Genomic DNA, 136,902 nt, shown 5'->3' with positions numbered 1-136,902 from the left:
GAAGGGGGGAGGTGACCTAGGCCACTTGCCAGGGGCTATGGTCTGGGGTTTCTCCTTGGTGTACGGCAGAGGATCGAGGAAGGGAGGTTATGAGAATGCTCCAACTTCCCTCATCCTCATTCTCCTCAGCCAGCCTGTGATGTGTGGCCTGCACCTCTGTCACCTCCTGGAGCACCCCAGTTTTTCTGTTCTCAACTGACAAAGGTTGAGGCTAGTTGTGCAGATTAATACCACAACCTGATAGGCCACTGACCAGAACAATTTGGGCTCAAATCTTCACGGGAAAGTGGAAAAATGCCTAGAAGGCCTAAATTCTGCAGCCTCTCATGCCCATTAGGATGCTCCTGTGGGCATGTCCCTGTGACAGGTTCCTGGCAATGCGTAACTCCCTGGGACGAACTGCTCTTTATTGAGCACTTCCTATGTGTTAGGAGTTCTGGGCTAAGTGGTCTACATGTCTTCCTCATTTATTTAATCCTTTTTTTTTTTTTTTTTAAGATTTTATTTGAGAGAGAGTACAAGAGCACGAGTGAGGGGGAGAAGAAGAGGGTGAGGGAAAAGCAGACACCTCGCTGAGCAGGGAGCCTGATGTGTGGCTCCATCCCAGGACTCTGAGATCATGATGAGCTGAAGGCTGATGCTTAACCAACTGAGCCACCACCCAGGCACCCCTCATTTATTTAATCCTTATAACAACCCTGAGAGACAGTGGATCACTTAGGATTCAATTCAACTATGAATAACAGAGATCCAAAATAGGATCTTAACCAAGGTGTAAGTGCATTTCTCAAGATAATATGTGCAGGTGGGTTGGAAGTAGGCAGCCTTATGTCAGGACTGGTATGGCAGGCCTATCCTACAAAGTCAACAGACCCCCAGGCTCTTCCTAGCCTACTGCTCCACCACCATTAAAGCACCATCCTATGATCCCAAACAAAGAAGATTTAACCACACATGCTGATTTTTAACATTTTAGTTAAATGGGAATGCTATGTACACTTTTATATTAAGAAATTTGAAGTTGTAGATGAAAGGGATGATTTCCTAGAAAAACAAAAAAACTATCAAAATTTAGTCAGGAAGACATGGAAGTTCTCCATGGGAGAAATTATTTAAAAATATATTTTTATGTCCTATTCTTTTTTTTTTTTAAAGATTTTATTTATTTATTCATGAGAGACACACACAGAGAGAGAAAGAGAGAGAGAGGCAGTGACACAGGCAGAGGGAGAAGCAGGCTCCATGCAGGGAGCCCGATGTGGGACTCAACCCCTGGTCTCCAGGATCACACCCTGGCAGAAGGCAGCGCTAAACCGCTGAGCCACCCAAGCTGCCCTTATGTTCTATTCTTAATGAAAAAAACAAAAAACAGAACCTCATAGGCAGCAATGCTAGTGTGTACATTGGTTGTAATGGAAGTCTGAAATAACAGTGGCTTAAACATGGTATCTATTTCTCACATCACTGCCTGCATATAAACCTGGAGCTAGTTTGGTGGCTTCACAATCATCAGGAATCCAGTACTTTCTCTCTTACTGCTTTGATACCTCTTTGTTACTCATCTGCATGTTCCCTGCCACAATGTCCAAATTCCTGCTAGCAGCTAGGGAAAAAAGAATAGGAAGCAGGACCCATCCTTTTCTATGTAAGATACATACATCATGTCTGGTCACATGTCATTGCCTTCAATTCAATTACATGGCCATACTTAGCTGCAGAGAAGCCTGGGAAAATATGCTTATTCTGAATCGCCATGTGCCTATTGAAAAATTCTTATTGTAGAAGGAGAAAACTGATATTGGGGGAACAGCTGATAGTCTTTCTGTTGCAAATGGGAATAGATGCTCCTTAATACAGGCAATAGATATATATCAGAGAAAAACAATGGGCAACTGTAGACCATTAAAAGTATTTTCAGGGCAGCCTGGGTGGCTCAGTGGTTTAGCGCCACTTTCAGCCCAGCACCTGATCCTGGGGACCCGGGATCGAGTCCCACGTCAGGCTCCCTGCATGGAGCCTGCTTCTCCCTCTGCCTGCGTCTCTGTCTCTCTCCCTCTGTGTCTCTCATGAAAAAATAAATAAAATCTTAAAAAAAAATAAATAAAAGTATTTTCATTAACCAAGACAGTGATGCCTTATGTTCTCAATTTTTAACATTGTTTAGAGAGTTCTGGACTAAGAAAAATAATGAGTATAAATCCTAAAAATGAGTATAAGTTTCCCAGAAAGGAAATTTTGACTTTTTCATTATTTACAGATTATAGTTCCTAGTTAGAAAAATAAACTAAAATGCTTTCAGAAAGAAAAGAAAGTGGGTGCCTGGGTGGCTCAGTCAGTTGAACATCTGCTTTCTTTCTGCTCAGGTCATGATCCCAAGGTCCTGGGATGGAGTCCCACGTTGGGCTCCCTGCTCAGCGGGGAGTCTGCTTTTCCCTCCTCCCTACTCGTGCTCTCTCTCTGTCTCTGTCTCTCAAATATATAAATAAAAATCATTTTTTAAAAAGTGTTATTGGGTGGTCAATGTAATTGTATACAAGTAATTTGCCCTATACCAGCAGTACCCAGTAAAATATATGGTAAGTGTACCAGCTATTAATTTGTTTCGCAGCCCCCAATATATTTTTTTGTCTGGTTTTGTGATATTAGAGCTTGTAGACCTCCTTAGCTCGCCAACTTGATGTTAGCCTTTGCCAATAGAGGGCGATGGAAGAACACTAAGTCTACACCTAGAAGAAGGGACTTTTTTCAGGTTCCTTTTCGCTTGTGCAGTTTTCCACCGGCCGGTAGAGGGAGGGGAGGGAGCCCAGAAACATTCACTCCAGCAGTCTTCACAGAACAGTTTTGACACAAGCCCTCCAGCAAATTGTTCAAGCAAATGTTGGAAGGTGGGTGTTGTATAAATGATCTACAAATACAGAAAAAAGGAAACAATATAAATGTCCAAGAGTAAGGAACTTTAAATAAAATATGGTACTTCCATGCTATGGGAACTATGTGGTCTGCAAAACAGATACCTTTTATTTATACACGGTGCTATGGAAAGCAATCCTTGATAGACTTTTGAATCATCAACAAAACACTTATATAGAAATATTGCAGACTTACATTAGAAATATCCATAGATGTAGGAGTGTAAGAACAGATTAAAACAATGTTCACTTCTTTTTTTTTTTTTCAAATGAGTAATTTTTTGTTTGTTTGTTTGTTTTTAATTCATGAGAGACACACACAGAGAGAGGGAGAGACACACGCAGAGGGAGAAGCAGGCTCCATGCAGGGAGCCCGATGTGGGACTTGATCCCAGGACTCCAGGATCAGGCCCCAAGCCAAAGGCAGACGCTCAACCGCTGAGCCACCCAGGGATCCCCAACAATGATTACTTTTTAAAAATTTTTTTTATTTATTTATGATAGAGAGAGAGGCAGAGACAGAAGCAGGCTCCATGCACCGGGAGCCCAAGGTGGGATTCAATCCCGGGTCTCCAGGATCGCGCCCTGGAGGCAAGGCGCCAAACCGCTGCGCCACCCAGGGATCCCCAATGCTCACTTCTGAATGGCCTTATTAGAAATATTTTTTACCTCCTGTTTTCTTTGCCTTCAGTTAGTCGATACTGTGCCGGGCACAAATCCAGGTGCTAGGAGTAGGGCAGTGAAAACACTGACCTCACGGAGCTTATAGTCCAGTACTAGGGGACAAATCTTACACAAGGATGTCAGGTAATGATGGAGAAATAAGGCACAAGCATGACGGGGGTGCTGTTTACATAGGGTTAGCGAAAACCAATTGGAGGGAGCGACGTTTGAGCAGATCGAGGGTGTTAGCCTTGTGGGTATAGACAGCTTCATCATTTTCCACAGTTTACTCGTTTTTTTTTTTTCTCCACTAGGCATGCAATGCTTGCATAATCAAAACAAATCACGAGAGCTCTTGGTTTCAGGAATGGATCCGGAGTCTCAGATCCGCAAGTAGAGAGGCAGAGTGTGGGTGCAAGTACAAATGCCTGGGAAGGAGAACCCAGAGCTGCCCAGCCGCAGGGACCCCGCAGTCCCGCAGACGAGGCTGCCGGTGGGAGAGCGGGGTGCGCCCCGGGGTCAGGGTATCCGCGGGCCGTGTCTTGCCGCACGACCCCGGCCAGCGCTGCGCTCGGCGGCGTAGAAGGGAGGCTCCGCGACCCTCACTGGACTGCATTTCCCAGGAAGCTCCGAGCCCCGCTAGGAGCCGCTAGGGACTTCGGCGAGGGCGGGACCTAGGAGGCTAGAAAGGAGTCTCCCGGGCCCGAGCCGCGCCGGCCTCTGGTCTTCCTCCCTCCACCCATTCGAAGGCAGAGTCCGCTTTCAGCGGATCTCTTCCGGCGGATCGGGCAGTCTACTCGTGGCTGGGCCAGACACCGTCTCGGCCCACTCGGCCAACCTCCGCTTGGCCTTTTCGCCTGTCACCCGCCAGGAAGGCGGAGAAATCTGAAAGATCGAAGTCCAGACGCAGAAATCAGCTCGGGGTCACAGGTGTGGAAGCGCGGGGAGCCGCTGCCTCTTGATTGGCCAACTCTGGGGATTCTCCTCGTTCATTGGCTATTCCTCGGACTCAGTGGGCAGCGGCCTTCTGGGGCATGTAGTGCGAGTGCTGGCTGCGGCGCATGCGCCGTGCTGTTTCCCGGCGAGCCCCGCGCGGACTTCCGGCGCAGGGACCTGGTGGCGGAACCAGGAACGCCTGGGCTGCTGTGGGCGGTGTGTATCCCGGGGGCGGGACCGGCGACGCGGGCCGCCGAGCTCTGCTCTCGAGCGCGGGGCTCCCGGCGTCCGCAGAAGGCGCCCGGAGACAGAGGCCGGGGGAGGGGGGGGCCGCGCGCTGCTGGGAAGCGCCGCGGGTGGGGCGCCTGCGCTCGCCCAGCCCGCGCGCCGCCGCCTCTCAGCTGCGCGCAGGCGAGGCTGCTGGGGTCGGAGCGCCGGGCTCCGGACAGGTCCGCCGTCCCGCCCGCCGCGTCCTGCCGAGCGACCCTGGTGAGTCCCCGGCCCTCTCCGAGCGGAGCCTTCTCCTCGGTCACTGGAGGATGAGAACGGAGCGCGTACCTTTCGGGGGTGTTGTGAGGCGTGGAAGAATAAAGTAAAGCAGGTGCTTAGCGCGTGGGAGAGAAGGACTGCAAACCAACCCGGTGCCTCACCCAGGTACCTGTTAACCTGGAGCGCGTCCACCCCGTGGAGTCTCCCAGAGCGGCCAATGAAGAAGCATTGTTAGGCAGAAAAGCAAGATACAAAATAGTGCGTGCAGGAGGAGGACCTCATTTACGTAAAACACACAAAAACACTTGGTTTTCCCCGTTTTTGTAGATAAATTTTCAGTAAATGGACAGGGAAAAGTCCAGGAGGTCACATGTCCTACTGTTCACGGGAGGTTGCAACTGCATTTGGAAGGGGGTTTCTATTTTACGTGTTTCTGTATTGTTTAAATCCTCTCACCTTATTAAAATTATAATGCTCTATGTCACTTTTTGTTGGAAATAAAGAGCAATTAAAGGAAATTTCAAAATACATGCTTTTCAGGACTATTGTAAGGAGTAGCAACGTAGGGTATAAGTGTGTCATTCATACCTACCTGTGGATAAATGGCTTAGCTGGTGTCTGTGAGCTCTTTGCTGACACCCCAGGGCCAAGATGTGTTTTGGAATTCCGAAATTTTCTAACTTGAAGAAGCTAATACAGCACACGTGGCATATCGAGTGACCCCACCAGCAGAATCTGCAGCAGTTCTCAGTAATCAAATGTATTAATTAAACTTTTTATTGAAGTGTAGTGCACATACAGAAATACACATGGTAAGTATAGCTCGGTGAATATTTCCAAACAGAAGAAACACATAAAAGTTTTTGCTGTAAAACATATGAACATGAAATTAAATGAGATAGTGGAGATCATAAATATGCTCACATCAGTAGGCCAGGGAGTAAATATGCCTACATCAGTAGGCCAGGGAGTAAAAACCTGGGAGTTTTGGATTTCAGAGCTGAGGATAAAGGGCTGTAGCTGGTGTGGGTAAAGAGCTTGTCATAGGAGTGAGGCATTATGGGAGAGCCTAAAAAGACTTCAGGGCCAAGAAAGGACAGGAGCAGGCTGGCTGGTGTTTGTTCATGTACTGCCCCCCCTCCTGCTTTTTGCTCTTTCCCCAGGAATGCGTGTCCAGATGCCCACCCAGCTGCCACAGGGGATCCCTCTGGGAGACTGAAGGACTGGCTCCCAGGCCCGGTGAGGCCAAGCAGTCCTGAGCTTTAGGCCAGGGGAATGGCAGCCCCCCCGGAGTCTCAGGAGGAGGCCCCTGGGGAGGGAGCAGGTCTGCTGATCGTGAAGGTGGAAGATTCTTCCTGGGAACAGGACTCTGCCCATCAAGAAGACAGCAGGGATTCTGAGGCCTGCCGCCAGCGCTTTCGGCATTTCTGCTATAGGGACGTGGGTGGACCCCACGAGGCCTTCAGCCAGCTCTGGGAGCTCTGCTGCCGCTGGCTGCGGCCGGAGCTTCACACCAAGGAGCAGATCCTGGAGCTGCTGGTGCTGGAGCAGTTCCTGAGCGTGCTGCCTGGAGATGTCCAGGACTGGGTGCGGGAGCGGAGTCCGGGGAGTGGCGAGGAAGCCGTCGCCCTGGTGGAGGTCCTGCAGAAGCAGCCAGTGAAAGCTCAGTGGCAGGTGAGGAGCCCCTCCCACACCCGGTGGCACCTGGGTGGCACCTGGCTGAGGAGCGGTGGCCGTCTCCATAGAAACAAGTCCTCCAGGGATGGTGGGATGCAGGGCCACAAGGAGCATCAACAGGAGCACATCATGACAGGTGTTGCCTTTCTGAGCGACCCTGTCCAAGTGACTCTGGTTTCTTTTTGGAAAGGCCTTGGAGGGTGGCAGCAGGACCAAAGTAGGCATGCTCCAGAAAGGCACTTTTAGCGCCACACAGCTTCTGCAAATATTTTTTTTATGTTCTGCTGTAGACCAGGCCCTGGGGATACAATGATATGTGTAATAAGAGCAGCAGAGTGGGTGTGAGAAGGTAGCTGTCCACGGGAACCCTGTTCTCGGGGCACTGGATTCTTGACACTTGGGGAGGTGCTAACGAGCGGCTGGCGTGTGGAGGTCTGCCCTTGGCATGGAGGTCTGTCCCCACACGCTCTTACTAAGTGGCTCTGTGATTTTGGCCTTTGGGATCTGTTCCTGCCTCATGCTTGATCAGGGACTATCCTTGGGCACATGGCACTGCCTGGTGTCACATTCTCGGGATTTTTCTGGGACCCCATGTTCTCCTTCCCCACCCCCCTACATCCTGAGGGACGTGTCCTGTGTCTCCTTCCCAGGGATTAAGCTCTGTCTCCCCCATCTGGTCTCGGTGCTGATGAGCATGTTGTGGTTCCTGCACAGGAAGTACCCTCAGAGGAGGTGGAACCTGAGGCTACAGTCCAGGGATCCCAGGCCAAGGGGCTTCCCATGAAGGTGGGGGCACGGAGCTGGCCACCTGTACCTTGGGAGCAGCACAGCCCTGGTGGTGAGTAAGCTTGTAGGCCACAATCACTGGGCAGAGGCCTGGTTCCTTCCTGGGCATTGCCCTGTAGTAGGAAGGCCATGTGTGTTCTAAGAAGCCTAGGAATGTGTGTGTGTGTGCGCACGTGTGAGGTCTCACTCCTGGCCTGGGCTGGCCTCTGTGAGGCTCTGTTCTTTTCCCTCAGCCCTGCTTCCTGCTCTTAAAGAGGGGAGTGCCAGAGGGCCAACAGATACCTGCTTTGCCTCCAAGGTCCACGTGAGTTACAGTCCACTTGTCCCCTCCGGGCCATCGGAGCTGTTGAGTCCCACAAATGGACCTTGTCTTTTCATCAAGAAAAGTGCCTTTTCCACCCACCCTGGTCCTGCCTGAACCCATCCTGGTCTCCATCCCAGCCCCCTCTTCCTACCCATGGCTGCCTGGGGGAGTCCAGAGTGGCAGTCCTGAGCCAGGTCATTGTTTTTTTTAACCCCATTCTAGGGACCTGTGACATTTGGAGACATTCCTTTCTATTTCTCCCGGGAAGAATGGGGATCTCTGGACCCTGCCCAGAGGGAACTCTTCTGGGACATAAAGCGAGAGAACTCCCGGAATGTCACCCTGGGTAAGCAGTGGGTGCAGACAGGACCCTTGGGGGTCCCAGTGACAGAGGGTGGGCTCAGGCAGGCCGTACACCGAGTCTTCCTACCCCCTACTTAGGTGGCTCAGAAGTAGGCTTTCACTGGGTCTTTTCAAGAGCCCTGGATGATTTTTCTTTGGGTTAATGTTCGTTTGTCTTTGCCCATAAGAGTGTGTTACCATATCATGGGCGCTTGCAACGTGCCAGCACCGTGCTGAGCTCGCAAACGGGCATCTTCTTGTGATTCTCACAACCTGCTGCATAGAAGGGTTGTCCCCGTTCACAGACAAGAGATCAGAAACTCAGAGGGGTCAATGGACACTGGAGGGGCTGAGCCAGGACTCTGTCTAGACAGTGGTTGTGAGGAGAGGTGCTGACAGTGAGAACACCTGCTGTCTGTGCACTGAGGCCTGGGCCCTGCTCTTCGGAGGCCACTCCACTCTAGAGCCTCTCTGAGCACCCATTTGGAGATTGTCTTATTTAATCTGCATGACCCAGTGGGAGGGCTAGGATCCTTCCCTGTCCAAATGTGCCCTTGAGTTTAGGGGACAAGAGCTTGTGGGGTGAGAATAGCCACAGAGGCTGAACCCATGTGGGTTCTCGGTTTTGTGTAAGAAATACTGGGAGTTTGGCTACTTTATGAACTACCTGAATGTGTTCCTCTTTGGACTTTGAATAGCCAAGGTTCAGAGGGTGGGACATTGGGTGCCAGTGTGGCCCCACCATGGGTGGGGGAGGGTTAGGTGTATCATTAGTGCCTGTGGGGCAGGATCGGCCCAGCTGGACCCCTTGCCACTGCCTCTGAAGTGGTGCTCTGCTGGCATTTTATCACATCCCTGTTTTACGGATAAGGAAACTGAGGCTGGGGTGTGTGCAGCTCAGGGCTTTCGGAACCTGAGTCTTTTTTTCTGCCTCGCCCCAGCTCTGGTCCCAGAACCCAGTGGAACTGAAGAGGCCGCCCCCTCTCGGCTTGCAGGTTTGGGGCTCAAGAGCCAAGGCCAGCAGGCTGGGCTGGAGGAGACAGCGGCATCTGCAGGCCAGGCCGGCAGCAGCGGCAGTGGCGGTGGGCGCGGGGACGTGACTGTGTCCTGGAGCCCCAAGGAGCAGCCGGAGGCCTGGGAGGGTGAAGCCCGGCCGGGGGCGCCCCTGGCCCGTGCTGCGGGGGCACGGAGGGGGCGGCCGCCAACCCTCCGGCGACAGCTGCGGGACCTGGCAGCGGAGAAGCCACACAGCTGCGGCCAGTGTGGCAAGCGCTTCCGCTGGGGCTCGGACCTGGCACGCCACCAGCGCACACACACGGGCGAAAAGCCTCACAAGTGCCAGGAGTGCGGGAAGAGCTTCCGCAGCTCCTCGGACCTGGTGCGCCACCAGGGCGTGCACACGGGCCAGAAGCCCTTCTCCTGCTCACAGTGCGGCAAGAGCTTCAGCCGCAGCGCCTACCTGGCCGACCACCAGCGCATCCACACGGGCGAGAAGCCCTTCGGCTGCAGTGAGTGTGGCAAGAGCTTCTCGCTGCGCTCCTACCTGCTGGACCACCGGCGGGTACACACGGGCGAGCGGCCCTTCGGCTGCGGCGAGTGCGACAAGAGCTTCAAGCAGCGCGCCCACCTCATCGCCCACCAGAGCCTGCACGCCAAGATGGCCCAGCCTGTGGGCTGAGGGCTGGCAAGGGCCCTGCGGCCCACAGGGGTGCTAGGCTAGGCTTGGGTCACCTCAGGGCGCTGCGGCCGCTAGCTTCCATCCCGGCTGCCTGCCCGCCTGCACCCATGCCTGGCACACACTCCAGAGTGGAAAGCCCCAACCACCTCGTGGCCATTCCTCTTCTGGCTTCATGAAGCCCCAGCACATTCCTGGCCCATGGCCTCTGCGTGGGAGGAAGGCTGGGGCACCAGGTTGGGGTGAGGACTCTGGCAGGACTGGGGTCCCCTGCCCCCAGCCTTGCTTGGCTCCTCTGCTCCCTGCCTGCCCTGTGGGCTGAGTCTGTGGGCCTGGCCCTCTGCCCTGCCAAGCTGTGCCTTCTGGTGGGTGTAGAGGACGGGCCTTGACCTGCAGGTTGCTGCTGGGCCCTGGGAGGGACAGCCCATCTCTGTGAGGATCTGGGTCCTTGGTGTGGCCACCGGGGCTTTCCGTCCACATCCCCTCCCATTTCCAGGCCATGACCACTTTGCCCCGTCTGGAGACGTGGAAACTGCCTAACTCTGCTCTTAGCTGACTTTCCCCCAAGTTAGTCCCAAAGAGCAGCCCCCTACTGATCTGGTGATGGTGGTGGTAGCTCTGGGGACTGGAGTCCGACACCGAAGACCAAGGGCAGGGCTGGCAGAGGCTGGCTGCTCCCTGGGGCTCCTCTCTCCAGAGGTGTGGGGTTTGTGATACTTAACACTAGCACTCTGTCAGCGGTTAGTCGCTGGTTCCTTAAGCACTGCATTCCACGGTGCTCTCTGCGTTGCCGGCAGATTGACATCCCCAGGGACAGACCACAGGCTCTCCCGAGGAGCTCCGCCCTGCTGGTCTCAAAAGGGCAGCAGAGGACTTTGAATAAATATGGAAACTTCCTCTGGGCTGTGCTGTTGTTTATGTGGTTGCTGGGTCAGGGCCCTGGTATTCAGACCTCTCTGCCTCCTGGTTCAGTAGTCCTGGTGGCACTGGTGCTGGGTGGTCACCAGGTGGAGCCACATTCTTGGCTTCCAGGTTGGCTGGGCCCCTAAGGACAGCCGGGAGTCTCAGGACTCTCATCTGCTTATGTCAGCCAGTGCCTGCCCGGGCTGGGGCAGCCCATACCACCCCAGCAGGGCAGCGGGGAGCTGAGCAGGCCTGCGCCAGGCCACCTCCTTTCTCCTTGTTGGTGCCGTGAAGAAACAGGCTTGGGTGTGGTGTGACTGGCTGGGGGCAGTATGCTCTTGCTGTTCACGGGGATACAGAACTCTAAGCTGGTGCCTGCATTCAGATCCCTCCGTGGAAGAGGACTGCTGGGTCAGCGTGGGCCCTGCCCCATACCCCACACAGCCCTTGACCTCTGACCCCCACCCAGCCGAGGCCCCAGCCTAGAGCCTGCACAGAACTGGTGGGTGCATGGGCACAGTTTGCCTGGTAGTGGCCTCTGCGGGCCGCCTACAGGGTGGTGGGGGCAGACTGACAGAATGTTCTGTCCCTTGGTCTGTGTGCCAGCCCCGCTGGCCCCAGGGCCCTTCCTCAGCCAGCCCCCCATTTAACACTTGCTTCATTCTGAGCTCCCTTCGATGGGTCTCATTTCCGGAATGAAACACCTGGGGTCCCATTGTGGACAGGTGACTCCAGTTGGGGATTTCCACCTCGGAGGCAGCACCCTTCACCGCCCCTCGTACCTGTAAGCGCCAGGCTGCAGTGTGCACAGGTGTGGGTGCTGTGCATGAGTGGGTAGGGGATGGGAGCAGGGACTTTTGGTGCTGGTGGCCGGCTCAGAAGGGAGACACTGCTGTATAACTAGATCAGATAGGAGGTGGCCCAGGAGCTAAGAATAGGATTGGGCATAGGCTCCTGGCTCAGGTGGGGGCGTGCTGATGTCAGCCAGGAAGTAGCCCGCTGGAGCCAGAACAGGGCAGGGACAGGGGCAGTGGGGCCCAAGACCCAGGCTTCCAGGGAAGGAGCAGAGTCCAGCTCGGCTCATAAACAGAGCTGATAGGACAGGCCTCAGGGAAACGGCAAGTACTGGGACCCGGGGCATTGGTGCCGGGGTCAGGGGTTAAGCTCTGTGCTCAAAATGAAGCCCCCACCCGGCCCCCATGGCCTTCCTGGTGGCTGGGACCCTGTAGGTGGCCTCGCTGTTGGCAGATGCCTGACAGAGTCTGGAAAGAAAGGTACTAGGAGGCCCCGCGTGGCCCCGCCCACTCCTGGGTCTCAGGGGAGCCCCTCCGCAGCCCACTCTGGCCTTGCCTCCCCAGGGGAAGTACAGCTTGCAGGGTCCCAGGGTGGCCATGACGCTCAGCACCCCTGAGGTGTCAGCCTCTACCGTGGCTGTCCTGGAGGCCGTGTTCCAGACCCTGGGCTTCAAGCGCTGCCAGAGGACCGAGGCCTCTGTCCAGGTGGGTCCTCACCTGTCTCCCACCCATCCACCCTCAGCCCGCACCCACCTCGAGCCCCACCCTCGGGCTTCCCTGGACTCAGCCCTGGCCTTTGCTCTTGCCCTAGGGCTTCCTCGGGGAGCTGGCTGGGTTCCGGGAGCAGCTGGACGGCCTCAGGGGCCCTGTGGGCTGTGCCCTAGTGGCTCTGCTGGCCCCCCCGTGGGCAGCTGGGGCAGCCCCAGCAGCTGGTCCGGGAGCTGAGCCGCTAGGGCCCTGTAGGGCGCTGTAGGGCCCTGTGGGGCCGCCCCAAGGTTTTCCTGCTGCTCTCGAGTGCTCCTGGGGGTGAGTGGCCCAGGGAGACTGGGGGTGGGACGGTGCGAAGCAGGGTGGGGGCGGCGGGGGCTACCAGCTGCCTCCGGCCCACATGCTGGTCCCCCCGCAGGCGCCGCGGAGCCTTCCTCACGGGCCTGAGCCGGCTCTGCGGCCGCTGTCGGCTCTGGTCCCTGCTGCAGTTGCTGACAGAGGTGGGGGCCCAGACGGGACGTCCCTGGGCCGGGGGCCAGCCGGCCCCTTGCCCTGGCTCTGCTGTGCTCTCCTGAGCCTGTTCGGCAGATTCCCATGCCTCCCCCCACAACCCACTCAGGATCCCCCAGACCCTCCACACTGCTCCTCAGCTCCGTGCGTTGCCCACGCTGCTCCGTCTGTTTGGCCCGCCCTCCTGTTGTCCCGGCCAGCCCCACACATTCCCTTCCAGGCTGCCAGTGATGCCCGTCCTTGGGCTCCCCGAGTCAACGCTTGTGCTTCGGCCCACCCTGTTCACACTCACACAGGCAGGGACCGTCCCGTCGGACTGCAGGTGAACGGTCCAGCTCTGGTCCGGGCTGGAGGCCCAGAGGTCTCACTGGGCAGTCGGATAGCCACTGGTGAGCCGGGGTGAAGGGTGGGCCCTGGCTCCGCCCCACAGCTTTCTGCAGCCTGCTGCCCTCCGCAGGGGGAACCTGCCCTGTGAGCCTCCCCAGACAGGCCCCAGCTGCTCTAGGGAGCGCCCCTGCTCTGGGCACACTGATCCCGAGGGTGGCGAGTGGCGTGGTTAATGGCATGGCCACTGGCCACTTCAGGACGTGCATGTCCAGGGAAGCCCATGACATTGAACCTGAGAAGGACACCCCTTCATGCTCTCCCCTTCTTTTGTCTGTCTTTTCCCTGCAATCTGGACCCCAAAGAGACTGGTAGCCATGAGCTAGCCAAGCTGTTCCCTGGATCTGGTGGCCTGTTCCCTCCCCAAACTGCACCTCCATGGAGGAGCCCCCTAGGGGTTCTCTGGTCTCCCCCCAGGTCTTCTACAGGACAGCTGAAGAGTCAGAGGCCACCTACTGCCCAGTCTTTCGGAGCTCCTTGCGGGGCACACTGTGCCTAGGGGATGTGGAACCCTGGGAGCCGCAGGTGAGGGGGACAGGGTGGGGTGAACCATGTGACAGCAGTTGCAGGTGGGACAAAGGCTCAGGGAGACCTGAGATGGGGAACATGAGGCGCTGGGAGGCTCTCAGACCACTCTGAATGCTCCTTGTCTGTAGTCGGAACCCAGCCCCAGGGCTCAGTATGACCTGTCCGGGACCAGGGCTGCCCTCCTCCTGTGGGTGATCCGCAGCCGGCCCGGGGCCCAGCACAATGTGGAGGTGCTGGGGAGCCTGTGCCAGGCCCTGAATTTCAAGATCACCCTAAGGACAAACCCTACAGCCCAGGTGAGGTGAAGGCCAGAGCTCTGGTGGTGCTCTGGAGGAAGGGCACCCCCCACCGCAGGCCTGGAGCGACTCTCGGGGCCTCTTCCCCCACCATTTGGCTTCCATCCTCCCTGCTGCATGCGGCGGGGCTCACCTCCCTGCCTCTGGAAGCCTGCTCTCCCAGAAACACTGGCTGTTGCTCCACTCCTTGGGCCAGGCCCCAGCTGGACCCTCCAGCTTTTCCTGGGAAGGTCTCAGCTTCCTTCCCAGACACCTGTTAGCTGTTTGCTTTCCCCTCGTGCCTTTTCACTTTTTGGAGCATTTTCCCTGCCCTGGCCCAGCCGCCAGAGGCTAGATCCACATTTCACCCCCAATTAGGTCATGCCAGCTCTCCTCTGTCGGCCTGAGGCTGGCAAGCGGTGGGAAGTAGGGTAGGCAGGGACTGGAGAAGCCTCCTTGGAGGGCTCTCAGGCCCTGGGGAGGCAGGAGCCTTGGCCCAGGCCTCAATTTCGTCCCCACCCCAGGCTTTCCAAGAGATGGTGCAGTTCCGAGAGTGCCTGGATGCCCTCAGCGCCCCAGTGAGCTGTGCCCTAGTGGCCCTGATGGCCCACGGGGGGTCCCAGGGGCAGCTGCTGGGGGCTGATGGCCAGGAGATACAGCCAGAGGCACTGGTGCAGGAGCTGAACCACTGCAGGGCCTTGTGGGGCTGCCCCAAGATCTTCCTGCTTCAGGCCTGCCGTGGGGGTGAGTGGGGCCCGGGACCTCCCTCCTGCCTCCTCCTGCCCTAGTTGTACACACGCAGCCCTCAGCCTCCCAGGACTTGCTGTCCACCTTCTCCGGGAAGCCTCATCGTTGGCACTTTACCTGCCCCGTCTCCTAGCCTGTCCTAGAAGTCAAGTCCACCAGCTTGAGCTTTACCCGCAGCACATGCCAATCCATGCTCTGAGTGCTTCCAGCCTGGCAGGCCTGCCCTGGAGCCCTGGGGGCTGGGCTGTGCACACCTGGGAGCACCCCCAGGTATCTGCTGAGCAGTACACACCTGCGTGTCCCCCCCCTTCCAGGGCATAGGGATGCCGGCGTGGGGCCCACAGCTCTCTCCTGGTTTCGGCGCTGGCTGTGGGCATCACCGACCACCCTGTCGCACGCCGATGTCCTTGAGATCTATGCTGATGCCCAAGGTGGGGTGTGCCTTCCTCTGGAGCCTGGGCTTGGGAGGCCTGGTGGGAGGGCTGTCTGGCGTACTTTTCCAGGGCTCTGACCTGGGGTCCTGCCGCTACCTGCATCCTCTTTGCCAAGAGGTTGGGAAGGAAAACCTTCCTACACTGCGAGGGCCTTTGAAAATCGAGGGCTTCTGGCCCTACTTGAGCCTCGAAACAACCCTGGAGGAGGAGGGTGATACAGCTTTTCTAGGGTCACACAGCTGGTAGGGGGCAGAGCTGGATTTGAGTTCTGATTTGCCTCTTCTGCTCTGGGCTCATTCCTCTGACTGCCCTGTGGGCCCCTGAGTCAGACTTGGGGGCACCCCTGGGGCTGATAGAGCCCCAGGATGCTGGGTAAATGCAGTGGATCCTTCTTGCAGGCAGCGCCTCCCGGGGCCCCACTGCCGGGAGCTCTGACCAAGCAGACATCCTGATGGTCTATGCAGCTGCCGAGGGTAAGGGAACAGCTCACCAAGGAAGCCTGCTACCTAGGGCCCTGCATCCTGGCTGGACACGGGGAGGGGCATTAGGGGCAGCCAGGGCTGGTCAGGGGGGCAGGGGGGCAGCAGCCCAGTTGCAATTCAGCCATCCTCCTTCCACGTTTATCATTTATAATCATAGTAACCACGGGGAGCTCATGGGGGCGGCCCGTGCCGAGCACTGGAATTTCCATGGGGGATCTGCCTCAGGCCCTGCTCAGAGCTCGGCACAGGGGCTTCACGGCGGGCGTGCGTCCTGTGCATTCGGACTGTGTACTCCCTAAATAGCCAGGAGGAAGTCGTTCTAGATGAAAGAAGTTCCCGCTCTTTGCGCCGTCCCCTTGCCTGACCCCTGGGGTCCTGCCTGCCGGGCCCCCTCCCACCCCTCTGCCCCCTTTGCACCAAAAAAGAGTTGCTGGGGCCTTGGAAGGCAGCCGCAGGGGCCCAAGTCTGACCTCTGCCCCATCCTCTGGCCTAGGCTGCGTAGCCTATCGCACGAGAAGGGCTCGGACTTTATCCAGACTCTGTCCGAGGTCCTCAGAGCTGACCCCGGGGGGGACCTCCTGGAGCTGCTGACCGAGGTGGGCTGGGGCTAGGGGCAGGGGCCTGGGGAGAGGGGTGGGTGGGATTCCACCCTGTGCTGGGCCGGGGCTCTGATCACCTCCCACTCGCCTGTTGGTGGGCCAGACGCACATCACCCTGCGCACCCAGCGCCCCCGCACTGGCTGGGTGACAGCCACAGCAGTTCCCAGGGCACACACTCCCCGGGGAGGAGGAGCGCCCCCCTCCAGGGCCACTCAGGGCTGCAGTCAGGAGCAGTGACCCAGCAGGGGCTGTGGGCCACAGGCTCTACAGTAAGAGTGGGTGGGGTTCCCTGGTTCCTGCAGGAGGATGTGACTGGCTTGCTTGAATAATTTCATGGCCTGGCAGGGAACTGAACCCCAGAGACTGAGGACAGTGAAGTGTGGCTGGTCGGACTGGGGGGGAACCAACCGGCTGGGCGGTCTCTCCTGCCATTTGGGGGCACATCTGACAGGAAGGAGCAAGGCACGCACGGGGAGGGTCGATCACGGCAAGGCAGCACTTGAAATGTTAGGCCTTACCATCCCCGGGGCCCCAGGCTGGGTGCCAAGGGACCCGGGAGTCCTGGGCACAGGCTGGGTGCGGTCCTCGAAGGTCAACCGGCGGGTCAACCGGCGGGTGTGCGAACTGGACGTGCTGGGTTCCGACTGCCCGGAGCGCCGCAAGGCTTGCCTGGAGATCCGCAGCTCGCTGCGGCGGCCGCTCTGCCTGCGGGCCTGACTGCGCGCGCTGCTCCCCGGGGGGACGCGGGGTGGGGTGCAAAGGGCGCGGCGCTCCGTCTGGGTGCACTGGCGCTCCTGCGAGGGGCGGAGGGACGGGGGAAGTCCGCACGGGCTGGGCTGGGCTGGACGTCTCGAGAGCGGGCAGCCGGGGCCCACAGCTCCGCCTCTGCTCACGCAGCCACTCGCGCCAGCGCCGGGCCGTGGAAATGCGGGAGATGGGCCGCTCAGCGTCGCGTCTGGGGCCACAAGACAGGCCCGAGCACTGCCCACCGAGGGCTGCTGCGATGCGGGGCGGCGGGGGTGGCGGGAGCAGTGGGCAGCCCCTTACCCGGCGTGCCCAGGGCCACGCGGGGGAAGCGCTCGCAGCGGCCCGAGAGCGCAGTGGGGGCCTGCGCGGCTTCACCCGGGCTCGAACTCGCAGCGCAGGTCGGGGGGGCCCCGCCCGCGGGCTCATTTCCGCGCAGGCCTGGCTCGTGGCCCTGCCCACCAGGGCCCAAGGGGCGGAGCTCCTGGCCGGTACGAGCATGCGCATTGCAGCGCACCACGCAGGCGCCTGCAGCAGCTTTGTGAGAGAAGCTGTGAAAACGTCAGCGGTGGGGCCGCGTGGCCTAATGGATAAGGCGTCTGATTCCGGATCAGAAGATTGAGGGTTCGAGTCCCTTCGTGGTCGCTGCAGTGATCGTTTTTTCCAAGCCCTCGACTTTAAATTTTCCCTGCGTCGGGACCCTGCCCCCCGCGGAACCTCAGGAAGCTCGGGCGGTGCGCCCCGCCCCGCGGCACCGGAAAGCGGCCCCGCGTGTCCAGGCTCGGGGCTCCGGAGCTAGGCCCGGCCTGCACCCCGGAGCCCCCGCGGGCGCGTCGGGGCCAACGCTGGCCGGAGCCCGAAGGCACCCTCAGCAAGTGCAGGAGCCCCTCGGGGACCGGCTGCAGGACAGTGCAGACGACCAGAGCTGTGACAGACCAGGGGGGGATGGACTGCTGCGGGGGGCGGGGGGAGTTGTCCCATGGGCTCAGGGGACAGGTGCATTTAAAAATATAATAGTTGTGACAAAAAGGTTTTGGAAATAGTGGTGGCGGTTGGATGATTTTGTGCATGTAAGTACACTTAAAAATGGCTTAATTGGTCTATTTAGCGTTATATATGTATTTTTTAGATATATAACGTTATATATCTATTTTTATCTATTTTTTAAAAATAAAAGATATTTTAAAATATCTAAGATTACTTCGATTTCTTGCAATGTTAGTGCCCAGGATTGTGTTATCATTTTACATGGGAAAAGTGTCTTTACCTGCGGAACCGAGTTCTCGCCGAGAGACTCTGGCTAAGCCAGGTGACCTAGGTGATGTGACCGCCGAGGGGCGGCAGCCGGGGCGCACATTTCTGGAAGGTGGGCGCCGGTGACTGGGGCCCTACGGGGTCCTATTTTATCGTTTTTGTGATGCTTCAGCGTCATTAAGTCATTGAGGTAAACGTTCCGGAGATGGGAAGAGCACGCTGGGTTCTCTGCCCGAGGAGACCCCTGCGCCGGGCGCGTAGCCCCAAGACCTTAGGCCGCTGGGCTCTGTTAAAACCGCGGACACCTGGGCGCAGGTGACACCTCCTGTCTCCGGGGCAGTGTAGGGAGGAGCACAAGGACAGGGATGGCACTTTGCCAAGGCGCCGGCCTGGTACCCCTCTTCTCGCCCACATTTTGCAGAGCCAACTCCTTCTCGCTAAATTATCACCCGGAGTCTCCTACACGGAGAAGGAACGGCTCGCCCAGGATTTGAACCCCCGGTTCTCGCACCCTAAGCGAGGATCACACCCTAGTCCACGAGCTGAGCTGACTGATACCTGTGGCCCGAGTTCCCTGGGCTCCATCTGCGCGTGCGCGGTCTCTTCGGGGTCCGAGGATGCTCTAGGGGCGCCCAGTCCCGAGCGCCGGCGGGACGCGGGTGCGGAGACCCTGGGATGGAGCCGGGATGGAGCCGGGAAGCTGTGTGGAACCAGTGGGAACCACGGGGAGGTGATGGAGAGACTGCTCTAGAACCATCGCAGAGTATCCTCTGCCGGCCCCGGTGGCCTAATGGATAAGGCATTGGCCTCCTAAGCCAGGGATTGTGGGTTCGAGTCCCACCCGGGGTACAGAAGGTTAGATTTTAGACCTCCCCCAAGGAAAAAATGAAATACTTCCCCAGTGAAAGAAGCCAAGTTAAGGGTTTCTGGAGATTATCCAGACGCAGTCCTAAACTATTAAACTGTTTCGCTTTATTTTCTAATAAGGGGTGCACGTTTCCAGCTTTCAGAAAGGAATACTGGCATCATTCACATTTTAAAAATAACCATTCATTCTACTTGATGACAAAAAGGAATAATTGTTCATTTTTCCAGGTGTGTTCATTTTACCAGGGTTCCATATACTTTTAAAAGTTCTTACCTTTTATAAACAGACCCAATTATTTAAAGATTAAATTGTATGACAGCTGTTTTGCTTTAATACAATGGGCTGGGTGCTGACAATGGTTATTCTTCTTCTTATTATTATTATTATTTTAAGATTTTATTTATCCATTCATAGAGACCAGAGAGAGAGGCAGAGGGAGAAGCAGGCTCCATGCAGGGAGCCCTACACGGGTCTCCAGGATCACACCCCGGGCTGCAGGCAGCGCCAAACCGCTGCACCACCAGGGCTGCCCTGACAATGGTTATTAATACAGTATTGGAATACTTGCAAGTTGTTTTGAAACAAGATCACCACACACAGAGAAAAGGCAACTATTTGAAGGGATGGATGTGTTAACTTGATGGTGGTAAATATTTCATAAATGCCTATGTGTATCAAATCATCACATTGTACACCTTCAATATATATTTTTATTTGTCAATTATATTTCAATAAACTAGGGAAAATATAATGGGTGGAGTGGAGATATAGACAAAACAAGGGTATTTGTGAGTTGATAATGCCTTAAGCTGGGGGACACGAGGACACGTTATACTATTTCTCTGCTTTAGTGCATGTTTGAAATAGTCCAAATAAAGCTTTCTCTTTTTTTAATCCATATAATCCCTGTCTTCATCCTAGAGGTAAAAGTCTCCCAAACTACAGGACATGGTGTGGAGTAATATCAGAAGCCTCCTCTACCATGTGCACATATAAGGGAAGACCCCTGGAGTTTTGTCCTATACACAAATAAAAACAGTTTTCTTTTGCCTTTAAAAACTGGCGCTGGCCTTACTTCTCCCACTTTCCCAAATATCCAGGGCCCCGTTACTCCACTGGAATCAACAGCCTCATCTCAGTGCAGCGTCTCCCACTGTCATGGGCCACCCGAGGAGAATGGGGACCACAGAGCTCTCCAGGATGCTGGTGCTCCCCTCGCCAATGTTTCTCAATGTCTTATTGAAAGGAATGTCCTCTGGGCGCTGTCAGTGGGCAGTGGGGATGCACATCGTGTGTGATGGATCCACTCCAGCATTCCCATCGCACTAAGTCTTTGGCTTCCTTCCTCTACTTGAGGCCAGGGACGTTCTCACATCTCAGTCTCAGTAAACATAAGCTATCGCTGAGTTCAAAGCTCAGCCAACCAACCAAGAAACACAGCAGAGCCACATTCAGCGGCACACACACAATAGCGTGTGAAATACAGGATTTCTGCGAAGTGCTCCCAGGTCAATAAATTCACCAGAAGCAAAATTGTATCTCATCCTCCTTACTCCAACATGCTTAGATTCATTCCCACATATATTTCCTGGGTTTCTGCTGGTATAAGTGAGCAACACTTGCAATTCTTTGGGTGTATAAGCTATTTGCTCCTGGGTCAGCCTTTGTACTCGCTGCCTACCACATGCTGGCCTGACTGTCCTTACAGGGGCAAGGCCTAACAAGGGTGGCTGGTGTGGGCTTTTTGGAGAACTGGTATCCCCTTGCAAGACAACCGCTCCAGGTGAGATTATAAGACATTCCAAGACAGGAAGGCTACTCTCCATAGATACCAGACTGATGTTGCCAGCAAGGAAGCTCTGAATGACTCAGAGATTCGAGATTCTCATCTTTATTTGAACTCACCGGGAGAGGTCTCCGTGTCTTTGTCTCCACTGCATAATCAGTGCCATTTCTTTCATGCGAAAGAGTTCCCAAGGCTGTGAACTCAACTTCCATTTTCATTCCACAACATGCATAATTCAGTGATGTGTTTGATCTTTAGCAACATCAGCCCTGCAGCCATAAGATTATTCTATGGTGGCCATGAAATGTCCCTGGGCCTCTGACCATGACTTAGGCTGCAAGTTTAAAGGAAAAAGGAAAGTTTTTTTTTTTTTTAAAGATTTATTTATTCATGATAGACATAGAGAGAGAGAGGCAGAGAGAGAAGCAGGCTCCATGCAGGGAGCCTGACGTGGAACTTGGTCCCGGGACTCCAGGATTGCGCCCTGGGCCGAAGGCAGGCGCCAAACTGCTGAGCCACCCAGGGATCCCCCCAAAGAAGGAAAGTTTAAAGGAAAAGGTCTTGTCATTTCCTTTCAGTGAGCAAACCAGTGCTCCAGAAGAATTCCTGCCAGGCCACAGTCCCGGTAGTCGCCTTTATTGCGTCAACAGTCTAGGACAGCAGCCAGCAGCCACATGGTCACCGCTTCTTCATAACCAACCAGGTGATACAGGCTCGATCATGATGCCCCGGTGTGCCGTGAGTGATCAGCGTCCCATTTCCCGTGGGCAAGGAGCTCAGCTGGGTTCAAGCCCAAACTCATTACCAAATCAAGGTCCAGGCAGTGGACCCCTCCGTGAGAAAACCCATCCGTGGGTATTGCTGGTCAAAGGGTACAAACTTTCCGTTGTAAGATGAAAAAGTTGCGGGGATCTAATACCCGGCGAGGTGGTGATAGTAATAGGGTAGCAGATGCCTGAAAGTTTCCAAGGGAGTAGATCTGAAGTAACCATGTCAGGTGACGGATGTGTCCCACCGATTGTGGGAATCATTGCACAACGTACATCAAACCATCGCGCGGAGCCACCACCTTCAATTCGTAGGTTCTTACTTGTCAATGATAAATGTCTCAATAAACCTGTGGGAGAACAGAAACGTCCTCTGTTATTTTCACAGACTATTGAGTGAACGAGTGGCCACTGAGGCAGCAGCGGAGGCAGGAAGGGAACGCAGGCAGCTGCGCCCCGCGGGGGGGGGGGGGAGTGTGGGGGGACAGATGGAGATGATTCAAATTCAGAAGCTTGCAGAGGAGCCTGAAGGCCAATCTCGGGAAGAGAGAACCGCCCAGACGCTGTCACCACCGACGGACGGTGTCCCTGAGTTCAGGGGACGGTCAGCAGGCAGCTGGCCGGGGAGTCGCCGTGCGAGGAGTGCCTGTGGGTGTTGGGAAGGACCAACTGGGTTCAGATGGAGTGAACTGCTGCTGCTGGGCCTGGGGGGGGGGGGTGGTGCGGCGCAGAAAATAGGGAGGAGGAGCCCTTCCTCTCCTTCCAGGTTTCGGTCTGTGACCCCGGCAGCGAGGCCGGCGCGGGCAGAGCGGGTCTCACCCGGTAGCGCCTAGCAGGTGCCTGGCGGCGGGGAGATCTGAACGCGAGCGGGGTGCTGGGGCGGGGGCGGGGGACGGGAGGGATGGGGGGCGCGCTGTCCCGCCTAGCAGGTGCCTGGCCGCGGGGAGATGGGAGCGCGAGCGGGGGGGGGGGGGGGCGGGGGGCGGCGGGGCGCGCTGTCCCGCCCCCCGCCTCCAGCCACGCGCCTCCTGGCCCGTCCCGCCTGGGGCTTGCTCCTGGCCGGGTGGTCCCGCAACCGTTGGAGCCAGACCCTCAGCGTGAGAGCGTGAAGCTGAGTGACTGGCTGGCGCCTCCCGAGGCCCCCCTCCGCGCGTGCTGGGGACTCTTGAGAAGCGCTGCTGTACCGCGGGGTTCAACGCCCCGTTAGGAAATGAGCGCCCCAGAGACGCAGCGGGAAAGGTCTGCTGAGGACCGTGGGATGATGGGGCTGCTGCCAAGTATCTTTTTTTTGTTTTCTTAAGTTTTAATTTTCATTCCACTTAGTTAACATATAATGGCATACTAGTTTCAGGTGTACCATATAATGATTCAACATTTCCATATATCACCTGGTGCCCATCACAGCAAGCGCACTCCTTAATCGCCATCAACTATTTCAACACACACACACACACACACACACACACACACACATTCTCCAGGAACCACCAGTTTATTATCTATAGTTAAGAGCCTGTTTCTTGATTTGTCTCTCTCCTATCCTTTCCCTTTGCTTGTTTTCTTAAATTCCACATGAGGGAACTCACATGGTATTTGTCTTTCTTTAAGGGACTTATCTTAGCATTAGCATTAGCATTATACTCTCTAGCTCCATCCATGTTGTTGCAAATGGCAAGATCTCATTCCTTTTTTCATGGCTGAGTAATATTTTGTTACATATACACACGTGCTGCGTCTTCTCTATCCTCATCAATCGACGGAGACTTGGGCTGCTTCCATAATTTGGCGGTGGTCAGTAACACTGCTATAAGCATCCGGGTGCATGTATCCCTTTGAATTAGTGTTCTTGTATTCTTTGGGTAATACTCAGCAGTGCAATTTGCTGGATCATAAGGCAATTTCGTTTTTGACTTTTTGAGGAGCCTCGGCACTATTCTCCAGAGTGGTAGCACCAGTTTGCATCCCCACCAACAGTGCACGAGGGTTCCTTTTCCTCCTCCTCCTCGTCAACACCTGTTGTTTCTTGTGTTGCTGATTTTAGCCGTTCTGACAGGTGTGAGAGGATATCACACTATAGTGTTGATTTGCATTTCCCTGATGATGAGGGATGATGAGCATCTTTTCTCGTGTCTGTTGGCCGTCTGGAGGTCGTCTTTGGAGAAATGCCTGTTCATGCCTTCTACCTATTTTGTTAAAGATTTTATTTATTTATTCATGAGAGACACAGAGAGAGAGGCAGAGACATAGGCAGTGAGAGAAGCAGGCTCCATGCAGGGAGCCCGACGGGACTCGATCCCGGGACTCCAGGATCACACTGTGGGCTGAAGGCAGATGCTCAACCACTGAGCCACCCAGACGTCCCGCCTTCTATCTATTTTTATTTTTTTAAAAAAACTTTTAGGGCAGCCCTGGTGGTGCAGTGGTTTAGCACCGCCTGCAGCCTGGGGTGTGATCCTGGAGACCCAGGACCGGGTCCCACGTCGGGCTCCCTGCATGGAGCCTGCTTCTCCCTCTGCCTGTATCTCTGCCTCCTTCTCTCTGTGTGTGTCTCTCATGAATAAATAAAAATTTTAAAAAAAGCTTTTAAAATTTATTTATTTATTTATTTATGAAAATGAGAGAGTGAGCAAGCACAAGCAGGGGTAAGGGATAGAGAGAAGGGGAGAAGTGGACTCTCCCACTGAGCAGAGAGTGGACTTGGGGCTCCATCCCAGGACCCTGGGATCATGACCTGAGCCAAAGGCAGACACTTAACTGACTGAACCACCCAGGCATAGAGTTTTAAAAACATTTTTTAAAAAAGGGTTTTTAAAACCTTTTATTTTGGGGGGAATCCCCATATGGCTCAATGGTTTGGTGCCTGCCATCAGCCCGGGGCATGATCCTGGGGACCTGGGATCAAGTCCTATGTCAGGCTGCTTCTCCCTCTGCCTGTGTCTCTGCCTCTCTCTCTGTGTGTCTCTTATGAATAAATAAATAAAAACCTTAAAAAAAATTTTTTTTGAATTTTTAAGCCATTACCCAACGTGGGTCTCGAACTCACAACCCTGAGATCAAGAGTCACATGTTCCACTGACTGAGCCAGCCGGGTTCCCTCTGCTCATTTTTAAAGTAGATTCTTTATTTTGGGGGGTGTTGAGTTTTTTAAGTTCTTAATATATTTTGGATACTAACCCTTTATCAAACATGTCATTTGCCAACATCTTCCATTCCATGGGTTTATTGCTTTCTTCACTGTGCAGAAGTTTTTGTTTTTCGTTTTTTGTTTTGATGTAGTCTCAATAATTTATTTTTGCTTTTGTTTCCCTTGCTTCTGGAGACATCTAGAAAGATGTTGCTACGGCTGATGTCAAAGAAATTACTGCCTATGTTCTCCTCTAGGATTTTGATGGTTTCATATCTCACACTTAGGTCTGTAATCCACTTTGAATTTATTTTTGTGTATGGTGTAGGAAAGTGGTCCACAATTTCATTCTTTTGCGTGTAGCTGACCAGTTTTACCAGCACCATTTGTCAAAGAGACGGTCTGTTTTCCATTGGATATTCTTTCCTGCTTTATGAAAGATTAATTGATCATATAATTGTAGGTTTATTTGGGACACCTGGCTGGCTCAGTCAGAAGAGCATGCAACTCTTGATCTTGAACCCCACCTTGGTGGTAGAGATTACTTGAATATTTTAACTGGGTTTTCTATTCTGTTCCACTGATCTATGTGTCTGTTTTTGTGCCAGTACCATATTGTTTTGTAATATAATTAAAGTCTGGAATCATGATGCTTCCAGCTTTGCTCTTCTTTTTCAGGATTGTCTGGCTAGGGGTGCCGGGGTGGCTGAGTCTGTTAAGCATCTGACTGTTGATTTTGGTTCAGGTCAAGCCACCATCGGGCTCCGCGCTGATCATGGGGTCCGCTTGGGATTCTCTCTCTCCCTCTGCCCCCCCTCCCCACTTGTGCACTCTCTAAATGAATAAATAAATCTTAAAAAAAAAAAGATTGCTCTGGTTCTTCAGAGCATTGGCTTCATACATATTTTAGAATTGTTTGTTCTAGTTCTGTGAAAAAAATGCTGTTGGTATTTTGATAGAGGTTGCATTAAATGTGTAGATTGCTTTGGGCAGTACAGACATTTTAACGATATTTGTCCTTCCAATCATTAGCATGGACTACCTTTCCATTTCTTTGTGTCATTTTCAGTTTCTTTCATCAGTGTTTTATAGTTTTCAGAGGATGGGTCTTGGTTAGGTTGTTGTTGAGCATCTTTAACGCATCTTTCATGCACTGAAATGAAAGAATGACATGCTCACATTGACTAATCACCAATTCAAAGCATTTCGGCAGTGCGGAAAGCATCCCACATGTGCTGCAGCTGAAAGGCCAACAAAGCTGAAGACCAGGCTTGGATCCTCAGTGTAGAAATACCAAATGTTGAGAAAAAGTGGAATTGTCACCCTCGGCAAATCTATCCTGCCAATGTCAGGGGCTGGGAGGGAAGAAGCGGGACCCAGAGATTTGGAATGGGGCTGGGTGGGAAGATGTGTGGAGAAGCAGGAAGTGTCTGGGCCTGCACATGTGACCGAGGCCTCCACCCTCCTTGCCTGAAGGCTGGAATGAACCTCAGGTGAGACAGACACTTTATGAGACAATGTGTCATGTCTTCAGGACATGCTTCTACTTCTCCAGGCCACCCGGCCCAGAACTGAGGTTCCATCTCACCTGAGAAAGTACTGGTACTGCTTGGAAGGGGGGCAACTACACCGGAAGCTGTAGCACCTGGATGTCGTGTCAGCAGTAACCCGTCCTGAATCAGGGTGGGGAGAATAAAAAGCTGGGAAAAGGAAAGATGATCTGCACGGGACTCTTCCTTGACACAGGCCTTAACCCCCTGGCAAGGGTCCCTCAAGCTGGTTATGATACAGAGTCGGCACGGCTTCATGAGCTGAAGGAGAATTGCCAGAAATCTGGCCACAGCAATCTGTGGAGAAAGGAATCAGAGGGACGGAGACACAGGCAAGCTGGAGCGGTCCTACATCATCAGAGCAAATGCCCACTGCTGACTGTGTCTTGGCAGAGCCTGGAGGAAATGCCTTTACCGAGGAAATAACACCTGTGCAGTGGAGGGGAGGCCCCAGCATCTTTGAGAAGCTTGGGAGTGACTGTTCTCTGGTCCGGCAGGTACTCTGACATATCCAAGGTATAAGGTAAGCTCGTGTACCTTGCATCCCCTCTTATTAAGAAAGAAGCCTAGCACTTGGTAAGACCCCACAATGGTTAACTTCTGTCAACTTGGGCAGGCTATGGTCCCCAAATGTTTGGTCAAACTCTCGAGTCCAGATGTTGCCATAAGGTATTTTTTACATGCAGTTAACATTTACTTTTTTATTTCCTTAAAGATTTTATTTAAGGGATCCCTGGGTGGCTCAGTGGGTTAGCGCCTGCCTTTGGTCCAGGGTGTGATCCTGGAGACCCGGGATTGAGTCCCACGTCAGGTTCCCTGCATGGAGCCTGCTTCTCCCTCTGCCTCTCTCTCTGTGTCTCTCATGAATAAATAAATAAAATCTTTAAAAAAAAAAATCTATGACCTGGCATGGCCCCTACACACTGGTATTGACAGCCATGAACATCATCAGGAAGCAGGGCCAGGTCTATTAATTTTTTTTTAATTTATTTGAGAGACAAAGAGAGAGTACATGGTGCAGGAGAAGGGGCAGAGAGAGTCCCAAGTGGATTCTGCCCTCAGCCAGAGACACACGGAGCCCCATGCAGGGCTCAATATCCTAACCCTGAAATCAGGATTTGAGCTGAAACCAAGAATCAGTTGCTTAAGTGAGTGGGCCCACCCAGGGGCCCCAAGTACAGTCTCTTGGATGGGTAGGGAGCCCCGGCCCAGATACCAAGAGGTACCTGCCAGGTGCCTCCTCAGTCCCTAGCCCACTCCCACCCCTGAAAGCGTGGGTTTTTTTGGCGTGGAGCCAGGACCTAGAGAGGCTGGATGCTAGAGCCACACATGCACCTGGAGGACTGGACCCCTGGAAACCCAGATTACCCAGAGGACCTGACACCCTGACTCACGGATGTGGAGCCTCAGGATCCGGGTGGCTAAGCCTTCAGGCTCTCCTACCCTTCCACAGAAAGGAACCCACACTTCCCTCTCTGCTTGCTTCTTCCGGAGCGGACAGTCTAACCTGCACTTAGAGTATCCCACCATACTCATTTTCTTTGTATTTTAGAAAGGGGAGAGATGGCACAGGGCTGAACAGGCCAGGGAGGGAAGCCTGTGTGGTGGGTTGGGGGTGGGTGGGGGCACTTTATTGGAGGAGGCAAGGGTGGGGGAGGGAGAGCACCCCCGAGATAAATGGGGCCCCACTAGGTCCCCCCTCCGGGCCAGAGTTAAGAAAGTTCCACCTTTAGCTGAAAATCCACTTCAGGTCGTCTTCTGTAGCTCTCTCCTTCAGTCCCTAGAGCTGGGACTTAACCTCTTAAGTACTGGGTTGGAGTCCTGCCTTGGGTGATATTCTTAGGTTGGCCGGATTAGCCCAAGCTCAGATCTTGACAACTTTAAGTTCCTAGTATGGGGACTCTTCGGAGAGGCTCCCGACCTCTGCGTGTACTGCATCTGGAACTTTTGAATAAATTTCAACTTTTCAAAATGACAAAACATATATATATATATAAAATAGCAATGTGGAAAGCAAGTCGCCTTGCCTTGGGGAGATCGAAAGCTGGCTGGCTCCCCGGGACCAGCAACAGATTCCGCTTTCCGAGGGTTTTAATCAGTACAGATCCAATCCCTTGTTTCTCGTTCCGGACAAAAGCTGCGCCCAACGTGGGGCTCGAACCCACGACCCTGAGATTAAGAGTCTCATGCTCTACCGACTGAGCTAGCCGGGCGGGCGGGTGGCAGCCCCGCTCCGCGGGTGACTAGGGCACTAGGGGTGTTGCCGGCGGTCGTGGGGACGGGCTTGGTCCTGCGCGCTACCCCCGGGACTGGATTGCCGGATTCGGGGTCCTTTCAGCAGGGAGCAAGGGGCCACTGTTTGCCGCCCCGCCCCGTCCCGTCGGCCTGGAGGTGGCCTCGAGGCACGCGAGCGGCGTCGCGTAGGGGAGACCGGCCGGCTTCCGCGCCCGGAGCACCCCTCCCTTCCGAGGGGACGAGACGCAAACCGGTAGGATGCCGGCCCGCGCGCGGGGCCACGCCGGGGGGACCCTCCTCCGCGGGGGGGGGGGCCCCCGCTTAGCGCCAGAGGGAGAGCTGGGAGCGTTTGGGCAGAAGTGAACCCCGACCCTAGTTCTGACCCCTGCATCGGGGTGCCACCGTTGCGAGGGACTTGGGGGGCCAAGGCCAGGTCAGGGGGTCCCGATCGAGGACGGGAGCCCCGGGGTCCTTCCGCGAGATGAGGGGGGCTGGGCCGCGCTGGCCGCGGGGGAGGCAGCAGAGCCTCGTCTCAGGGTCCTGGGAGTTGGGTCCCACGTTGCGTGGGATCGACCATGAGACACCCCCGTGTCACCCGGGCCACCAGGCTCCCCCCGCGGGAGGGCCTCTCGTCTGGGGGCGCGGGGCGCTGTGAGGGCCTGGGCCCGCCGGCCGCCGCTCTCCCTCCCGGCAGGTCCCGGCTGCGCTGCGCACCCCTACATCCCCCACCCCCATACACACACACACACAGTTCCCGAGGGATCGGGAGGCCAGGGCTCCTGGGAGCGGAGCGCGGAGCCGGGGGCACAGGTCTCCACCGACACCCGTCCCCCTGCAGCGCTGGGGCGGCTCGTTGGTCTAGGAGTATGATTCTCGCTTTGGGTGCGAGATGTCCTGGGTTCAAATCCCGGACGAGCCCACTTTTTTGGGGAGGTCCGGGACCGGAGCAAACTTGGTCCCCCACACGTGGGTCTGCCCCCAGAGCAGGAGATCTGGCCCGTGTGGGTGCGGGCGACCACCAGGTAAGCCAGCGTCAGGGGGTGCCCCAACTTCTGGGCGGTTTTTTTTGTTTGTTTGTTTTTGCTTTGGGGTGTGAAAGGTCATGCTTGCAAACGCGGGGCTAACGGAAGGGCCTCCCACAGACAAAGAAGGAAACCACAGTGGAAATTCAGCATGGGGAGGGGCCAGGCCTAGAGTCGGGGTCCCACAGGTGCCCCAGCCACGGGGGCGGGGGGGGGCAGTGTTTCGGGAGGTTTTATGCTCTTCGGGTGTGGGGAGCTCAGCAGCCGTGGAGAGGATGGTTTGTTACAGCTCCGAAGCAGAGGGGTGCGCCTGGCCCCCGGGGTGGGGGTGCGGGGTGTGAGGTGGGCGGGGCACAGGGGAGGCACCTGGTATTGCGACGGAAGCCGAGGAAGTTCACAGAAAATGTCGGGGAGAGCTTTTCTTGCGGTTTCAGAGGAGAGACAGGTGAGGCTGAGCGAGCAGGTTGGGACCTGCCCGTCTGAACGACTTCAGCGCCTCCGGGACCTACTGCTGTCCCTGCTTGTGTTTCCTGGCCTGGGGGTGACCCTGGCAGGTGGATAGTGACGCCCAGCTGAGAGGTGGTTGGGGGCTGTGGACTCCGCAATGTTTGGTTTGCACTTAAAAATGCCCCGTTTAGGAGGATCTGCTGTCTCTAGGAATTGGGCAACCCTGGGAGGGAAAATCTCTCCAGCGTCAGCAAGGCCCCATTTTCAAAGTATCAGAGTATAGAAAATAAAAGGCTAATACAGGCAGGGCCCGAGGCTTTGGTGGAAATTTCAGGGGCCTGTAGTCCGGGAAGAGCTTCCTTATCTCAGTCCCTGAGTGAAGCCCGTCCTGGGGGTTATGGCACAGGTGCAGACAGGTGGGCCTCCTTTTTCACCTAAACAGCCCCTGGTTTCCTTACTTAAGCCCCAGGGTGGTGATGCTGGGTGCCCCTTTGATGCCTCCTGATTCTGGAGTCTCTGAGGGGAGCAGGTCTGCGCAGGACCTGGGGCCCACTGGGATGTGAGGGGGGGGGGGGTGAGAGGCAATTGAGGTAATTAAGCTCCCTGGCCAGCACCTTCTTCTCCTGTGATGAAAACGTTTTAAGACTCTCATCCCTTGGGATCCCTGGGTGGCGCAGTGGTTTGGCGCCTGCCTTTGGCCCAGGGCGCGATCCTGGAGACTCGGGATCAAATCCCACGTCAGGCTCCCGGTGCATGGAGCCTGCTTGTGTCTCTGCCTCTTTCTCTCTCTCTGTGACTATCATAAATAAATTAAAAAAAAAAAAAAACAAAACTCTCATCCCTTAAAAGGGAACCACTTCCGCTTCCACCAGCAGGTTAGTTCCTCTCCAAAAATCCTTTTCTGAATTAATAACATCTCTCCTTCAGGGTATGCCCCAATCTGGACACCCAGCGCTGGATTTAGCTTTTTTTTTTTTTTTAAGATTTTATTGATTTTAGGGATCCCTGGGTGGCTCAGCAGTTTAGCGCCTGCCTTTGGCCCCAGGGGAGATCCTGGAGTCCCGGGATTGAGTCCCGGGCACGAATCCCTGCATGGAGCCTGCTTCTCCCTCTGCCTGTGTCTCTGCCTCTCTCTCTCTCTCTCTCTCTCTCATGAATAAATAAATAAATCTTTAATTTTTATTGATTTATTTTAAAGGGAGAGAGAGAGTGAGCAGGGAGAGGAGCAGAGGCAGAGGGAGAAGCAGACTCCCCGCTGAGCAGGGGGCCTGGCCGACCGACTGCAACAGACCCAGATCCCAGCTGAACCCCAGGGGCTGGATCAGGTCTGGACCCCAAGGCCAGGTGTGCTCAGTGGACAAGGAGGCACCTTGACCCCAGTGATGGATAGTGGCAAGGCAGGGTGTCTCCCTTGAGGGCTACCCAAATTTTTATTTTTTTATTTAGATTTTATTTATTTATTTATAGAGAGAGAGAGGCAGAGACACAGGCAGAGAGAGAAGCAGGCTTCACGCATGGAGCCTGACGTGGGACTCCATCCCAGGTCTCCAGGATCACGACCCCAGCCGAAGGCGGAGCTAAACCGCTGGGCCACCTGGGCTGCCCGCTACCCAAATTTTTAAATGTCCTTTTTCACATTTAAACGGCCATCATCCCTTAGGGTCCCTTCTGACTGTGCCTGTGCTGGGATGTGCATCTTGGAGTCCAGGAGGCAGATTCCTCGGCAGAAGTGGGGTGACACTCAGGTCAGAGCAGTGGGTCCCTCCAGTGTATGGCTCGGGAGGGGTGGGGTCCTATGGGAGAGGGTATGATCTTGTCCTGGGCAGTGTGTGTGGGGGGGTGTCCAAACCCTGTTCTCAGCTTCATTCCACAGCCCAGCCCTTAACCTGATGACAGAAGGAGGACCTGGGGGAGCTTTCACAAGCTGACGGTCTCAGTTTTCCACAGGCGAGAGAAGAGCAGCAGAGCAGCCACCCCAAAATCCGGACTGGGGACTTGCTGACTTGGGGTGTTAGTGTGTGGCAATGCTGACCATCCCCTCTCACCATTCTCCTCTTGTCCATAGAGACCTGAATCAAATCCTTCCCCAACGCTCCCAGGAAAGGGGACGGGCCCCAACCAGGGAGGCCAGAGCCAAGAGGGGTGGCTCGGTGGTCTAGGGGTATGATTTTGGATTAGGGTGCAGGAGGTCTCAGGGTCAAATCCTAGACAAACCCTCCTTTTGAGAGCGTTTGGCAGTGGTGGTGTTGCATTCCCCAGGACACAGGGTCACGCCCACCCGGGTTGTCACCCTCACCTACTCATAGTGGTCTGGTGCCCTCTGTCCTGAGGGGCGTCCTTCCATTGAGTGATGATCATGCCCTGGAATCCCAGGTGCACCCTCACCCCCAAAGGGACAATTTAGTAAAAGTTGAGCTTTTCACGACTGTGCATGTGGGATCCTGCAGTGATGTCCTTTCTCTGTGAGATAATAATAGCGGCTCCTTCCCTTGACTGAACCCAAGAGAAGACTGGGGTGGGTGGCTTTTCTCACATAGCTAGGTCCAGATCCTTTTCTAAGGTTACTTAGCTCAAAGAGGAAGTTTAGGTATACGGAGGCTGGAGAACCCAGTGTAAGGGAGGGAGGATTCATCACCTCTGGTGGCTTTGGCAAGGTATGGGGTGATAGGCTGCTCCTCCCCACCCCCTGCGCTGTTGCTGAGTTTAAGAGGTTGTGCCTAAACCAAACATGCCAGGAATTGCTCAGACGTCCCAGAGGTTTGAGTGGTTCCTGGTTTAAAAGGACGCCCAATAGGCTGCTCCTCCCCACCCCCTGCGCTGTTGCTGAGTTTAAGAGGTTGTGCCTAAACCAAACATGCCAGGAATTGCTCAGACGTCCCAGAGGTTTGAGTGGTTCCTGGTTTAAAAGGACGCCCAATAGGCTGCTCCTCCCCACCCCCTGCGCTGTTGCTGAGTTTAAGAGGTTGTGCCTAAACCAAACATGCCAGGAATTGCTCAGACGTCCCAGAGGTTTGAGTGGTTCCTGGTTTAAAAGGACGCCCAATAGGCTGCTCCTCCCCACCCCCTGCGCTGTTGCTGAGTTTAAGAGGTTGTGCCTAAACCAAACATGCCAGGAATTGCTCAGACGTCCCAGAGGTTTGAGTGGTTCCTGGTTTAAAAGGACGCCCAACGTGGGGCTCGAACCCACGACCCTGAGATTAAGAGTCTCATGCTCTACCGACTGAGCTAGCCGGGCGGATGCAGCCAGGCTCCAGCTGGCTGAGTCTCAGAATTTGATTGGCTTCCGCAACCAAATGGCCGGGCAGATCAGGTCCTGGGGACAGTGGGGCCGCAACCACCTCTGGAGTCCCCTCCCAGCACCCTGCCTGTCGGAACTGCTCAGTGGGAAGCCGGGCCCCAGTGGGCGGAGGCGGAGGCGGAGGCGTCACCCTGACCCCCAGACAGGCGGGCTCCGCGGCCGGCCTGGGACACTGCAGGGCGGACAGGACGCAGAGCGGATCCTGGCCAGCTGCCCCGCCACCCAGGACGTGCAACATGGGGATGGCGAAGTGCAGCGGGACCCATCCTCCCTTATGTAATCAAGCAAACCTGTGTACTTATAATCATTGTTGGACCCACCAGATTCCACTTGGTCGCATGAAAACTCCAATACACTTTCTTGGAATTATCTAAAATCAATTTGATTTTATTTATAATTTTATTTTTTAAAAATATTTTATTTATTTATTAATGAGAGACTCACAGAGAAAGGCAGAGACACAGGCAGGGAGAAGCAGGCCCCATGCAGGTGGCTTTGGGTTGGAGCAGCCCCCACTGCACCCCTGGTCCTGGCCTGGCTCTCTAGAGCAAGGAGGAACCTCAGGAAAACAGGCAGGACCCAGCAGATCACCGCCCTCCCCTACCCCGAACTCTGGGGATGGTTGGCCTCAGTGAATCTGCTCAGGATCCACTGAAATTTCAGACTCCACTGACTGTGGGGTGGGCGCCGGCCGCCTCCTGAATACAGATGCAGGGAGGAGTGAGGATGTCTCAGGGAATCTGGACACAGCCCAGGGGTGTGTGCATGGCCCTGGGGGTATTTTATTTATTTTTATTTTTTCTCCTGGGGGTATTTTAAAACAAAAGGACTTCATTTGTAGAGATATTTGCCCCCACCCTCCCCACACCCCGCAAAAGTGCAAAGCTTTTACAAGCGAGGCAATATTATATGTGCTTTAAAATTTAAAAAGTGGAGGAAGGTGGGTTTTAAAAATGCACAGAGATGAAGCAGGCTGTGCATGTGCGGGGGCAGACAGATTTTGAGAATGCAGTGTCTGCTTAGTGTCGCTGTGAACCTAAAATTGCTCTAAAAAATGAAGTCCGAGGACGTCTCTGTGGCTCAGCAGGTGAGCATCTGCCTTTAGCTCAGGGTATGATCCTCGATCTGGGATGGAGTCCCACATCAGGCTCCCAGCATGGAGCCTGCTTCTCTGTGTCTCTCATGAATAAATAAATCAAATGTTTAAAAAAAACTTTCTTATTGAAAATAAAGTCTGTTTTTTTAAAAATATTTAAACAGGGGTACCTGGTTGGCTCAGTCGGTAGAGCATGTGACTCTGGATCTCAGGATTATAAGTTTAAGCCCTGTGTTGGGCATGGAGGCTACTTAAGAATAATCATTAAAAATATACAAATAAATTTCTACTACTATTTCTTCCAATACATTTAGACCTGTCCTTTTGGGTCTCTAGCGACTCCGACATTAGATTTTTTAAAAAATTGTTTTTTTCCGACATTAGATATTTTATTAAAGTCCCACAAATCCTTGAGGCACCTTCCTTTCTTCCTTTCTTCCTTCCCTCCTTCCTTTCTCTTTCTCTTCCTTCCTTTCCTCCCAAGTCTATTTTCCGTTTCTTTCAGGTTGGGTCATTTTTGTCGTTCTACCTTCACATTCACTGATTCTTTCTTCCCTTCCGTCCACGTGTTTGTCGTCCAGCCATTAGGCTTTCCATTTCAGTTCTTGCATTCCTCAGCTCTAAGTTTTCCATGTGGTTTCTCTTTATATCTTCTATATCTCTGAGACTTTCAATTTTTACGTTTGTTTCCAGCAGGTTCTTTAAAGCTCTTTCAAACATTTTTAGGACAGCGGCTTTCCCACCTGTCCCCTCCTTTTCAGACAGCTCCAGAATCTTTGTCTTTCAATCACCTTTCCTCCTTCAAGTTGAGATTTTCCTGGTTCTTACTATGACCAGTGATTTTCAGTTGCATCTTGGACATTTTCGGTTTTATGCTTTGAAACTCTGGCTCTTATTTACCTCTTTTGACCTAGAGGACTCCTGACAGTGCCCCACTGTGGGGGGAGAAGAGGACTCTCCTTTCCGTTTGGAGGGGGGCAGGAGCAGATCACACAAGGTGGGGCCTCCTGTTTGCTGGGCAGGAATTTGAGTTCAGGCTCCCCATCAGGCCTCTGCTGTCACCCCTGACTGGGGGGAAGTGGGGCACCCCATTGACAAGGAGAAGGTTGGGGCGACTTTAGACATTAAAGCAGAGCGACCCGGTGTGAGCTGGCCACTGGGCCACAGGCTGAAATGGACCAGCAGTTTTTGTTCGTTCAGGTCACAGGAGGGGCAAGGAGAGGTGACAACCTGGGGTTGAAGTCAAAGTGTCCATTTCGAGCTGGCCCTGCCCCGTGGCCTGACTTGTCCCCTTCTGCAGGGGGACGGCGGGGAAGGGTGTGTGTGTTGGGTGTCCCGGGGGCTCCCTGAACCCGCCCTGGTCATGCCCTCAGGAGGCAGCCAGAGTCTGGCTCGCCCCCGATCGTAGCAGGGGGGCTCCCCCGCCTGGGCCCCCGGCCACTCCCGTGGGAGAGGGTCGCGGGCCCGAGCCCAGCCGGACCGGCTCAGCGCCCGCCTGGCGGCCAGGCGGGGAAAACCACCTGGGAGCGCAGGGGCTGCAGGGGGTGTGCGGGGCGGCGGCGGGGGGGGGGGGGGGCGGGCTCGGGCTGTGCGGTCGGCTGTGATCCGGCTGCTCCTGGAGGTCTTTCTGCAGGCCTCGGCTCCCTCAACTCAACGTGGAGCTCAAATCCGGGCCTCAGCGATTCAGAAACTCGGGCCAAACTCTGGCCCTTCCAAGCGGGGTAGCGGGCTGAGCTGAGCGGGCAGTGGCACATCCGGCCGATTTAGTTCCTGCAGGAGGCCCTGGGCTGCTTCCCGAACTTGCACGGGGCCCCAGGAGAGTTTGCGAGAAGGAAAAAGTTAGGGCTTGTCTAGGATTTGAGCCCAGGACCTCTCGCACCCTAAGCGAGAATCATACCCCTAGACCAACGAGCCGCCCTCGGGGAGAGTCTACTTCTACTTATTTCTAGTTCCCTACTGGTCCGGGTTAACCGCCTCGCGTTCCCACGCCCTGGTGCGCTGCCTTCCACTGCCCTGGCGCAGGCGGCAGTCAGGCCTGCGTCACCCGCCCCCAGGCAGGTTGCAACCTCAGCTCTTTTTGCAGCACTTGCCTTTGATACTTAGAGTACCAGGGAGGTAGGGACGCTTCTCGTCTTTGCCCGGCTAGCTCAGTCGGTAGAGCATGAGACTCTTAATCTCAGGGTCGTGGGTTCGAGCCCCACGTTGGGCGTTTGGTTTTGATGGATAAAGAGGCCTTAAGATATCGGAATGCGAGGGAAGTATTATCATTTCCATAGGCTTTTCACAATCTAGGCCAGTGGCAGATGCTTCCAGGGGGACTTATGCATCACACCTTCTGGGTGGTTGAGTGAAGCAATGTAAATATTTGGGTTCCCCAGTCTGGCGGGAGAAGACTATCATCTTGTAGATTAGTCACTGCACCCCAAGTTTGACTGGGGAACAGGATTCAGTCCCAGAGCTCGAAGTGTGAAGTGTGCGTGTGTTGGGGGTGATGGGAGGGTGCTCCACTCTCTAGGTCCTGGATGGGGCTCCCAGGAGAGGCTCCCAAACAGAGCCCCCCATCCCCACCCTGTGCCTGAGGAGAGACTACTCAGAATTCCCCCCAACCCCACCCCAGCCTGGAGGTCAGTGGCCTTGCATTTGGATGGCATCTCAACTTGGCTCCACTCTCCTGGGTGAAAGGGAAATGGAGGCAAGGAGTTTTGTTTTCCAATTTGGGGGAGAGGGAGAAGGAGGGTATAGGTTTCCCATCAGATGATTTTCTGTTCTTTTGCAATGGTTTATACTGTTAGAGTCCCAGCTCAGTGTCCGACAGGACTGGGTTTTCTCTGTGTTGGTGGGAACCGAGGCTCCTCTAGAAGAGACATCGCAAGCTGATTCACCCCTCCCCTGGGCTCCTGGAATTCCAGGTCCCCAACTGGAGGAACCGGTCCCCTCCTGTCAGAAGGCCCCACATGTCTCCCTTCGGGGCACCTTTAGTCTCAGGAATCTTTCCTTATGTCCTTAGCATAAAAGAAAGCTTGGTTTACTAGGTAGACCCATACAACGTAGTCACTTTTTGGAAAAAAAAGTCTTGCCGACTCAGTACCTCTGTAGTTTTGCATGGCTGCCATAGCAAGTGACCCCAATCTGAGTGACTTAAAATCAACATAAATATATTTTCTCACACTTCTGGAAACCAAAGTCTAAAGTCAAGGTGCCAGCTGGCCACCTTTTCTACTCTGTCTAAAGGCTCTAGGGAAGAACCCTTCCTTGCCTCTTCCAGCTTCCGTGGCCAGGGCCATCTTTGGCTTAAGGACCCATCACTCCAGTCCCATACAGCTTTCTTCCTTCCATCAGCCTCTGTGTTTCACATAATCACATAATCTTTTTATAAAGACACCAATTATTAGGGCGGGGCCCACCTTGTTTGAGGATGACCTCACCTTCACTAATTCTGCGTGCAAAGACCCTACCTTCTGGGGCCTTTGGCTCTGTGGCCGGTGGCTCTGTGGTTGAGCATCTGCCTTTGGCTCAGGTCATGATCCCAGGGTCCTGGGATTGAGTCCAGCATCAGGCTCCCCCTCCCCAGCAGGGAGCCTGCTTCTCCCTCTGCCCATGTCTCTGCCCCTCTCTGTGTCTCTCATGAATAAATAAATTTTAAAAATTAAAAAAAAAAAAAAACACCCTACCTTCTGAGGTTCTGAGTGGCCGTGAATTAGGAGAACACCATTCAACCCTGTACATTAAATTTTTTTCAGGGAAAAAAAGGTAATTTTATATTCTTTTTAATTTAAAAAATTTTTGCTTAAGTAATCTCTGCATCCAATGTGGGGCTCAAACTCACAACTCCAGGATCAAGAGTCAGATGCTCTATTGATTGAGCCAGCCAGGCACCCCAATATTCTTTCTAAATAACAATTATATTTTACTGTGATATGTGCCCAGGTAGGGCCTGTACTGCCTCTCCAGCCTTAGAATCAGTTTGCATAGTGCTATTGTCGGATCCTATTTCACATTGATTTTTTTGCACTGCTTGCACGGATACTGCGGAAAAACCCAGCTTTGCAAAAACATAGCAATCGACAGACATTGAAATCCAACTGCCTTGAGCTAGTAGTTCACAGAATATGTGTCTGATGGATACTGAGTATTGCTATTTCTCTTGAAACTTTAAAATGTCCCTGGGGGGATCCCTGGGTGGCGCAGCGGTTTGGCGCTTGTCTTTGGCCCAGGGCGCGATCCTGGAGACCCGGGATCGAATCCCACATCAGGCTCCCGGTGCATGGAGCCTGCTTCTCCCTCTGCCTGTGTCTCTGCCTCTCTCTCTCTCTCTCTCTCTCTCTCTGTGACTATCATAAATAAATAAAAATTAAAAAAAAATATCCCTGGGAATTTTAAAATACTCTAAAGGTGCCTCCAGACACAGATTGGAAACCACAGAACAAAGCCAAAAGCATCACCTTGAGTATAGAGGTTGAGCGCTTTAGGAACAGAAGTAGCTGGCATCACAGTGAGCTCATGCTGGTGGTTCCTTGGGCAGAGGTTTGGGGGTGGTTGTTTTGGAAGTGGCTGCACCCTGAGCCCAGTCTCACCTGAGGATCCTGTCAATGTCTGAGTAACACCTTGACCCAGGCCAACCTTTTAGCCTTCCCCAATCTGAGGTGTCAAGATCCCAGGCCTGCTGGAGGTATCCCTCCCTCGTGATCTGAAAAGACACCACGACTAGGCCCCACACTGCCTACTTCAGCAAAGGAGGCCTCTTAGGATTGAATTCAGTACCTCTCACATCTAAAACAAGAAAAACATACAGGATGCCTGGGTGGCTCAGCGGTTGAGTGTCTGCCTTCGGTTCAGGGCGTGATCCTGGGGTCCCGGAATTGAGTCCCGCATCAGGCTCCCTGCGAGGAGCCTGCTTCTCCCTCTGCCTGTCATTCTCTCTCTCTCTCTTTCTCTCTCTCTCATGAATAAATAAAAAAATATATAATATATATAAAGACTTTATTTATTCATGAGAGACAAAGAGAGAGGAGCAGAGACACAGGCAGAGGGAGAAGCAAGCTCCATGCCAGCAGCCCGACACAGGACTCGATCCCAAGTCCCCAGGATCACACCCTGGACCAAAGGTGGCGCTAAACCGCTGGGCCACCCGAGCTGCCCATAAATAAAGTCTTTTTTAAAAAATGCTTAGGCCAAAAAAAAGTCCCTTTGGTTGGTGGTCTTTGGTGGCTCTAACTTATTTCCCTCACCCATCTGGCATATGGACTCAATATCCCCTCGTGGGTGAGACAGGCTTGGCCAGGGAGGAGTATGCCCTCATATCTGGAGTTGGGGATGCCAACTCTGGAACTTGTTTTAAGACCCCTGGAGATGCTCCTAGGGCTGGGCACCCTGTGCGCTGCAGCTTCCCTCCACCCCAGAACACTGGGAAAGCAGACATACCATCTGTCTTTGCTCCATCCCTTGCCCCATGCCCCATGCCAGAGGGCAGGGATGATGGTAGGGATGGGGAGTCAGGGACGCTGGGACAGTCTAAGCAGAGGACAAGTGAAGGTCCAGGCCAGCTCTGCAGACTGGAAGGTCTTTTACTCACTGTCAGGTATAACTATGAGTCTATGGGTCCTAGTTCCTACCTGGCCTTGGGTGGACCTTGGTCCCCTTTGCAGGTAACAAGCTACCCTGAGAAGAAAAAGTATTAGAGAGAGGGCTCTTCCAGGATTTGAACCTGGGACCTCTCGCTCCCAGAGTGAGAATCATATCCCTAGACCAACAAGCCAAACTGACTACACCTGTGCTCTTGATTCTGTCCACTTGCCTCCCCCTCACTCAGGGGCAGCAGTGTCCCAGATGCCCATCCCAAGGCTGGAGGACTCAGCTCACTTACCCACCCCCCACCACCACCAAGGGTGAAGTTCCACACTGCCGGTCCCAGAGTCCCAGGAGTCAGCTTCCCCCAGAGCGCCTGTCACCAGGCTCAGGAACTTGGGCCGTCGAGCTGGGGGCACCTCCAGGACCACGTGGGAGCTCCCCAGGGGCCTCAAAGTCGAGACTAGGGCGGCCCCGCCCTCCCCACTCACCAGCTCCCCCACCAGCCCAGGGCGTATCTCTTCCGCTAACAGAGGGGAGGAGGAAGGGAATGGGGCAGTCCCGGGCCTCCTGTCCTTGGCCAAGCCCGTCCTCCTCTGGGCTCTGTCCCCAAAGCCCCCATGTGGCTCTGGGTCCCCCGAAGTCGCAGTGTCTGTCCCGGCGCTGGGCACTGGCCAGCACCCCTCGCCGGCGGTGCCATCCGTGGGGGCCTCCAAGCGCCGCCCTCCTTCCTGGGCAGGTGGTCGTTCTGGAAACCAACCAGAAAGGAAGAAGGTGGCCCTGACTTGACCTTCTGCAGTCCCCCGGGGCGCTAGGGGGTCCTCTGGGTCTCCCGCTTCACGCCCCGATGCCGCCCCAAGGTGTGGGGTGGAGGGGGGGGGGAACCGGGGGAGGAGACTGGGGGTTTGAAAGTGAGACTCCTCGGGGTGTGGGCGAGAGCTCTGGGGGGCCCGGGGGCACTGCTGCCCTCCACGCCACGCAGAAGGCTCCGCGTTGGCCTCGCCAGGACCTTGACCCCCGTGCCCCTGTCCTCCCAGGCTGCAAGAGGGCGCTCGCCTGCTGTGTGCCACGGGAGGAGAGGGGAGCCGGGGAGGGGGCCGCCTGGGTTCCCAACCCGGAGCTGGGAGGGAAGAGGAAGAGGGCGCTTAAGCACCGCTGGCCTCTGCTGGATCCCGTCCCAGTGGGATGGGATCCCAGGGACGGTGGAGTCTCCGGGCCTCGGGGCCACCCAGGAAGCTGCTGCCCAGTGCTGCCCAGTGCTGCGGAGCCCCTGGGCCTCCTTCTTTCTGACCCTCTGGGTCAGTGTGCCTCCCTTTCTCCCCATGAATTTCGGACCAGGCGGTCGTTACCCCCCCCCACCCCCCCCACCCCCCGCCTCGCTGCTTTCAATCCTGAGGTTCTCAGTTTGTTTGTTTGTTTTAAAGATTTTATTTATTTATCCATAGACACAGAGAGAGGCAGAGACACAGGCAGAGGGAGAAGCAGGCTCCACACAGGGAGCCCTATGTGGGACTCCATCCCAGGTCTCCAGGATCACACCCCTGGGCTGCAGGCGTCGCCAAACCGCTGCACAGCCACCGGGGCTGCTGCCCGGTTCTCAGTTTCAGGCAAAGGAATCATGTTGGAGACAGTACTGGTCGTCGGGGGGGTGGGGGTGGGCTTTTGCCCCCACCGCTTCCCCTTCCCTTCCCTGGGGGGTAGGACTGGTGTGCCCGGCTAGCTCAGTCGGTAGAGCTGAGACCCTTAATCTCAGGGTCGTGGGTTCGAGCCCCACGCTGGGCGTGAAGCTTTTACAAGCCTCGGTGCAAGCGGTTAGCATAACTCAGATTTCAGGGCCTGATTCTGGCGGACCCAAAGACCACACCCCTGGGCTGGATCCGCAACTTCTGGAAGACTCACAGCCTCATGCAGGGAGAAAGTGAGATACTAGAGTTACTCAGGAAAGGTCTAAGCCTAGTCCTTTCCACACAGATTGTGGACCTGAGTTGCATTTGCATTAGGAGGTTTTGGTGTGTTTTTCCTCCCTGGAGGCACAGCAGGAATAGCATAGCTCTAGGGAGTCATTCCTGCAATTCAGGGTTCTCACACGCCACACTCAGATGCCCTCCTACCCCAACCCACCGGTGAGCGTGTTTCCTAACTATTTTGAAGAGACGAGGGCTGCCCAGTTGCCTGGACCCCTGTGGACGGGTCTTGGATCTGACTCCTTGGACCTTCCCAGAGTGGGTGCAGATGTAAATTAAATATAAAGGGGTGACATTCTCCTGATCCTGGGCTTCTGAGTTCCCTGGAGATGCAGGGGCTGAAGGCTCCCCTCTCCCCAGCCCCCTCCCAAGTGCAAGGAATTCAATCCTGTGAAAATTACCTTGAGTTTTAGTCACAGACTAAGGACAGCCTGCCAGCCCCCAACGCAGTGTTTCCCAGCTAGGACCAAGGGTGGGGCTCTGGTTTTTCCCAGGCGGTGGGGAAGGATGGAGAGAGGGGCAGGGGTGGAGCTATGGAGGTGCGGGACACACCAGCCCTCACGCTCAGGGTCAGAGAACAGAGTCCACAGGTGCAGGGAACAGAAGGTTTTGCACCTATGGGGGTCTGTTTGTCCAGCCCTAGATCTGGAGAAGAAACCTGGAGCCCTTCCTTTAGCACAAGTTTCAAAACTTCCTCCCCCATCCCAGGAGATCCAGTCCTAGGGTGGCAGGTGTCCAGGGTGGCTGGGCAGCTGGGAGGTTCAGAGAAGGGAGAAGGCTCCGTTCACCTGAAGCTGGGTCAACGTGGAGAGAACACCTCCAATCTACTCCACCGGCCCCAGCTACCTCAGGGGGGGGGTGGCGGGGGGGCGGGGGAGCAGCACTGAACTCTGGATCCACTGCTTTTGAAAGGAAGATGAGGGCTCTAGAAGCCCACGGGGCTTCGGGGCTTCGTCATAACCTCCTTGGTAGATTCAGAAAGGAGAGAAGAGTGAGTCTCGTCTTTGCTTGGGGCCTAGAGTTTGTATTGACAACGGTGGTTCCAGGCATGTGTTTTCTCAGGCGTCCAGGGGCACAGGGGAGTTAGGTGTTCTAAGTCACTTATACCCTGAAGCCAGGGGTCCTGATGAATCAGTGGTCTCGGAAAACATTCATGATGACTCCCACCTACCAGTTCTTAGATGTTATCTGTTGTGCTGGAAGGATCCAAGGAAGTCATTAATTCCTTGACCTTTGCAAGGAGGACATACGTTATCTGTCCTATGAGGCGGGGGTGCAGATCCTACAGCAAGAACGCAAACAGGAAAAGGAGTGAAAAAAGCAGTTTTCACGCAGTCCCTTTAGTGCCTTTGTCTCACAGCCATCCAGGTGGTCCATCTAAAATACCTGATGGGCTGTAACCAGCCAAGGTCTGACCTTGGAGCAGGATTCAGACCTAGATCTCAGGGGCTTTAGAGTACCTCTGAGTACATTTCCCCAGAGAGGCAGGGGTGGAGCTGCGGAGACAGAGGAGGGTGGACCGGAGGCTGGGACCATTGGCTACATGTACTACACCAGCCCCAGGCCCTGACGGAGAGCCTCTGGTCAGAGTTTGTAAAACTGTGTCCCATAGGGTTAATGAGATTAAAACTGTCACCAGCAAGACTCTCATGGCTTTGGAAACTATTCCCCATGATTTCCTTATTTGCCTTTATGTGACAGCTCCATCCAGTGTAGTCTCTACCTATAACTCACCAATGACCCTGTGTCACAGGAGTACAGGGGGAATGGACCTGGTGGTCACTTGTGTCCTTGGCCTCTGAGAGCTGCAGAGCCAGGGTTGAGCTGGGGGCCAGGGTACCCTCTTCTGTCTCAAATTAGCCAGCCTGGGCATTTCGCAGGGAGAACGGGCCATCACTCCAACAGCATGATTGTTCTAACTTCTTTTAAAAAGATTGGAGCAGTGAGGCGCCTGGGTGGCTCAGTTAAGGGCCTCCCTTTGGCTCAGGTCATGATCCCGGGGTCCTGGGATGGAGCCCCGCATCAGGCTCCTGGCTCACCAGGGAACCTGCTTCTCCCTCTCCCCCTCTACTTGTATTCTCTCTCTAATAAATAAATAAAAATAAAATCTTTAAAAAGATCGGAGCAGTAACATAAGGGCTGAGCTGGATTTATTCCAGGAAAGCAAGGTTGGTTTTATGTGCAAGAAAATCTATCAAAGTAGTCAGTCATATTGATGGAATGAAAAAGAAAAGTCATGTTTGTAAAAACGCTTGATGCAATTCACAGCTGTATTAACCACGGTTTGTATTCTCTGTATTCTAGGACGGTTTGACATCTTGGGAGCCGTGCTAGCTGGGGAGAGACTGCCCCTCCTGGGCTGGCTAATTCCCTGAGCTTGTAAAAACGATTTGCCTGCTAATAGGCCTTTCATATGCAAACCAGCCAATTGTGAGTCCACACTCACCCATCCTCCTCCTTGTCTGACACACTGGCCAGTATTTCCCGGGTCCTAAGTCACCCAGGGTCAGATACCAGACAACTAGGGACAGCCCCTATGTCCCATATCCCACTGAATTATCCTAACTAGCCAATCCTAAACTGTTTACTCTGCCTTGACTTGCCTTTCCCACGGAAACAATTTGCCCAGAACTGCGGGAGGCCCCCAAGAGGGTCGTCGGCCGCCCTTGGGGGCTTGGGGATCCACAGGGAGAAGCAGACCCCCCTCCGGGCCCTTCCTTCCCCGCACCCAGACTGGCAGCCTTGAGCTGGGCGCCTGAAACCGAGCCACTATCTCCCCCACCGTGCCTCCTCCCGGGGATTGGAGGGCCACGGCGGCTGGTGCCTTCCCCTTGCTCTGCCCCGCTCGCCAGCCACCCTCCCCAGGCCCCACGGCACCGCCTGAGGCCTTGGGTCCCCCCGCAGAGCGGGCGCTCCTTCCGCTGGGGGTGCAGGGGTGCTCTGGCGCCTCCGTCCTCGTCTTCCCCTCCCCTACAGTTTGCTTCCCACTCCCCTGGGGGCAGGAATCATCCCCAGTCCGGCTCCGCGGATCCGGCATCCTGGGCCTGGGCGGCTGTGCCCCCGCCCAGCTAGGGCCGCGGGGGTCTCCCCGGGGCCACCCCAGCGCTCAGCCCCCCCGCCTGGCTCCCGCTCAGCCCACCCGGGAACGAGCCCGGTCACGCGCGTGCAAACAGTTGTGAGGCAAACGTCGGTAACTGCACTCGCGTGCCAGGCTCGTTGGTCTAGGGGTATGATTCTCGCTTCGGGTGCGAGAGGTCCCGGGTTCAAATCCCGGACGAGCCCGCGGTGTGCACCCCTCCTCTCCGCTATTTTACCCGCCGGACCACTCGTGGGGTGCGGGCTGCGGGCCCTTACGTATTCTGGGGGTCCTCTGGCCCACCGAGTGAGGTGTGCTGCTGCAAGTGTAAATGCACATTGGGTTTGAAGGTTTTTACAAGAAAAGTAAGATGTCTCACTACGTGCTGAAGTTATAATTTGGATATTTTGCTTGTCTCAAAGATATTATGACAATTAATTTTACCTGTTTCTTTTTACTCATTGTTATTATTTTTTAATGTGCTAGTGGAAAATGTTAAGCGACAGATGTGGCTTGTATCTGTGGCCTGCAATAACGGCCGGCTGGGCCTGGGGCATGACTCTTTGCGGGGTTAGAGGCCCTGGGTCCAAACGCTGACCCAGCTCATGATTAGAAAAACGTCCCTTTGGGTTTGGGGACCACAGCCGGAGAGGAGAGGGTGCTCGGGGCGTGGCATCCTCCCAGCCTGGGGTCTGGGCTCTGGGCTGAGGATAAGATGCCTAGCCAGGCAGGCCTTACTTTCACCATCTGTTAAACAGGGATGGTTCAAACTTTGATTTATTTAAAAGATCATTGTTTCTGCTGCTGATTTCTAATGCAACTTTTTCACAAATCAAGAGTCTGGGGAAAAAAAAAGTCTGAGTATATGTTGTTCTGATACTTCACCGCTTTGTTCCACATCTGTTTACCCTTGTGCCCAAACCAGTTTAGCTTTAGGGGTAAGTCTTGATATCCAGGAGTGTTAGTCTCTCAAATTTGTTTTGGTTATTATTGACCCTTTGCACTTTCATGTAAGTGTGAGAATCAGCTTGTCAGTTTACACAAAAATAGTGATTGGGATTTCAACTGTTTTGGCATCGATTCTGTAGATCAGTTCTGGGTGACTTGACATCATTACAATATTGGGTCTTTCAACTCATAAACATGATGTATCCCTTGTTTATTAAAGGATTCTTTGACTTCTCAGAATAGTGTTTTATGCTTTATTTAAAAAAAGAAAAAAAAAGATTTTATTTATTTATGAGAGACACACAGAGGCAGAGACACAGACAGAGGGAGAAGCAGGCTCCATGCAGGAGCCTGATGCAGGACTCAATCCTGGAACCCCAGAATCAAAGGCAGATGCTCAACCGCTGAGCCACACAGGTGACCTAGTGTTTTATGCTTTTCTAAGGTAGATTTTGTACATTATTCATTAGAATTTTTGCTAGGTATGTGATATTGTTGATACTATTGTAAATTATATGTTTGGATATGATTTTCCCTTTTTTGCAGATATACAAAAATACAATCAATGTTTATGTACTAATCTTGAATTCAGTGACACTGTGAAAACTTACGTATTATTTCTAATCTATAGAATTTTCTATATATTCAGGCATGTCATCTATGGATAATGGCAGTATTACTTCCCCTCCTGGGCAGCCTAGGTGGCTCAGCGGTTTCGCACTGGCTTCAGCCCAGGGTATGATCCTGGAGACCTGGGATTGAATCCTGTGTCGCATGGAGCTTGCTTTTCCCTCTGCCTCTCTCTCTCTCTCTCTCTCTCTCTCTCTGTCTCATGAATAAATAAATAAAATCCTTTTAAAAATTGCTTCCCATCCTTATCTATACTTTTTACTTACTTTTCTTGTCTTATTGCACTAACTAGAACCTCCAATAAAATAGAAATGTGATAAAAGGCATTCTTGTTTTGTTCCAGAATTCAGAGAGAAGCTTCCAAAATTCTTCTATTAAATATGTTTGCTGCCTTTTGTTTTAAGAGTTACCACTTGATAGTACTGTTACTGTGTAACACTGCCAAACTTAGTGGTGTAGAACCACATATTTTGGGACACTTGGGTGGCTCAGTCCGGGAGCTTCAGACTCTGCCTTTGCTTGGTTGGTGGTCTTAGGGTTGTGATCTCAGGGTCCTGGGATCAAGCACCTTGTTGGGCTCCCTGCTCAGTGGGGAACCTGCTTCTCCCTCTCCTGCTACCCCTGCTTGTTCTCTCTCTCTCTGTCTCTCTCTCTCTCTGTCTCTTTCTCTCTCTGTCAAATAAATAAGTAAAATAAAATAAAGCAATATGTTTTTATGCTTAGGAATTCTGTAGGTCAGGAATTCAACAGGGAATAGCAGGTATAACCTGTATCTGTTCAATTGGAACTTGTCTGTGAAGACTTGAAGTCTAACAGCATCAGTAGACTCCTTTACTCACATGGTTGTCATATGAACAGCTCAGCTGGGACAGTGGAATGAAGCATCTACACATGATTTGATTTCTACATGTGGCTTGGGCTTCCTCATAGCATCGAAGCTCCAGGCTAATTGAATTTCTTACCTGTCAACTTTGGAACTCCCAAGTGCCTGTTCTACTGGACAAAATGGAACCTGTGTCTCTCTTTATGACCCACCCTTGCTTTGCGCTTCTATAATTTCACTTCTGCTATAGGTTTATTGGGTGAAGAAATCACTGAGTCTCCAGGGGAAGGGATACAAACCTCACCCCTTGGTGGAAAGAGTGTTAAAGAATTTGTGATCATTAAAAAAAAATAGCTTTATTAAATATAAGTGATATGTAATAGCCTACGCACATTAAAGTCCACAGTTTTGTAAGTTTTGACATTTGTGTGCACCTACGCCATTACCACAGTCAAGGCAATGAACATATTCATCACCTCCAAAAGTTTTCTTATGGTTCTTTGTTGTCTCCCCTCCTACCTCTCAACACCAGCTTGCTGAGGTGGTTTTTTTTTTTTTTTTTTTTTTTTTTTTGTTGTTGTTGTTTGTTTGTTTGTTTTTGTTTTATAATCGAGAGAGTACATTCGGTTTGTCAAATGCTTTTACGGCATGTACCAAGATGATCATACGCTCTTTCTTTTTTTTAGTCATAAAATGTACATTGGTTTTTAAATGCACACATCCAAAAAAAAAAAAAAAGAAAGAAATGCACACATTCTAGATTGATGGGTGTGTGGTTTGCTTTTTTTTTTTTTTTTAAGATTTATTTATTTATGATAGACATAGAGAGAGAGAGGCAGAGAAGCAGGCTTCATGCCAGGAGCCCGATGGGACTCCATCGGGGCTCCAGGATCTCGCCCCAGGCCAAAGGCGGGCGCCAAACCGCTGAGTCACCCAGGGATCCCCTCTTTTTTCTTTTTTTTAGATGTCAGAACTTTATTTTTTTTTAAAGATTTTATTTATTTATTCATGAGAGAGAGAGGCAGAGACACAGGCAGAGGGAGAAGCAGGCTCCACGCAGGGAGCCGGTCGTGGGACCAGACCCCAGAACTCCAGGATCACGCCTGGGGCTGAAGGCAGATGCCAAAACCACTGAGCCACCCGGACTTCCCCAGGTGTCAGAACTTTAAAAATACTGCTCCTCTGTCTCCTAGCTTACCTTACTTTTGAGGAGAAACCTGCTTTTATTCTTACCATTGTTCCTCCGTATGTAATGTATCCCCTTTGGCCTCTCTTAGGATTTTTCTCTTTATCACTCATTTTAAGCAATTTGATTATGATATGTCCGGGTGTGGTTCCCTTCATGTTTCTAGGGAATCGCCGAGTAAATCAGCCGAGAGCAGAGCCGAGGGCCCACCCCCAGTTCCCTTCCGGGCCTACGCGGGCTGTGGCCCCGGGGACCTCACTGGAGCCGCGCGGCGCCTGCTGTGTGCGGAGGGTGCAACCCCTGCCCCGCCCCCGCCCTCGCGCCTCCCGGGCTGGGCTGGTGCGCCCCGGGAACCAGCGACCTGCGCGCGCTCCGGCGTGGGACTCTGTTCAGGGCGAAAGAAACCGGGGCAGAGGCCCAGCGTGGGCGTCTCTGGCCTCCCGCGGCGGTCAAGGGCTTTGCCGTGTGGATCGGAGAACAGAGGATCCTCCCTCGTCCCCACAGGTTGGACCCAGTAGCTCACAGAAGCACCAAATCTAAGGTGTCAGCATCCGAAACTGGGGGGATTGACTAACTCAGCAGCCATCGGAAAATCCAACGTCCCAGGTGGGGCTCAGTTCTACGCACTTGAGACTAAGGGTTTCCCCGAGCTGGCTGGGAAAGCTTCAGCAACCCCACACCTAATCAGAGATTTCTGGAGGCGCCAAAAAGTTCGGGGCAAAGTCAGGACTTAAGGCAGGCCCGGCCTGGCCTGGAATCTACCCCTCCAGGCACCCAGCGACTCAGTGCAGCCGGAAAGGTCTGGGGGTGCCGACAGGTGGCCCCAGGACCTCCTATCCTGCATCTCCCCCACCTCATCATCCCAGACAGGAGTGAGCAAATCTGCTGCTATGGGGGGGAGGGGCTGGTTTGGACACAGATGCATGGGGCCTGGCGTGGGCTGCGGGGGGGCCTGGGGGAAGGGGGTACCAAAAAGAATTGTGCCTTGCATCTTTTGGGCGGTGGACCCGGTCCACTCCATGGATGGGCTCCATGGCTGGTTTGTGACCGAAGTGGTCTCCAGGTCTGAGGGAGGGAAAGACAAAGCGCCCTCCCCCAAAAAACTTGATTCAAGTAAGTCATTAATTGGACAATAATTGTGAGTTCTAGCGTTCTGATTTCTGTCAGGATGATGCACTCCATGCTTCTTCTGAAATACCAGAGGTCAGGGCAGCCCAGGTGGCTCAGCGGTTTAGCACCTGCCTTCTGCCCAGAGTGTGATCCTGGAGACCTAGGGATTGAGTCCCCTGTGGGGGCTCCCCACATGGAACCTGCTTCTCTCTCTGCCTGTGTCTCTGCCCCCCCATGTCTATCATGAGTAAATAAATAAAATCTTTTTTAAAAAGTGAAATATCAAAGATCAAATAATGTTTCTGCTTGCTTTTTGCGGCCACCAAGGTCCAGCCCTGCAGTGGGCACCTGCATCTGTGGGGACTTCTGCATGCTCGATGCCCCAAGCCACCCCATCAGTGAGGCTTAGGGACACAGCTCTGCTAGGGGACACTAGAGCCTGGTCCTGGTTCAACAGGCAAGGCTGTTGGTGGAAGAATTTCCCCCCGGGATCACGTTCCTCAATGAAGAGAGTCACCAGTGGTGGATCCCCCTCCTCTAAGGAGTTGTGGGGTTTTAGGGAAGGGAGTCTAGGATTCTGCTCTTGGGATTTTTATTCTGAGACCCCAGAAGGCTCAGAATTTGAAGGTATGTGTGGCCATCCTCTTCTAGATGTTTCTGTTTTTCTTGCATTTGGACATAGATTGGGAGGAAGATCTGCCAGGTATGGTCCATGGGCCTTTCTCCCATATCCATTAACTCTGTTCCTGGCCCCCAACCAAACCTCCAAAGTGCTACAAAAGCCACCCCTCCCACTCAAATTCCAGGGATTAGGACCACCCCACATCCCTTTACCGGGAAGCCACAGGAATTAAACCAAAGGGCTAATGGGTGGTGGCCTAGAAAAAGTTCTGCCCTCAACTCCACCCATCAGCACCCAGACCCGCTGAGGGCAGGGCGTGCTTTCCGGCCCCTCACCCCCAGCTCGCTCTGGTGGGCTCCCTCCCCAACGCCCGCCCAGGCCCTTCTTTTCTCACCTTCACTGGCATAAAGAAACACCCACGCCCCAACCTCGGGGAACTTAGGAGGTGCAGCTCTCTGGGGTAGCTGACAACAGTCTGACAACAGAAGCCACCTGGCACCAGGGTGCCGAAACAGAACCACCGTACCCCGGGTGGGACTCGAACCCACAATCCCTGGCTTAGGAGGCCAGTGCCTTCTCCATTAGGCCACCGGGGCGCGCCCCTGGGGCGCAGGCTTCGCGGTCAGGACCGCCCCCTCGCACTAGCCGGGAGCGGGTGGGCAGCGCCACGGGCCTCGCGCGCCCCGGCTGCCAGGGGCCGCGCTTCAGCGGGGTGGGTGCTCCGGCCGTTGGGGTGCGGCTGCTTCGTTGAAGGCCGGGAGCAGGTGCAGAGTCGTGGCCCCGCCCCCGCCCCCGCGCCCCCGCCGCTCCGCCCGGTCCCCGCCGCGCCCCCACGGAAGCCTCCGTGCGTGTGCATCTCCGGGACTGGACCGCGGACCCCGAGCAACGAGCAATCTCGCCTCCCCTTCGTGGTATGGGTGGGGGGCCTCCCCCCGGGCCCCCTCTCTGCGGCGAGGAGGGCGAGCATCCGGCTCTTTGGTTTAAGGTGCGGTGCTTGTGGGCGTCCCCAAGTGTCCTGATTCTGTCGGGTCCAGGTGGGAACAAGCTGGGAAGGATCTCCCCTTTATAGCGCCCACAGGAGAGGGGGTCGCTGCGGGAGAAGTGCCCCTCACTCCGCGTCGCGCGGAGGGGGCAGAGGGACCCTGGTGGGAAGGACCCCAGGACCTGCGGACAGGACCAGGTGGGGGCAGAAGTGGGAACTTCCGCCTCGCCCGCAGACGGCGCGGCCCCTCGTCCCACCGCCAGGTGCGGACTCGGCTAGCCCAGACCGCGGCCGCCGCCGCCAGAACGCCAGGCCCGAGGTCGGAGGCGGCGGCTCGGTTCCTCCGCTGCGGAGGCCCGGGCGCGGCGTCTACAGTGGAAGGATTGGAACCCGGCCCCAGGCCCGTCCTCGGGTCACACCCCAGAGCCTCTGCAGCCAGGCTGCCTGAGGCCTCACAACAAAGACGGAGCGCCTGGCTAGCTCAGTCGGTAGAGCATGAGACTCTTAATCTCAGGGTTGTGGGTTTGAGCCCACCTTGGGCAAGGCTGACATTTTGAGCTTCAGAGAAAACAAACGTCCTGGTTGCTCACTCTATAAGGAGAAGAAAACATGGCTCTTGGGTGTAGCTCCTACCTTCAAGGGAGACATTCTGAGGCACTTCTTGGGAGTTCTATATTTTAGGGATGGTGGCAGCTTAAGCATAGGAAGGTAGAGCCAAGCCTAGAGCAGCAGGCCCATATAGGTCTAGGTTTTTCTCCTACAGAGTGTGTCTCCCTGACTCACTCATAGGCATGAGTCTCCTTTGGGTCAGTCAGGACAGTCCGTGGGGCCTCCAACTGTCACACTAAATGAGATGGACATCCTACCCGTCTATGAGTAGGTGATAAGGTTGTCATGCCACAGGGTAGGCCCAGATAGGGCTGTTGGAGGGGGAAGCATCAGAACTTGCACCTGGGAACCCAGGGTTACAGGACTAGGCTTCACTATTTTCCAGCTGGACTCCACAGATCTGGACCCACAAGACCCAGGCTCTCAAGGACATCAGTTTATACCTCTGTAAAGTGGGGATAATCGCAGCTCATGACTCAAAAGTTTGTTTGGGTTATTAAATTACTTATATTTTTTGTAAAACATTTAGAACAGAACCTTGAGACTGAAGCATTCAGTCCTGTCGAGCTTCCAGCCTGCTTGCCCTCCCCAGCCCACCTTCCTGAACCAGGCAGCTCTGGGCTGGTGGAAGCCCATGTGTTCAGGGGGCCCCTCTCAATTCTCTCCTCCCCTGTCTCTCCTGCCTCCCCACTTCACACTCTTCCTGACCCCTCTGGCAGGAACCTGAACAGTCTCTTGTCCCAAGTTGGCAGACCCTGGCTTTGCACCACTCCTGGGAAGGAGCTGAATCCCAAGGGCTCAGTGTTGGAGCTCAGTGTTGGAGTTCAACAAATTATTTTGAAGGAATGAGGGTGGAATCAAGGGGTCAGGCCTGTTTTGCACCCCCCCCCCCCAGAAAGGGGCTCAGCTTTCCATACTCCTGGAGTGACCTCAAGCTGACTGACACACCCTCCTCCTGCAGCCTCAGGGCGGTGCTGGGAGTTGTGGGCATCAACAGGTGAGCCTTGGATTTCATCAAGGCACAGAGAAGGACTGGACACCAACCTGGCACCTCGAACCCGTCAGAGGTCTCAGCCTGCAGCTGACCTTTGGGGTCAGGGTCGAGGGTGATGAATGAGGCTGGAAATGTCCACAGTCTTATCCAGATCCTGGCATTGGTCACATTTGATTCTCAGCTTTAATGCAGAGATTCAGTGAAAACACCCATATGGTACCAGGTTGGCTCAGGTGGTACCATACTCTTATTCTCAGCCTCATGGCCTTGAGCCTCACATTCATTAGATCTTTTTATGCCAGTTGTGGTCCATGAAAGCATTGAGGATTCCCGTCCCCATGGGTTGTTTTTCTGCTCCCAGCCATACACTCCTGCCTAAAGAGTGCCCTGTGGGGGCACAGTGTGAGAGGTAATAAAAGCAGATTCCTGCTCACCCAGGAAGCCATGCTTGGGTCCTGCCCTCAGAGCATCTGCCCCTTGTACCAGGAATGGCCTCCCATGGGTACTTCGGACTCCCGATGCGGAGAGCATGGAGAGTAGCGGTTCAAGCACCCATACCCAGGACAGGTAGGGACAGCAAGGACCAGTGCTCTTTAAGGGTGACGATGCATGGGCTTCTACGCTCCTTGTTAGCAAAGTTCCTGAGAAGAATCCCACAAGGTTTTTTCTCCTCTGGGAGGGAACACAGCAGGCTGTCCCTAATTAAAACACCAGGAAGTCTGAAAACCTAGGCTCCTGGGGATTTGATCCGCTGGCGTTCTAAGCGAGGAGTATCCCCTGGAAACTCCTTCCGCTGCCAACCTCTCCTCCCTCAGCGATGCTGTTCACGCTCCAGTCCTCAGGCGTCGCAATGGGAGAGAGTTTGACTCTGGTATCACTCAAGTAGAGGGTCCCAATTCCCAACGTTCAGTACTTGGGGGAATTTCATCTTAGTCCTGTCTGCCCGCCCCGGGGCCAATGTAAAGGGCTTCAGCCCAGGAGGAATGGAACGGGGGGGGGGGGGGGGGCAGAGCATCACTCCCCGTAGGTGACCGGGCCGGGTCCCCGCAGTTCGCTCTGGCTGCTGCGGCGGTTCCCTTTGCTTCCCTGGACCCAGAGAGGGCAGGAGACCAGCACCCCCTGCGCGCTGCTGCGATCGGCGGTTTGGAGAGCTGCGAGGCGCTGTCCCCAGGGCCGGCTCGGGGCCCACGCGGAGCCCGCGGAGGCCGGTGGCTGAGCTAGCAGCAGCTGCGACCCCGCGACCCCGCTTCCCAGGTGCGCACATTAACAACTGAGCTATCGAGCTCATCGCGGCATTTCTGCTTGCATCAGCTGCAGGAGGAGGCGGAACTGAAGCGTGGCGGCTCGTTGGTCTAGGGGTATGATTCTCGCTTTGGGTGCGAGAGGTCCCGGGTTCAAATCCCGGACGAGCCCTCCCCATCTTTTCCCTTCCAGACTCAGGCTCCAGATGGCTCTTCCCGGGGTGGGGGTGGGGGTGACATAGGGCGCCCGGAGGCGCACACAGTATGTATCCCCTGAGCCTGGGGTCCCGGGTACGAGACCACTCCGGGAAGTAGGAGGAGAGTGCTCAAGGGTTCGTGCGTCGTTGGTTGCCCTAGGGGTACAGGTCCTCTTAGCTTGAGGGGATTCCCGAGCAAGTCCTGGGTTAGCCCTACAGTTATAACTTAAATTGCCTTTTTTGCGTGTGGGGAGGGGGAGGGGGAGGGAGGAGAGACCCGGGATTCTGTGGGCAGACCTCCAGTTCCGCGGCGCCTTCCCAGATGAGCGCAAGGAAATTCGCGCCCTGGATCCGAAGGGATGGTGGTCAGGCAGCACAAAGCGAACCCGCTTGCCCAGATCTGCGGGATCCCCGCGGGTTGGGACACGCCTGGACACGGGGAAGGATACAGAGACAGCACAGTGCCCAGAACCCGACCCCCGAGCCCTGGACGCAGTCCCTCTGCCCAGAGGGCGCAGTCCTGTCCTCTCCAGGACCCGACGACCGAAGACCCGCCTCCTGCCCCTGCTGAGCAGAGGGGCGCATCCCTGAGCCGTCTGGGTGCGGGGTCCTGGTGGCCTGATCCACCTCCCTCCGGAGGCCAGCCCCTCCCGTCCGAGGCACCTGGCGCGGGACCGCTGGCTTAGCATAACGAAGAGACTCAGCGGCAGCCTCCTGGGCTGTAGGCCCACGTCGGAAACTGGGTTTCTTGGTTTGCTCTTGCCGGCGGCGGAAGAGGGGAGGGGAGGGGAGAGGAGGGGAGGGGAGGGGAGGGGAGGGGAGGGGGGAGCGCAGCCGGGAGGGGCGGGGCGCGGCGGGGCGGGGGGCAGAGGCGGATGGAGCTGCTTCTTCCCTGCACTCCGCACGCGTTCAGTCAGCACCCACTGGGTGCCCACCGTGGCGTTGCAGCGTTTTCCACAGCGGCTTCCCAGCGACCTCGGCTCAAGCGCCCTCCGGGTGCCGCCCCGCTCGGAGCCGTCCACCTGCGCCCCGACCCGGAGGTCCCCGCCGCGGCCGGGAGCAGCGCCTGCCGTGCGCACGGACCGCCTCCCGGGCTGGCCGCCCTTCGCGGCCCGGGGCCAGCGCGCAGCGGCAGCGCCGAGGCCTGGGTACCGCCTCCCTCCACGCCCGCGGGTTCTCCACTAGCCTGAAACCCGAGTCCCCTCCCCGAGCGGCTCTGCGGGGCCCACCCCGGATGCCACCATGGTCACAAAGAGGAGCCTGGAGCACATGTCCAGCAGGGCTCGTTGGTCTAGGGGTATGATTCTCGCTTAGGGTGCGAGAGGTCCCGGGTTCAAATCCCGGACGAGCCCTCCTTTTTGTCTCCCGGATGCGGGTGGTTCAGAGATCTGGCCTGAGACCTCTGCGCCAGACAGCGAAGCTCGACCCCGCGGAAGGTAACTCCGAAAAGGCCTCAGGCTGGCTGAGGGCCGCCCACCACTGCGTTTAAACTCTTAACTGGGGCCCAGGCGCCAGAGCCCTGTCTCCGGATACTCTGTCAGTCGGAGTTCGAGGCACGGAGCGCCAAAGCCCTGTCTCCGGATACTCTGTCAGTCGGAGTTCGAGGCACCGAGGTGGGAGGAAGAGGCTTTCCTCTGTGCATTCTAGGAGCGCGTTCTTCCCCAGGCTGACGCCTTTGGGGCGGCAAGTCTGGGCCCCCAGCCGGGTCCCGGCTCAGGAGTCTGGGAGCTCGAGGAGAGGCCAGAGACTTTGGGCGTTTGCAGCCTGGCGAGGGGTGGGTGGGGGGCGGATATGAAGCCCGGCACTCCTCACCTGGGCGTGGCCTTCTGGGGCTCCCCCAGCCCTGCCGGGGCCCAGACCCCCAGCGCCTACCCTCTGGGGGGGGGGGGTCCTTCTGCCCTTTCCTGAGGCTCCGGCTGTGTTGGACTGGGGTCACCTTCACGGCGTGAGAAGCGGACCGGGTCCCGCCAACACCGGGAAATTTGAAAATCTAAGCATTATGAAGAAGAGTGGACATGCTGGCCTGAGGTTATGATCTCATGTAGTTCTATCCCCACTCCTTGTCCCATCAGCCCAAATGTCAAACAGATGTTAACGCTTTAAAACTGTGTTAGAGAATATCTCATACATGGGACTAAGCTTTGGGAGCTCTACAAGGGTGGACGTCTGTTCTGCAGAACCTTGAGGCTGCGATGCCTCCAGGCACCGAATTCCTATAAAACACTCCCTCAGGGGCAGCTCTGGTGGCGCAGCGGTTTAGCGCCGCCTGCAGCCCGGGGTGTGATCCTGGAGACCTGGGATGGAGTCCCGCATGGGGCTTCCTGCATGGAGCCTGCTTCTCCCTCTGCCTGTGTCTCTGCCTCTCTCTCGCTCTCTCTGACTGAATAAATAAATAAATCTTAAAAAACAAAACAAAAAAACCCACAACACTTCCTCAGTACCTGGGGCTGAGCGGAAAGTGGGACTCAGGTGAGAAGCACTAACTCCTCCAGCATTTCCGCCCTTGTCAGGCACCTGGGCCCAGGGAAAGTCCTGTGGAGTCGCCAGTACTTGCCAGCAGATGTCTTCAGCATGTGTGGAAAGAAGAGTGCCAAGGTGTGCCAAAAGCATCTGCCTCCTACAGGATCTGAAGGATGGTTATACAGGAGAGAAGGAATCAAAAGAATGTGGTGGTGGAGAGGACCATGGTGTTGCACAACTGTTAGTGGCTTGGTCTTCCTTTTTGTTTAGGATGGTGAGATTGAAAGTGTGCCATGAACTGAGGATCGTGAATAACCCAATCCTGTGTAGTTGAAGACCATTTTTTGGGAAAAACCCCTCAAGTAGCAGATTTAATTTGAATGGTAAATTAAATGAATGGTATAGTAAGTCCTTGAGCCCCTGGCAGAAGGAAACAATTGTCTGTGGAAAAATATACTTTTATTCTAGGTCTCAGAATTCCCTACACAAAGAAATTTACAAGGAAAATGGGCAACTCTCATAACAAACAAAAACAACAAGGAAATAAGGCACCATGAGCAATAATCAAAGAACAAAAAGCAATGGAAATAAGATTGCTAAGATTTCAGATGCTAAGATTATTAGACACAGACTATAACAGGCCTTACTATGCATAAATAAATGAAGACTAATTAAAACATCTTTGAGAACAAAAGCTATGGAAAATGCTCTAAAAATGCAAAATATCTAAATTCTTCTAAAAATAAAAAGACAAAAAATTGAAACAAAATTCAATAGTTGTATGTAACAGTTAAAAAGATGGAGAGAAAGTAAACTAAAAAGAGGTCAAAATAAATAATACAAAACCAAACAAAACCCTAAAACATCCCAATATGATTGTAAATTAAACAACACAATTGTAAAAATTCTGGGAGTTAAGAAAGAAATTACAAAGGGATTTAGAAATATTTTTAAATGATGATGAAAATACTGTATACCAAGGTATAGCTAAAGCTGTAATTAGAGGGAAATTGATAGCCTTAGATGCATATAATAAAAGGTTTGAAAAGAAAAAAAAAGTTTGAAAAGTAATGTCAAGTAGTTAGGAAAATAACAGCAAAAATAAACTCAAAGAAGTTAGAACAAGGAAAAAATAATAAGACATGAAATTAATAAAGTAGAAAACAAGCATACTATAGAGATTCATGATATCCTGAAGGCAGATCTTGGAAAAAGCTAGAGTTATTGATAAAACTCTGCAAAAACTGATAAAGAAAGGAAGAAATACACAACACATATTAGGGATAAGAATGACTTCACAGGGATCCCTGGGTGGCACAGCGGTTTGGCGCCTGCCTTTGGCCCAGGGCGTGATCCTGGAGACTCGGGATTGAATCCCACATCGGGCTCCTGGTGCATGGAGCCTGCTTCTCCCTCTGCCTGTGTCTCTGCCCCTCTCTCTCTCTCTGTGTGTGACTATCATAAATAAATAAATAAAATTAAAAAAAAAAGAATGACTTCACAGTCACTGCATAACTTACATGATAGAAACATATGCTAAATAACTGAAAATTTAGAGAAATATATGTAATTTTTAAAATTAAAAAATGCCTTAATGATGTAAAAATGTAAATGATCTTAAAACTAATAAAGAAAGTGAATCACTAATCAAAAACTACCCTCCAAGGAAGATTCTTGACTTCGATGGGTGCAGTGGAGCATGCTACCAAGCATTCAAGAAACAAAATTTTTATTTGTATTTTACATAAAATCTTTCACAGAAGAACAGGGCACTCCACAACACATTTTAGGAGGCCAGCAGACCCCTGGGTAGCTCAGTAGGTTGAGCATCTGACACTTGATCTCAGGGTTGTGAGTTCAAGCACCCTGCTGGGCATGGAGCCTACACTAGGAGATAAAAAACCAGGGAATCCCTGGGTGGCTCAGCGGTTGAGCACCTGCCTTCAGCCCAGGGCGTGATCCTGGAGTCCCGGGTTCAAGTTGTGCATCAGGCTCCCTACATGGAGCCTGCTTCTCCCTCTGCCTGTCTCTCTGAGTCTCTCATAAGTAAATAAGTAAAGTCTCTTAAAAAAGAGAAAAAAACCAAGGACAAAATGAAAAATAATTTTAAAACCACATAATCTATAATCTCACTCATGAAAATAGATGTAAAATCTTAAAATATTAGCAAACTAAATTTTAGGACATATAGGAGGGATAATGTACCACGGCCCCGTTGAGTTTATCCTAGCGAGTGCAAAGTTGATCTGACATTAGAAAATCTATTAATGTCTGCAGCAAATCCAAGGAAATGTATTCAATATAACCTCACTTCCATTCGTGATTTTTTTTTTTTTGTCCATTGAGGCATTTTATTTACACATATGAATTACATCCCTAGAAAAAGAATCCCAGGATTTTCCCTGTGTTTTCGTCTTGCTTCTTCATGGTCCGTGATGCCAGCTGAGGTTGTCAATATAATGAAACCAAACTGGCGGGATGGGAGCAGGTTATTCTGCCATTTTTCTAGATCTTTCAGTTGTGCATCAAATCTGGGGCTGATCATTCCACACTTGTTTAACCTGCTTGTGAGGTTCACAACAATTTTCCCAGCTCTGTGATCATCAATGATTTCAAATTCACCAATGTAACCATGCTTCATCATCACAGTGAGAAATCGGCTGATGACTTTGGAGCATGGCCTAATAAGAACCATGAGAGAGGCGTTTGGCTCTCTTTTCAGCTTTGTTAATGCTCTTGAGAGCATCTGCAGAGACGGGGGTGGGGGGGGGGACGGGAGGGGCCATTCATGATTTTTAAAATGCTTAATAAACTAGCCAAAGGAGATAATACCCATAACTTGCCAAAATTATCTACAAATTCCTACAGCAAACATCATCCTTGATTGTGAAACCTTGACATTTTCTTTGAGGTTGGAGATGCAACAAGGATGCTGATGCTCTCTCCTATCGAACGTTTTATCAGACAAACGAGGTTACTCACGCATTGTTGGTGGATGCTTAAGACCGTCCAACCACTCTGGGAAACACTATGATGGTTTCTTTAAAAACTGAACACGTAAAAAAAAAAAAAAAAAAAAAAAAAACTGAACACGTAACTACCATGTGACCCTTTGGGTAATCTTTGGGTTGCATCTTCGGGTATCTTTCCCAGAAAAAAACCTATACTCTGATGCTTACAGCTGTTACATACTTGTAACAGCCCAAAACTGGAAATAATCCGGATGTCCGTCACAGGGTCAAGAGGTAAAGTGGTGCATCTTGCCCTAGCCTTCTCCCCTGCACGGCTGGCTCTGTCCCCCCTGCGCCTAGCTGCTCTGGGTGCTCCTCACTGCACCTGACACTAGGTTTGGTGCGGGGCCACCGGGCCCAGGCCGGTTCCCCAGCTAGAGGCCGTGGGGAGGTGAGGGCAGTGCCCTTGCTGCAGCGGGGGACTCCGGTGGGACCCTACTGAACCGCCCCCGGTACTTCAGGTCCAATCCATCACTTAGCCTAGTTCCCGTCACTTTCAGATAAGCACATCATCTACACCCGCTGCCTAAGGGTGCCCGGCTAGCTCAGTCGGTAGAGCCTGAGACTCTTAGTCTCGTGGTCGTGGGTTCGAGCCCTATGTTGGGCGGCTTGTTTTCTTGCTTTGCAGTGCTTAACTCTGCAGGAGGCAATTAGGGGGCAGTGTGGATGCACCACAGGGGGGCAGCCTTCCACGCAAGGCTTCCCAGTGACCTAGAATTGAAAGACAGGCGACGCTGCCGGGGGTGGGGACACGCGACCGGGCGGCCCTCGCTGGCTTTTGCCCGAGGGTCACCAGCGGGCTCGCTGCTGAGAGGATCGTCTGCGAAGTGACCCCGCGTTGCCGCGGGGACGCACGGACAGTCTGCCGGGCTGGGGGCTGGTTGTTGCGTGAGCGCTGGGGCCTCCAGAATAGGGGGCGTCAGGGGCTGCTCCCCACCCTGTGGGCTCCTTCCGCGCCCGCCGGCGCCTGAGCTCTGCCTTCCCCTGCGGGTCTAAAGTCCCAATCCCCCTTCCCACGTCACTTCCTTGATCCCATTCATCCCGGTTCCCGGGGCACCACGAAGTCATAAGGAGAGCTGGAGGAAGCTACCCCTGTGGCTCGTTGGTCTAGGGGTATGATTCTCGCTTAGGGTGCGAGAGGTCCCGGGTTCAAATCCCGGACGAGCCCTTCTTTTGTACGTAGACTTCATGTTAGAAATTGAAACCGCCCGCGGACCTCAGCCTTTGCGCGACCAGACACAAGGCACGAGAGGATGAGAAGAGAAACCTTAAAAGCGTCCAGCTGGTTCCGGCTGCTTTAAAAACTTAAAGCAGGAAAAAAAAAAGTAATAAAAGTAAAAATTTAAAGCTGGAGGCCCAGGGCTGCCGCGGTGCAGGCATTCCGGGGCAGGGCGCTCCCCGGGGCAGTGCAGGGCTGGTGGTTGGGGAAGGGGAGTCCCAGAGAAGCAGCTCACCCCCGCAGTCACCCCTTTGTGGGTTCAAGGCCAGCCATTCCCCAGAGGCGCTCAAAGGCCCCCTGCTAAGCACCCAGGAATTTACATACCGAAGTGCTGGCGGTGACTGTACTTGGACGGAGCGCCCTGCCCTCCTCCCTTCTCCCCCCACCTCCTCTTTACTTATTCCCGTCCCCCTGACCTGGGCGCTCCAGGCCTGGGGTCCGAGTGCGCTCAGGACTAGGGTCCTGTGCCCCTGTCCGAACGTCAGACTGTGAGGTACAGGAGATGGGAGGTCCAGGTAGGGCTTGACTTTGACCCCTAAAGAGTTTCTATCCTTGAGAGCTGCTTTCCGCAAAGGGTGCAGTGTCCTGGCTCTCCGGGCACCCGGGGCCGGGCCGTAGCTCGGGCCGAAGTCCTTTCTTCCAGAACCCACGCGGGCCCCGAGGCTGCCTGTAGAGTTAGATTTCCTGGGGGCAACCATCTCTGCTCTAAAGGCTTTTTCCCCCCCTCTGTAAGCCTTTTTGTTTTGTTTTGTTTTGAAAAAAATTGGTAACAGCTTTAAGGAAATTACTACAAAAAAAGAAAAAAACAAAAAACAAAAAACAAAAAACACGTTCCAGGAGGGACTCGTGGTTTCCAGTAACACAAATGGGCGGGATTTGGGGGAACCAACCGTTTAGCTAAAAACAACGGAAAATGTTGGATATTCAAAACAAACAAGCACACTTAAAAGCGGCGAAGAGCTTTAGGGAGAGGGAAAAGAAAAAATCCTGGCTACATTTAAAGGGAGGCGGAAAAGCAGAGGGGCGCGTGGATCCCCAAGCCACGGTCGCATCGGGGGCATTTGCCAATCTCCGAAACGTGCGAGACGAAGGCAAAGCTCGGGATCCGCTCCTGGGTTCCCCTTGAATCTGTGTCCCCCAAAGGCGAGCGCGCACAGAAATACACCCGTCCTACCCCCACGGGCCTCCAGCTGCTTCTGGAAGACGTGTTGCCTCGAGCCTCCTGCTCCCACGCCTTCTGCTAAAATGCAAATAATTTTTAAAAAGAGGCGGAGACTCCGAGCAGTCCAGCCCCCCCCCCCCCCCAGGACCCCACGTCTACAGCGTCCTAGTTTGTCTCGGTGCCGGAGACGCGTGTCCCCTCCCTCCCAGGCCGGCCCTCCCTGCCTGCCGCTTCCCCCTGTGGGCCTGTGGGCCGATCGCCAGGACAGGCGGCGCGAAGGACACTAGAAGACGCGGCAACTAATGCAAAGTGTGCTCTCTGATTCAGCTCTGGATTTTTTTTTTTTTTTAAGCCATAAAGCGCGGTTTGGGAGGAAATTCGAATATGGACCGTACGTTCGATAATCGTGTGGCACGAATGACAAAGGATAAATTTGGAGGCAGGCTCTGAGGTCCCGGGAGTTCTTAGGGGGATGGGGAGAGAATCTTAGGAGGCTTGGGATTCTGCTGATTGATTGATTTTTTTAACCCTTGGATAAATTACAAACCTTCGTGAATACAGGCGGAGGTGTTTGAAGGAAATTGCAGGGAGCGTGTCCCCGACCCCCGAGGCTCCAGCTTCGGGCCGCCCCGCCGCGCGCGGTGAGGTCCGGGGCTCAGCCTCCTCGCTCTCGAGCCCCGAGAGGCGCGGTCCAGGATAGGATCCTCCCGCCCCCCGCGGCTCCGGCCTGGGCCGAAGGGCTCCGACTTTGGCCTGCGGGGGGGGGGGCGTCCGGGGGCCTGCCGGGGTGGTCTCCCGGCACCGCCGCCCACCCCCAGCCCTGCGCTCCGTGGGATCCTTGGTCAAGCGGGGTCCGGGGAGGCCCGGCGCTTATCAGCGGCGTAGCTGGGGGGCCCGGCCGGATGCTCCACCGACTGATCCAGCCGGAGTCCCTCACTGCTCTCCGAATCTATCCATCCCAAGGAGAAGCGAGCCCGTTTCCGAGCAGGGGATCCCTTCTGGAGGACTCCGCGGAGCCGGCACAAGAGGAGCGGCAGGGGCGCAGGCGGAGGCGGGAGACTGCGCGGTCTGCGCGGAGCTGCGCGGGGAGGGGCTGCTGTTTGGTTCACGACTGTTCTGAAAGCTTGAATGCACGCTGCAGAGACTCAGTCTGGTTTTGAGTAAGTACCCAAACCAATCTCTGCAACACTTTCTAGCCACTGAGCAAGCAGCTCAGTAGCCGCCCCAGTGGCCTAATGGATAAGGCACTGGCCTCCTAAGCCAGGGATTGTGGGTTCGAGTCCCACCTGGGGTAATAGGAAGGACATAGCCTTTAGGTGTGTGTCAGGAAGTTTTAGATTACAGGGTGGGAAAAACCCACCAGAAAGGAAGGAAAAAAACCAGGTGGAACTCAAAGGCTCTTATAAGATCTGTAAAGAAACGGCGGGAAGTTTCTGTTCTACCCAATCAGTAGGGAAAGAGGAATGTGCCACACTTTGATAAAAGTCTGTCTTAGAAGTACTGACGGCTACAAGGAAAACTGGCTAATGAACGTACTGTACTAAGAGTATCTGCTGTAAAGCTCCACTGTGCAGGTGTGTGTGTGTTCCGATTTTTGTAAAAATGGTAACTCAAGCCACAGTTGTTTTAGCAGGAGTGCCCAAAAGGGAAATGGGTGTAAAAGGCTGTGAACACTCAGGGCCACGCAGGCAAGGGAAGAAAATAGAAACTAGCAAAATGCAAAGTATGAAGTTCAAAAGGTAAACAGAAAATGTGGAAAACAGATGTTGCACCTATGATACATGAATGTCAGAACTGAATGAGCGTTTGGAGAGAATCAAAGGTGACACCGGCCAATGATAACGTTGACTTGATCTGAGTTAAGACCGTGGGTGGGGGGATCCCTGGGTGGCGCAGGGGTTTAGTGCCTGCCTTTGGCCCAGGGCGGGATCCTGGAGACCCGGGATTGAATCCCACCTTGGGCTCCCGGAGCATGGAGCCTGCTTCTCTCTCTACTTCTCTCTCTGCCTCTCTCTCTGCCTCTCTCTCTGCCTCTCTCTCTCTGTGTGTGACTATCATAAATTAAAAAAAAAAAAAAAAAAGATCGTGGGTGGTGAGATCCCAGGGTGGCTCAGCGGTTTAGCGCCTGCCTTCGGCCCAGGGCATGACCCTGGGGTCCCAGAATCGAGTCCCACATTGGGATCCTACATGGAGCCTGCTTCTCCCTCCTCCTGTGTCTCTGCCTCTCTCTTTGTGTCTCTCATGAATAATAATAATAAAAAAAGATTGTAGGTGATTTTCTGCCAGGAGTTCTGTTGTTTCAACATAGCTGCTTCTGGGACTTTTTAAAATTCCCTCAGGGCCTCGTTATTCGAGTCTTGGTGTCAGTCCAGGATTTTGGTGTCCAGCAAATGCTGTTTTTGACAGGCGTGTAACTCAGCACTCTGGGTGACCCAAAGGTCCTGTGTCCTCAGAAATGCCATGTGAGGCTTGTGTTCTTGCTCAGGTGCATGGGGTCCAGAATCAAATCTCAGAGCAGCCACCTCCAGTGCTTTTTTGTTTTTTCTTTTTAGTTAAAAAATATCTTATTTAAAAAAAAATATCTTATTTATTTGAGAGAGAGAGAGAGAATGAGCAGGGGTAGGGGCAGAGGGAGAGGGAGAAGCAGACTCCCCACTGAGCAGAGAGCTCTACATGAGGCTCCATCCCATACCCGGAGATCATCACCTGAGCAGAAGGCAGGCGCTTAACCAACTGAGCCATCCAGGTGCCCCCTTCTTTCCTTTTATTTTATTTATTTATTTATTTATTTATTTATTTATTTATTTATTTATGATAGTCACAAAGAGAGAGAGAGAGAGGCAGAGACACAGGCGGAGGGAGAAGCAGGCTCCATGCACCGGGAGCCTGATGTGGGATTCGATCCCGGGTCTCCAGGATCGCGCTCTGGGCCAAAGGCAGGCGCCAAACCGCTGCGCCACCCAGGGATCCCCCTTTTTTCCTTTTAATAACAAAAGTGGGGCAGCCCCGGTGGCTCAGCGGTTTAGTGTCGTCTTCGGCCCAGGGAGTGATCCTGGAGACCCAGGATCGAGTCCTACGTCGGGCTCCCTGCATGGAGCCTGCTTCTCCCTCTGCCTCTCTCTCTTTCTCTGTCTTTCATGATTAAATAAACAAAATTTAAAAAATAACAAAAGTGAGCAGCGCTGGTATCAAAACAGAGGAGAGAGGGCCAATCGCCCCTGATAAGACGCATAATGCATTTCATGCTCAGGTTAAATGTCAATGTGGCCTGTTAAGTTGCAGGCATCAAGCTTGGTGAGGAAGAAAATAAAAATGAAAAGGAGCAACTTCCCCTGATCCAGAATCTGACTCCTTTTCTTCTTCTATCTTAAACAATTCATTTTGTTAATTACTGTATTGCCAATAGGTGCTTATAGTAGGTGTTCAATAAACATTTGAATGACTGAATGACTCATAGGCCAGTGGTTTGGGGTATGCTGGGGCACCTTTGGGACCTACAACTTATGGGAAGACACAAGGTCCCAGCAAGGGAGGCATTTTCCTGCTGGGTGGGTTCTGTGATTGAGACCCTGCTCCAGGACCCTGACCACAAAGTCCCTGAGCCACTTGCTGACCAGGAGACCTGGATCAAATCCTCGGTGTGTGTGTTTCTCCTTCAGCCAACAGTTAGCGGTGCTCCAGCTCTATCCTGGTGGTCATGCCAACGGTGCGTTTACACTCTTTTCTGACTAGAAGTGGCAGCTGTGTGCTGACACCTAGCTCAGTCAATAGAGCATGAGACTCTTAATCCCAGCATTGTGAGTTCAAGTCCCAAAGTGGGCATAGGATTGCCTTTCTTCTTGTGCACTAGGCAGAAGAGAAGGATGAGAAAGCTGACATTCCTTAAATACATGCCCAGTAGATATCCTTGGGTGAAACTTCTTAAAAGTTAGCAAGACTCAGGGGCTCAGTGGTTGAACATCTGCCTTTGGCTCAGGTCACGATCCTGGAGCCCTACAGGGAGCCTGCTTCTCCCTCTGCCTGTGTGTCTGCCTCTCTCTCTCTGTGTCTCTCATGATTAAATAAATAAAATCTTAAAAAAAATAAAAACAGCTTACTAATTTATCCTTTTTTCTTAAGTGTTCCTTCTCCAATCCTTTGTTTAACTCAGCTGATGGAGCAACTAGTGGATCATAGTAACTAGATTTTTTTGTTCAAGGACATTCCTTCCCACTTCCATTCTTTGGATCTGTTTGGGGAAACTCCTCCTCTCCTCCATTCAGTCCTGATGATAATGTACATCACTGGATTATCACATGGAATGCATTGGGTGTATGATCTAGGATGACCAGAACACCCCACTCTCCCATACAAAGTGGTTGGTTCAGATTTGGGTGTGGATCCAAGAAGGAATGATCACAGCCTTGGCTGGAGTTAATAAATAAACACTGGGGCAGCCCTGGTGGCGCAGTGGTTCAGTGCCGCCTGCAGCCTGGGGTGTGATCCTGGAGACCAGGGATTGAGTCCCACATCGGGCTTCCTGCATGGGGCCTGCTTCTCTCTCTGCCTGTGTCTCTGCCTCTCTCTCGCTCTCTCTGAATGAATGAATGAATGAATGAATGAATGAATGAATAAACAAACACTGTTAGGGGCACCTGGCTGGCTCAGGTGATAAAGCATGGCCAGGGATTGCTAGTCCGGGAGGATGTGAGTTTCGAGGTGCTGGTGGCCACCCTGTCTGCCACATGGAGAGAAATAGTCTGTAGAATGAAGTCAAACAGAAACAAATAAAATAGATGAGAAATACAGGTCCTGACACCATTTTTTGGGCCCCTGCATGTAGCCCTGCCCGAAACTTGCAAGAACTTTGGACTTTGCAATTACATCCAGCAATAGATTCTACTTCTCCTAAGCTGTTAGGAGTTGGTTTTTCATCACTTGCAAACAATTTTTTTAGTAATTCGGGAACTACTTTCCCCCTCATCCACAGGTCCTTGATAATGAACGTTGTGAAGTGTTCTTGGCCTGTTTTGGGGATAGAATGTGCAGAACTTGATATCTGATATGAGTCTGATGGAGGTATGAGGAGTCATTATGGCCCTGAGGTTCTTATCTTGAGTTACTAGGAGCAGATGAATATTTATTGAGATGTCATAATCAGAATGCAGAATACATTGTTCAGGGCAGCCGGGGTGGCTCAGCAGTTTAGCGCCGTCTTCATCCCAGGGCCTGTTCCTGGAGACCTGGAATCGAGTCCCACATCCCACAGCGGGCTCCCTGCATGGAGCCTGCTTCTCCCTCTGCCTGTGTCTCTGCCTCTCTCTCTCTCCTCTCTGTGTATCTCATGAATAAATGAATAAAATCTTTAAATAAATACATTATTCATAAATAACTCAAAGTGAAAGATCAGTTAGAGTAACACTCTGGTTTCCAGAAGACATTTTTTTAAATTTTTATTTATTTATGATAGTCACACACACAGAGAGGGAGAGAGAGAGAGAGAGAGAGGCAGAGACATAGGCAGAGGGAGAAGCAGGCTCCATGCACCGGGAGCCCAACGTGGGATTCGATCCCGGGTCTCCAGGATCGCGCCCCGGGCCAAAGGCAGGCGCTAAACCACTGCGCCACCCAGGGATCCCTCCAGAAGACATTTTTAATTTTTTTCTTTTTTAAAAGATTTTATTTATTTATTCATGAGAGACAGAGAGAGAGAGAGGCAGAGACAAGGCAGAAGGAGAAGCAGGCTCTCTATGGAGAGCGGGACCCGATGCGGGACCGGTCCCAGGACCTCGGGATTATGCCCTGGGCAGAAGGTAGACACTCAACCATTGAGCCACCCAGCGATCCCCAGAAGACATTTAAAAAAAAAAAAAAGATTTTAATTACTTAGAGAGAGACAGAGAGATACAGACAGAGACAGAGAGAGACAGAGAGATCACATGAGCAGGGGGAGGAGCAGAGGGAAAGGGAGAGGCAGATTCTCTGCTGAGCAGGAAGTCCAATGCCTGATGTAGGGCTCAATCCTGGAACTCCAGAATCATGACCTGAGCTGAAGACAGACGCTTAACTGACGACCACCCAGGCACCTTCAGAAGACATTTTTTTTTAGTGATTCAGATGCCATTTCTGGCCCAAGTGTATGGTTTTTATGAGTAACCCTTTCATATTATCAACTCAGGAAAGTAAAACTTTACAGTGCATAAGATCAAAAGATTCATGGGCACCTTAAAGCCAGATCTTGTCTTCAGTACTATGGAGTGGTAACTATTGGACTTAGAAATTCTATGTTCAAAAAAAAAAAAAAAAGAAGTTCTATGTTCCTCATTGGCATCCATGTTATACTAATTTATAAATGGACTCAACAATAGTTCCTATTCTACTTCATTTACCCCCAAATTAAAATATAGAATAAAAAACTTATCAACTTATGAAATGAAAATGACTATTGCCCTATGAACACAAGATAGTATTTCCAAATTATTTTTATCTAGAACATAGATAATTGAGTAGAGAGTGAAGGATGTGAATCCCTTCAGCCTTCGTGTAGTTGACATGGTCTCTAAGCCCAGTGCATTGATGAGAGTAGGGGTCATGAGATGATTTATATAAATTACCTAACTTAATCTGCACAACTGTACAAACTGAATATTATTTTGTGGTTCTGTGAAGGTTGATAGATTTCTCTAGGTTGTACAACTGGTAATATTGGATCTGAGAATTAAGTGTACATCTGTGTGAATCCAAAGTTTATTCTTTTAATTCCTATAGAGCATCATATATATTTCCTAACAAGGACACCATTCCAGCTTGGGTGGGGATAAAATATAGGATTGTGAGTTTTCTCTGTAGAAAAAATTGTTGCTAATGATTTCCCCTAAAAGATTGCATCATTTGCAATATTGCCAAGCCCTAAAGCTGCAATAATGTAACTCAGATAACAGGTCTTTATCATCAGTGTTGGATCCAAAAGAGCCCAAGGAGAAGGGACAATTAATTACTTGCTGTTTGTCTCTAATGAGGCTCTTAGGGACTATGGCCCTAGTGGCCATGGAGACTCTTGTAAAGAGCTGGCCCTCTGATTCCCTCAAACCTCCTTCCTGTACCAAGGCTTGAGTCTGTGTACTCCCGCCCTTGTTCAAGCAGATTTATCCTGAAAACCTGAAAGACAAGTCCCTTTTGCTCAAATCAACAATCTCTGGCCAGGTCTGGAAAAGTGAAGCAAACTTTGGATTTCTTGTGACTGTAATAAATGTCGTTCTTTCCAGGTAAGAGTCAGATCAGTGAGACTATCAATAGCTGATTGTTAAGATAAACCTTTGTGGAGGGTACTTCTCACTACATATTTTTTTTAAAATGGAACCAAAGAAACAGTTCTGAGATCATCAACCGTCCTTGCAATGACCCAGTCATGACCTTATATGTCCTGTATGTTTATGAGACCTGAATGAGACCTGAGCTGTCGGGAAAACTAGTTGACCAAGTTCATGCCCATAATTCTGTGTCATTTCCATTTCCATTTCCATTTTACAAGTTAGACTGAGGGAGCTCAGTGGACACAACCAAGAAGGGCTGGCTCAGAGCTCTGTAAAGTGCACATTATCATACTGACTGATCACTGATATTATCCTCAGAGCAAATATGTTAGGAATGTGTAACGTGTCCAGATTAGAGACACTGGAAATCAAAAATGTCCTGTAAGGCAACACCACTAATGATAACCATGACATCAATATCCTTTATTAGGGTGTGTGCTTACTATATGTCAGTCTCTTTGGTAACCACTTACATGTGTTCTCCAGTGCTCATTATAAATATTAACCTCTCTATTAATATTCTTATGTCTATCGTGATTTATGACACTATTCTAAAAAATATTTTATTTATTTGAGAGGGAGAACAAGTAGGGAGGAGAGGGAGAAGCAGCCTTCCTGGGATCAGGGAGCCCAATGTAGGGCTTGATCCCAGGACCCCAGGATTACACTGAGGCAAAGGCAGATGCTTAACCAACTGAGCCGCCCAGGTGCCCCAATTTATGACACTATTTAAAGATATAAGGTCATGATAGAAAGTTTAAACATACAAAGAATTTATGGATAAAACCATTGTCACAATCTTTCAATGTCCTTCCAGAGGCATGGCTTTCATTTTCCTGAGGGAAGAATGAATGATGGCACAGAAAAGGCCATCACTGGCCAAAGCACACAGGGAGCAAGGTTCTAGTGCCTCACCTATGTCACACAGCCTATCTCCTTCCAGTCTTCTTAGTTGCTCTGCTTTAACCATCGTTTTCCAGGCTTTTGGATTGTCCCTGCTTTGTCTGCCTCTGGGCTCAGGCTTCCAGCCCCATGAGAGGGGCAAACCAGTCAAGTGTCTCCGAGTTCCTCCTCCTCGGGCTCTCCAGGCAGCCCCAGCAGCAGCAGCTTCTCTTTGTGCTCTTCCTGAGCATGTACCTGGCCACCATCCTGGGAAACCTGCTCATCCTCCTGGCCATCAGCATGGACTCCCGCCTGCACATCCCCATGTACTTCTTCCTCAGCAACCTGTCCTTTGTGGACATCTGCTTCTCCTCCACCACTGTCCCCAAGATGCTGACCAACCACTTACTTGGCACTCAGACCATCTCCTTCTCTGGCTGTCTCACACAGATGTACTTTGTATTCATGTTCGTGGACATGGACAATTTCATCCTGGCTGTGATGGCCTATGACCGCTTTTTAGCCATATGCCACCCCTTACACTACTCAACAAAGATGACCCACCAGCTCTGTGCCCTGCTGGTTGCTGGGTCATGGGTCATTGCCAACCTGAATGTCCTACTGCATACCCTGCTGATGGCTCAACTCTCATTTTGTGGGTATAATGCCATCCCCCACTTCTTCTGTGATGTGACACCTCTCCTGAAACTCTCCTGCTCTGACACACACCTCAATGAGGTGATGATTCTGACCGAGGGCTCTCTGATCATGATCACCCCCTTTATTTGCATCCTGGCCTCATATATCCACATTACCTGTGCTATCCTGAGAGTCCCATCCACAAAGGGAAGATGGAAAGCCTTCTCCACCTGTGGCTCCCACCTGGCTGTGGTTTCTCTCTTCTATGGCACCATCATTGCTGTGTATTTCAACCCTTTGTCTTCACACTCTTCTGAGAAGGACACCACAGCTACTGTGATGTACACAGTGGTGACTCCCATGCTGAACCCCTTCATCTACAGCCTGAGGAACAGGGACTTGAAAGGGGCTCTACAAAAAATGATGGGGAGAAAGTCATGCTCTTAGTGATGCAAGTATAACAGACCTATTATTTTCAGGCATATTAATCTTCACCAACTCGCTGAAATGTAGCAATCAAGGGGTCTGCAAAGAACTGAGAATAAATACTCTCAAAAGACAATTATGAATGAACTTAGACTTAAGTACAACCCCGCTCCTTTATTTTTTTTTTTATTTATTTATGATAGGCACAGAGAGAGAGAGAGAGAGAGAGGCAGAGACACAGGCAGAGGGAGAAGCAGGCTCCATGCACCGGGAGCCCGACGTGGGATTCGATCCCGGGTCTCCAAGATCGCGCCCTGGGCCAAAGGCAGGCGCCAAACCGCTGTGCCACCCAGGGATCCCAACCCCGCTCCTTTAAATAGGTAATCTTATTTGTTTCTAATTACTGTATTTAAACCTACTTTGCATAAAGGTCAAGTTTTTCCTAAGTGATCACTCTGAAAATTTACATGTAACAATTTTTTTTCACTTCCTTTTTGGAAATACTCTGATTCTAAGGCAGTGTTTTTCAATCTTGGATACATGACAGTATCACCTGGGGAGGTTTGACAACATATAGGTGGATGCTGGCCAATTAAATTTTGACCAGTTAAACTAGAATTTCTGGAATGGGATGTAGGCACTGGCATTTTTTCCTCTTTAAGGTCCCTGGGGCTTCTAAGGTAATTTCTGAGTTGACATGCTGCTTTGGATGTACTTTATGATTGCTCATTATGAAGAGTGAGCCTAGAAACCCTAAGATTTGATGTATAATAGAGGTAAACAATAGAGGTGAAAAAGTCACTGAATTTCTCTGTGGGCTCAAGTGTCCCTCTGCTGACAGGGCAGGTCCTTTGGCTGAATTCACAATCCTAAGCCTCATATGAAATCCAAAGAACACTTCTTAATTTTTAGTGCTCTTATTTGTCCACTTGGGCTGCTCTAACAAAAATACCATACACTGGGTAGCTTAAACAACAAATATTTATTTCTCACAGTTCTGGAGGCTGGCAGTGCCAGATCAAGGTGCCAGCAGATTCAGTGTCTGATGAGAGCCTTCTTACTGGTTCTTCTTTCTGTGTCCTCAAGTGGTGAAAGGAGTGAGGGAGCTCTCTGGGGTCTCTTTTATGAGGGCACTATTTCCTTCATGAGGGCTCTCCCACTCATGATGTAGTCACCTCCCAAAGGTCCCACCTCCAAATACTATACATCGCGGGTTATGTTTCAACCTATTAATTTTTTTGGAAGGGCACACAAACAATCTGTGGCAGTTTTTCATCATTCAATTTGATTGCCTTGCTTCATGGGGGTATATTTAGCATAAGGCATTTCCTTGATTTTGGAGAAACAGTTTAACATTTGCTATTTCATCTGTTCAGGATGCCTTGTCCTTCTCCCTGAGGGAAACCTTTTCTGAATCTTCAAGATCCAAGGCAATATTTCCCCTATGAAGCCTTTGATGATTTCTCTACGCTGAGATTCTCATTCCCTCTCCTGAGTTCCCACAGAGAACTCTTCTTTGAGTTATTATATATGTGATACTGTGTAGTCCGGTTATTGCTGCTTCCTCTTCTCTTTCTTCTTTGCCCTTAGGCATTCTAAAGATTGTTAGATGCTCAAGGATCACACACATAAACTATTCACCTTGGGCGCCCATAAAAAGTTTGGCTCCTGATACATATTACACATGCAAACCATTAATACTGAATAGGGCATGGGATCCCTGGGTGGCGCAGCGGTTTAGCGCCTGCCTTTGGCTCAGGGCGGGATCCTGGAGACCTGGGGTCGAATCCCACGTGGGCTCCCGGTGCATGGAGCCTGCTTCTCCCTCTGCCTATGTCTCTCTCTCTCTCTCTCTCTGTGTGACTATCATAAATAAATAAAAATTAGGGATCCCTGGGTGGCGCAGCGGTTTGGCGCCTGCCTTTGGCCCAGGGCGCGATCCTGGAGACCCGGGATCGAATCCCACGTCAGGCTCCCGGTGCATGAAGCCTGCTTCTCCCTCTGCCTGTGTCTCTGCCTCTCTCTCTCTCTCTCTGTGTGACTATCATAAATAAATAAAAATTAAAAAAAAATCATAAATAAATAAAAATTAAAAAAAAATACTGAACAGGGGAACAAAAAGCATGTGCTTCTGGAGACCCCAACCTGAGAGATATTTTAACTTTTTTAAAAAATATTTTATTTATTCATTCATTCAAGAGAGAATGAAAGAGCTCACAAGAGCACAAGCAGGGAGAGTGGCAGAGGGAGAGGGAAAAGCAGACTTCCCGTTGAGCAGGGAGCCCAAAGGGGGCTTAATCCCAGAACCCTCAGACCCTGGACCACGACCTGAGCAGAAGGCACTCAACCAACTGAGCCACCCAGGTGCCCTCTGAGAGTTCTTTTAGTAATAGTAACAAAAATAGAAAGAAAACAACGGAATACAACAGGGGTACCTGGGTAGGGCACCCGGCGTTGGGCTTTGCTTAGTATAAGTAAACTCATCAGTAATGTTTTCAGAATCTTCTTTACTTACCTCTGTTTCAACTGAAAGAATTGCCGTATTTGATAATTTCTCTTGACAAGTGAAGGTCTTAAATAATATTAACTTCCAGCTTACCTTGTCTTTAAAATTCTTGTATTTTGGTATAAGATTTTTTTAAAAGATTTTACTTATTTATTCATGAGAGACTCAGAGACATAGGCAGAGGGAGAAGCAGGGTCCACCCAGGGAGTCCGACGTGGGACTCGATCCCAAGACTCCGGGATCACGCCCTGAGCCAAAGGCAGATGCTCAATCGCTGAGCCACCCAGGCGTCCCTGGTATAAGATTTTTTGCATTAATTCTCACTTTAAAAAACACTGCGCTGAAATATTCTTTACTTTGATTTCTAAGCATTTGGGGTCCCTTTACATTTCGCACTCCCACCTCCCAGCCCGTGGGTGTCGGGGTCTCCGCCAGGGGACCTCCCCAGGCTAGGCGGCCCCACGCAGGCGCAGCGCGGAAAAGGCGGGTCAGGCGGTATCACTTCCGGGAAGCGCTGTACCCGCCCTCAAACGGAACCAATCAGAGACTGCGTCGCCCCCCCCCCCCGTACTCTGGCCCAATTAGGTATGGGGCGGGGCCTCCGCTGGGCGCCGGCTCCGCGAGGAGGTGTGGCTTAGGTTTTCAGAGCGCGGCGGGCTGCGAACTCTCGCGTGAGTTGGGCTTTCTGCGTTGCCGTAAGTGGCTCTGAATCTTTTCCCCCCGAAGCGGCGTAAAGTCGGGCTCTGGGGTAGGTTCCCGCAAAACCTGGGCAACGGGCGGGTCCCAGAGCCCGGCGCTGCACCTGCCTCGGTCCCTAGGGCTCCGCCTCACCGTCCTCCCCAGTTAGGATGGGGCACAGGGGTTCAGGATGCCTATCTCCTGCTTCCACAGGCTGAGACCGTCGGAGGTCAAGGCCCGACTTCCAGTTCGCATATCCTTTCCAAAGGCGTTTGTCTGAGGGGCCAGCAGCGGAAAAACGGGCGTCTCTTTACTCGGAGGACCCAGGCATTGCCTGGGTGCTAATTAGAAATGCATAACCTCGGGCCGCATCTCAGACTTTCCGAATCCGAACCTTCGCTTTAACCTCACGCCCAGGTGATTTCCGTATGTATCACTTGTCACTTAACCAAGATGATATCATGAAAGTGGTGTGATACAGGTAGAAACCTTTGAGAGCATAGGTACCTGGGAGTGAGCGGAAGCGCTCAGAAGAGGAAAGTAATAATACACAAAGAGACACTAATCAACGTGAGGTTTAAAGACTGGAGGCTGTACATTAGGGGTGAATGCATCTATCCCATCTGCATCCCACAAACATCATTTCCAGACAAGGAACTGACTTTATTTTTTTATTTTTATTTTTATTATTTTTTTTAGGAACTGACTTTATAATGTGAGTTGCCTGGACGACTCAGTCAGTTAAGCATCTGACTGTTGATTCCGCTTGGGTCACGATCTCAGTCAGGGTCCGGGGGTGGAGCGCCAGTTTGGGGTCCCTGTTCAGTAGAGACTTGGCTTAGATTCTCTCGGTCTCTCCCCCTCTGCCCCTTCCCCTGCTCTTATGCTCACGTGCTCGTTCGCTTTCTCTGTCTCTCAAATAAATAAATCCCTAATAGAAGGAATGTGATAACTAGTTGCCGAGATGGCTCCCAGTGATCCTGGTATTGTGTAATCCTTTCCCACATTGACTTGGGCTGATTTTGTCTTAATCCATTCAGGCTGCTGTAACAAAATACCATAGACTGTGTAGTTATAAGCAACAGAAATGTATTTTTTTCACCATTCTGGAGGCTGGAAAATCCAGGATCAAGATGTTGGCACATTTGGTGTCTGGTGAGAGCCTATTTCCTGGTTCATAGATGGCGATCTTTTCAGTGTAATCTGAAATCTTTTCCACATAGTGGAAAAAAAAGATTTCAGTGGAATCTGAATCTTTTCCATATAGTGGAAAGGACAAGGGAGCTTCCTCAGGCCTTCTGTTGTAAGTGCACTAATACCATTAGTGAGAGTTTTGCCCTCATGACCGGATCGCCTCCCCGAGGCCCTGCCTCCTACTGTCCACCTTGGGTGTTAGGGTTTCAACATGAATTTTGTGTGAACATAACCATTCTGTCCATGTAACTGTGTTAACAGATTGTTGTGGAACTGTGGAAATGTTGTGCGGAACATGTTGTAAAAATGTTGTGTGACTGTAGGAGCTCCATCATAAAAGATATTGCACCTTCCACCTTGCTTTCTTGAATCACTTGCTCTGGGAAACTAGTTAGCTCTATGGAGAAGTTGATGTGAGGAATTGAGGCTTTATTGCCACAAGTAGTGTGAGGGCACCATCTTGGAAGCCCATCCTCCAGCCACAGTCAAGCATTCAGATGACTGAGTCTCTGTGACAACTTATCTGCAGTCTCATGACAAGTCCTGAACTAGAAACATTCATCTAAACCATTACCAGGGGATGCCTGGGTGGCTGAGCAGTTGAGCGTCAGCCTTTGGCTCAGGATGTGATCCCAGAGTCCCAGGATCAAGTCCCAGATGGGGCTCACTGCATGGAGCCTGCTTCTCCTTCTTCCTATATTTCTGCCTCTCTCTGTGTGTGTCTCTCATGAATAAATAAAATCTTAAAAAAAAATACTCAGTTTGGGCATGAGTTGAGGTTACCCTGTGAGGTTAGGGTGCTGTTTTACAGGATGCAATTTCAATTTCAGGGGCACCTGGGTGGCTCAGTTGGTTAAGTGTTTGCCTTGGGCTTGGGTCATGATCCCAGGGTCCTGGGATCGAGCCCCATATCTGGCTCCTTACTCAGGGTAGCCTGCTTCCCCCTTTCCCTTTGCCTATCTCCCTGCTTGTGCCCCCCCCATCAAATAGATACATTAAATCTATTTTAAAAAAACAACATAAGTTTCATACCAGTGGACAGTATCTGCTGAACTTTCTACCAACCAGGAATTAAAAAAAATATTTTATTTATTTATTCATGAGCAACACAGAGAGAGAGAGAGAGAGGCAGAGACATGGGCAGAGTGAGAAGCAGCTCCCAGCAAGGAGCCCGATGAGAGACTTGATCCCAGAAGCCCGGGTTCGTGCCCTGAGCTGAAGGTAGACGCTCAAACAGAGCCACCCAGGCGTCCCTATGGGGCAAGGAAACGAGAGGTAGGAGTGGGCATTACTTTTTATAATACCTAATAATCGGGATCCCTGGGTGGCGCAGCGGTTTGGCGCCTGCCTTTGGCCCAGGGCGCAATCCTGGAGACCCGGGATCGAATCCCATGTCGGGCTCCCAGTGCATGGAGCCTGCTTCTCCCTCTGCCTGTGTCTCTGCCTCTCTCTCTCTCTCTGTGACTATCATAAATAAATAAAAGTTAACAAAAAAATTAAAAAAAAAAGATTTAAAAATACCTAATAATCTACTTACAAAATTTTACTTCGTATCCCAGCGACACTGGGCTCTGCAGAGGAGACTTGCTGGTCAATTTGGGTTCAATTTGGTGCTGGATAAACCGACCAAAAAAGAGATTCTAATATTGTTATGACTTTGAATATGACTAAAAAATAGTTTTGCTGTTACACACTAGTAGCAGAGAGGATTATGGATGGAAAGATCTCCTGGAATGGATTCTGGAATGACCACATCCTCTGATGGCAGCTAATGAAAGACTACAATAATATTATATGGCAAGGTTGTAAGGAGGTCAGATCTCTCTGACATGAAATTTTGGGTTACTATATCAGATTTTAAAAAAACTTGAACATGGAGCACCTGGGTGGCTCAGTGGTTGAGCTGAGTCTGCCTTCAGCTCAGGGTGTGGTCCTGGAGTCCCGGGATTGAGTTCCACATTGGGCTCCCCTCGGGGAGCCTGCTTCTCCCTCTGCCTGTATCTCTGCCTCTCTCTCTCTGTCTCTCATGAATGAATAAATAAATAAAATCTTTCAAAAATAAAAGATAAAAAACTTGAACAGCCGAGATGCTGGCTAAAGACAATGGGAACATGGATTAGATTGTGGATAAGGAAAATTATTAATAACAACTAAGGGTTCATGGCTACCTGTGGATATGAAGTCTACAATATCCAGTCATAGTTTCCTCTTTGCTTTGTTACATGTATATTTCTGTATTTTTGCACTCTAGCTTCCTTCTTCTTTTCTCTACTTTGTCCCTCTGTTTTACATACACATAGGATATGTAGTTATTGGCTATCTTTCAAGTTTCATTCAGAAGTAATAGAATGTCATGATGGGAACATGATTAGAGTAACTGAGATCCTTGTTATGGACCTGGATAGAGTAACTTATGGGCTTGAGTTGTTCCCATATTGTGAGAAGTATAGTTGAATTATATTAGGCTAAATAGTGTGTCTTCTACTGAAGCATAAATTAGTAAGAGGGGTATGTGTTAATGTTGTGTGTAACTGGAGAGATGGATTCTAGTGGGCATTTTTTTTTAAAAGATTTTGTTTATTCATGAGACACACAGAGAGAGAGAGAGAGAGAGAGAGAGAGAGAGAGAGAGGCAGAGACACAGGCAGAGAAGCAGGCTCCATGCAGAGAGCCTGATGTGGGACTCCATTCCAGGTCTCCAGGATCAGGCCCTGGGCTGACGGCGGCGCTAAACCTCTGAGCCACCCAGGCTGCCCCTAGTGGGCATTTATGATGCTTTTTGGCTTCCCAACTTCTTTACCCCTTCTAAGGCTTAGGTAATTTCCTACCTAATTTTCATTGAGAAAAAAAGCCAACTTCTTCCTCCCTAACAGGAAACCCAGAAGAATTTATTTCCCAGCCCCTCTTGCAGCTAAGACATGGGCATACGACTACCCATCAGACACCTTGAATCCACTTCAGAGGGGGAGACCAGGAGGACCTTTTCTAGCAATGATAGCCATTGCAGCAAGATGAACTACCAAGTGCTGCTGATGGCATCCTATGTCCAGCAATAGCTGTGTTAGGCCATGAACTATGACATTGAGGCTTGATGGCAGCAGAAATAGTGATATGCTAATCAAACCAGTTCTGTGATGTGATTTGGGCCATTACCATTGGTGTGTGACCTTCTTAGCATGGTTTCTCCACTTGCTCAGTGGTTTTGAAGGGTATCCATCATCATTTTCAAGAAATACTTTTCTGTTTAACTCAGTAAGACTTGATTTTTGTTATTTGCAACTAAGAATTGTGAGACCACGATATAGCCAATCATCAGAAAAGTACTTGAACCATGAACTGAACACCCATCAGTACTCTGTCCAGCTCATTTCTACTTCTCTATGTTTGAATTTTTTGCTCTTCTCTTTAGGCTTTGTTTCTCCATCTATGAGGCAGTCAGGAGAGAGTTGCAAGCTTCTGGATTTACATAATCAGGCCAAGTCCTCCCTCCCCCAGCTACTTCTAGAAGAAAGAAAGAGGGAGGGAGGGATGGAAAGAAAAAAGAAAGGAAAAACTTGAGAATCACCCACTTGTCTTTAGCCTCAGTTCCAGGTTCCCTAATCTGATCATGACTCCTCCCTGGGCAGGAGGTGTTGGAGTATAAATCGGGCTCCTGAATTCCATACCCCTATGACTGTGAATTAGAGGACCATTCTCACAAAACGGTGATCCATTGTGAGCCAGGAAGATACCGCAAAAGAATCTACTCTAGGAACCTACAGTTTCTCTCTCTCTCTTTTTTTTTAAGATTTTATTTATTTATTCATGAGAGACACACACAGAGAGAGAGAGAGAGAGAGAGAGAGAGAAAGAGAGAGAAAGAGAGGGGGGCAGAGAGAGAAGCAGGCTCCATGCAGGCAGCCTGACGCGGGACTTGATCCTGGGGATTCCAGGATCACACCCTGGGCTGAAGGCAGGTACTAATCCGCTGAGCCATCCAAAACAGTTTCTCAATCATGGCATGCTATGCTCTCCTTGATAGATATCTTCCCTACTGCCACCTTCCAATTACAGGCAGATTATCCTTTACACCATTTTTTTAAAAGATTTTATTTATTTATTCACGAGAGACACAGAGGCAGAGACACAGGCAGAGGGAGAAGCAGCCTCCCTGGAGGGAGCCGGATGCGGGACCCATCCTGAGACTCTATCCTGGACTCTAGGATCTCACCCTGAGCGAAAGGCAGATGTCCAACTGCTGAGCCACCCAGGTGTCCATACACCAAAAGTTTTTAAGGATTTAGTGCAAGTGTGTAATGCCACCCCCCACCCTGCATCCCTATCTGTAAATGCATCACTAACTGTATAGAGTAAGTGACCAGATAAGAAAGAAAAAAAGAACAGGACGCCTGGGTAGCTCAGTGGCTGAGCATCTGCCTTTGACTCAGGTCCTGATCCCAGGGTCCTGGGACAGAGTCCTGCATTGGGCTCCCCACAGAGAGCCTGCTTCTCCCTCTGCCTGTGTCTCTGCCTCTCTCTCTGTGTCTCTCATAAATAAATAAAATCTACAAAAAGAAAGAAAAAGGGAATTCATTAAGGTAACACTGCAATAATTTGTTTCTGAGGTAAGAGAATAAGACAAATCTTTTAACAACTGAATTTTCAAATCTATAAATATAAGCCCAGATCAGCAAAGTGATGCAATTTGAGATATCAGCGAATTTTCTCTGTGTCTCATCTCTACCCAGATTGCTTTATCTGAACCAGGGGTTAGATACTTATACTTTGTCATTATTGTTCGGTCCACAGGGGCCAAGAAATAGGTGGGACAATTACTTTCTGCTCTTAGGGAATCTGGTCCCAGTGGCTATGGAAGCCACTGTAAATACCTGTTTCTAATTTCCCCAAACATCCTTCTCCACAGAAGGGCTCAGGCCATGAACTTCTGCTTCTCACTCATTGAGGATCTACCAATATCTCTCCAGACTTTACAATAAAGAAAAGCATTGATTGGTTCCCCAAAGGTGAAGAGCCCTTGATATCAACAATACCAATTTTTTCCAGGTAAGATTGGAACAGATTAATATAAATATATTTATAATTTATATAAATAGTATATAATTATATACTATAATATATATTATAAATATTAATGGGGTAAATTATTTATATATATATAGTTATTAATAGGGGAAGTTCTTTGAAGAACCTCCTTTGTTACATCTTCCAGATCCAGGGAATGATAGAGTCCTGAACCCATCAGCTGGAGCTTGAGATACACTCAGTAATAACTGTTTTACTTGTCCCGGTGAGCCGTTTGTTTTGTATTTTGTTTGTTTTTGTATTTGATAAAATTTTCAAGATTAGTCCAGTGGGACCAGTGTCATGTCAGACTAGGAGTTGGACGTTGAGGTTATAGAGACTAGGGGTGGATCCTGACAGAGCAATTCTAATACGGGTTTTATTAACATGACTACATAGCTAGAGTTTGGATTGTTGTACCCAAAGCCATAGCTTCTAGGTTTCTGAGCTCTGCTTCTGTTCTGCATCTGTGTCCAGACCATGAGAGGGGCAAACCAGTCAAATGTCTCCGAGTTCCTCCTCCTCGGGCTCTCCAGGCAGCCCCAGCAGCAGCAGCTTCTCTTTGTGCTCTTCCTGAGCATGTACCTGGCCACCATCCTGGGAAACCTGCTCATCCTCCTGGCCATCAGCATGGACTCCCGCCTGCACATCCCCATGTACTTCTTCCTCAGCAACCTGTCCTTTGTGGACATCTGCTTCTCCTCCACCACTGTCCCCAAGATGCTGACCAACCACTTACTTGGCACTCAGACCATCTCCTTCTCTGGCTGTCTCACACAGATGTACTTTGTATTCATGTTCGTGGACATGGACAATTTCCTCCTGGCTGTGATGGCCTATGACTGCTTTGTAGCCATATGCCACCCCTTACACTACTCAACAAAGATGACCCACCAGCTCTGTGCCCTGCTGGTTGCTGGGTCGTGGGTCATTGCCAACCTGAATGTCCTACTGCATACCCTGCTGATGGCTCAACTCTCATTTTGTGGGTATAATGCCATCCCCCACTTCTTCTGTGATGCCCCTCCTGAAACTCTCCTGCTGACACACACCTCCTGCTGAGGTGATGATTCTTTTTGAAGCAGGGTTGATCATGATCACCCCCTTTATTTGCATCCTGGCTTCATATATCCGCAATACCTGTGCTATCCTGAGAGTCCCATTCACAAAGGGAAGATGGAAAGCCTTCTCCACCTGTGGCTCCCACCTGGCTGTGGTTTCTCTCTTCTATGGCACCATCATTGCTGTGTATTTCAATCCTTTATCCTCCCACTTAGCTGAGACAGATATAGCAGCCGCTGTAATGTTCAGTGTGGTGACTCCCATGCTGAACCCCTTCATCTACAGCCTGAGAAACAAGGACATAAAAGGGGCTCTTGGAAAAGTGCTTGCTATGAAATTTTTTCTACTTGGTAATGAAATGGGCTAAGAAAATCTTGGAGGGAACTAATTAGATCATGTATTTTTTTTCTATTGTGCAAAACTTAGCTATTGTCATTGGTAAGAGAATAATTCTATGAGAATTATTATTATTATGGGAATTGGGAGGTCAAACTTGATCTATTTGCTTTGGGATAAAGATGGAAAGAGAGATCCTATACCAAATAACCTGACTGTTACAATTGTCAGTGACCTCCAGCCCAAACCCACAATGAACATACATCTTGTTGAATAATTCTGGTTTATTAGGCTCACTAATAATTAGGCTCATTACTCCCATGGGCAGTAGTGAGGCATGTTAGTAGGAAGGGACTAGACAGGACTTACTAAAAGACTTAAGTTTGCATGAGGTGAATTTAGTGAGGATATAAGGAATTGAGTCTGTGCTCTGGATTACATCCTATCACATAGTGGCGACGATTCTGATTATTCTGAAAATATTTTATCTAGGAGGGGCTTCTGGGTGGCTCTGTCAGTTAAGCATCTGATTCTTGATTTCTGCTCAGCTCCTGATCTCAGGATGGTGAGATCAAGCCCTGCGTCGGGCTCTGCACTCCATAGGGGGTCTCCTTGAGACTCTCATTTCTTTCTCCCTCTGTACCTTCCCCCTCACCTTGCTGCGCTGCTTACACACACACACACTCTCTCTCTCTCAAAAAAATTAAAAAAATACTTTATCTAGGAGGGAAGAGTAGATTAAGGCCAAAGCTTTGATTAGTGAAGAAGTACCAGTGACTCATATCAGCCAGTATAGGGGAAGGAGTTTGGTCATCTCTGTGGCTTGGACAGTGTTCATATTTTTGTGTTCAGACATAATTATAGTCTCTTTTTGCCCCGGTCCTTAACAGTCACAGAGTAGCCTTGTGTGGTACTGATACTCTGCGTGTTCATCAGGAGAGCACCAACCTAGCTGTGGTTAGGGCTGTGAATTCACCTAGCTGTGAATACCAGGAAACTCCTGGGTGTCAGGGCTGATTTCTCTTTCTCACAACAGAGACATAGAGATAGGATCACATCTTACTGGAGGGCCAGAGTGGTGTTGGGGTAGGAAAGAGAAGTGTTATTTTAGGGCTCCAAGAACCCTCAATTTTGCCATGCATTAAAGCTAATTATTTTTTATCTTACCTGAGCTTTCTGTGTCACATAGCATTAAAACAGGAATATGGGTAAGTTAAACAAGAAATATCTTCCAGAATCTCAGCCATGTCAATCATGTCAATCAACATCTTTTTTTCCACCCTGCCTTCAATTTATGTCAGTACACTAAGATATTTTACATAATGTATATCTTGGTTTTCTACAATATTTCTTATAATAAAGCTTTTCTAAATTGCTATGTAATCTCCATAATTTTATTCTACTGGACTTCTATATTTCCACAAGTTGTTCTAGGAAAATATGCTGGCTAGTAAGTCAGCTTGTAAAATAACACACAGGGCAGCCCTGGTGGTTTAGCGCCGTCTTCAGCCCAGGGCATGATCCTGGAGACCTGGGATGGAGTCCCACATCAGGCTCCCTGCACGGAGCCTGCTTCTCCCTCTGCCTGTGTCTCTGCCCGTCTCTCTCTCTCAAATAAATAAATAAATAAATAAATAAATAAATAAATAAATAAGTAAATAAAATCTTAAAATAAAAATAAAACATAAAGGGGTTGCCTGGGTGGCTCAGTGGTTGAGCGTGATAGTAATCAACTAGAAAAATGCAATGAAAAAACTATTTACAATTACAAAACTGTATACAACTTACATGAAGAAAATTAGAAAAATTTATTCAAGAATATTATACTTTTTAATAAATGGAAAGACATGTTTCTGATGGGAAACAAAATTTATAAAGGTAGGAAGTTTTCCCAATAGTTTATAGGATCAACTGATTTCAATCAAAATACCAATGTAAAACTTTAAGAAACCTAAAAGAAAAGGAGAAATTGATTAAAAAAAAAATCTTTAAAATAACACACCACAAGATCGGTCCCGTGAAGGCACCGCTGGCCCTGCCTCTGGGCAGACAAGTCAGGAAAGTCTGGGTATGAGGTGATAGAGAACAAATAGCCACGGCAATGAAGACACTGGAATCTCATCTCTTTGAGATCTCATCTCTTTGAGGGGCAATGAGAGCAAGCCACTGGAGACAAGTGATAAAAATAAAACACTTTGCTTGTGAGGTAGTGACCACCCATTGCCAAGGGTCTGGTGACTGCTTCGAGGGAAATTAAGCACATGGTAAGGTTATTGACCAGTCATGGGTCTAAGCCAAGGTCTTCCTTCTCTTCAGGCTCTTAGATTTCCTTTGTAGCCAGGTTTTCTTCTTGGCTCATCAGACGGACAGGATTCTGAAGAGCTTTTCCAGTATTGGGTCTGGGTGGCTGGGCCTGAGTGATCCAAACTTCTTTTGGCAATGGAAAGGCATGAGAGAGCTGTCTGAGCAATAGCTGGACAAAATAGAGTAAGAACAGTAGACATTTATGTTGTGAAAAGTATTCCTGTGAAAGTTACTTTTCACTACAAAATGCAAATGTTGAGATCAACTGTTAATTTAGATCACATAAAAATGACAAAGTCTTTGACATTCAAATGCTGTATTTTCCTATATTCCAAAGTAAACAATCCCTTTCAACACTTAAGCTTTAACAGGGTATTCTTAGAAGGTTAAGTGAATTGCTAATAGAAGCTGTTGGCATAACAAATCAGTACTTTTGTTCTTTTAGGGGAACACTGTTCCAGATAAGGACCTTTGCATTATTTTTTTCTCAAGTGTGAATTCCTATGTGTGTGTGTGTGTGTGTGGGGGGGGGGGATGGATACACTTTCCGTACACGAGTCACTCTGTTCACCTTGCAGGTGAGTGGCCTCCAGACTCATGTTTGAAGCCTTTTTTGGGAAAGGAAATCTGTGGCCTACACACTGTTGTATAAGTTCACAAAAGAAAGCTCCTTAATCCAGAAAGTGTGGATGCTGAGGTATAGCCCTTGAGGATGTTTTCCCCTGTGAATTTTCTAAAAATTTGAGGTTTCAGCCAAGATGGGTATTTGTCCAATTTTGGCTATAATGAGGTTTTCACATATCTGTAATCTTTTCAGACAGCCTGGGAATTCAGAATTCCTTATAAAACATTTCAGGTTAAGGCAGGATCATCAGACCTTTCTTGATCCCATTTCTTCTTTCCAGTCTTACATGCTGAGTGGGTTTTTTCATGCCGGGTACAGTTGGACAGCCGACCAAATCTTCTCCCACATTTTTTGCAACTATATGGCCTCACAGCCTCATGACTCTGCATATGAAGCACAAATTGTTTGTTCTCTGGGAAGGTTTTCCCACATTCTGGACACTTAAACATCTTCTCTCTTATATGGATTCCTTCATGGCGACTCCGATGAGAGTTTTGACGAAAGTGCTTCCCACAATGAGAACATGAATAAGGTTTCTCTCCTGTATGGATTCGTTCATGTTTATTAAGGTTTGTTTTATGATTGAAGCTTTTCCCACAATGACTACAGTCATAGGGTTTTTCTCCAGTGTGAATCCTCTGGTGAGAAATAAGGTAAGAACTATCATTAAACTGTTTCCCACACAGTGGGCAAGTGTACCATCTTCTTGTTCTCCGATTTCGGGTAAGTGCAATCACATTGATATCTACATATTTTGAGAGTTCCTCTAGTGGAGTGTCATTTTCAATGGTAACTAGAAGATTTTTAATTTTCCTTTGCTTTGGAACAGATGTATTTAGTCTTTCTTTATGGCAATATGGAGACTGCTCAGAGACCACAGAACAATCTACTTCATTACAATCAGAAGCCTTTTCTCTATGATTTTCATTCTCTACAGTTTCCTTCTGAAGATCTTCACTCTCAGGATTAACATCATTGACTGTGGAAACAAAGAGAATATAATAAATTTGAGGGATGTTATATCACTCAGGAAAAAACAAGTTAAATTTCTCATCAAACAACAGTGTCAGAAATCTGGGGACTAGCAGATAGTCATTATCAACACTCCTTTTCCACTCTTATTGTGGGTGGAATATATGACTGATAAATCTATGAATATGAGCACACAGTCTTTTTTTTTAATGAAATGAATGGGACTACACTGAAAGATTTCATGTTTTCCTTTCTGACATAGGCACTAATTACTCATCAAGTACATACTCATATTCTGTGTAAAGCACTGAGGTAAGGACCATGGAATGAAGGACATAAATACTAAAAGGTACCACTCATTCTCTTTAGAAGGCTAGTAAGTGAACAGTAAGATGAGTACTGTAGGTTTTACTACATTAAATATTACGATATATAATTAGATACTACTGTAATATCCTATATAGGGAAAAACTGGAAACGATTCAAATGACTAAAAATAACGAAGGCATATCACATTCACTCAGTGGATGATTATATGGGCATTAAAGTGATTACCACAAGTGACAAAACTAAACTCTGGTAGAAATAAGTGTGGTTTCTTTAGGGGAGGAATGGGAGTTTTTGGGCAGTGGGCACAAGAGGGACTTCTGGGGTGTTAGGAATAGTCCATTTGAGTGGTTAGACAAATGTACACATTTTGTGAAAATATGAGGTTGTACACTTATGATTTGAGGACTTCTGTATTTGTATCTTCAAAAGTCTGTATAAAATAACAGATTATAAAGACTACATAACAGGGGTGCCTGGGTGTCTCAGTTGAGATGCCTTTGGCTCAGGTCATGATCCAAGGTCTTGGGATCGAGCCTCAGGTCAGGCTCCCTGATGAGCAGGGAGCCTGCTTCGCCCCCTCCCTCTGTCCCTACCTCCCTATCCCCCCCACCCACTCACATACTTATATGCTCTGCTCTCTCAAATAAATAAATAAATAAATAAATAAATAAATCTTAAAAGACTAGATAACAAAGTTAAAAAAAAAGTATTCTGTGAAAAGGTGGAACGACAAGGGATCCTCTGAACTCTGGGCAACTTGCTGAGAATAAAGGGTTAAATCAATCATTCTATATGTGGCTGACTACAGCCTAGAATATGCATCTTTGCTGGACTTCACAATTTCATACCAATAGGCATTTTCTGTTTCATTTACTCCTTTACGTAATGAAACACTGGGTCAAAGCATATGGCAATATTTATCACAGCTCTTGACAAAGACTGCCATACTTCTTTCAAAAGAAGCTGTACCAATTTTAATACCGCTCGATCTCGGGACTCCGGGATCACGCCCTGAGCCAAAGGTAGATGCTCAACTGCTGAGCCACCCAGATGTTCCTGAGCTGAGACTTTTATAAATTTAAATAAATTCTACATGCTGCAAATCTTAATCCCTGTGTCAGTCACCCCTAAAGTAAATATTTAACTGAAGTCTTCTGTAACTCCACAACTTAAAACCATAAAAAAGTATCAGTCTTTCAAAATCTGATACATTTTTAGGGGCACCTGGGTGGCTCAGTTTGTTAAGTGTCTGCCTTGGGCTCAGGTCATGATCTTGGGGTCCTGAGATCGAGCCCCGATCAGGCTTCCTGCTTAGTGGGGAGTCTGCTTCTTCCTCTCCCTCCCAACTCATGTCTCTCCCACTAGCTCTGCTCTCTCTCAAATAATAAAAAATCTTTTAAAAAACCTCAATAAAGGGGATCCCTGGGTGGCTCAGTGGTTTGGCGCCTGCCTTTGGCCCATGGCGTGATCCTGGGGTCCCGAGGTCAGGTCCCGCATTGGGCTCCCTGCATGGAGCCTGCTTCTCCCTCTGCCTGTCTCTGGCTCTCCCTCTCTCTCTGTGTGTGTGTCTCTCATGAATGAATAAATAAAATCTTAAAAAAAAAAAAACCCTCAAAAAACAAAATCTGATAAATTTCCTATTTTCTAGCCATTCCTTTGACTTATATTTACATTTAACTCTTAATACATTTGGAGCTTAGTATCACACTGTATGTTATTGTTTGTAACATGTCTAATATTGGTAAAAATCAGCCAGAACATCCTTTTCAAAAGTTTGACTCTAAAGTAAAAAAAATAAAAATAAAAAATAAAACATAAATAAAAGTTTGACTCTGCACAGTATAAATAAATTTGAAGGGCTTCAATATCTTCATATGACTTTAGTTTTCCCATTTAGGTTTATGTTTCTCTAATACTTAAGAATCCTTTATATTTACCAATAAAACGTGGCTTACTATTTTTTTTTAAAGATTTATTTATTTATTTATTCATGAGAGAGACAGAGAGAGAGAGAGAGAGGCAGACACACAGGCAGAGGGAGATGCAGGCTCCATGCAGGGGGCCCCACGTGGGACTCGTCCCGGGTCTCCAGTATCAGGCCCTGGGCTGAAGGCAGTGCCAAACGCTGAGCCACCCGGGCTGCCCTGGTTTACTATTTTATAGCCTTTTTGAAAGACAGACAGCTTCTATCATTTTGTCTTAATTTAAGAATTTATTGTTAAACATTCCCTACCTACTTTATATTAAAGATGTTTTTGTTCATTCTTTTAGATTTTCTAAGTACAAACCATACTTTGTTCCCTCCCTTCCTGATATTTATTCTAATTTTTTAAAAAATATTTTTAAAAAAGATTTATTTATTTATGATAGACAGAGAGGGAGAGAGAGGGGCAGAGACACAGGAAGAGGGAGAAGCAGGCTCCACGCCGGGAGCCCGACGTGGGACTCAATCCCGGGACACCAGGATCGCGCCCTGGGCCAAAGGCAGGCGCTAAACTGCTGAGCCACACAGGGATCCCCTAAAAAACATTTTATTTGAGAGAGACAGAGACAGAGATAGCGAGAGAGAGAGCACAAGTCAGGAGAAGAGGGAGAAGGAGAAGCAGGCTCTCTGCTCAGCAGGGAGCCAGACTCAGGGCTTGATCCCAGAATCCTGGGATCATGACCGGATTCAAAGGCTTAACCAACTTAGCCACCGCCAATATTTATTCATCTTAACCTTATGTCCTTTTGCTTTATCCAGTCAAATATTAATAGTGATAGCAGATTTCCCTATTTTGTTCTTTTTTCCAACATTTTGTTCATTTATCTCAGAGAGAGAGAGAAAGCACGCATGAGAGCACATGAACAGAGGGAGAGTAATGATAGGAAGCAGGTTCCATGCCCTTTGTGGAGCCCAACACAGGGCTTGATCTCACAACTCTGAGATCATGACCTGAGCCAAAGTAAGAGCTGGACACTCAACTGACTAAGCCACCCAGGAGCTCCAGCATATTAATTTTTAAGATACAAAATTTTAGGAGCTAACATATGGTTTATCTGGTTTATATGGTTCAAAAGTCTAAACATGAAAAGGTCTTACTCTAGTCCCTGTCCCCCATTCACTGTACTCATCTCCCAGATAGGTACCAGTTTTTACTAGATTCTTTTTTATTCTTCCATTGTTTCTCTAGATGATGGATTTTCCTTTCTCCTCTCTTATATCAAAGTAGTATACTATATATACGTCTGCTACTTGCTTTATTTTGATCATTATTTCTGGTGCAGGGCAATTATCATGGTATGTTTTGTGTGGACACATCATATTCAACTAGTCCCCTGCAGACACACTTGCATTGTTTCCAACCTTGTGTTTTAACAAACAATACTATGATGAATAACCTCATTTGCATATTATTTTCAATGTGTGCTGTTATCTGTAGGTTAGATTCTCAGAAGTGGGACTGTTGGATCAAAGGCAAATGCATCTTTAATGCTGGTAATTAGATTCCCACATAGAGGGAGTGTATCATTTTGCATGTCCACCAGTTCCAACAACCTCACCACCAATGTGTTAAGTTTCTGATTTCTAGAAATCTGATAGATGAAAAACGATGGTAACTTGGTAGAGATTTAATTTGCACTTCTAAATATGAGTAGGGTTGTACACCATGTGTTTATGGGTCATTTGTATTCCTAAGTGAATCTGTTAGGGCTTTTTCTTGGCGTGCAAAAGTAAGGTATGATTCACCAAATGGCTGAATTGTCCCAACACCTTTATGAGTCCCTTCTGCTCTGATGCTCTTTTCAGTTTTCCTGGTTACTTGTTATTTATTTTTCGATTTGAATTAGAGAGGTTGTCTAGTTCCAGGGGGAAAAAATTCTACTGGTATTGTTAAAGGAATCACATTCACTTATTTCATAAATCGACTTGGGGAGAACTGACATTTTAATGTTAAATTTTCGTAGTCAACACGGTATTTCTTCCCATTCATTCAAATCTACTTCTGTGGTGCAGCCCTGGTGGCGCAGCGGTTTGGTGCTGCCTGCAGCCCAGGGTGTGATCCTGGAGACCCCGGATCGAGTCCCACGTTGGGTTCCCTGCATGGAGCCTGCTTCTCCCTCTGCCTGTGTCTCTGCCTCTCTCTCTCTGTGTGTGTCTCTATGAATAAATAAATAAAATGTTTAAAATAAAAAAAATCCACTTGTTCTTTAGAAGTGTTTTTGAAGTTTTCCTCATAATTTCTGCATATTTCTTAAGTTTATTTATAGGTGTTTAATATTTTTTGTTCCTATTTTATAAATTCTAAGTGACTGTTTGCAGGTACAAAAGCTAATGATTTCCATATAATTCATTCCATTGCTTACTGAATGCTCTCATTTATAATTCTCAGATATTCTAGGGTTTTCCAGTTATAGAATTGTATCATATGTAATAGGCGGTTTTATCTGTTTCTTAAATTCTTATACATCTAATTTCTTTCTCATTTACCTGCCCTGGCTAATACCTAAAACACAGTATTAAATAGTAGTAGTGATAGCGGGCTTCAATGAGATAGTTCCTGTGTCAAACACTGATAGTTCTGCTGTCAAACACACATTTATCCTCCTGTGTCAAGGATTCTCTTATGATTCCTGTCCCTACAAGGTTAATTCCTTACACTTTTCCCTTTCCAAACTACTTAATATTACTATTTAAAATGTCAGCTATATGCTGATGACTCCCAAATCTCTGTCTTTACGTGTGAGCCCCAATTCCTAATGTTCAAGTGCCCAGAGAACAGTCTCATTTTATTTCCTACTGTGGATTCAGCCTCATCTAAAATCAAATCCATCTTCTTCCAAACTGTTCCTGGGTCCAAATCCTGTCTTAACCTTGTCCTAGAATGCAATTGTGGTTCTAATTCTAGTGGGAATGCCTGCCAATGTTCCCATTAAACAGATGTAGGCCATATCTGTTCCATTAAGGAAGTATCCATTAGTTACTATTTTGTTAAGTGTTCTTCTGAAGGGGTTTTTGTTTTGTAAAGATTATCTTTTCGATAATTGTCAGAATAAGATTTTTCTCATTATTATAAAAGAGATTAATAGACTTTTTATTATTAAATCATTTTTGCATTCTTGGAATAAATCTTACTTTATGGGATCCCTGGGTGGCTCAGTGGTTGAGTGCCTGCCTTCTGCCCAGGGCGTGATCCTGGAGACCTGGGATCGAGTTCCACATCGGGCTCCTTGCATGGAGCCTGCTTCTCTCTCTGCCTATGTCTCTGCCTCTCTCTGTGTCTCTCATGAATAAATAAATAAAATCTTAAAAAAAAATCTTACTTGATCATGACAGTTTTTTATCAGGTTGTGGTATCTTTTTTACACTAATAGAAGTTTTTCTTTTTCTTTTTACTCTGAAAGTTTTCATAGCATTTTAAATGGTCTAGTTTTTAAAGATTTGTAAGAATTTTCTGTGAAATTGAGGCTGGTTCTTTACCTGGGTGAGGGCTAAGGATTTATGACAATTCCAGTTTCCTCTTTGGAAATTTATCTATTTCTGTTTAAATTTTTCTACTTATTAGTTCCTCTTTTTTGTTTTTTAAGTTTTTCCATTTTTAAAATTTATTTGACAGAGAAAGCAGCAAGGGGAGCAGCGGCAGAGGAAGAAGGAAAAGCAGGCTTCCCATCGAGGAAGGAGTCTGACGTGAGCCCAATCCTGGGACTCTGGGGTCATAACCTGAGCCAACCATATGCCCCTATATACACACACACACAATCTTAAAAAAAAAAAAATTACATAGAACAACTTGTGGGAAGTTAAGCGGGCTCACTATGTACTACTACCCCGACTATACAGTGTAAAACAGCTACAGAGTTCACTAGTCATGGATTTTTGTTACCCCAGGTAACTCATAAAACCCACTTTTTGCTCCACTTCAGCCTCAGAAACAAACAGCACTGAAGGCAAAGTAAGAAGTATTAGGCACTCAGCAAAATGATTTTTGAGGATTCCCGATTCTGTAGTCACCAGTGTATTTGTAGAGAAAGGCTGAATCATCTTTCAGCAGCTGACAGAGAAGCTAATGGCAGATGAGTTCATATGAAGTATTCTCATTTAAGAATACCTTTAACCATTACTGGGAAATAAGCACAAATAACGGAGGTCCCATTCACCAACCATATAGGCAATTCACTGAAAAAATTATGAGAAATACAGCAAGAAGGTATATGTTTTTATAATTATATATTAAAACATTAATGTAAACAATTTTAAAATTATATAATTTATAATTGTATAATTCTGGGCTAAGACTGCAAGCTTTTTTTTTTTTTTTTTTTAGATTTTATTTATTTATTCATGAGAGACAGAGAGAGAGAGAGAGAGGCAGAGACATAGGCAGAGGGAGAAGCAGGCTCCACGCAGGGAGCCCGATGTGGGACTCAATCCCAGGTCTCCAGGATCATGCCCTGGGCAGAAGGTAGGCGCTCAACTACTGAGCCACCCAGGTATCCTAAGACCACAAGCTCTAATGTTAGAATCCCTAGTCCCTGCCCTACTACCTACTGCTGTGTGACCTTGACCTTTCGCAATTTTTCTTTCTTTCTTTTTTTTCTTTTTTGGTAGGATGCAAGGCAAAGTTTATCCAGCAATAGCACAAAGTTTATTAAGTGATAGTACAAAGCTCCCCAGGAGGGAGGGGACCCAAGAGGGTTGCCCAACCTTTAGCAATTTCTTAACATTTTTCTGCTTTAGTACCGTCATCTGTAAAATAGTAATAATTCCTATACTCTACAGTAATTTTGTGAGAAATACATGCAATAACAAATGCATATAAAGCACTTAAACTAGTGCTTCATACATAATGGCACATTAGCACTTAACAAGTGCTAGATATTATTCCCATCAACAGTGGGATATATTTTCATTCATTAGTAGATGTCACAGCTACTGGACATCAAGGAAAAAAAAAAGACTTAAAAGAGTCATGTGTCCAAAGAAAATACTAATTTAAAAAACACCTACTGGGGGACTAGCACTAGATCCAGAAAACGGACTCAGAAACAATCTGCCTGCATTTTCAATGTTTGAATATTTGATGCCAGTCTATCAGCTGCAGGTCCTGCTTACCAAGAGAATTCCCCTCTCCCCTTGCTGCCTTAAAGCTATAAGAAAAATGGCCGCACAGCTGGTGCAGGCTCTGCCACATGGGATAGAACAAAAATTAGTGTAATTATGTACTTAGCTAGTGTTAATCAGGTCTTTATTTAAAAAAAAAGAAATGTTTTTTTTAATGAGGTCTTTAAAAAGTCTGACGAAATAGAAGAACATGCTTTTCACAACATTCAATATGAACGCACAAGATTTCTTACCCAGTAACGTCATCTCCCCAATATTGTCTTCCTTCTCTGAGGTGGGCTGTTGAGTAGCATCTAGGCTCACACATTCTTCTTGAGAGTGAAATACATTCAAATCCTCAAAGACCACCAGTTCCTGAAAGAGCAAAAGGCCCCTTCCTCTTAATAACAGAGGTTCGTTTGACAGCTCTGCTGGCAAAAAAGACCGAAGCCCAAATATCAGAGAAGGGAAGGCAAAATGGGTCTATAAATCCGTGAAGAGGGCGTCTGGGTGGCTCAGTGGTTGAGCGCCTGCCGTTGGCTCAGGGCGTGATCCTGGGGTCCGGGAATCGAGTCCCACATCAGGTTCCCTGTGGGGAGCCTGCTTCTCCCTCTGCCTATGTCTCTGCCTCTCATGAATAAATAAATAAAAATCTTTAAAATAAATAAATCCCGTGAAGATGCAGCACAGACCAGAAAGCCAGGCTCAGAGAGCACCCACAGGACAAGCAGAAGAGAAATGTCCAATGAGGCAGTGAAAAACAAGGCATTCTCCTTACTCCCAAGAGTGTGTTTTTATACATGGGTTGGCTGAGCAGGAAGAGCTGAAAGAGCAGAAAGGTGATATACTCAAAAAAGTGAACAGGAAAACCAAACCCACCTCAGGGTCAGTTTTCAAATACAGAGACACAGTATCCTGTTTTTGCTGGATCCCTTTCCCGGGCAGAAGCTTCACCACAGGATGAGGTTGCACTGGGGAAAGAGGAAATTGTAGTTAATAGAAAAATCAGTGACTCTAATACAGGAACACTAACCACACCCTAAGGCTACACTGTCCTCACTCCTTCCAAAGGCAACTCAAGGCTTTTTCGGTTTCTGTGAGCTCAGGACAAATTCAAGCCATAAACCATAAGGTCTATGAACCTATATGCGCTCTCCTCATTATGAAAAGAATGATTCCCTTCAGGACTTTAAAAAATTCCACTATTAGGGGCAGCCCTGGTGGCACAGCGGTTTAGTGCCACCTGCAGACCAGGGTGTGACCCTGGAGACCCAGGATCGAGTCCCACGTCAGGCTCCCCGCAGGAGCCTGCTTCTCCCTCTGCCTGTGTCTCTGCCTCTCTCTCTGTGTCTCTCATGAATAAATAAATAAAATCTTTAAAAAAAAAATCCCACTACTAAAGGGAAGGCTAGAGGAGGGCAATGTCTGAAGATGCCCCCAAACAAGCACAAAATTTCCAAAATTCCACATAAAACTCGAGTCAGTTCAACAATTCACCCACATTTCTATATCCTAAAATGATGCACACTCTTCCCAACATTTGTGTAAAACTGACATTGTTTATTCTATGGCTTTACACGACACTCCGCAATCCACTCAAACTCCAGCTTGAGAAAAAATACTGCCTCTCCCCAACATGCTGACTTATTAGAATCAACTCCTTTTTTTTTTTTTCAAAACCTGCTATCCTAACTTGAATTCATTACTAACATGAAAACCTATTTGAAAAAAAAAAAGAAAGAAAAAAAAAGAAAAAGAAAAAGAAAACCTATTTGAACCCCCAGAACCATTCCCTTCTCTTCTAGGGATCAGCATGTGCTTCTTACGTCTGTTCTGAAAGTTTGAGCTCACATCCTTCATAATAACCAAGGTCTCCTTGACTTTCTGGTTGGGCTGGACCAGGCTTGGCTCTGGCAAGAAGGTGAGGAAGTGCTCCAGAACCAGCTCGTGGATGGTCTTGGGCCCACGAGTAGCATCTCGAAGTAGGTCTTGTCCTAGTTTGGAGTCTGGAGGAACTCTCAGTATAAAGGACCGCTTTGACTTTAGGGGCATTGGAACCACTTTTGCAGCCATGGCGCCGTGAAATCACACACCACGCTGGTTTTGCAGAGCTTCAGGAGTCACCTCTTATTGAAGGAAATGTGTCAGAGAGCCGAGCTGCGGATGAGAGAAACCATGGGTTACCCACAAGGCCAGGGAGGCATGCCTGCACTCCAATACAGGGCCTGGATAGCGAGGCCACGTGAAGTTTAAAGCAGAAGTTAAGAGAAACCGGGGTGGGGAACTCCTAACTGAAACGGAAGGTCCCTGAACGAGAGGCACTCTCAGCAGGGCCTGAGAGGAAGATGTGAGCAGGAAAAGCCGGAGGATGCCCAAACCCCAAGGGTCATCCTCCTAGAGTAGACTCTACCGGGAAGAGCGGTTTAACTCCTGCTGACAGGAAGAGCCATGGGCTAGAAGCCAGGGAACCGAGGTCTTCAGGGGTCCAGCACCGAGGGCATCTGCTTACGAGTTGGCCTGGCCACTGACTGAATGAAGCTGTTCTGCGCACCTTGGACCGCGGGTCCATCGGATGCCCTTCGCGGGGCCGCTGATGGCTCAAGGAGCAAACGCAAGGCCGCATGCGATGTCCACACACCGCCTGCTGACTCCTTTCCGCCGTGAAGCCCTGTTGAGAGCGGCGAGGGGCGTCCCGGTAGGGACCAGCTGGCCAGGCCCACTGTGGAGCCTCTCTCACCGGCCACGGGGCACTTTTACCACAAAGCTGGAGCGGCGGCATTGCCCGGTGTGCGTTCCTGGCTCCCCAGCCGGCCAGGCTCTCCCACACGGACCAAGCTCTGCTCCCCAGAGGCCACCTCAGCCTGGTTCCCGCCCTCGCGGAGCCCCTCACCTCTCAGGGGCTCTGCCCTCCTGGGCGCTCGCAGGGACGGCCCAGAGACCCCAGCGCAGAGAGACCGGGAAACCAGGCGCGTGAGGCCCAGCCCTCCCCTCGCCCTTCGGAGTGTCCTCACAGGCCGCGGGCCACTATTGGCGTGCTCGGCTGTCAGTTGGGGAGACGGTCCCGACACGGTGCCTTCTGGGAGGCCGGGCGCCTCAGTAGCCTTTACGTCACGACCGGTGCCTCGTTTCCGGTGTGGAAGCCTGGTCTCCCCGCTCGGAGCGCCCGTCTGTGCTTGAGAAGGCGATGCTCGAGGACGGCCGGCAGAGCTCCCGGCGCCGAGGGAGGTCGGGCTGGCGGCAGCCGCTGTTTCTGTGGCTCTATTTGGGAGACAGAAAGCAGAAGGTTGTCTCCAATCCTCCATGAAGGGTTGGCTCCTCTCCAAGTACTGGCGGTGTAGCTCCATCGCCTGCTGGGAAATGTAGTTCAACTCTAAGCAGCCAATGGGAGACCGCCAGGCGCCGCGTTTGGGGCGGGCCAGCACACTCCCTCCGCCTCCGAAGTTCGACCGGAAGTGGGCTGCCTTTCGCACCGGAAGATCTTCGAGAGGCCTCGGCTGTTTCTGGCACAGCCTCGAGGGTGGGTCGAAGGTCCGATTGGCCGTGAGTGGGCGGCAGGTTAGGGTCCATGCATGGTTCTGGGTCCTGTCACAGCTGTCACTTCGCTAGGGGCGGCTCGTCAGTCAGAACCGGGCAACCCCCTCCCCGCTTGCCAGCTTCTACCCTGCGATTTGAACAGGCCATCCTGTGTTCTTTTTTTTCTGACGCTAATTATAGGTAACTCGTTTAGCCGTGGTTTATTTATTTATTTATTTAGCCGTGGTTTAAAATATATTACAGATTAATGTCACAACTGCACGGTACAACAGAAGTTTTTCTAAAAATAAAGAACACTTGTTTTTGCATTCATCAAAAACCAAAGCAAACAATAAAACAAAACAAAACAAAACAAACAAAAAAAACAAAACCTCCCTCAATCAAAGCAGCATGGTTTGAGCTAGAGGTAAGTAGAACAATAGAAAAGAGTAAAAGCGTCAAAGTTGATCTGAATGTATGGAACCCATATGAAAGGGTAGCATTTCAACTTGGTGTAAAATAGATGATGCTAGCAAAAATTATCCATTCTTCTGGAAAGAAAGACTCGTGTCCTCATACTATATACAAAAGATGGAATTAAAAGAACACAATTAAAAGAATTAAAAGAACATTAATTAAATGTGGAGGCAAAACAACTGAAATGCCTTGAAGTAAGATACAGTCCTGTATAACTGTATTTTTAAGAAAACTAAAGAAAAAAAAAAAACCAAACCCAAAAAACCAAAAAACCAGTAATAGGGACGCCTGGGTGGCTCAGCGGTTGAGCATGCCTGCCTTTCCCTCAAGAGCGTGATGGGGGTCCTGGGATCGAGTCCCACATGGGGCTCCCTGCATGGAGCCTGCTTCTCCCTCTGCCTGTGTCTCTACCTCTATCTCTCCCTCTCATAAATTAATACATACATACATACATACATACTTTTAAAAAAACCCAATAATAATAAACAAGTAATAGAATGGAAAATAATTGTAAAAGAAAGACCACATAAAGAATTATACATTTCCAACTTACAGAAAGCTCCGGCCAACTGACAAAAGACAAAGGCAAAGGCTATGAAGTCATGAAAACGAAACTATCATTAACATTTCAAAAGATAAAAAAATACCATTAAAAAACGGGGGGCCCCTGGGGGGCAGAGTGGGTTAATCGTCTGCCTTTGGCTCAGGTCATGATCTCAGGGTCTTGGGATCAAGCCTCATCTCAGGCTCCCTGCTCAGTGGAGTGTTTGCTTCACTCTCCTCCCTGTCTGTGTTCTCTCTTGGTATCTCTCTCAAGTAAGTAAAATCTAAAAAAACCCCAAAAGCTTTAAAAAAAAAAAGGCATTTGAAAATATGCATCACCATGTTGGAAACAGTTTGTTAGTCTCTCAAAATATTATCACAGAATTACTACGGTGTAGCAGTTCCATTCCTAGGCATAAACTCAAGAAAAGTGAAAACATATGTCCATACCACACCTATATGTGAATAGCAGCAGTATTTGTAATGGCTGAAAAGAAACAATCTTTACGTCTATTAACTGATGATTGGCTAAACACGAATGTATATTCATATAACATGATTATTCAGCAATAGCAATGAGTACTAATACATGCTGCAATGTGGACGGACCACAAAAACTTTACGTCAAGTGAAAGAAGCCAGTCACAGAAGGCCACATTTTGTATGATTCTACGTACATGAAATGTCTGGAATAAGCAAATCCATAGAGACAAAAAGTAGGGTAGTAGTTGCCAGGGGCTGAGGGTATGGAGAGTGGCAGATGATTGCCAGTGGATGCAGGGCTTGTTTTTGGGGTGATGAAAATGATCTGAATTTAGTGGTGATGTTTGTACACATTGTGAATATACTAAAACTCAATTATACACTTTATTTTATTTTTTTTTTAATTATACACTTTAAAAGGGTGAATTTTATGGTTTGTGAATTATATCTCAATAAAGAATACACCAGACGGGGAAATTTTCATCTTACAAATGTTTAGTATCTAAAATATTTATCAAGAAGTACTACAGACAACTGAAGTTCAATATCTAGATTCTACATAACAAGTAGTCAAAGGAGCTGTGCTATTTCTGTAGAATGAAGCAAAAGTTCGAAGTCCACGTGGAAAATTCACAGTGTCACTAACAGATAATGAAATAAACTAAAACAGGCAAAACTCCATTTCATCTCTAATGAATGAGCACAAATTTTCAAATGACAAAAACTTTGCTTTGGGCATGAAACATTATTTAATCTTGAAGGATTGTATGGCCAACTATAGCAAGTGTTATCAAATAGTTCACATTCTGGAGCCATTTTAGGAATAATAGAAAAAAATGTGTATAGGCAGTAATGGAAAGAATACAGGAAGCTGTTCATGGGAAGGGTATAGCAAGAGAGAATTGGGAACAGCTAAGCAAATAGAGCCCATGAACTCTATCAGAGTATGGACTATGTGCACAGAACAAAGCTCCATGAAGAAATCAGGGCCTGTGTTTTCTGGTCACAATCATGGAAAACTTGGATCCAGTCTAGGCTCTAGTGTGAAGATGGAAAGATGAGTTGGGGTGGAGGGGTTTGGAATCTAATCTTCATTTGATTATTTTTTTCCCTCTTACATCCTTTCTCTTTATATCTCTGTAAATGGGGTATCTGTGAAATAGAACAGATTTTCAGGTACAGATCAGGACAGAATTTTTTAAAAATCTGACACTCGGAATATGTGTCAAATATTTTCCCACAATAGCAGCTCCATCTTTTTCATGTTCAGTAGGGAAATGGGATCTCACAATGATTGACTAAGTAACAGATTGAATGCAGACTAAGTGCAATTATGACCAAGTTTTCTAATTGATTTATTTATGAGGCCTAGCCAATTCTCTTAAGATCCATAGTTCATTAATCCAGGTACAAAAAGAGAACAAACTAGTCAACTTGTTTTATCTCAGCTTTCCAACTCCTCACGAAAGAAGAGAACAGAATGAAGGGACACATCCTTGCCACAGAGTTCTGAGGGAAAATGAGGGTAAGATCTCTGCCTTAGGGGCATCTTAGGGTGCTAATTCATACAAGGATTCATTAAGCAACAGCTATGTACTTCCTCCTCTGAGGTGTCATCAGTACATGTGTTCTCTTCACCTTTGGCTTACCAGTATTTGTGTACCTAGTTTATTTCTGCTACCATTCCATAGGCTCTTTGGACACAGGAACTCTTTTCATAATTCGTTATATTATACCCACAGCAGCTGGAACCCAGTGGGCATTGAATAATGACAGTTGAGTGTACAGATCCAAGATTCAAGGCTGGGAGCCAGAAGAGAGATATAAAGGGCATTCAGTGAGGTTCCTGGTCACCCACTGGACAGATGGTCAGAGGATCCATGTTCTTCCCTCCATCATGTGTTCCAGGGCTGAAGATCGGCTGGAGGGGCTCAGAGGAAGAGAAGCCAGTGAATGCGTAGATGAGGGATTTGTTTGTTACGTTGTAAAAGGAAATGTCTCCAGCCTTATAGTCCAGGAAGATGCCCACACGTTTGGGAGGTTCCCTTAATTGCAGGCGTGTTGGGGGAATGGTGGACACCTGGTACTCACTCCGCTTCATCATTATCACCACCCAGTAGCCATTGTCAGGTGACAGAGTCATGCTCCCTTTCCTGCTCATGGATGCTTTGCAGATGCCCAGGATCCACCCTGTCTTGTTTCCCACCTCTACTTCCCAGTAATGGCGGCCAGAGAAGAAGCTTGGAAGGCCTAGGGCAATGATGCAACTATCAAATCTTTCTGGATTGTCAGGCAGACGATTCCGCTTGTTTCCAAGTCTCACACTCTTCAGGTTATTTGAGAAGATGAGATTGGGGTGGGCGGTTTCTGCATCCAGAATCACATTAGCTGCAGAAAGAATTAGAATACCTAGCTGGGGGTCCATGGGCAACATACCTACAGGGTTCTCCCCATCTCCAAGACACTTGGAGGGACAGTCTTCTTGAATGCACTGGAGGTCAGCATAGGGACTCAGCAGGTAAAGTACACTTGCCTTAGTCTGGGCACTTACCGGCATGTGCCTGAGCACAGATGAGTTCTGGAACTACAGAGAGAAAGAAGATGGGGGAAAAAACCTAAGTATTTCAATTCAGAGAGGTTAAATCTACCCTGGTCACCACAACAAGGAAAGACAAGAACCCCCACCCCAACTCAGGACCTTGCTTCCTCTGCTTGGATTAACCCCATTCCTCCTAGACCCTGGGGCCTGCCTTGAAGACTCTGTGGTCTGATGAGTTGACCCAGGGAACAAGTCCAGCAGAGAGCCTATGGAAGCTTTTTTTTTTTGACTTTGTTGCAGGTGTTTTTCTCTTTTCTAAATAATGTCCAGAAATCAACAGCATAGGGAATATCACAGTAACCCCCGGCAAGCACATTATTCCATCACCATACTCACCATTGAAGATATCTATTTCTGAACACAGCATTTCTAAAAGAAGAAAGGGAGCTTGAGTTAGGTTCCCCAGGTAGAGACAGATCAGAAAGAGGCTGAAGGCAGCATTAGAAAGGCCATGGGAGATGGAGAAGGGATGTCAGAGGGTTCTGGACCACAAGGATCTCAGGGAGGAGGTGAGCCTCCTGGGAAGGAGGGAAGTGCCTCCCATTTCCCCCCCAAGCCCACCTACCTGAGAGGTACTTCATGCTCTTCTCTACAAACTCTGATTTCCGGTAGAACAACTGGATCTTTTTTTCCACCTCTAGGGGAGTGTTCCACAGCTTAGGAACAGTCACCATCTTGACCCTAGAGACAAAAGACTGTTGGCCAGAGAGGGCTGGTGCATAGGGGTAGCTCAAGTTCCCATGAGATGGCAATAAAGTGCAGCCTCTACAGGAACACCCAGCCCACCTGGACTTTGCAATGAAGGTCTTCCCTGGACTCTGAGTTTTAAACACTGGTTCTCAACTTTGGCCACAGATTGGCATCACCTGAAGAGTTTTAAAAACCACTGACATAAAAACCACAGTGGGTTTTACTAAAAGCCTTATAATGGTGTGATATTGAAATGTCCATCCCAGAATTATCTATGTCAAATTAATTACACTTCTTTAGTACTTTTCTGTTGAGATAAACATGATAAGAAATAAGAAAAAAATACGATGAGATATGACTCATTAGAATGGTATCAGCATTTTGAAGAAATCAGAATGACGGGTATTAGCAAGGATGTGGGAAAACCCTTGTGCATGGGTGGCAGGAATGTAAAATGGTGCAGACACTGTAGAAAATAATATAGTGGTTCCTCAAAAAACTAAGCATAGAATTACCATATGACACATCAATTCCACTTCTAGGTATATACTCAAAAAAATTGAAAGCAGAGACTCAAACAGATATATGTACAGCAATATTCACAGCAGCATTATTCACAATAGCCAACAGGTGGAAACAACTCAAGTGTCCATTGATGGATGAAGGGATAAACAAATTGTGGTATGTATACACAATGGAATATTATTCAGCCTTACATAAGAATGAAATTCTGACACATTGTACAATGTGAATGAACCTTGATGACATTATGCTAAGTGAGATAAGCCAGACACAAAAGCACAAATACTGTATGATTCCACTTATGTGAAGCAGTTAGAGTAGTCAAATCCGTAAAGACAGAATGTAGAACGGTGGTTGCCAGGGGCTGAGTGAGGGAACAATGGGGAGTTATGTTTTAATAGTATGGCGTTTCCATTTGGGAAGATGAAAAAGTGCTGGAGACAAAGGTGGTGTTGATTGCACAATAAGACAAATGTACTTAATGCCACTGAACAGCACATTTAAAAATGGTTGTGGATACACCTGAGTGGTTCAATGGTTGAATGTCTGCCTTTGACTCAGGGCATGATCCTGGGGTCCGAGATTGAGTCCCACATCAGGCTCCCTGCATGGAGCCTGCTTCTCCCTCTGCCTGTGTCTCTGCCTCTCTCTCTCTCTCTCTCTCTTTCTCTCTCTCTCTCTCTCTCTCTGTGTCTCAAATAAATAAATAAATAAATAAATAAATAACTTAAAAAATAAAAATGGTTAGAGTGGTAAATTCCATGTTATATGTATTTTCCCACCAGAAAAGAGGAAAAGACCAAAAAACTTATGCCAGGGTCACACTTTTGAAGATTTGGATTTAATTTGTGTGCCAAGGCCTGGAGGTTAGGATTTTGTAAAGCTCCGGAGTGATTGTAATGTCCAGCCTCCTCCCTCCCCTCCCCTTCCTTCCCCTGTCTGGGGTTAGAGCATCACGACTCCTAGAAAATACTTCCCTCCCTGAGACCATAAGCACTGTGGCCTCAGGGAGGGAGGCACTTCCGCAGGAACAGTATTCTTGAGGCAAAATTGGCGATCTTTAGGGAGGTTTCTTAGGAACCATCATTAGCATGATAGGCTGTGTTCATTCTTTCCAGTCTTCAGCCCATGCTGTCCCTCCTGACCACACTCCCATTTTCCCTACACAAATCCAGAGAGGCCTTAGGAGCTGCAGGAGATGGGAGGAACCCAGAAGGAGTCAGACCCGGGGTTGGGAGCATCTCCGTCCTAGGAATGCTTCCCCCACAGCTTCCTGCAGGATACCCAAGGTAACACGAAGGGATCTCTCAGTACCTGTGCAGGGTGACTCCGATGTCCTAGGAGAGAAAAGAAGGAAGCTCCCCGTTACCAGTCTCCTAGGGGCTGCGCTGACTCCTGGTCTTTCCTTCTGGGCTCATATCCCCAGGTTGTCAGCAAAACGGGGGCACCTCTCCCCCGTTCTAATTCTCATCACCCAAAGTGGAAGCCTGGTGGAGCTTACAATAGAACTGCACCCAAACCCTGCTTGTTTCTTCTGGGAGATGCCAGGGGATCCCTTGAAAACTGGGCCACCCTGGACTCCTGAGAGCTCATCAAAGGGATCTGGGCACCAGACCCTTGTCTTGTACTGACTTGAGCAGAGCTAATGGCAGTGCTGGGAGCTCATGACATCCTACTGGGGACAGTGGGAGGGGGAAAGCCAGGCCCAGCCACACTCACCTGCATGAGCTCCCACTCTGGCTGGCATTGCTTGGCCTCCAGCTCTCCAATTAGCTCGTCGAGGAGGGCAATGTCTCTGGACACTTGGGTGCTATACGTCTCCCTGACCTGGCCAATGGTCCGGTTCAGATCTTCAAATGAGGCCACAAAGAACTTCTCTTGCTGCTCCAGAATATGGTACAGTTGCTCTATTTGGTGCTGGATTCTCTGCTTCTGGGTTTCAGTTTGTTTCTGGGGAACAAAAAAGTGTAGGGGTCTGTGCAGTGTGCTGGATGTGTATGCCCAGGGGATCCCCAGAAGCCCACTTCCTGGAGGCGAATAAGAAGCATGCTTCCTCAGCTTCTTGGAGGCCTGGATTTCAGAGCAGTAGGCAAAATGGGCCAGAACCTTCCAGAACAGACTGAGGGTGGCCAGGGCTGGCTCTTGTAAAATGCCCTAAAACCTAGTGTTCTGGGTTGATTTGTATCCCCTCCAAGATTTATGTTAAAGTCCTAACCTAGTACCTAAAGAATATGATCTTATTGGAAATAGCATCATTACAGATATAATTAGTTTAGATGAAGTCATGGTGAAGTGGGCCACTGGAATGGGGATGTTGGGACACAGACACAGGAAAGAAACACAAGGGAAAGATGACATCTACAAGCTGAGAAGGGAGGCCTGGAAGACATCTCTCCTTCATGGCCCTCAGAAGGAACAGTCCTGCTGACACCTTGATTGTAGACTTCTGGCCTGCAGAACTGTGAAAGACTATATTTCTGTGGTTTAAGCCATTCAATCTGTGGGGCTCTGTTATGGCAGCCACAGGACACTAGGATACCTGGTATCACATTTTCCCTGCCTTGAAGGTCAGTGTGAGGATAGCATATGCCTGGGGCTGTAAGTGGATAAGGTTATGACCACCAAGTGTCCAGGAAGGAGACTTCTCTCCACCCTGCTGCCAAAGTGCTGGCAGGCATAAGGGCCTCAGTGTAGCTCTGAATGGAGGCAGTCAATCCATTAATGTGAATGTAGGTGAACTTGACTTCTACTACAACTGCACATAGGTCAGCCATCTGGCCCATGTTCTATCTCGCTTTTCCTCCTCATGACTAGAGAGTTTTGAGGAAAGGTGAAGTGGCTCTAAGGGAACCTTCTCATTCCTCCATGGAGGGAGAAGCCCTTTTGGATCTTCCTTCTTTCTTTTCTTTCTTTTTTTTTTTTAAGATTTCATTTATTTATTCATGAGAGACACAGAGAGAGAGAGAGAGAGGCAGAGACACAGGCAGAGGGAGAAGCAGACTCCCTGCGGGGAGCCCGATGTGGGACTTGATCCTGGGACTCCGGGATCATGACCTGAGCCAAAGGCAGAGGCTACCACCCAGGCGTTCCCCTTTTGGATCTTCTAAGACTGGACATAAGTAGTGTCATCATTTTAATCTCTTTAGTCCTTTTTAAAAATTTTAATTAATTAATTAATTTTTAAAAAAACACCCAGGCTTTTTAAAAAAGATTTTATTTATTTAGGGATCCCTGGGTGGCGCAGCGGTTTAGCGCCTGCCTTTGGCCCAGGGCGCGATCCTGGAGACCCGGGATCAAATCCCATGTCGGGCTCCCGGTGCATGGAGACTGCTTCTCCCTCTGCCTGTGTCTCTGCCTCTCTCTCTCTCTCTCTGTGTGACTATCATAAATAAATACAAAAAAAAGATTTTATTTATTTATTCATGATAGACATAGAGAGAGAGAGAGAGAGAGAGAGAGAGAGAGAGAGAGGCAGAGACACAGGCAGAGGGAGAAGCAGGCTTCATGCAGGGAGCCTGACGCGGGACTTGACCCTGGGATCCCAGGATCATGCCGTGGACCAAAGGCAGGTGTTAAACCACTGAGCCCCCCCCAGGGATCCCCCCAATTTTTATTTAAGTAATCTGTGCAGCCATTGTGGGGTTGAACTCACAACCCTGAGATCAAGAGTTTCATGCTCTCTGGCTGAGGCAGCCAGGCACCCCATTCTTCCACACTTATTTTAGTGTCATTGTGCTGTAAAGAAAAGTTTCCCCTCCCTCTTCCATATGATACACACACACACACACACACACACACACACACACACACACATATATTTAACTATTGAAAGAAGGAAGAAGAGCAGAAGTTTTGAAAACAGCATCATTTTCCTCAGGAGCTCGTGTCACTGTGAGCATTTTAAGGGAAGACCAGATCTTGTCTCCCTGACTTTCCCTGTGGCCCAGGCTTCTGTCTCACCTTCATGGCAGGGGGCATCTCTGACCTCTGCTTCACCCACAAGTTCCAAGCCACCTGGGATCATAGGAAAGGGTTGTTTGTTTGTTTGTTTGTTTGTTTGTTTTAGAAAGAATGGGAGCTGGTGAGTGGGCAAAGTGGTGAGGGGAAGGGCAGAGAGAGAGGGAGAGAGAGAAATCTTAAGCAGACCCCACACCCAGTGTGGAGCCAAACTCGAGGCTCAATCTCATGACCTTGAGACCATTATCTGACCTGGAATTAAGAGCTGGACTCTTAGCTGACTGATCCCCGCCGCCAGGCACCCTGGAAAAGTGGTTTTCTTTTACTACATACACTTCATGAGTTTCCCAAAAGTTAAACACCTGGGCCAATGCCATACCCGCCCCCATTCCTGCCCTTTCTTATCTTTGTCTGTTTCCCATTGTGGTGTGAGAGATGGAATCCAGCCAACAGAAATGGGTCAGACAAATTAAGACACTTTGGGATAGGTGAATTTGCCTGCAGGGAAAATGGAAGTGATTTACATGTCCAGGTTTAACAGAAGAAGGCCAATAAGTGTATTTATTGAAATCTGTGGCATCACAAAATAATAGTTTTAAAGAAAATCTCTAACTATTTGAATTTTTAAAATCCATGTTTTTTTAAAAAATAAAATGGACAACAATTATAAAGATGATACAGTGGAGTATTTAAAATGGAAAAATCTCTCCTCCCATTTCCCCAATCCCATCTCTCAGCAACAACCACTGTTGTGGCGTTAATTTCTCTAAACCATTTTGTGGTGAATATGAAAGCACAGGCTCCTTGGAAATTTCCCTCCTATGCTGCAGTTGGGTCTCTCCAGGAACAAGCTCATCCTTGGATTCCTGTTACCTCTCTGCCCCTTTTAGAGCAGGAGATTCTAAATATGTGATAAGTTCTGCTTCCCTATGAACCAGATCATAATTTGGAGACCTTCTGCTCACTTTTGGTCCCCTCTCTCCTTTTGCAGGGGGGAACTCAGGCAAGGACTGGACACAGAACACTCCTGGCCTTACCAGAAATTTCGCAGTCTTCTTATCTCCCTGAGATCTCTGCTCCTCCCCAGATTTTCTCAACTCCTTCACATACTCCAGCTGCTTTTGAATTTTCACCTGGAAAAGGGCACTTGTTAAAGCCTAAACTTGGCTTCTGCCATCCTTAGTTGGTGACAACTCTAGAGGGAAAAAAATCTGCCTTATGGAGTAAAGCTGAGGGTGCTGTAGCCAAGTGCACAGGGAGGATGCCCAGGAAAGAAGAATGAATCCATCATACCAAGGGAAGCAGATCCAAGAGGCGGTGAGAAAGAGATTCTTAATGACATGTGGGCACCTGGATTCAGCCATACCTGAAGCTAGTGCCCTTGGATCTTAGCTACATGAACCAATAAATTTCATCTTTGCTGGTCTGGTTTGTATTATATTTTTGCCAGTTACAGCCCAAGAATGCTGCCTAATGCACCAACATCCCAGCGTTGTTGGGAAAATAAAGTAGCTACTGGCTACTTTAAAAAGCTCCCCCCCCCCCCCCCGCCAAAGAAGCCCTACCTTGTATTCAAGGGCAGCTTCCTCAATAGGGCGTACCCGGTGGCCTCGGTGTTCCTGACTCAGACTACAGATGAGGCAGATAGGCTCCCTGTCGTCCTCGCAGAAGAGCAGCTGGACCTGCTTCATGTGTCGCTCACACTGTGGCAGGGACCTGGGGCTCAAGATAGCCATCTGCAGGTCCTCCTTCTGCTGGACGTCTCCAGAGTTCTTTACAGGCAGTGAGGCCTGGCTTGAGAGGCAGCTGGGTGAGTATCTGCCTGAGGTCTTGAGATCCTCAGAACCAATGGCAGGTCTGTAGGAATCATGCACATAGGTGTCATCAGCTGGATCTCCTTCCTGGGCACGGCCAAGGGGATACATGGCCTCATCCTGTGGCTTTCCTGGGGATATGACAGCAGAAAAATTTGAGTGACAAATCCAAAATGTAATGAAGGTGTGCTACAAGACACAGCAGAGAGAGCTATCTCGTGTCTGGGACATGAGGTCCTGGTCAGGCTGTGGCCACTTCTAGCTTGTCCTCCCCTGACTTCACTCCAGCAGGCAGCGAACCACCCAGTGGAAGTGAGGGCTAAGGGCTAGACCTCATGGAAGTCCTGAGACTTGGAATTCCTGGATACTTCTCCTAAAGAAAGGCCTTTTTGTTACAAATCCTATCCCTTCCTCCTGCACATACACGAACCTAGCAGGTGATATAAAGGCAGTGAGATGTTCTGACTAGTGTTTGCTTTACCACTTAAAACCACCCAGGCTGAAAATAAAATAAAATAAAATAAAATAAATATGTAAAAAAAAACCACCCAGGCTGCTCATGACCCAAGTGGAAGCTCCCGAGTACATAACCTAACCTCTAGCAGAGTCCCTGGAACATAATAAGGATTTGAGAAGTGTGTGTTGAATGAAAGAACGAATGGGACTTCTCCTCACTTCCAGGTTCAGGAAGAACTAAATGGAAGTAAGAAAAGAGACTTGGCTTTTTAAGGCTGAAGGGTATAACCTACCATGATGACAAACAGCTATGACTAGCTGTGCCCCAAGACCATAACACAACTTAAAAAAGCAGAAATGACAGGAGGTACAAGAAGAAACAGAAGCACACTCAATCCATTAGAACCCTCCCACCTTCTCTCACAAGGTCCCAGGAATTCGTATCATAGCTGTGAGACTGTGAGAGGCCCTCCTAGTAACCATTATTCCCTCCTCTTGTGATAGAATTGATTGCAGCCTATCAATTGATGGCTTCTCCCTCCCCCCCCCAAAAAAACCCCACAGCATTTTTTGCAGTTAGATGTGGCTACTGACTACATTCTGGCCAAAGGGATATAAATGAAGGCATCATGAGCGGCTTCTAGAAACTTCTGGAAACCTTCCCTAAATGATAGTCTTCTCCTTTGTCCTTCTATCCCACTGCTTGGAATAAGGATGCCACCATCTAAGACCATGAGTTTGAGAGCAAACTTTGTGGAGCAGAAAAACAGTAAGAGCCTGGGTTCCTGGCCCATGGAGTATCACATCTGTTCTGGACCATCAGTGTGTTACTTATGTGAAGGAGAAACAAACTTCTATCTTGTTTCAGTTAGCATTATTTTGGTGTTTCTGTCATCCACAACCCAACATAATCCTAATTTCTGCCTCCTTAGTAAAAGAGATTTAGGATTTTAGCCAACAGCTCTCCTCCCTGCCCGGGGAGGTGAATGGCAGGGTCCCACGGGTTCATTGTGAGAAGAGGGTATTTTTACCCAATCTTTCCCAGAGGCTCAGACTGAGGTCCATGAATTCCTTGGAATTCTAAAGGATTTCAGAGTGTCTAAGAACTAACTGAACTTTGATGCAACATTTTATGAAGATGTGCATACATGCATCTTTTTCAGGATTCACAGCCTACCTCATATTCTCAAAGTGTTGGGGATCTTGGGGGGCACTCAGGGATCTGGTGACATAAACACAGTGGAGATAAAAGGCTTGTGAGGGAACACCTGCACAGGTCACCATGCCTAAGGATGCCAGGTCTTCTGAGTTCCGGGGTCCTTCCTTACCTGAAGAAGGAGGGACTTCTGGACCTGAAGGCTGATGGAGCTCACCACCTGCCACCTCCCTCGAGGTCTCAGGGGGTTCTTGACCCTCAATTCCACTTTTCTTTGAAGGCCCTGTAGATTCTGGATGCTCACAGGTTGTCCTGCCTTTGGACAATGATACATTGGAAAGTGTATTCCTGAATGCTCCTTCCTTTGGGATCATGGAATGTTCTGGATTCCTGGAGCCTTTCTCTGGAGCCACAGTAGCACCTACATCCAGAGTGGCCACTTCACTGCGGGTGGCTGCTGAGTCTGTATGATCACTTCTCATTTTCTCTTGAGACAGAAGAGTTTCTGGATTGAGGAGTTCTCTCTCTCTTGAAAAAATGGTGAATTCAAGACTTCTGGGTCGCCTCTGTCCTGATGATAAACGTTCTTCAGGTATCTTGGATTTTACTCTTCCCAGGGACCCAGTAAGTGACCCAGAGGAGAGTCCTTGGAGCCTTCCTAAGGAGCTGGCATTCCTGCGTAGATGGTCAGTAGGACTCCCCTTCTCCCCCTGCAGCTTGCCAGGGAATGGGCTTCTCCTGGAGGACGAACTGAGGCTCCTGGCCCCTGGCTTACCCAGCACATCCAGGCACTCTGAGCTCTTTTGATCTCTCCGTCTGCTCTGAGGCTTCTTCTGGGATCCCTTTCCAGCCTCATGCTGGTTGGCTGGCAGGCTGACAGCCCCATCACCACTTTGCCGCTGTCTCTCACCTTCCAGGCCATCTGATATCTTCAAGCCCTTGGACTTATTCTCCCCAAAGGAACAAGACATTGCTGAACTGTCTGTGCCACTTTCTTGTATCAGATACTCTGCAAAGACAACAGGATGCAAAGGCATTAGAATGTGCAGGGCTCAGGGCCAGGGGTTGGGAGAAGGAAGAGAAGGGAAAAATCACCTCAGAAATTACAAAAGTTCAGGGACGCCTGGATGACTCAGTGGTTGAGCATCTGCCTTTGGCTCAGGGCATGATGGGGGATCGAGTCCCACATGGGGCTCCCTGCTCTGCCTCTCTCTCTGTCTCTCATGAATAAATAAATACAATCTTAAAACAAAAAATAAATTACAGAAGTTCAGAATGTTCTAGGCAATGACAGTCAATTACCATTAAGTAAGAGAATACTAATTATTTGCTATATATTTCCCAAATAGTACTTTTCAGAGTTCTTTGGCATGAGAACTTGTTTTCAGTATAAAGTCCTACATGATATTCTTAGTTCGTTTTTTTTTTAAATTTTTTAAAAAAATTTATTTATGATAGTCACAGAGAGAGAGAGAGGCAGAGACACAGGCAGAGGGAGAAGCAGGCTCCATGCACCGGGAGCCCGACGTGGGACTCGATTCCGGGTCTCCAGGATCGCGCCCCGGGGCCAAAGGCAGGCGCCAAACCGCTGCGCCACCCAGGGTTCCCCTTAGTTCGTAAAATAGATAAAAACTCTAGTTTACTGGTATAAATGTGGGTGTGATTATGATGTACAAAATTCACTTATAAAATTAATTAATAAAGAAGAATTATATTTGGCACAAAAATTTGAAAACAGGATTTGAAGGACAGTTAAAACTTTAGAAACTAATTTACTTCTGTTTTATTCTTTGGTTTCATGATGTGAAGAAAATCCTAACATACAGATAAGTAAGTGTAAATGGTGATTTTTTTGAAAAAGATTTTATCTATTTATTCATGAGAGACACAGAGGGAGAGAGAGAGAGAGAGAAGCAGAGACACAGGCAGAGGGAGAAGCAGGCTCCACTCAGGGAGCCCAACACGGGACTCGATCCTGGGACTCGATCCTGGGACTCGATCCTGGGACTCCAGGACGACGCCCTGGGACTCCAGGACGACGCCCTGGGCCAAAGGCAGGCGCCAAACCGCCGAGCCACCCAGGAATCCCCTGATTTTTCTTTCTTAAACCAAGCTTGCTTGGAAGTTTCAGGATACAGTTTCATTAAATAGAAATGACAAAGGCTTAATTTCAAGGTCTGTGTAAAAGGAGTTTAAGCACAAATTATCACCCTGGTGGCCTCTAGAATTTCAAAATTTGATGAATGACACATTTTAACAAATTTGTTGGGTAAATTAGAAAAATTAATAAAATTTGAATTAAGTATTTTAAAAAAGATTTTATTTATTTATTCATGAGAGATGCAGAGAGAGAGAGAGAGAGGCAGAGACAGGCAGAGGGAGAAGCAGGCTCCATGTGGGGAACCCAACGTGGGACTTGATCCCAGGACTCCAGGATCACGCCCCGAGCTAAAGGGAGGTGCTAAACCGCTGAGCCACCAGAGATCCCCTTATATATTTGTTAACATTCTAAAGAATTCCTGAAATATCTTCTTCAGCTATAACTTGCAAACCCTACTCTAGTAAGGAAATGAAGCACCCATAATCAGTGCCTTAAATTTTAGTAGAAGAGGCTCTTATTAAATTGCTTCAGAGATATTTAAAACACTTTAAAAAACTTTGCTGTTGCGAACACTTTACTTCCTAGGAAAAGGCAAGTTCCCCAAGCTGTCTCTAGAATTAATGAAAAGCCCTAAATATGCTAATAACCAGGTTTTAAAATATGAAAATTAACTTTAAAAATTCTACTCATCAAATTACACTGGACTCAGATTATGGTTTAGTCCGTCACTCTTCCAAAGAGTAGAGAACTTTTATGTTATTTAAACATTTCTACTTCTGAAAAACACATGGAAAATATTTCTAATGTGTCCTTAAAGTCTTTAGAAGTAAAGAAATACTTAAACACTAGCCAATGTTTTTTAAGCCTATCATGTATTTGGTCCTCCCCAAAATCTTAAAAAAAAAAAAAGTCTTTAGAAGCAAAAAATTCAATAGACCACATTCACTGATCACAGTGTGATGAAATAAGGAAGTTACAACAAAACAGGAATAGAAGAACAAGGAGGAGGAGAAGGAAGGAAAACAAGGAAAGAGAAAAGATAAAGGAAGGAAAAGAATTGAGAATTTTAGAATACCTTTGTGACATGTGTCAGAGAAGAGCTCAAAACTGAAATTAGGTAGATTTCAATGTGAGGATGACTTGACCCTGCTGATATGGGCAGTTAGCAAGCATTTTTTTTTCTTTTCTGAAGATACTGGTGGGTACATAGGAGTTAAGCACAATGAAGTTAAGGACCCTCTAAGATCAGGCATCTAGTTCCTGCCTCTCCTGATTCTTTTTTTTTTCTTTTAAAGATTTATTTACTCATGAGAGACACAGAGAGCTGCCTCTCCTGATTCTGCCCTGCAGTCAATCTCAGCCTTTCTCCTCCTTACTTTTATTATTTATTTATTTATTTATTTATTACTTTTTTTTTTTTTTTAAGCCATTGGGAGCCTTAGCTATACTAACCCAGATCCAAAGACCTTAGTGGCAGAAAGGACTTGGTCAGTCAGTGTCACTGGAGTCATAGTAGACCTGGGACTCCTAAGCTTCAAGTCACAACATACTGGTCTAAGCACAAATTCCCTCTTGCACCTTGTACCCCACCCCATGAACAGCCAGCAGTTGCATTGGGAAAGGAAGGGGCATGGGACCTGCTTACCTGGGCCAATCGCTTTGTCAAGCTCCTCTGCCAGGAGGTTCTGGTTGATGGCCCTCAGGACTTGCAGCGTCAGCCGCACGGCATTCTCTTCCCCATAGTGGTTGATCATCAGATTGGCCAGCTTCACTGGCTTGGCATTCTGGACCTGGCCCCGGGGTATCCGGGAGTGATCCTTCTCCACGCTGGTGTTCTGCAGCTTAAACTTGAACTTCTCAAAGTCATTGGGCAGCAGCTCCTCCAGGGAGTCCAGCAGATGATCACTGGGGGTTTTGATCATGGTGTTGACCAGGAGAGGCTGGAGCCAGTAGTCTGAAACAGCCTCTGTCTTGGAACCCAGAGGGTGGGTAAAAAGAAGCCACTTGTGAAATAGCGGAAAAGCACAGGAAATGCTCTCTGCACTCTGGCAAGAACTGAGCTATGAGTGTCATCGTTTGTTTGTTTCCAGTGATGACTCTTGTGTTCTCTTTCTCACAGATTTGGAGGCCTTCACAGCTAGGAGGGTTCAAGGCCTTGCCAGCCATGTGTTCCTATAGTGCCCCAGCCCTCACCTTCCCATACTGGCCTGTAGAGCAGTGCGTAAATATGTGAGGGAGGGGCTGGGGCTGGATTCCAGGGTCTCGATCCTGGGAAGGCACTCAGATGCCTCTGTCTCTCTTTCTCCCGGGATATGGGTGTGGGGAGCAGGAACAAAGCCCCTGGTCCCATGCTGCAGAGGACCATAATGAGAGTCAGTTTCTTTGACCAATCGTTTTCCTCCAAACTCAGGATTTTATGGACCTTCCAGAGCAAATGATGAGGGTTGCAGGGGGCAACAAGTGCAGCCCTGCAAGTTTTGCCCTTCTCTGCCCAAGAAGGAGGTGAAGCCGGAGGGCACTGCCAGGCTACCAGCCCTGGCGTCACCCCTGTTGATGTCATTCCAGTTGTCTGGTGCTTTCAGCATCACAAAGGCCTCAAATGCTGTGTATGGAACTGTCATCCTGATTTGTTTGTTCCCTACTCTGCCCTGGCTTCCCAAGAGCATCCCCATGAGGGAGGGTGCTTGTCCATGCACTTTTATTGAACAAGTTTTTTGTTTGTTTGTTTGTTTTTTGTTTTTAAAGTAAGCCCCATGCTCAGTGTGAGGCTTGAACTCAGAACCCCAAGAACAAGGGTCACATGCTCCACTGACTGGGCCAGCCAGGTGCCCCTGAACACATATTTTAGACGCCATGCAAGGATGCTGGAGAAACAAGGGTGAAAAAAGGAATAGGTGTTCTTTGGAGCTCATGTCCTAGTGTGGTCTCCAGAAGTTGCTCCAGAGCTAATGGAAGTGGTACGTGGGGTAAGAGGACTTCTTCCACAATTAACAGCTTCTGTCTTTCTGTATACCCTGATTTTTATCCCCGGCTTTTTTTGTTTTGAAAAAACACTACTTTTAGTTGCCACATCTCTATAGTCTGATTCTGCTAGAACACTTTCACACTTTCCTGCCTTTTAAAATTCTGTCAAGACAATGTTTTTGAAAAGTCCATTCCAAGCAAAATGTCCCTTAATTAATTAAGATTTCCTCATTATTAGACTGAAGGTACTTTCAGGCATCCTCAAGATGTCTCCATTGTAAAAGGACATTTTTTTCTTTGTGACTAGTAAGTGACCTGAGCATGTGGAAACGTCTTGTTCTCCCACAATCTTTCACCTCATGATTTTAGCATTCATTGATAATCCTTTCCGATATCAATTGCTACAATGATACTTGAAAAATGGTGGTATTTCTGTCACTTAGCTGGCATCACTTACGTTTCCTGGCTTAAGCTTTCCGCATTTCTCATGAAGTTTTTGGCTTTGCGGATGTTTTGTCGGTAACACAATGGGGCTTACTCTGTGCCTGGCACAGCTTGCTTTATATCCATTGTCTCCTGATATCTCTGCAGCACCCTTTCAGGGCAAGATTCATCATCCTCACTTACATCCGGGATCAGTGGTTTAGTGACTTGCTCAGTGACTGAGCCAGGATTCAAACTCCTTTTAACCATTTTGGAATATTGCCTACCTGCATGATAATTGATTATTTTACTGTTCCTCACTAACCACAGATGCTTTTATCTTTAATTTATTTTTAATTTTTTTTTTTACAGATGCTCCTTTTAAAGCTGACCAATGAGGCTCAAAACGGGCCACAGGTCACATACAACATTCTGATGCCTGACAGAACAAACAGCACTGTGCCTGACCAGCCTGTGTGTGACCAGCTGGGACCAAGACTTTGATGAGTTCTGCTTGGTTTAATTGATCTTATTGTCCAGTTGGTCCACATACTTCATATTTTACCGAGTACTCAGTCCTTTTGGTTTCTTAGCTGACAGCATCCAGTTTTCTGGATCCTGCTGAGAAAATAACCCTAAACCCAACATACTCCCTAAGAAATGGATGGACCCAAATGCATGCATATTTATGGTACAAATGTAGGATGTGTGATATTCTCAGGTTGCGCTGGAAGAGTATTGACTGAGCATCTCTGGGACCAGGACCTGTGCAAGATTTCAGAAGGCAGTAACACAGCCACCCCACAGGGAACCTCCCTCTCCTGAGACAGAAATGAAATTTGCAATAACATGCTGGATATTTCCTGTTCCTGGGGTTCCTGACCCTGTCTTGACTGGCCAGGGTCCTTTAAGCTGAGGCTAAGACACCCACAACAGAATTTTTTAAAAAGATTTTATTTATTTATTTATGAGAGAGAGAGAGAGAGAGAGAGAGAGAGAGAGAGAAGCAGAGACACAGGCAGAGGGAAAAGCAGGCTCCATGCAGGGAGCCCTGACATGGGACTCGATCCCGGGTCTCCAGGATCATGCCCCGGGCTGAAGGCGGCGCTAAACTGCTGAGCCACCCAGGCTGCCCAGAATTTTTTTTTTAAGATTTTATTTATTTATTCATGAGAGACAGAGAGAGAGAGAGAGAGAGACAGAGAGTGAGAGACAGAGAGAGAGAGAGAGATTGAGAGTCAGAGAAATAGACAGAGGGAGAAGCCGGCTCCTGGCAGGGAGCCCGATGCAGGCCTCAATCCCAGGACTCTGGGATCATGCCCTGAGCCAAAGACAGACGCTCAACCGCTGAGCCACCCAGGCATCGCCCCCACAACAGAATTAAGCAGGAACTGGGGCTTTCCAGTCTATAACAGGATATTTTGCAATTGCAGTGATACCTTTTGCAACAGGGGGCAATTCTAAGGCATAGATTTGTCTTTTTTTTTTTTTTAAGAGAGAGCACATGATCAGGGGTTAGGGGGAAGGAGGGGTAGAGAGAGAGAATCTCAAGCAGACTCCCCACTAGCAGCGCCACATGGGACTTGATCTCACAACCCTGAGATCATGACCCTGAGGTATGACCTGAGCTGAAACCAAGAGTCAACCGTTCAACTCACTGAGCTACCCAGTAGCTCTGAGTCATGGACTTATAAGGTAATGTTTTGACGCCACCGAGGCATTTATGGGTCAAGAGAAGCTGAAAGAGCTTCCATTTTTTGAGGTTCCAGTAGTTTTTTTTTTTTAATGAAGAAATGTAAAAAGACAATTAGACCTTTTGGTATGCCTTTTAAATGTTTGTACAGCTGTAGTGGAGTGTGGATGAAATCTTTCTTGTGCCTCTGTGACAGTATGCGTGCCCTTATTTGGAAACAACATGATGCATCTAAATCCATCCCAGCTGCTGCAAGCAGAGGTATTTCAACCTCTGGTCTTATCCTAAGTAATGTATAGCCCAGACACCCCAACCTTTACTCCATGCCTGGGTTTCACCTTTCTAACTTATTCCATCAGGGTTTCACTTTCTAACACATTCATTTTTGCATCACTTGGAGATTTTTTAATCAACATGTATTGCTTTTATAAAAGGGAAAAAAGATAGTTTTAAAACTTATTTTATAATTTGTTTAGCCTCCAAGAGGATATCAGTCCTGTCCCCAGAACCATCATGATAAAGGAGGTTTATGGTAAATATAGTACATATTGGTTATTGAGAGAGCTGTAGGCAAGATCACAGAAGAATTCTTGTGTTAATATGGAGTTGGAAGTAGTGGATCCCATTGTGACCCAAACTCTTCCTCACCCTCCGGTATATTGACTTTTAAGGGAGAAATCTGAGACTTTGAGAGGCTAATGTCTCACGTTCAAAGTGAATTTCCAGGCAACAAACTTCCCACTGAGAAACATACTTGTAACTGTGCTTTCTGATAGCAAACCAAGTTATGGTGCAACCTCCAACCTTCTGAGGGGGATGGAAACAGGGAGAGGAAGGCAGCTTCCTAGATGGCCTTGACCTGTGGAGGTTGTTCAGTAGTGGTGTTGGTTCCCAGATTGGTTCGCCAACCAGAGTTTCTTTTCCTTTTTTTTAAATAAATTTATTTTTTATTGGTGTTCAATTTGTCAACATACAGAATAACACCCAGTGCTCATCCCATCAAGTGCCCACCTTAGTGCCTGCCACCTAGTCACCCCCACCCCCCGCCCTCCTCCCCTTCCACCACCCCTAGTTTGTTTCCCAGAGTTAGGAGTCTTTCATGTTCTGTCTCCCTTTCTGATATTTCCCACTTATTTTTTCTCCTTTCCCCTTTATTCCCTTTCACTATTTTTTTATATTCCCCAAATGAATGAGACCATATAATGTTTGTCCTTCTCTGATTGACTTATTTCACTTAGCATAATACCCTCCAGTTCCACCCACGTTGAAGCAAATAACCAACCAGAGTTTCATTTGCAATATGGTAAAGCCAAGCAAGAAGCTTTATAAGCTATAAAGTGCTATACTCATTATTTATTCTGACTGTTAAATCTAGATGGAGGGCAAGTGGGTGTTCATGTTATTCTTTTTTTACACGTATTTAAACATTTTATAATTTAAAACATCGAAAAAATGTTCGTTTTACCAATATTTCTAGGGACTCCACTAAGAGGCTGGCACTGGGCATCCAGTCCCTGACCACCAAACATTTACAGGTTAGTGAAGAACACACTTCTCCCTTCCCTTGCACCTTTTCTTTCTTCTCTCTTTTCTTTTTTCTTTTCTTTTCTTTCTTTCTTTTCTTTCTCCCTCCTTTCTTTCTATCTTAGATTTTATTTATTTATTCATGAGAGACAGAGACAGAGAGAGAGAGAGAGAGGCAGAGACACAGACAGAGGGAGAAGCAGGCTCCCTACCCGGATCCCAATCTGGGACTCCATCCTAGGACCCCAGGATCACCACCTGACGCAATGGCAGATGCTCAACCACGGAGCCACCCAGGTGCCCCTTCCTTGCATCCTTTGAGGTTCGGTTTACATAATCTTGTTCCACTGTCACCTCCCCATCCTCATCCCCTACAGAGACGCCCGGGGTGCTTTGGTCATGCCTACCCAGTGAGTTTCCAACATGCACAAAGTGATGAGGGAGAAAAGGGGACTCCAAGATGTACCTGTGTGGTCTGGGCCAGTTACTCCACCTCTCTGAGCTTGTTTCTGTCAAATGGGTGGCTTGGAAATTTCAATGAGATAACGTAGGCAAAAGAGCCTGCACCGTGGGGCAGTGTCAGCTACGTCCGCTGAGGCTCCGGAGCCTGGCGCAGCGCCGGGCTAGTCCTGGGCGGCGCCCTAGGGCGGGACGGCCGTCACCTCCAAGACCCCAGCCGCCGCGCTCGCTTCAGCGCGTGAGGGCACAGAGATCCCCACTCCGCGGGTCCCCTGAGGCGTTCGCTCTGAGGGGAAAAGGCCTGGGCAGGAGGGAGAAGAGAAGCCTGAGGATATAAGGCAAGTGTCGGCTCGGAACCGTACAGGCAGGCACCGGAGGCGAGACCACCCAGCACACGGAGTCGGCTGACGCCGTGGACTCTGCCCCAAGGAGAGAGAGCCCGAGGAGGTGCAACGCGCCCGGGTACCCACACCCCAACACCGCGCAACCGCGGCCTCGGACCCTGGCGTCGAGCCTGTGTGTCGGATGTAGTTAGGAGGACGCCCTAAACTACATCTCCCAGGGGGCCCCGGGACTAGTGGAGCCAATCAGAGGGCGAGTGGGCGGGTTCAGCGTGGCCTTTGTCTCCCAGGGGGCGCTGGGGCCCGGCGCCGCGGTGAGGATGGGCAGCCCCAGCAGCCTATAGGCGAGTCTCCTCAGAGGCGGGGCGGCCGGCGCCGCTGGTATACGGGCACCACGCGGAGAAGGGCAGTCGACGGCACACACGGTGGCGCGAGGTTCGCCGTAGTTGAGTGCCCACGGACCTTCCCCATCCAAAGAGCCTGTAGACCGCGTTCAATCGTGTTCCCCGCAGGTACTTACACCTGTTGCTCTGCGGGGGCGAGGAGGGGCAGGTCTGGCGGCACCTGCCCCAGGGCGCTTGTCGCCAGGCTTACAGAGAGGCGGGTGGTCTCCACTCGCGGCGGGAGCGGTGGAAGGAATTCGGTCGGCCCAAGGCCGGCACCGCCATCTTGTCGGTTTTCAAACACCAGGAACCCTATGGTACTGATTCTTAAACTTCTCTCTATCGCGATTCATTTTTTAAAATTTAGGGAAATTCAATGGGATGGTTTTGTTTAGAAAAACGAAAAAGAAAAAAGCACATGGACCTGTAGTTTCTGTATCATTTCAGGGGATTCATGACTTCCTGAGGTCCGCCTGGGGGAACCTGGCAGGGAGCTCAGGGCCTCCTCACGTTAGTCACGTGCTGCCTGTACTTTTTAAATTGTCTTACATATTTCATCTTTAAGGAAGATTTCTTTTTTTTTTAAGATTTTATTTGTGAGAGACACAGAGAGAAGCAGAGACACAGGCAAAGGGAGAAGCAGGCTCCCAGTGCAGCCTGATGCAGGACTCATCCCACGACTGCGGGATCACGATCTGAGTTTGATGATCTGATGGCAGATACTCAACCACTGAGAGCCACCCCGGCGCCCAAGGAAGATTTCCTTTGATTTTTTTTTTTTTTTTTAATGATAGTCACACACACAGAGAGAGAGAGGCAGAGGGAGAAGCAGGCTCCATGCACCGGGAGCCCGACGCGGGATTCGATCCAGGGTCTCCAGGATCGCGCCCTGGGCCAAAGACAGGCGCTAAACCGCTACGCCACCCAGGGATCCCCAGGAAGATTTCCTTTGATTGCTGCGTACTGCGGGCCGCCGAGTGTGGGAGGAACACCCAGCTAGACGGTTTATCTGTATTTCTAGTCCCAATACTATTTGTTTAAGTCCTTCTCACCAATGCAGCTTTCTAGTCTCAAGTAAACATAATCAGGCTGTATTCGCCTGCTTGGTAGGGTAATGTGCACTTTCTTACTCAGATCCTTGTCACCCTTGTGGAATGTTGTGTGTGGACTGCCACACTTGCCAATTAGTGAGAAACTATAAACAACTTATAAACAACTTATAAGCCTATCACCAGGCTACTGGTTTAGTAAATTTGATCAATCTATGCTATGGACTGTGCTGCATCTAATGTGCAGAGATGGTCAATATGTAACGTAAAAAAAGCATGTTTACAGTACAACGTGACATTATAATCCCACACGTGTAACTAGCAGGAAAGCTATTTTTAAAACTTAAATATCTGAAAGGGAACAAGAATTAATGCAACCGCTAGAGAGTAGAATTAGGGATAGTAGTGGTGCTTTTCACTGTGTCCTCTACACGTTTTTGAGTTTTTCAATGAACATTTAAACATTTTATGACACATGAGACATCGTCCATGAATGTATTCTTTTTAAAAATTTTTATTTATTCATGAGAGACACACACAGAGAGAGGTAGAGACATGGGCGGAGGGAGAAGCAGGCTCCATGCAGGAAGCCTGAGGTGGGACTCCATCCCGGGTCTCCAGGATCACGTCCTGGGCTGAAGGCGGTGCTAAACTGCTGAGCCACCTGGGCTGCCTGTCCATGAATATATTCTAAGTGTTTACACTTAAAACAGCAAAACAAAACATAGCAGGCAAACTATTAGAGGAAGACTTTAATCATTTGCTTATTATTTGGCTGATTGATTGATTGACTGTAGGCTCCATGACCAACATGGGGCTCAAACTCACCACCCTGAGATTGAGAGTCACATGAAATTGAGAGTCTGAGACTCTCACATGAGAGTCACAGACAGAGACAACCAGGCTTCCCCTGCTCATTATTTTTTTATTATTTATTAATTTATTTTATTTTATTTTATTTTATTTTTCATTTTTTATAATAAAAACTTAAATAAAACCTCATGAACTGGAATATTTTTTTTACTGCAGTATAGAGGATTAGGAAAAATTTTTTTTTTTAAATAGAATGTGCCCATAGAGAAACACGTGTCTCTGTTTGATGGCTGTGTGTAATTTTCAAACAGTGTGTGAGTTTTGCCAATACTGGAGAAACAGCACAGACCTACCTCTAAAGTTAAATACACATACATACATGCACACACACTGTGGGCATCAAGTTAATGCAGACACGAACTTTAGGGAATGCATAAGATCTCACACCCTGTCTTCCTTGAAGTTACAGAGCAGATGCTACAACTTAAAAAAATGTCATTGAGATAAGCTGAAATGACCCAAAGGCCATTTGCCCTGGAAGGCTTTAGTATTTGCACAAGAGCCTTCACAAGGGCAGTGCCTAGCCCTGCATCTCCTCCCCACTCCACTCCAACCCAAGGGGCACTTCTGCTTCCTGTAGAGGGCCCATTCCCATGCAGTTTCTAGGGCTGCCTGTGGCAGCATAGTGGACACCCCTCTCCAGTCTGTTATCCCCAAGGACAATCTGCAGAAGCCAGCACTTGGAAACAATTCATGCTGCAGGAGGTAGGAGAAAACAATTGTGTGAATCAAAAGCTAAAATCAGACATCAAAGACCACAGAAAACATTTTCCAAGGTTGATGTTGTTGTCGTGGGGGTATTAAAACACCAAAAATCATAGCTTTGGAAGTGCAATGAGTGACATTTATGATTGAAGCTAACATATAAGGCACTTTATGTGTGATATAAATATCATATGGATGCCTTATATGCCTTCAATAGCACAGGCTCTGGAGTCAGACTGCCTCAGTGAGAATACTGTGCTTGCAGTTAACCAGTTGTGTGATACCAGCTGAGTGGTGGACCTACCCACTTACTCATCCTGAAAAGGAAGGAAGCTCTGATACATGCTACAGCATGGATAAGTCTTGGACACATTATGCCAAGTGACAGACACAAAAGGGCAAATGTTGTATGATTGTACCTATATGAAGTACCTGGAATACTCAAATTCAGAGACAGAAGGTAGAATAGTGATTAACAGAGGCTGGGAATGGAGGGCAATGAAGAGTTATTTAATGGTTAGAATTCCAGTCTGGGATGATGAAAAAATTCTGGGAATGGGTGGTGGTGCTCATTGTACAACAATGTGAATGCACTTAATGCCACTAAATTGTATACTTAACAATAGTTAAAATGGTAAATTTTATATTTATGTATTTTTAAAAGATTTTATTTATTCATGAGAGATACACAGAGAGAGGCAGAAACATAGGCAGAGGAAGAAGCAGGTTCCATGCAGGGAGCCCAGTGCGGGACTTGATCCCAGGGCCCCAGGATCACGACCTGAGCCAAAGGCAGACACTCTACTACTGAGTTACCCAGGTGTCCCTAAATTTTGTTTATCTTAAATATTTTATTTATTTATTTGACAGAGAGCATAAGTAGGGGGAGTGGTAGGCAGAGGGAAAGGGAGTATCGGGCTCCTCGATGGAGCAGAGAGCCTGATATGGGGCTCAATTCCAGGACCCTGGGATCATCTGAGCTGAAGGCAGACACTTAACTGAGTCACTGAGGCACCTGCAAATGGCAAATTTTAGATTATGTTTTACCACTACAAAAACTTCAAAAATGCACATTCCCCTTGATTTAATTATTCTGTTTGTAGGACTATCCTAAAGAAATTATTGGATGTACACAAAGTTGCATTACAAGATGTCCATTGCAGAATTGTTTATTAAAACAAGAATTGGAAACAACCTAAATGTCTATCAGTAGAGGAGATAGTAAATATTGTGGTATACCTGTACTGTGGCATACTGTGCATCTGCTAAGAGTAAAGAAGCCCATTCATCTTGATCCAGGCACACTGTTATTAAAAAACCTGAAAAAACATGTACACACAATAAATACATATATGTAAACACATTAGAAGAAGACTCGTAAGATGTATAGCCAACTGTTAGCTTTTTATAAAAAGGAGTAAAAGTGAAATAAAGTGATCATCACTTTCTTTGTATATGTCTGTATTCTTTGAATCTTGTACAATGACTATTCATGTACTACAGTTGTTCTGGTTATCTGTTGTTGCATAAGAAATACCTCAAAAGTTAGTGGTATGAAGACAGCCTTTTTATTCTCACGATTTTGTAGTCAGGATTTTGAGCAGGACACAGTAGGCACAGCTTATGTTTGCTGCATGACTGGAGCTCCAGCTCAGGTGGCTCCTATGTCTACAGATTGCTGGAATTGCTATAATTGACAGAAGTTATGTCAGTACTGGCTGTCTGCAGGTGACTCCTTGGTTCTTCTTCCCTTTGTGTCTCCTGGGACTGGAATATCGAAATGACTTCTCCACTGGTATGTGGTGTGCCTGGGCTGGGATGGCTGGAACAGCTAGAGATTGCTGCACATCCACCTCTGTCCATGTGCATAGCTTGAGTTTCCTCATAGCATGGCAGTCTCATGATAATCAGCCTTCTTAATGGCGGCTGGTGTTCCTGGAGGGAGCTTTCTAGGAAGCCCTTGGGTGGTAGCTTGGATTCTTCTTAGGTAGTCCCACAAAGTCACTTCCACTTGATTCTGTTGCCACATCACTAAGGCTGTTCTGGGAACCCCCCCTCTCAATAAGTAATAAGGAATTTGCAGCCGTTTTTAACCTACCACATTTCTGTAATGTTAAAAATAAAGACTTTTTTGTTTAAGATTTTATTTACTCATGAGAGACACACACAGAGAGGCAGAGACACAGGCAGAGGGAGAAGCAGGCTCCATGCAAGGAGCCTGATGCAGGACCTGATCCCAGGACCCCAGGATCACGCCCTAGGCCAAAGGCAGACACTTAACCACTGAGCCACCCAGGTGTCCCCAAACAGACTTTTTTTCCCCCAAAACAGACTTTTAACAGGAAATTCAACCTGACCTATGATTATAGTGACTTTCATTCCAGAAAAGCATACCTGCCTTTCATTTCTCTCACCAGTCATTGCAAATGTACAATCTCTTTGGAAATCCTCTACTAGGCCTCTTACTTCCTTCCAAGTTTCTTATGCCATTCTGAAAATTAATGGCATAAGTGGTTCTCATCTTTGGTTGCACATTCGAATCATCTGGGGAGCTTTAAAAATCTTGCTGCCCAAACCAAATACATCAGAATCTCCAGGGGGTGGCACCCAGGTGGTATGGTCTGCATGTTTGTGTCTTCTCAAAATTCATATGTTGAGATCCTAATGCCCAGTGTGATGGTATTAGATGGATGGGACCTTTGGGAGTTGCTTGGGTCATGAGGGTGGAGCCCTCATTAATGGAATTAATTTTCTTGCATATGAGACCCCACAGAGCTCCCAAGTTCCTTCCACCATGTGAGGACACAACAGTTGGCAGTTGCAACCCAGAAGAGGGCACCCACCTGACCATACTGGCACCCTGATCTTGGACTTCCAGCCTCCAGAGATAGGAGAAATACATTTCTGGGGTACCTGGCTGGCTCAATCGGTGGAGCATGCAACCCGTAATCTCAAGGTCTCACAACCTTGGACTTGCCCCACTTTGGACATAGAGATTACTTAAAATAAAAGCTTTTAAAAAAAGAATTTTCAAAAAAATTAAATTTCTATTGTTTAAACCTAGCCAAGCGGCAGTGTTTTGTGGTAGTAGCCCCAATGGGCCAAGACAGCAAGTGTCAGGCTTTTTTAAAGATTTCAGATCATTCCAGTGTTTATAAGGATCAGAACCTCTTAAAAAAAAAAAAAAAAGGATCAGAACCTCTGGTCTAGGGGATCCTGGGTGGTTCAGCGGTTTGGGGCCTGCCTTTGGCCCAGGGTGGGATCCTGGAGTCCCGGGATCGAGTCCCGTGTCGGGCTCCCAGCATGGAGCCTGCTTCTCCCTCCTCCGGTGTCTCTGCCTCTCTCTCTCTTTGTGTCTATAATAAATACATTTTTTTAAAAAGAACCTCTGGTCTAGATTTTGAGTAACTTCTTTAGCACCAGTGGCTTGCTTAGCACTGGTCAGCCAACAGTCATTGTTGGCAAAGCAATGGGTTGGCTGTGTGAACCTTGTCATAGAATTGGAAGAAGTTTTTGCTGATGGTGAAGGGCTGAGTCCTTCTTTTCCAAGGTTGACTGCCATGCTCCACGGAGGCCCCCTCAAGCTCTGCAGTTAAAGAAGTTTCATCTCAGGACACCTGGGTGGCTCAGCAGTTGAGCATCTGCCTTTGGCTCAGGGCATGATCCCTCGGTTCCGGGATCGAGTCCCACATCGGGCTCCCTGCATGGAGCCTGCTTCTCCCTCTGTCTGTGTCTTTGCCTCTCTCTGTATGTCTCTCATGAATAAAAAATAAAAGAAGTTTCATCTTTCACCTGCTTGCTGAAGTCAGCTCCAAGGATGAGGCATCTTTGTAGGCAGCTTCTGCTTGTGCTGAGTCTGACTTCTACTCTGTAAGTCCTTTGCTCAAAGGACCTTGTGGTTGAGCAAATGGTTATAAGAACAGAGAACACAGCACTTCATTAAATAACATAAATCCTACAATCTGCCTGCTTGCTTCCCAGGGGGAAGCTCTATCCTGTTGGAGCTGCCTGATAGAACCACAGGGAACTTGGCAAACCCTGAGTTTCTGGGAGAAGGAGACAGGGGAGCCTTTGGGAAGTAGAAGTCTCATGTTAATGGCTCGTCTCGAGAAAAAAAAGCAAAGGTCTGAGGGGTACTTCCAGCATCTCAGAGCAGGTGGGTTGGACAGGAAGACCTGACAGGGCCAAGGCCCCAGATCCACATCTCTTGTGTTCTCTACCACCCTCCCTACAGCAGAACCTACAACTTTCTTCCTCTTTGTTTTTGGAAGAGATTTCTTCCAAAAGAAGAATTGGCCAGATATGGGGCTCAATTCCACTCTGTGGCCAGAGTGCAAACCTTGCTTCAAAACAACATCCAGAGATTGCCTGGAATAACCTTGATCATTATGCTATTATGCTTCTTTCCTTGGAGATAAATATATTTTTAATACAAAGAACATCAATACCTATGTAACCATCCCTCACAATTAACAAATGTTATGATGTCTAGTTTTTTTATTTTTTATTTCTATTTTATAAGAAACTAGGCACCCCTGGACTGCCCACGAATGGAGAACCTGCTTGTGGTACTCATAGCATAGTCAGACTACTTATGTGAGCTTCCAGAGCAAGTTCTTCTAGTCAACAAAGTGGAAGGTGCAAGACCTTTTATGTTGGGGGTTCTCTAGTATTTGGATGGCCCTGAGAGAAACATCTGAGGAGGAGGGCCTCCGTCCTGCCCAGGGTGAACTATGTTGTCCCAGAAGATAAGTGTGTTCCCGCCTCAGACCAAGGTGAGGGGCCACTTGTTCTTTTCTTCTCCCCTACACTCCCTTCCCAGTTTTGGAGAGATGAAGGAAGAGTTACTGTAGAAAGCAAAGTAGGCATGGATAGGCTTCTTTGAGGGCCATTTGGTATGGTCTCACCTTTATAAAGGTCTCAATTTTTTTATTTTGAAGTTCTCTTCAGTAAAACATGTAGTTGTGTTTTTGTGTTGGGTGTTAAAAATTCTAGATGCAAACATGTAAACTATGCCACAATTTTTATAATGTCCTAATTTTCTAGGAGCCTTAAAAAATGTGGAGATGGGTTTTTCCAGACCTCTGAGAAGACCTGTCTAATCACTGGGAAAAGACAGGATGGACGGTGACCCATCTCATTCTGAGGATAGACCCATCTCATGCCAGTTGTTCAAGCATCCAGACTCACCCACCCAGGCTGACTGAGCTGATTGTAAGTGCTGAGCAGAGTTCAAGAGGCGAGCTCTCCTTCCACCTTGTTCCACATCCTTACAGGGGATCAAGGAGAGGAAGCAGGGAGCTGGGCCTGGAAGCTTAAGTCTGAGGTTTGGGTATTTCTGAGATTATTCTGCCAAGTTCACTAGGCTAGAAATGAAAGAGGATTTCAGAACGAGTACTCATTTCAGAATTGAAGATCACAGGTTCCTGGAGGGCCCTTTGTATGTTTCTTTAGGAATGTGAAGGTGACTAGCATGTGCAGGAGGGCCAAGTGTACGGTCTCCCCCTCCCTTCCCCCCATGTCATGAGCCCTTTGATGACCCAGTCTCCAGTCTGTTCCTTGATTTCCTTGATTTTAGCCTGGACAACACACTGTGAAAGAATCACTGCAAATTCTGGAAGGTCACAATTGAAAAAAATCTTAATGTGGTCCTTGTGGGTTTTTTCTTCTTCCAAGAAGATAGCTATGGCATCTTTGGGAAGACTATCTCAGCTGGAGAAAGGGATAGGCCTCTCCAAGGCCCTTTCACCTCCCATTCTCATAGCTTTAATAGCTAGGGAGGTATTAACAATTGCTATATAAAGTCCATAAAATAGTTTTGTTTGTTTTTAAAGCTTCCTAACAAGGGAAGAGGAAGTAAAAAAAAAAAAAAAAAAAAAAAAAAAAAAAAAAACAAACCTCAGGCACAATGGGAAGCAACCCAAACTCCTCTACCTCACTTCCCCTTTACACAAGCACCAAGGGTGCTTCCAAAGATACCAAAATACTTAAGAGGTCCAAGACTACATTTGTGTCCTATAAATACAACCCCTGTTCTCTGGGGCCTTAGGGATACTTAACAAGCTTTATCAAACATAAGTATACAAGAAAGCCTAAATGAATTTTCCAAAGCAGAGTGAAATGAACACCATTTTCTAATCAATGCAGGAAAAAATATTTTAAGGATTTTATTTATTTATCTGAGAGAGAGAGAGAGAGAGAGAGAGAGAGAGAGAGAGAGAGAACAAGCCAGGGTGACAAGCAGAGGGAGAGGAAGAAGCAGACTTCCTGCTAATCAAGGAGCCCAATGTAGGGCTCAATCCCAGCACCCTGGGATCATGACCTGAGTGGGAGGCAGATGCTTAATTGACTGAGCCACCTAGGTGCCCAGGAAAATAGAAATTAAGAGGAAAATTTTCTTGGCCAGTTTACCAACTCTTGTCTGAAAGAGGAAATATCATATATAAAAATTATGGGAAATAATCAAAGCTACGCTAAGAGGAAACTCATAGTCTTAAATGTTTTTATCATTAAACAGAGACTAGAAATTAAATACATTGGGGTACCTGGGTGGCATATTTGGTTAAGTGTCTGACCCTTGGTTTCTGGTCAGGCCATGATCTTATGGTCATGAGATCAAGCCCCACTTTGGGCTCAGCATGGGGTCTGCTTGAGAGTCTCTCTTTCCCTCTCCCTCTATCACTCCTGCTTGTGCGTGTTCTCTTTCTAAAATGAATTTTTTAAAAAATTAAATGCACGATATTTATTGAAAGTTTAATTTGTGTGGAAACTGCATTTAAATGTATTTTAATCTTTGTAGTACTTATGAGGTGGACACTAGTTTTGCTCTTTTCAGAATACTCCATAGTATAACTAGGCCTATCCATGCAATGGCCTAGGTTCTGGGTTTCCTTTTTTTTTTTTTTTTTTTTAAGATTATTTATTTATTTATTCATGAAAGACACACACACACACACACACACACACAGAGGCAGAGACACAGACAGAGGGAGAAGCAGGCTCCATCCATGCAGGGAGCCCGATGTGGGACTCGATCCTGGGTCTCCAGGATCACGTCCTGGGCCAAAGGCAGGCGCTAAACCACTGACTCAGGGATCCCCGAGGTGCTGGGTTTCCAAGAGTATTTCACACCTTTGTTGATTCAATTCTACAAACATTTATTAGTATTTATTATGTATACAGAACTTTAAGGGATGAAGAGATGAATAATTGATGTTTTCTACTCTGTAGGACTCCACTCAGTGTGTGTGATGTTGATGTATGTATTTTGGAAGGGCAGAAGAGGACACAGGTCATAGTATGATTATAACTAACTCTCCCCTTAAGGCACACTTTTAGTGCTAAAAATAAGGTCTAAACAAAATTCCATGGGAGCCCAGAAGAAAGTGACTTTGACTTCGGTAGCAAGAGTCAACTGCATGCTTGTTGCTACAGTTGAAAACCTTGCTGAGGAGTCTGTGCTTCATTTTCAGGACAGTGGGGAACCACTGGAGGGTGTGTGTGTGTGTGTGTGTGTAAAGGCTTTTTAAAATTTTTAAATTTTGTTGTTGCTATTTTGTCTTGTTTTTCCCCTTCAGAATGGTTTCTCAGATGTGGAACTGCTTGATCAAAGACGAAAAACATTTTAAGATTCTTAGAACACACTGTCAAATTGCTTTCCATAAAGTGTGCATTCACAGGGTCTTGCTCCCATTGGAAGATGTTGGTGTCTATAAAGGTCCGAATGATGGAAGCTTTTTCCACAGCCGAGGCATGAGTGACGCTCCTTTCCTGAATGAGTTTCCTAATGTTCAATGAGTCTAATGTTGAGAGATTCTTCCAGGGTGAAATTCTCGGGGTTCCTCTCTATAGAATGGATCGATGCTCTATAAGTTCTGCTAAGTCTTGGGATTTCCAAATTGATTTTCTGAAGGTTTTTAATTTTTTTTTTTTTAAACAGAACCACAGGGGATCCCTGGGTGGCGCAGCAGTTCGGCGCCTGCCTTTGGCCCAGGGCGCGATCCTGGACACCCGGGATCGAATCCCACATCGGGCTCCCGGTGCACGGAGCCTGCTTCTCCCTCTGCCTGTGTCTCTGCCTCTCTCTCTCTCTCTGTGACTATCATAAATAATAATAATAAAAAAAATAAACAGAACCACAGAGGGACAACCTGGGTGACTCAGTGGTTGAGTGTCTGCCTTTGGCCCAGAGTGTGAGCCTGGAGTCCCAGGATCAAGTCCCACGTCGGGCTTCCTGCAGGGAGCCTGCCTCTCCCTCTGCCTGTGTCTCTGCCTCTCTCTGTGTGTCTCTCATGAATAAATAAATAAAATATTTTTAAAAAATTTTTATTTATTTATGATAGTCACACACACACACACAGAGAGAGAGAGAGAGAGAGGCAGAGACATAGGCAGAGGGAGAAGCAGGCTCCATGCACCAGGAGCCCAACGTGGGATTCAATCCCTGGTCTCCAGGATCGCACCCTGGGCCAAAGGCAGGCGCCAAACTGCTGCGCCACCCAGGGATCCCAATAAATAAAATCTTAAAATTAAAAGAACCACAGAGAGTGTTCCCCTCTAAAGTAACACTGAATGGATGCAGAGTTCTCAGTTTTTTTCTGCTTTGAAGAAGCTTCATCTCTCCTGACTTTATTATTTGAATTTTAGGTAGTTAACCTACAGTGCAATCTTGGGTTCTGGAGAAGAATTCAGTGACTCATCACTTGCCTTGCATACAACACCCAGTGCTCATCATAACAAGTGCCCTCCTAAACCCACCACCCATCTGGCCCGCCTTACCCATCTCCCTTCTTCAACCCTCAGTTTATTCTCTATTGTTAAGAATCACTTATGTCTTGTTTCCCCTTTCTCCTTTTTTTTTTTTTTACCTTTCCCTCCTTCCCATATGTTCATCTGTTTTCTTACTTCAATCCCACATATGAGTGAGATGATACAGTATTTGTCTTTCTCTGACTTATTTCACTTAGCACTCTAACTACAACCATGTCATTGCAAATGGCAAGAATTCATTGTTTTTGATGGCTGAATAATATTCCGTGTGTGTGTGTATACACCACTTCTTTTTATTTTATTTTTTTAATTTACATTAAGGAGGGCACGTGATGTGGTGAGCACTGGATGTTATACGCAACTGATGAAATACTGAACTCTACATCTGAAACTAATGATGTTCTGTATGTTGGCTAATTGAATATACCACATCTTCTTTACCCATCCATCAGTTGATAGACATTTGGCCTCTCTCCATAGTCTGGTTATTGTTGAAAATACTACTATAAACATCAGGGTGCATGTGAGGGGGGAGATAAAAGTTGTATTAAACCAGAAATGGGAATGATAGAAACCCTAAGTAAAGCTTTTTACTCCAATTAAGTCTGATGTTTTCCTTCTTCCCTTGTATCCAATGAACACTGGCTCTTCTCTGTGCTCTGCTGGGAAGCTCAGGCTAGGCTTTGGTATATAAGGAAGACAGGAAACATAAGTTTGGGTCACCACTGATTGTTGCTGGATTCAGGCTCATTTCTGGAGCAGATGGTCTCTCTATATACTGTTTCCTCAGTTAGGATGATTTCACCTAGAACCTCTGTCAAGCAGTATTTCAGTGTTAAAACCAAAACGATGGGAAAGCTTTTGTGCTCAATTCCAAGCTATTGTCCTCCATCCAATCTGTGGACAAAGAGTGAATTGATTCTGTGGTAAAATCAATGCACTAAATTAGTTTTACACTACCATTTGAATGTTTTGTTAAAAAAATTACCTAAGTCAGGACTAAAATGTGATGTTAATCGTCCTAAAATTCTGACTGTGTCAAAGCTGAGAAACACTCTTATTGAGTCCAAAGAGAAGAGAGAGAGAGCTAAAAGTGGGAATTTGAGAACTGTGTCCTGGATTAATTTCAGTTAAGAGATTTTCAAATAAAAATTGATGTCTGAACTTGGTTGGTGGTGACCAGCAAATACTGTCTTTAGATGTTTCTTTTAGCTAAAGCCTACAAGTGGATTATCTTGAAGTTCGCCATAACAACCATCTAACAGTGTTTCTGGCAATCCAAAGACTGTAAAATCCTGTCTGGCTCAGTTTCCTGCAGTGTCCTACCACTGCTTCCCTCGCTGAGAGAGGAGTTATGGCTTGCAACGTCTTTCTGTGTCCCTTCCTGCTCCTCACCCCTGACAGAATTAACTGCTCTGCAATAAAATGTGGGATGGTAAATGGTGGCTTATCATTCTAATAGAGGAAAATGTGTAAATATTAACATTACCAAACACTATTAGCAAGTTAGTTTGGCTACTGTTAATCTAGAGGAATATTTAAATTCTAGAACATTTTTATCAAAATATAGGAAGTAGAGCAAAATGCCTTATTTTATATTTTCACAAGAAAGGCAACATATTTCAGATTAATACAAATAAAATATATTTAAATGAAGTGCCATTTAGAGTCAATATTTTGTTTATAATTGGATTTCAAAGCTCGGAGTAAGATCAAAGAGAAATTTCATACAAGTAAAGCCAAACCCTGAGTCATAAATAGCAGGAAATCTGTAGTCCAATAAAGTGGGATGAAACCACAGCTGGGAGAGTGGCAAATAGCAAAGGCTTAGGGTGACAGAAGCCTGGAGGCCAGGGTATCCTCAGGTGAGAGGCAGGGAAAGCAACATTTCAGACTGGCAGGAGCTGCTGCTTTCTCTGCTCCCTCACCAAAGACCACAGACCAGAGTGTCTTAACATTGTATATTTCACCAAACACTGGTTTGAAGACTACACACAGACAACTGCCCCACTGAGTGCAAGAGGATCTATAAGACCTAGGCGAGGACTGAAACTAATCCAGGACAGAATCTAGTGACCATAACAGCCAAGGCCAGGACTAATAGGGGTTCTTTATCTCAGATTCAAATTTGTTCTCTGTTATAATCATCAGGGAGCCACCGGCAAGCTGAGGACAAGAAATTATATGAAAGTAGAATCAATAATGGTCTCCAGAGGGCATACTTCCTTCTCTGAACTTTTCACCAAAGACCTAAAATAGTGGTTCTTAATCTTTTTAGTGGTTTTGAGAACTTGATAAAAGCCATGGATCTGCTTCCTAGGAGCATACACATATATACCCAGTTTTGCATACAATATCAAAAGTTACAAGCTCTCCAAATCTAACTATAGTGGCCCTCCAGAACTGCCCTGGCCTGTACAGTAGCTACTAGGTGGCACTTAGCAACACCAGGTGCATTTCACCATCTCAGTAAGTTCTACTGGACAGGGCTGCTCTATAATTTTATGGACTGTAGGTTAAGAACTCCTGCCCCATATGAGCCTCTGTAGATCTACCGGCCTATATCCTACTCCCAGTAATATGCTGGCTATTTTTTTTTCTGTCTGAATATAGATAAGCCTCAAAGAAACAAAAACGAACACAAACAGTAATTTTGAATAATGCAGAAAGTCCATCTAGCTTCAAGTCCCCATTAATAATCTAAACTTAAATAGCAGGTGATTCATTCTTTCCCATCTCAAGGTATAATGTGGTTTTGCAAACATTCCCATGTCCTACATCCTGCAATAAAAATCCAAGTGGCTTTTCTGTGAGATAGGGTGTGCATTAGTAACAGCTAGTATGACATGGAGTTCATGCCGAGTGCCAGGTACCATCCTAGCATCCTACATGTTAGCTCATTTAATCCTCACCCAATGTTACAAGGTGGGGATAGTCTTATCCCCTCAAAAGAAATGAAAGAGCTAAAGTTTGGGGATTGGTGGGATTAAATAATTTGAGAGAACGTGGGAAATGCCAGCAAAGTGGGGTGATTCTAGGTTAGAATCTGTAGTTTCCTGGGATGCCTGGGTGGCTCAGCGGTTTAGCGCCTGCCTTCAGCCCAGGGCGTGATCTTGGAGACCCAGGAGTCGTCCCACATCGGGCTCCCTGCAGAGAGCCTGTTTCTCCTTCTGCCTAGGTCTTTGCCTCTCTCTGTGTGTGTCTCACATGAATAAATTTAAAAAAAAAAATCTGTAGTTTCCTGCAATAGTCGGAAACAGAAAATAGCCTTAGAGGACTCTGAGGTCTCACGCCTCGATAAGGGTTTCTGAAATGTACCTATACCTGCCTGCGTGTTCTGAGGCTGGGGCCACATGTGGCCACCGCTTTTCCTCGAAAGGCACAAGAAAACCCAAAATACTCAGGACTCTTTCCACCCAGTCGTCCAAAGCCAGCCTGTCCTCACATCACCCGTTATTATTGTGGCAGCCTGAACTTGAAGACAGACTGAACAAAGCGTTAACTGTTACACGGGGATGGTCTCCGTCCTACAGGTTTGTGTGCCATGAGCGTCTAGCTGCATTGGGCAAGCGCTGAATAAAAGGTTACAGGTTGTCACGATCGACTCCTACGACGCCCCATCTCCTGAGCCCACGGGCCTGACTGTCGCTGGAGGGAAAGTTGCTGAGCCGACTCTCCGGGTTCCCTCCGTTCGCCCCTCGCAGTGAAGTTCACAGCTTTCGTCACGAGACCTAGGACCCAAGAGGGAGCTGAACACGATCCCGCCCTCGCAGGGGTGGACACTGAGTGGCACGTCCTGGGTCACCAGGAGCCTCAGGTACAGCGAGCGGCACACAGGACTCACCGGCGCCTGCCAAGGGGCCGCGGGTGCAGGCGCCGGCGCAAGCGCGGAGCGCGCCACAGACTACATCTCCCGGCAAGCCTCGCGGCGACGTTGACCCGGGCGGGTCCGCACGCTTCCCTCCCACCCCGGCGCCGAGCGGCGGCGGAGAGGAGCCTGGCTTGCGTGCTGCTGAGGCCGTCGGGTCTCCGGCGCCCTCTCCTGCACCCCCGAGTAACCAGAGCGAGGGGGAACTGCTCTTAAGTCCCTTATGACCAGGACAGTAGTTCTCAAACTTCTGTCTGGTGGAAGAGCATGTAAACAGTTCAGATTGCCGGGCTCCACCCGACACTGACGCGCTGGATTTCACGTGGCTCGGGAATTTTCACTTCATTAGGTTTTCTGGGAATTCTGATCCGGTTGCCCACTGGCCACGCCCTCAGGCTTGTTTTCCAGTAAACTTAACCGGCCCCGCCTCTCGTCTCCAATTGGCCCGTCGCTTGTCCCGCCCCTGCAGTGAAATCTTCCCTTGTGATTGGTCGGCGGTGAGGCTGACCCAACGGACGCGAGAGTTCGCGGATCGTGACCCGGAAGTTGGTCCCGAGGTTGCGCCGTTGGCTGCGGCCGCCTGACGCGCGTTGGGACTTCCGGCGTGAAGCCGAGCGCCTAGTCTCGCCTGAGACCGCGACGAGGTTGAAAGCGCGGCGTTGTGGTCCTGCCTGGTGAGGTCCTGCTGGTGACGGGACAGGCGGCTGGCGCGGCGGCGCCCGTGGTCGACTGAGGCCAAGGCCCCGGAGCCGGCTGCGCCCGTGCTGGGCCCCTCGGCCTGGATTTGCAGTCGCGGGGTCTGGGGGCCTTCCCTGGCGGGCGCAGCTGATTTCAGGGCCAAAGCGCACCCGGGGCCTTGCGATGGCGTCGGGCCCGGGCCCCCAAGACCGGGAAGGGCTCCTGATAGTGAAACTAGAGGAGGACTGCGCCTGGAGCCAGGAGCTGCCCCCATCGGATCCAGGGCCCAGTCCTGAGGCCTCCCACTTGCGTTTTAGACGGTTCCGCTTCCAAGAGGCCGCTGGGCCCCGGGAAGCCCTCAGCCGGCTCCAGGAGCTTTGCCACGAGTGGCTGCGGCCTGAGATGCGTACCAAGGAGCAAATCCTGGAGCTGCTGGTACTGGAGCAGTTCCTGACCATCCTGCCCCAGGAGATCCAGAGCAGGGTGCAGGAGCTGCATCCGGAGAGCGGCGAGGAAGCAGTGACCCTTGTGGAGGACATGCAGAGAGAGCTTGGGAGACTGAGACTACAGGTGAGACAAAGAGCTTTTTCTGCGGTTTGGCCCCGAGGACTAGGACGTGGCGGCCCTGTTCTCCATACCTTTAGTTGGTCCCTCGAGTAGATTTTCTGTGAGCAAGAAGTGTTTTCATAGTTTGGTCAGGAAGATGCATTTTCCAGGTTTTCCCCGGAAGGACAGAGTGAGCTGTGAAGAATGCCCCATTTCCACATGGAGGCAGGGGTTTTGCCTTAGTGTGACCCCCAGAGTTAATTTGCAGGATTCAAATCCTCATTCTGCTCCTTAAAAGCTTTGTGACTTTGGGCAAGTTAGTTAATCTCTTTGAGCTTCAGATTTGCCGTTAGTAAGGTGAGAATGATAAAATACCTTTCTAGGTTTGTAGGGAGAGCATCATGTAGTTTTGATCACACCATTGGCTCTTAGTGCTTAATGGCTGTTAGGTGCAGCAACCTCGTTTCCTCTGCAGAGTTAGGTCAGGATACTAGTAAATTTAGAAAAACAGTTTGGCAGTGAGGCTCTGCGGGCACTCGCCCACAGGATCACCAAAATTCTGGAGGAATGGAAGCATTAGAGTGGGGGAAGGCAAGAGGAAGTCAGGTGTGTCAGAGAGGTGTGCAGGAAAGGTTTGCCCTGGGAGTGGAAGCCCTCGCTGCCACATATAGGATCAGGAAGGCTTTTTTTTCCCCCCACATATAGGATCAGGAAGGCTTTTACTGTAAACTACTCTTCTCTTTTGCTGGATCCAAAAGGATTGACTGGTTTTCTGTCGAAGGTTTGCCTTCA

The 136,902-nt window shown here is 48.9% G+C and overlaps 8 protein-coding genes and 14 non-coding genes across 30 annotated transcripts in view; 17 read left to right on the top strand and 5 right to left on the bottom strand.

The window, feature by feature from the left end:
* LOC121487097 overlaps positions 1 to 1,198 on the top strand; it is a 3,462-nt gene extending 2,264 nt beyond the window's left edge. Inside the window, exon 3 of the mRNA XM_041748540.1 lies at positions 1 to 1,198. This exon is cut by the window's left edge and continues 359 nt beyond it. The gene's annotated coding sequence lies outside the window, so the exon portion shown is untranslated.
* A 3,455-nt stretch (positions 1,199 to 4,653) lies between these two features.
* ZNF213 (zinc finger protein 213) lies at positions 4,654 to 10,677 on the top strand. 4 transcript variants are annotated; one of them, XM_041748972.1, is made up of 6 exons: positions 4,654 to 4,724; positions 6,161 to 6,671; positions 7,389 to 7,512; positions 7,694 to 7,764; positions 7,987 to 8,110; positions 9,048 to 10,677. In XM_041748972.1, the coding sequence occupies exons 2-6, from the start codon at positions 6,273 to 6,275 to the stop codon at positions 9,782 to 9,784; spliced, it is 1,455 nt and encodes a 484-aa protein (XP_041604906.1). In that variant the 5' UTR covers positions 4,654 to 4,724; positions 6,161 to 6,272; the 3' UTR covers positions 9,785 to 10,677. The 4 variants fall into 4 exon arrangements, with proteins under 4 accessions (XP_041604906.1, XP_041604905.1, XP_041604907.1 ...); XM_041748971.1 differs by lacking the exon at positions 4,654 to 4,724 and adding an exon at positions 4,731 to 4,997; XM_041748973.1 differs by lacking the exon at positions 4,654 to 4,724 and adding an exon at positions 4,731 to 5,162 and having other exon boundaries at positions 9,102 to 10,677.
* Positions 10,678 to 10,814: 137 nt separating this feature from the next.
* On the top strand, positions 10,815 to 16,863 carry LOC121487355 (putative caspase-16). Its single transcript, XM_041748978.1, is given in 10 exon segments — positions 10,815 to 11,958; positions 12,043 to 12,183; positions 12,290 to 12,504; positions 12,605 to 13,605; positions 14,408 to 14,627; positions 14,945 to 15,061; positions 15,463 to 15,537; positions 16,040 to 16,054; positions 16,057 to 16,142; positions 16,738 to 16,863. Coding segments are annotated over 7 exon segments (786 nt in total). The 5' UTR covers positions 10,815 to 11,958; positions 12,043 to 12,183; positions 12,290 to 12,504; positions 12,605 to 13,458.
* A 599-nt stretch (positions 16,864 to 17,462) lies between these two features.
* On the top strand, positions 17,463 to 17,535 carry TRNAR-CCG. Its single transcript has one exon. It is a non-coding gene; the product is annotated as a tRNA-Arg (tRNA).
* A 1,385-nt stretch (positions 17,536 to 18,920) lies between these two features.
* TRNAR-CCU lies at positions 18,921 to 18,993 on the top strand. The gene has a single exon. It is a non-coding gene; the product is annotated as a tRNA-Arg (tRNA).
* A 9,386-nt stretch (positions 18,994 to 28,379) lies between these two features.
* On the bottom strand, positions 28,380 to 28,452 carry TRNAK-CUU. Its single transcript has one exon. It is a non-coding gene; the product is annotated as a tRNA-Lys (tRNA).
* Positions 28,453 to 29,321: 869 nt separating this feature from the next.
* On the top strand, positions 29,322 to 29,393 carry TRNAP-UGG. Its single transcript has one exon. It is a non-coding gene; the product is annotated as a tRNA-Pro (tRNA).
* Positions 29,394 to 33,105: 3,712 nt separating this feature from the next.
* TRNAK-CUU lies at positions 33,106 to 33,178 on the bottom strand. The gene has a single exon. It is a non-coding gene; the product is annotated as a tRNA-Lys (tRNA).
* Positions 33,179 to 36,473: 3,295 nt separating this feature from the next.
* TRNAK-CUU lies at positions 36,474 to 36,546 on the top strand. The gene has a single exon. It is a non-coding gene; the product is annotated as a tRNA-Lys (tRNA).
* Positions 36,547 to 41,612: 5,066 nt separating this feature from the next.
* TRNAK-CUU lies at positions 41,613 to 41,684 on the top strand. The gene has a single exon. It is a non-coding gene; the product is annotated as a tRNA-Lys (tRNA).
* A 3,392-nt stretch (positions 41,685 to 45,076) lies between these two features.
* TRNAP-CGG lies at positions 45,077 to 45,148 on the top strand. The gene has a single exon. It is a non-coding gene; the product is annotated as a tRNA-Pro (tRNA).
* A 5,636-nt stretch (positions 45,149 to 50,784) lies between these two features.
* TRNAR-CCU lies at positions 50,785 to 50,857 on the bottom strand. Its single transcript has one exon. It is a non-coding gene; the product is annotated as a tRNA-Arg (tRNA).
* Positions 50,858 to 54,187: 3,330 nt separating this feature from the next.
* TRNAP-UGG lies at positions 54,188 to 54,259 on the top strand. Its single transcript has one exon. It is a non-coding gene; the product is annotated as a tRNA-Pro (tRNA).
* A 1,305-nt stretch (positions 54,260 to 55,564) lies between these two features.
* TRNAP-AGG lies at positions 55,565 to 55,636 on the top strand. Its single transcript has one exon. It is a non-coding gene; the product is annotated as a tRNA-Pro (tRNA).
* A 4,653-nt stretch (positions 55,637 to 60,289) lies between these two features.
* TRNAK-CUU lies at positions 60,290 to 60,362 on the top strand. Its single transcript has one exon. It is a non-coding gene; the product is annotated as a tRNA-Lys (tRNA).
* Positions 60,363 to 60,851: 489 nt separating this feature from the next.
* On the top strand, positions 60,852 to 60,923 carry TRNAP-AGG. The gene has a single exon. It is a non-coding gene; the product is annotated as a tRNA-Pro (tRNA).
* Positions 60,924 to 63,357: 2,434 nt separating this feature from the next.
* On the top strand, positions 63,358 to 63,430 carry TRNAR-CCU. The gene has a single exon. It is a non-coding gene; the product is annotated as a tRNA-Arg (tRNA).
* Positions 63,431 to 70,460: 7,030 nt separating this feature from the next.
* On the top strand, positions 70,461 to 71,396 carry LOC121487096 (olfactory receptor 1F1). Its single transcript, XM_041748539.1, has one exon. The coding sequence runs from the start codon at positions 70,461 to 70,463 to the stop codon at positions 71,394 to 71,396; it is 936 nt and encodes a 311-aa protein (XP_041604473.1).
* Positions 71,397 to 74,519: 3,123 nt separating this feature from the next.
* Positions 74,520 to 83,673, top strand: LOC121487354 (olfactory receptor 1F1-like). The gene is given in 5 exon segments (XM_041748977.1): positions 74,520 to 74,576; positions 80,657 to 80,796; positions 80,963 to 81,040; positions 81,292 to 81,833; positions 81,835 to 83,673. Coding segments are annotated over 2 exon segments (948 nt in total). The 5' UTR covers positions 74,520 to 74,576; positions 80,657 to 80,796; positions 80,963 to 81,040; positions 81,292 to 81,294; the 3' UTR covers positions 82,244 to 83,673.
* Positions 83,674 to 84,001: 328 nt separating this feature from the next.
* Positions 84,002 to 96,546, bottom strand: ZNF200 (zinc finger protein 200). Of its 3 annotated transcripts, none has more exons than XM_041748974.1 (6): positions 96,415 to 96,546; positions 95,351 to 95,681; positions 94,404 to 94,495; positions 93,779 to 93,899; positions 85,394 to 86,120; positions 84,002 to 84,685 (listed from the first exon to the last, which is right to left on the bottom strand). In XM_041748974.1, the coding sequence occupies exons 2-6, from the start codon at positions 95,595 to 95,597 to the stop codon at positions 84,571 to 84,573; spliced, it is 1,302 nt and encodes a 433-aa protein (XP_041604908.1). In that variant the 5' UTR covers positions 95,598 to 95,681; positions 96,415 to 96,546; the 3' UTR covers positions 84,002 to 84,570. The 3 variants fall into 3 exon arrangements, with proteins under 3 accessions (XP_041604908.1, XP_041604909.1, XP_041604910.1); XM_041748975.1 differs by having other exon boundaries at positions 96,076 to 96,506; XM_041748976.1 differs by lacking the exons at positions 84,002 to 84,685; positions 93,779 to 93,899 and having other exon boundaries at positions 85,987 to 86,120.
* Positions 96,547 to 99,866: 3,320 nt separating this feature from the next.
* MEFV (MEFV innate immuity regulator, pyrin) lies at positions 99,867 to 113,779 on the bottom strand. 2 transcript variants are annotated; one of them, XM_041748947.1, is made up of 10 exons: positions 113,481 to 113,779; positions 109,907 to 110,743; positions 107,874 to 108,253; positions 107,346 to 107,441; positions 104,071 to 104,301; positions 103,666 to 103,688; positions 101,705 to 101,820; positions 101,476 to 101,508; positions 101,092 to 101,124; positions 99,867 to 100,928 (listed from the first exon to the last, which is right to left on the bottom strand). In XM_041748947.1, exons 1-10 carry the CDS (start codon positions 113,755 to 113,757, stop codon positions 100,375 to 100,377), a joined length of 2,580 nt encoding a protein of 859 aa, XP_041604881.1. In that variant the 5' UTR covers positions 113,758 to 113,779; the 3' UTR covers positions 99,867 to 100,374. The 2 variants fall into 2 exon arrangements, with proteins under 2 accessions (XP_041604881.1, XP_041604882.1); XM_041748948.1 differs by having other exon boundaries at positions 107,910 to 108,253.
* A 21,678-nt stretch (positions 113,780 to 135,457) lies between these two features.
* Positions 135,458 to 136,902, top strand: part of ZNF263 (zinc finger protein 263) — a 6,785-nt gene continuing 5,340 nt past the window's right edge. For all 3 annotated transcript variants that reach the window (XM_041748951.1, XM_041748950.1, XM_041748952.1), the window contains exon 1: positions 135,458 to 136,134. In XM_041748951.1, coding sequence (XP_041604885.1) covers positions 135,748 to 136,134 — 387 coding nt within the window. In that variant the 5' untranslated portion in view covers positions 135,458 to 135,747. The remainder of the gene's footprint in view (positions 136,135 to 136,902) is intronic.

The sequence above is a fragment of the Vulpes lagopus genome, chromosome 3 (assembly GCF_018345385.1).
Source record: "Vulpes lagopus strain Blue_001 chromosome 3, ASM1834538v1, whole genome shotgun sequence".
In the NCBI taxonomy this organism is placed as follows: domain Eukaryota; kingdom Metazoa; phylum Chordata; class Mammalia; order Carnivora; family Canidae; genus Vulpes; species Vulpes lagopus.
This window is presented reverse-complemented; position numbering and strand designations above follow the sequence as displayed.

What these genes read in the sequence shown, in the direction of transcription:
- LOC121487096 (XM_041748539.1), top strand. Translation starts at nt 70,461, where the DNA reads ATGAGAGGGGCAAACCAGTCAAGTGTCTCCGAGTTCCTCCTCCTCGGG.
- MEFV (XM_041748947.1), bottom strand. Translation starts at nt 113,757, where the DNA reads ATGATCAAAACCCCCAGTGATCATCTGCTGGACTCCCTGGAGGAGCTG. An exon ending in AAGCTGCCCTTGAATACAAG is followed by an intron (nt 107,442 to 107,873) that starts GTAGGGCTTCTT and finishes GCCCTTTTCCAG; the next exon opens with GTGAAAATTCAAAAGCAGCT. An exon ending in AGAAGACTGCGAAATTTCTG is followed by an intron (nt 104,302 to 107,345) that starts GTAAGGCCAGGA and finishes TTTGTTCCCCAG; the next exon opens with AAACAAACTGAAACCCAGAA.
- ZNF200 (XM_041748974.1), bottom strand. Translation starts at nt 95,597, where the DNA reads ATGGCTGCAAAAGTGGTTCCAATGCCCCTAAAGTCAAAGCGGTCCTTT. An exon ending in CTCAAACTTTCAGAACAGAC is followed by an intron (nt 94,496 to 95,350) that starts GTAAGAAGCACA and finishes CTCTTTCCCCAG; the next exon opens with TGCAACCTCATCCTGTGGTG. An exon ending in AAGAAATGGGATCAAGAAAG is followed by an intron (nt 84,686 to 85,393) that starts GTCTGATGATCC and finishes TATTTTGTCCAG; the next exon opens with CTATTGCTCAGACAGCTCTC.
- ZNF213 (XM_041748972.1), top strand. Translation starts at nt 6,273, where the DNA reads ATGGCAGCCCCCCCGGAGTCTCAGGAGGAGGCCCCTGGGGAGGGAGCA. An exon ending in GGAGCAGCACAGCCCTGGTG is followed by an intron (nt 7,513 to 7,693) that starts GTGAGTAAGCTT and finishes CTTTTCCCTCAG; the next exon opens with CCCTGCTTCCTGCTCTTAAA. An exon ending in CTCCCGGAATGTCACCCTGG is followed by an intron (nt 8,111 to 9,047) that starts GTAAGCAGTGGG and finishes GCCTCGCCCCAG; the next exon opens with CTCTGGTCCCAGAACCCAGT.